Source organism: Varroa destructor, unplaced genomic scaffold, assembly GCF_002443255.2.
Source record: "Varroa destructor unplaced genomic scaffold, Vdes_3.0 BEIS01000002.1, whole genome shotgun sequence".
NCBI lineage: Eukaryota > Metazoa > Arthropoda > Arachnida > Mesostigmata > Varroidae > Varroa > Varroa destructor.
Genome location: NW_019211455.1, coordinates 57,411,967 through 57,556,145, shown reverse-complemented (window position 1 = coordinate 57,556,145; position 144,179 = coordinate 57,411,967). Strand labels below are relative to the sequence as shown.

At 40.6% G+C, this 144,179-nt stretch overlaps 5 protein-coding genes, 6 long non-coding RNA genes and 1 other non-coding gene across 39 annotated transcripts in view; 7 read left to right on the top strand and 5 right to left on the bottom strand.

Moving 5' to 3' along the window:
- The window catches only part of Tusp (WD40 superfamily protein Tusp), a 222,533-nt gene extending 213,733 nt beyond the window's left edge, over positions 1 to 8,800 (bottom strand). The window contains exon 1 of one of the 2 annotated variants that reach the window (XM_086981968.1): positions 5,958 to 8,800. In XM_086981968.1, coding sequence (XP_086838094.1) covers positions 5,958 to 6,123 — 166 coding nt within the window. In that variant the 5' untranslated portion in view covers positions 6,124 to 8,800. The remainder of the gene's footprint in view (positions 1 to 5,957) is intronic. The other variant, XM_022792449.2, reaches the window with a different exon arrangement.
- A 3,797-nt stretch (positions 8,801 to 12,597) lies between these two features.
- LOC111244515 (uncharacterized) lies at positions 12,598 to 16,537 on the top strand. 4 transcript variants are annotated; one of them, XM_022791731.2, is made up of 8 exons: positions 12,598 to 12,750; positions 13,020 to 13,238; positions 13,420 to 13,613; positions 14,187 to 14,346; positions 14,494 to 14,685; positions 15,017 to 15,150; positions 15,974 to 16,064; positions 16,319 to 16,537. In XM_022791731.2, the coding sequence occupies exons 2-8, from the start codon at positions 13,062 to 13,064 to the stop codon at positions 16,460 to 16,462; spliced, it is 1,092 nt and encodes a 363-aa protein (XP_022647466.1). In that variant the 5' UTR covers positions 12,598 to 12,750; positions 13,020 to 13,061; the 3' UTR covers positions 16,463 to 16,537. The 4 variants fall into 4 exon arrangements, with proteins under 4 accessions (XP_022647466.1, XP_022647467.1, XP_022647468.1 ...); XM_022791732.2 differs by having other exon boundaries at positions 12,601 to 12,685; XM_022791733.2 differs by having other exon boundaries at positions 12,605 to 12,727.
- Positions 16,538 to 26,757: 10,220 nt separating this feature from the next.
- Positions 26,758 to 37,384, bottom strand: LOC147758048 (uncharacterized). The gene is made up of 2 exons (XR_015321480.1): positions 36,790 to 37,384; positions 26,758 to 27,294 (listed from the first exon to the last, which is right to left on the bottom strand). It is a non-coding gene; the product is annotated as an uncharacterized LOC147758048 (long non-coding RNA).
- Positions 37,385 to 37,914: 530 nt separating this feature from the next.
- LOC147758047 (uncharacterized) lies at positions 37,915 to 41,566 on the top strand. 2 transcript variants are annotated; one of them, XM_086980503.1, is made up of 2 exons: positions 37,915 to 38,744; positions 39,226 to 41,566. In XM_086980503.1, the coding sequence occupies exons 1-2, from the start codon at positions 38,562 to 38,564 to the stop codon at positions 39,265 to 39,267; spliced, it is 225 nt and encodes a 74-aa protein (XP_086836629.1). In that variant the 5' UTR covers positions 37,915 to 38,561; the 3' UTR covers positions 39,268 to 41,566. The 2 variants fall into 2 exon arrangements, with proteins under 2 accessions (XP_086836629.1, XP_086836628.1); XM_086980502.1 differs by having other exon boundaries at positions 39,145 to 41,566.
- Positions 41,567 to 55,689: 14,123 nt separating this feature from the next.
- On the top strand, positions 55,690 to 84,889 carry LOC111244748 (uncharacterized). 5 transcript variants are annotated; one of them, XM_086979164.1, is made up of 7 exons: positions 69,662 to 70,552; positions 70,932 to 71,702; positions 77,113 to 77,307; positions 79,833 to 79,974; positions 80,110 to 82,458; positions 83,005 to 83,174; positions 83,411 to 84,889. In XM_086979164.1, exons 4-7 carry the CDS (start codon positions 79,842 to 79,844, stop codon positions 83,798 to 83,800), a joined length of 3,042 nt encoding a protein of 1,013 aa, XP_086835290.1. In that variant the 5' UTR covers positions 69,662 to 70,552; positions 70,932 to 71,702; positions 77,113 to 77,307; positions 79,833 to 79,841; the 3' UTR covers positions 83,801 to 84,889. The 5 variants fall into 5 exon arrangements, with proteins under 5 accessions (XP_022647866.1, XP_086835290.1, XP_086835289.1 ...); XM_022792131.2 differs by lacking the exons at positions 69,662 to 70,552; positions 70,932 to 71,702 and adding an exon at positions 55,690 to 56,542; XM_086979163.1 differs by lacking the exon at positions 69,662 to 70,552 and having other exon boundaries at positions 70,806 to 71,702.
- On the bottom strand, positions 56,435 to 66,677 carry LOC147758046 (uncharacterized). The gene is made up of 3 exons (XR_015320350.1): positions 64,565 to 66,677; positions 63,532 to 64,460; positions 56,435 to 56,572 (listed from the first exon to the last, which is right to left on the bottom strand). It is a non-coding gene; the product is annotated as an uncharacterized LOC147758046 (long non-coding RNA).
- A 1,706-nt stretch (positions 84,890 to 86,595) lies between the features above and the next one.
- On the top strand, positions 86,596 to 92,732 carry LOC147758045 (uncharacterized). The gene is made up of 3 exons (XR_015320351.1): positions 86,596 to 86,815; positions 91,030 to 91,158; positions 91,889 to 92,732. It is a non-coding gene; the product is annotated as an uncharacterized LOC147758045 (long non-coding RNA).
- LOC147758044 (uncharacterized) lies at positions 92,631 to 103,822 on the bottom strand. 8 transcript variants are annotated; one of them, XR_015320342.1, is made up of 4 exons: positions 103,412 to 103,822; positions 100,325 to 100,460; positions 96,164 to 96,227; positions 92,631 to 93,749 (listed from the first exon to the last, which is right to left on the bottom strand). It is a non-coding gene; the product is annotated as an uncharacterized LOC147758044 (long non-coding RNA). The 8 variants fall into 8 exon arrangements; XR_015320346.1 differs by lacking the exons at positions 100,325 to 100,460; positions 103,412 to 103,822 and adding exons at positions 93,914 to 94,046; positions 97,134 to 97,746; XR_015320348.1 differs by lacking the exon at positions 92,631 to 93,749 and adding an exon at positions 95,348 to 95,561 and having other exon boundaries at positions 103,412 to 103,820.
- LOC111244655 (uncharacterized) lies at positions 103,570 to 114,991 on the top strand. Its single transcript, XR_002671000.2, has 3 exons — positions 103,570 to 103,714; positions 113,150 to 113,489; positions 114,729 to 114,991. It is a non-coding gene; the product is annotated as an uncharacterized LOC111244655 (long non-coding RNA).
- Positions 114,992 to 119,788: 4,797 nt separating this feature from the next.
- Positions 119,789 to 120,104, top strand: LOC147758043 (Nuclear RNase P). The gene has a single exon (XR_015322601.1).
- A 579-nt stretch (positions 120,105 to 120,683) lies between these two features.
- LOC111244066 (uncharacterized) lies at positions 120,684 to 121,808 on the bottom strand. The gene is made up of 3 exons (XR_002670730.2): positions 121,672 to 121,808; positions 121,258 to 121,364; positions 120,684 to 121,148 (listed from the first exon to the last, which is right to left on the bottom strand). It is a non-coding gene; the product is annotated as an uncharacterized LOC111244066 (long non-coding RNA).
- LOC111244065 (uncharacterized) lies at positions 121,370 to 142,471 on the top strand. Of its 12 annotated transcripts, none has more exons than XM_086978741.1 (17): positions 121,370 to 121,659; positions 125,341 to 125,543; positions 125,859 to 125,961; positions 128,510 to 128,772; positions 129,325 to 129,375; positions 130,751 to 130,847; positions 131,282 to 131,394; positions 131,799 to 131,969; positions 132,729 to 133,754; positions 134,324 to 134,551; positions 135,188 to 135,783; positions 135,987 to 136,141; positions 136,525 to 136,879; positions 137,024 to 137,334; positions 137,483 to 137,611; positions 138,518 to 138,883; positions 140,758 to 142,471. In XM_086978741.1, the coding sequence occupies exons 1-17, from the start codon at positions 121,533 to 121,535 to the stop codon at positions 140,961 to 140,963; spliced, it is 4,500 nt and encodes a 1,499-aa protein (XP_086834867.1). In that variant the 5' UTR covers positions 121,370 to 121,532; the 3' UTR covers positions 140,964 to 142,471. The 12 variants fall into 12 exon arrangements, with proteins under 12 accessions (XP_086834867.1, XP_086834872.1, XP_086834864.1 ...); XM_086978738.1 differs by having other exon boundaries at positions 121,371 to 121,659; positions 128,510 to 128,724; positions 130,751 to 130,925; XM_022790653.2 differs by having other exon boundaries at positions 121,371 to 121,659; positions 130,751 to 130,925.
- The last annotated feature ends 1,708 nt before the right edge of the window (positions 142,472 to 144,179 follow it).

Genomic DNA, 144,179 nt, shown 5'->3' with positions numbered 1-144,179 from the left:
ACTTTGTGAGCCTTGTAAGTAAAGGTAACTTGAACGTCTACAGTGAGGCTTCTTGTTACGACTTCAGATATGCTGTAAATGTATCGGATCAATTTTAGGCTTGAGTGCGTTGTTTTTGCACCATCGTGAAATACAGATATATGGTGAATTTCTTGCAGTAACGTATTCGTCTATAAGATCACAGACCTAAGGTTTGTTTCCATTAAGAGGTGAGGACGGAAAACATTCGGAGACAGATAAGTGCAACAAAGACTCACAGGCGAGGTAGCTGAACGTTTTCCAGTAGACACCATTTGTATTTTACTATATAATTAGTTAGTATTGAGCATGTGTTTTTCCCACTTGAACAAGCTGCATAGGGTTATTCAAGTTCATTTTGACGTAAATTCAAGCTTGACGTTACGGCCGCTACACATCACCAAACGCGTGTTCATAGCAGGTTATACTGCATTTGTGCTTCTACCATGCTTCCCAATTTATATTTGGTTGAAATGTTATATGAGGGAAACCGCAATCGTTTACGCTAAAAAGCTTGTTTTTTTATTAGTCAGTACTAACGTTGGTTTAGGACAGATGATTTTTCAACAAGACGTGACCTCTATGCGAAATGAAATGCGCTTAAAAAGGTTAATGGTAATTTAGTGTATCGTAACTTCACAGTTTGTGTACTACTTCAACATGACGTAACCTTGATTCCCACTTAACGCTTATATGGTATCAATGTTGAATCAATTAACATGTAAAGACCCACACATTAATCATCATCGTAGTAACAAAAACAACTGAAGAATGTCGTACGTTCAACAGGCTGTTTGCTTGTCTATTAGAAGCGTTAGTGCCGATTAGTCTGGTGCAATGCAGATAGAATCAAACGATGTCTGATTTCTTAAACCTGGGAATAACCTGATTCTGTGATGATATTTGCTATTGGTCGACAGCATGATTTAGACACAAGGGTCATTTTTGATACCACACCTTTTCCACGAGCGAATGCAGCTGCTCGCGCTAAAATGTCTTATAGACCTTACAGTCATATAATTGCAAAGTTTTCTGTTCTGAATGATCTGGACGGATCTGCGTGATCATGGGCAAACCTTCTCAGGATGAAAAGCTCCTCGAGGTCATGTTCGAGCCGATTCCTAATCAGTTCCCTACAGCGCGTCGGGTCGTGACTCTGTTACGTCCATTAATACCACGCTGATGCTCAACCGTAATTACGATAATATCCTAACTTTAGGTCAGTAGGAGTGGCACTTAGCTTCGTCAATTATAGTTGTGTATACAGCTCCAAAACAGAGATATCTGCACTGGTCGCAATACGTTGACAAAGCTTTCGTACGTTTGCAATAAGTATAGTCAAAGATGACCTCAACGAATCTGTACATGCGCACTTATTAAACAAACGACTATGCATAGACCTACGGGTGCATATTTTTTATGTAATGGGAATCCAGTTTATCACAGAAGTTACTATTATTACTATAATAGAAAGTGACGCTACGCATCGGAAATAAAAAGTCATATTGCAGCCATCGCTTATACATCTCGTTCTCTGCTTAACTATTCATGTTCCGGCAACAGAAGCGCAAAAGTATTTTGTGCCCCCCGACCAGCTTCAAAGGTTTTGTACATAGCCATTGTTGATTACGCCCTTGGGTACAGCAGATATGGGTTTGAGACCCGGATCGCATCTGCGTCCAACTAAGCCGTGGAAAAGACGAGGGCCAGATTTGAACAGTGTAAAACACGTAAAACCCTCATTCCTTCTTACCTCCAAGGCCTCTTTCCATAAACTTTTTCACAGTATACGTTTAATTTGACATGCGCATTAAAAATAGACTTATCAGTAACTTACAAGCCGGATACTTTTTCCATATCTTATCGTAAGTCATACGTGCTTCGGCACTTCGACAAACGATGGTACATCGACCGGGTAAACGCAGTTTGACAAGCAATTATCACTGTTTTGCATGTTATGTCAAAGTGTTTCATTGTAAAGGATACAGCATCGTGTGTATCGAACGAGCCATATCTATATACTCGTAGTGCAGAATTAGCTGAGATCCGAAGCCGTGGAACTGTCAAATAGCACGAAAGTTAGCTTAAGACTCTTAGATATGCTGAAGCGACGATCTAGCGGCGGGAAATACGTGATCGGTAAAAGGAGACGCGTGGATTTATCGCCTATTGCTGCTTATTGGCAGAAAGTCTCAGAACTCATGACCGTCTCAATTGAGATACAATTGCTTTCACGTCTATTATCACGTAGCCACTTGTGTGCGTTCTGTTAGCATGGTCGACTATGGACAAGTTCTCTTGTAAGCAAACACTTAACACGATCATTGATCTAGTACAAGATCCAGACTCGAGTACGGTTTTGATTTACGTACATGAAACGGAAACATAACAGTTAGAATGCAATCGGTTGTTCTTGGAGGCACAGGCTTCAAGCACAATCAAATTCCCTTCTCAAGTTTGAAATAAAGGCTTCTTCTGTCAAGTAGAATTAAAAATCGCTTCCTTTCATCCAAGCGATATTTATGTTAGCTCAAATACAATGGCTATGAATGCGACTACGAAATCAACGCAGTTGCACTTTAAGGCCAGAATATCGCCCTTTACAAGACGATGAAGTTTGAAATGGCAACGTTGTAAGTGCGTACATCTTTCGCACCCCTCTGTCCGAGCTGACTGGCAAAGGCAAATCATACATTGTCGGCCCCTTTCTCCTTGACAGCGTTTCTCTCGGGCGGTAGCAGACGGCGGCGTCTTTCTAAGCGGAGTTTCTTAGGGATGTTAGTTTGGTAAATTTCCCTGAGAGCTCTTCACTTTAATGGGTAGCCGCTGCAGCTAAAACCCAAAACGTAAAGAAGATATTAGGGGGCTGTCGACGAGTGTCGGGTCGTAGAAGAAAATTCAAATGCGACCCAAATGCGAGGCTAGTTCGCCCTAAGAACGCACGCGCACAACAGCGCGTAGCGCCTTAGTCCCGTGCCGAGTGACCTGCGTTGCCATTTTACTGTGTCGCCTGTATCAGGCGCATAGAGGGACGGCAGATCGTTATCCTGCAGCTAACTGCGACCCAGTAAGCGAGTTTGCCAAAATAAATAAATAGTCAGTGAAAACGAAAGATCAGCCTTTCGTTTAAACAGACGTACACTCGCGTAAAGATACTCAGTCGCACACAGTTATATACCCGAACAAATTGATTGAGTAGTCGGCCGCTAATTACAGGCCGTGGTGCGTTAAGGTGCGCGGGGGAATAGCTTTTAGCTAATAGGCCCTGGTGCTCCCAAAGATGTTGCATCGGAGGGGAGACTGGCATTGTGCGACAAGCAACGACAGAACGAACTCGCCGTTCCTTTCTACTGGTATTTCACTCCATGGCTGGCTCCATTCAACTAGCGGTTATTTTGTTGTCTAGAATGGTATATCGAACCTCCCCCTCAGAGGAGCTCGAAGTTGCATTAGCAGTAGTGGCAGCGGCGGCCGTTGCCCCTCGTATATCAGCATTAGCTGTATGCAGTGAGCTGAAAGTAGTTTGGGCCATGAGCAACATTGTCAACTCTGATAACGACGTGTTTAATTTCAATTACAGACGATCGCATGCCGCTACCAGACATGCTATAAGGCTACGAGAAATAGGACGAATACGAGCGAAGTGGTGGGATATTGATACGAGACAATGTCCAAGTCCAGGCAACAATCACCCTATTTAGGGACGGTAGCATAGCCATTGGGATCCTCTTCTTGTTCCTCTCTCAAAGCACAACGACATTCTGTAAAACACGTAAAGCTGACACTGCGCCAGAGCGAATACAAAGGTCCAGTATATGTATTCTACCTAAAACAAATGCGACTACCTTTTATGGAAGGTCGCTCATTTTAGTAACAGAATAGCCCGAATGATCCTGAACTGCCAATCGTTGCTATGAAAACATCTTAACATTATTCGATTATGTGATCTGCATTGCGTAACAAATAGAATCTTGTTGCTAACGAAGGATACGCCAATAGTACGAACACCGCAATACCGATGTGGGGTAGGATCAAATACTTGGATATTTTTCTGAAAAACAACTTAAAGCATTTGAGATATTTTCTGCGATAGATCTGCGGGATTCTACAAGTACATTGTATCTTATGAACGTATAGACGTTCATTTTGTGGCAACGAATTGATAAAACAGCTTAAAATAATTGAGAAATCGAGTCAAAGTTAGCGGCTAGCTTTTTAGCGGGGTAGTTGAGTCTGCCAACCTCCTTTTTAAGGGGGTGATGCGAATCTTAGTCATAACAAAGCGAGAAGCGAAAGACAAAACAAATCTCGATCGCAGGAGATACGGGAACGTTATTGAACAAACTGTAGACCTTAAAATTACTAAAGGTATTGGCAATCTGCTAGTTCTCGACTTCGATTTTTAAAAATGCCCGCTTTTGCCCTAAAAATGTTTGCCTGTTATTATCCTGCTGAAGTTCTTAATGTAACCTCTTTCCTCAAGAACGGCCAATGTTCATTGTGATATGCTTTTCCGCGTGACCGTATCGATTCCAGTGGTTGGCTGCGGTATTAGTATTACGCGGTTACTAGTACCCTTTCGATATGCCTACTTATTATTGAAGAATATATACTGTAGACTGAAAATAGACTGTAGAAGAAACATACTGAATCATTCGAAAAACAGACGCAGCAAAAGGCATTATTATACCGATTTAGATTTACAATATAGACCTCTTTCTGGGGTGCAGTGAACGGTAAGATTCTATAAACGGCTAATCTAATAGGATAGCTAGCTTCCTATAAGCTTTCAGTGTGTAAGGGCTATTTTTAAAATTGATAATCCTTTTGGTAATCCTTCAAAAAGCTCGCCGAACTTATGAGAGAGAACATATCATTTCTGAAACGGGCATTCATTAGTTCCCGCTTGATTTCGGTGACGCTGCCCTTCAGATTGAACACATAAACGAATGTCTCCTGAGACGCAATTGCATATTAAAGTTGGGTGTGGCCAATAAGATTTAGCTGTCTTCCAGGTAATCCTCCCAATAGCGGTGTGTAAATCTTTCTCGCCCATTCTATTGCTTCGAAATCAATTAAAGTCACATGAATATTTCATACCACATGGGCTAAAGAAGGACAGGGATGCCTGTTCTATAAGGAAGTCACAGAGACTGAATATTATCACCCCAACTTGGTCCACTATATGAATGTGTTATTTTACGACCAAAGAAAAAGCCCAGAGTTTGCAAACGTTCCCATTCCCTTGATTTTTAGTACAGGGCAAATAGACAGAGCGAGAGAAAGAGAGAGATAATGGCCTTGCGGTAGGAGAAGCAGACTCGAAGTAGCTAAAATGGTGATTTGGTGTACGAGTAAGTAAGCAGGCGACTTACTGTTGTCCCAATCGTGAAGAGACCTATTGCGCCAGTTCTTTTCCTACTAAAAAATCTGCCCTAATGACAGGGTGACAGAAAGGCCAGCGAGACAAGGCTTTGGCTGCTTCATAGATTGATTCAGTATATATATGGTTTAATAATGTGGTTAATGTTCAATGCGACAGGTTCACACTAATAAGAATTAGGATTCAGAAGTTCTCATTCCTATTTCGAACCGTTGTTGAATCTTACGAGAATGCTGACGGCAACTGTGCACCAACTCTACCTGTAAATAAATAATCCAAATATAAACGATTCTTCTATCCCTACTAGTGCAACGTACCGCAAGTGGTAAATAACTCTTAGAGCTTGTCGTGATTTGCCGATATCTATTGCCACCGACTCCAAAATTGTATGTTGGTCAGTATTTTTTTCTTGTTCCACTGGACTATGGATCCATCTGGGTTGATACACGCAAAAAACGGTAGCGTGAAGCCATATTAATCCATAAACATTTCATTCCATTTTTTAGTGGAAATTGATTATCACTATTTATTTATTCATCTTTTTTACCGTACTCACCTCTGGCATTGCCCGAAGCTAGCCAGCCGTCCTGGTAGTAGTTGAGACGGTTAAGCCGCCAGCCGTCATCTTCAGGCAGTTCGTCGGGCACCTTGCCCATCCACGATAATGCCTGCACCGTCGAGTCAGCACGAGTACATGCGCTTCGCTCGAAGTGCAAATGCATCCTGAGCAGCTAGAGATGATAGATCAGATCTATGGGAAGATAGATGTATATGTACGTAGATATATGGATAACAGGTACAGGTGTCCTGGTTAGCTAGCCCGCGGGTATTCTTCACAGATTTACAAAGCCACTTGTTATCTATTATAAATGACCCACCGACGCAGACGCAGGCGCAACCACAGCTGGTGTCATTTCCGTCCGTCCACTTAATCACAAAACACTCTTAAATACAAGCAGGATTAAACAGAAAAATCTATTGCGGCACGAAAAAGACGTAGGATTGTTGTTGTTGTTGTCGTTTTCAAGTAGTACGAGGATCCTTTTTGGCCGAACAAGTTTAGTTCACGTTTGGCTACCACGCGTTTATATGTATTCTCTTTAGTTGTTTGCTCTATTTCGATGGTTCTGACCTGGACCTGCCCTCTGCGAGGCAGGCACTACTACACAAAGGTGTTTGTTATGGTTCATTGTATAGTAGCTGGTAACGTCGCGACCACTCAAACTATTAAAAACCTGTATATTAGGACGAAAGGGTGAAGTAGTCTCGTAGAAAAGCCCTGATGAGGGCTTTTTCAAGGCTTTCTGTAGATTACCATTAGTGAAGGACATTGGTTTCTCAGCTGAGAACTGACCCTGAGACGTCGAAGTCGGCAAAGCAGAGGGCCGTTTAAATTCCGTCGATGGTACTGCCGATGTTATTTTCGTTGAGCGTATAACCGCTGCTATGATTTTCTTAATTTTATTTTATTTCGGAAGCTTCCGTTAATTCACGCGTTTTTATTATTGTTGTTGTACATACTTTTCTTGTTGGATACTTGTAGTAGTGAAAGAACCCTTATGTCCTCAATGTTTACGATGACATGGTTAATATAGCACAGATAAATACGTATCGATGTTTTGTTTACGGCCGTTATCTCTAGCTGGAAACTAACTGGTGCCTGTGACGCTACTAAGTTCTAGAGCCAGAATTTCATTTTAATTCTAGGTGAGAATGTGGTCCTGGTCGTCAACGTTCACTCCGACATTATCGCTTCTGCAATGCCATGCACGAGCAGCTGATCCAGCGGTAGCAGTTACGATACCTATTAATCCGATCAGTCACTTCAGACAATCAATCAATACAATTTAATCGAATCGCTCGCACACAATCAACCACATAAATTCATCCACCCGTTAGTCGGAAGAAAACGAAAAGATCCGGTCAGAATAAGAGGATGGCACTACGTACACCTGATACTATTATTATTATTATTATCAGGCTAGAAGACACACTACGTTGGCACCGCTCTTTTCGGCTAGCTCACAGTAATGCTCGAACGGGGTAAACGACAGACGACAAAAACGTTTATGCTTACGGGAACACGAACGTTGTTGACTAGGATCGTACTATTTGAGCAATTGATATTCCATTGCTCGCACCGCTTCTCAAGTTCCCTCACAGACGTTATTTTATTCGTTCATGTTTTTTTACTGTGTCATACTGTATGCTAGACACGTTCTAACACAAACAGCATAACTATCACAGTATGACTATCAATATCGGACTGATGTGACGAGGCGGACGATGACGGCAGCCGTATAGTGATAGCTACTACAATAAAGTTCTGTTACTAAAAAATGCTTTCTATCCTTTGAGCGATTTTCAGCATTACTGTTACCTTACTTATACTACCAATGCTGTTTGCACTGTGACACATTAACTGCTGCTGTTTTATGGGAGGTAAATCGCGCGTGTTCAAGCGGCGCGTGCATCGAAACTGGAGCCGACAGACGACGACAGCGGACAAGGCGACTAGTGATCCCACAGTGATCCCCTTTCCATCCCCGCAGCATGCCGACGTATGTCGTCACAATCGCTCTTCCTGCACGTAAGAAAAACAGCGCACGACACGCATTCCGTGAAACAAACATCACCTAATTAGATTTCGACAGAACATTAGCACCTTATCACTCGAATGGCTGTTCAATCGAACACACGAAAAAGAAGGCGAATTCTGAACATTCGCGGCAATAACGGCAGCGGGGGCAGCCGTCAGGCCACGTCAGCCAGCCGCACACCCGTGTACCTTATCCGCTCCCGTGTTCGGCAATGGTCACGCGGTTCATGTCTGCGGACTGGTCAGCCACCATTGCTACGGTAGCTTCCTTTGGAACTATACGCGAATCCTCTGGGTTATACGATTTCTCCGTATGGCCCCCACACACTCTTACGTTACACAACGTTAACAGGCGCTCCACTGACGGCTTGCTTGTTTTGATTGCCGTCAGCCAGTTGCGCTGACGTCGCGAAGGTTCGGCTGTTCGGGCTCATGGCTGCAGCGACAGCAGCGAATTTGACTGCAGGAACAGTTTGCTGCCTCAGCTCGCGACGACAGCTGCCTGATAACAGCAAGTTCGAGGTGTCATGGTCGTTTTGCAGATCGTCGTCGCCGTCAACGATGGTAGTGGCACCCTTTGATGCAGACGACGATGCTATGTTAGTAGTCGCGCTTCCGTATTCCGGCTGGTGATTGTAGTCGCGCTGATACTAAGCAAGCATCCAACGAAACGACGAACGTTGTCCGTCCACTGTCGAGCAGAGACAACGAAGGCACTCGGCTTTCCGCCAGACCTCCCCTCACTGCCAGACCTCTCCCCCGGTCTTGGCAGAGCCAACAAAACGACCCGAGCGGGGCTCTGAGCTCCGACCAACGACAACGACGATCGCGACGAGGAGGAAACTTCTGAGAGGGCGGCAGAGGTCGGGGGGCGAAAGGTGGACGACATAGGAGCTCGAGGAGGAGAGCAGAAAGAAACAAGCCCTCAAAACATTCCCATTGATCCTCTACCATCTCCACCTCTAATTTTAGTTTTACCAACTTGCATCTGCTTCAGTAGTATCCTCCCCCCCGCCCCCCCGCCTAAGGGACAAACAAACAGGCAACCACATACAGAGACCGCCAGGCTCTGCCCCTCGTGTCAACACAAACGCCCGTACAGCATATCTACCCACAACTATTCCCCGCTTGGTGGCCTATTACATTCCAGAAAGTCTGGAAGCAGTTGTTGACTAGGCCGGTGACATTTACAGCGTTGCAACGTAAATTACATGCCAGAATATCCAGAGATCATCAAGAACAATATCTAACATTAATGTTAATGTAGATAAAGATTCACAGGTTTGTGTGTATCACATACGCATATACATATACGTTGTCCATTTTTTTACTGCAGTTATTTGTGAGAGATAAGCTTTCTAAATGCAATACTACTTTTCGAATTTCTCACCGACGATTTGGTGCCGTTACTGTAGATAAGGTTTTTTTTAAATGTGATTTCTCACGATTTCCTATCGAAACTAAGAGAGGCTGGCCTTGAAAAAAATTTTTGTCCGCCAACTTCTTGATGCTTACGTCTTGGTCTTCCCATAGTACCGTCAAGACCGTCAAGACAGAGTAGGCCACTAACTATAAGCACGGAACACATAATACAGTATTGCTAAGTTTAGTAATTACAATTTTAACCATCTAGTTTACATGTTCCTTGAAAGGCATGGAAACGCCGGTTGATATTAGGCTTGTCGCGTACCGTTCCACTTATCCTATTGAGCTAAAGTTGAATATTATATATTCTTTAGCTCCCGGCGATTTCAAACGCTGAGTCTACGAGCATTACCGCACTGTTACTTTGATAAAAACTCAATTCAGTAAGTACGATTTGCATTACGTACAACGCGAGTGTAGATCTTCATATATATTGCGATAAGTTGTAATAAAGTAAAAATAAAGTATAGCTTATTATATTCCATGTCCTGGTGGTCACAATTGTAAGTGTAGTCTATAACGACTCTTTACATTGTTCTTTGCCCCCCAAATGATCATGAACAGCTAGCGCTAGACAATGTTCAACCTGCAAAAGGGTTTACCTTTTATTATGGTCTTTGAGGTGTTGTCGCCTGAACTTCGGTCATGCAACATCTGCGAGACATCGAATAAGACTCAAAATGAAGAACCATTCGTGACGTGGTCGATAGCGTCTGCTGGGAAAAAACAGTAACGTATTTTCGCGCAGATGCTTTCGCGTATTATCAAAGCAACTTATATATACTTTGTCTCATTATACAGTTGAAGGATGCGCACAGCTATGGCACGTAGTTGTAACTACTATTATCTAGCATTTTAGGGAAGCTCGCAACGTTTGTTAAGAGGAATAGTTTTTTTTTTTTTCGAGTAAAAAGGCCCACTATTTTACTCGGATACATCTTGTTACCGCAGAAGCTATAAAAACGAGATCTGCTAGAACAAACTGACGCTATTTGTATCGAAATTCTTTCCATCCTATAATAGATATGAAAGAATGGCTGCAAAGAAGTCGAAGATGAGTAGGAAATAAAAGAAGAACGATCGTAGTCGATGTAAAACAGGGCAAAACACGATCGCTGTATTGCTGAGCGCCTCTGTCCCAGAATTTGCCCCTCTTCCCATTTTTTGTGCTAATCTTCTATTTCAATAAATGAGCGTTTCATTTTAGCATATGCGAATTACGAAGCGCTTCAAGAGAGCCCCTCGAATCTCTCTAGTAATGCACTATCTCAGTTCGGCGGTTTCTCTGGGATTTCCCGTTGGCCCTGACAACGCCGTACCTAAAAGGTCAACGTGCGATCTATATGCCTATGGAAGCGCCAATAGTGAAAAAGCGGGCGTATAGAACGCTGGGAAGATCAAGGATGAGGAAAACTACCGCCATACATTTAGTGACTCTGGTACACAGAGTTTCATAACATCCCTGAGAGGGTAATCGGGGACCGGGAGACGTTGTTGAAGACGGGAAAGGCTGCTATCATATGTATAATAGCAGTTTTGTTAAGCACTGCAATTGCACAAATAGCTGAGTGACTGATCGATCGTAATGAGTAAGTAGTTACAAGCAGAAAACGGGGAAACTGGAGAAATCACGTAAAATTTATCTCATTTTATAGATATACACACGTCTGTCTACATCTGATCCCCGTGTAATTGTTCTATTGAAAAAATACCGATCACATAATTTCTACATGTGTTAGATGTAGGTTATTGAACAGGAGTAAATCGGACTTTGTAGATGATATGCATTTCCATTAGAATTCATCAGCGACGGAAAGTATTTGCCGTATAACATCTTCTAGCCGTCTAGTTACTCTAGCTAGCCTAGTTTTTGGTAATTCGTACAGAAAATTAACAGGTCCTTATTTATTTAATTTTATTTAACATTTTGTTGTTAGTGTATCGATAGCTATCTACCACATACGAAAACAGTTTTTGGAGCGTTATGATCGAGCTCGAAGCTAGATTTCGCTGTTAACTTGTAAGTGAAAATTAGTTTAGTGTTAGTTTAGTGAACGTAGTTGAAGTTCGAGATATTTATTGTTTAGAACAAAAAAAAAAAAAAAAAAAAAAAAGCTAGTTTCAGTCCCAAGGAAAAGCCGGACGTTGCTACGATCAATGTCTAAGTAGACGCATGATCATCGCGTACCTTCCGATATGATCTACAGACCCTCGACGAACGTAATAAATTGAATACATTTTAACATTTAATATTCGTACCGTATATACGAAACCCAATATTCGATTACTACGCCAGATCGTGGAAATATTAAAAAAAAAAAAATTAAAAGAATATATATATAACTTTCGACAATCATAGTAGTATATAATTGTTTTTGTATGTAAATGAAGTGCCTAATAAGGAGTGGTGATTTCGTTTATAAATCTGTTCAATTTCAACAGGCAAATTATGTTTCATTAGATTAACAGAAGTTTATATAGAGTATGATTGGTGCAGGTCTCTGACATGCCTAACACTGTAAGGAAATTCATTATTTCATGTAGCCAAATCTACAATAAAGTGTGAGAATTTAGTACTTGTAACGTATTCATTGATGCTACTCTGTAGAACACGACATGTAGGTATTATAGGCTTACATGTTTGAATGACGTATATCAGGACGGTTTCATCAAATAAAGACTTGATTATATAGAGATAATAATGAATATATTATCTGAGAAAAAAATCTTAGTCTTTATTAATACTATGTACCGTTAATGATACTTAACCTGAATTTTGTGTCGATTCCTGTATAGATGAACATCAAGAGGCGTAAGAGTCCCATTTGTAATTTTCTGAGAATAGGACCTGGGCTTGCTAATGGCGCACGTTCAATGGGGGTCAGATTCCTACGTTTAACTCTAGTGAATAATTTCGACAAGTTCATGCAGTAGCGTTTTATTGTGCTATATTAAGTACTTTTTTTCGAAGTTGAATGAGCGTGTTATGACAACCACTGTTTTGCCTTTGCGATAACGTAGGAAACAATCTGCAACGACCTTTTCCGCTTAATCCCACGAAATCCCGCATAGAGCTGGGACAGCGACCTCTGTGGTTGTTAATTAAATAGAGAGCACGATCTTCAATTTGGTACATTTCAAATTTATTTGTAGATTAAATAGACGTCTAAATACGGCTTTATCGACGACCGCAGGCCGCGACGACCGCACCATTCTATTAGGACGACAAAGTTGGCCCGACCTGTGCAGCGAACGTAAAGGTCAACTTCGCTGTTTGCGTACGCGTTTTGAAGGGTGCTAGAGTAAATTTGATTTGCAATTATAGGTAATAGAAGCTTTTGGGCTATGATTAGAACTTTGTTGCCAACTTCCGTGGATTTTCGATAATTTAGCTAAAGGCGCACCTGTCATTGCAACTCATCGGTGAACTTTTCTACAGCCTTTGAGTCTGAGTAGTACTCTCAGTAGTGCCTTAGAAGAAGTCATGAATCTTTTCTTGAAAGCTTATAACTGCTACCTGAAATGTTCTATGCATGAATAAGTAATCCTTCCTGGAATTTTGGCTACAAGCATGACTGAACCGGCATCCTTTAGGCTTGTAGCTGCTGTTTCGCGCGGTATCAGTCCCTACGGAGGATGTCCTCTAGATTATCGTCGGAGAAATTTAGTTTCACCAATTCGATAATTACAAGGGATACTCCTATACCCAAATGCGATACCCTAACGCATAGAGAGCACGAGCAAGACGATTTAAAGCCAAAGAAAAGCTGGCGTCGACAGGCTAATGCAGATAGCGATCCGTCTGAGCGTAACGTAAGCTGTTGCCAAAATCAATTTGTCTACACATTTTTTCTATCTATAGTAAACTGAATCCCTTCCTTTGTTCTGACAACTCAGATCTGACTTAAATCTCAATTTCGATCTCAGCGACGACAAGAAATTTCGAATGAACTTTCACATTTAAGCTTATCTCTGCCGTTGCGGATTATGGCAGTCTTATACATCGTCCAAAAAAGGTAAACCTACCGGCGCGAAAGAAAGGTGCGTGGAAGCCGCAAATGAGCATACGGACGCAGACTCGACGCGAGATCGCTACCGCGTAGCGATTATTGAAACAGTCATCATTGGCGTTGTTGTATTGTTTTGTCTGACCGGCCTGCTTTCATCCGTCTATATGTTCGCGGTGAGGTTTGTGCTGTTCTGTCGCGTACACTTCCAATTTTTTAGACGGTAAAAGTAACTGTAATCGTCGATGATAAGCAGTAATCATGTAATGGTTTACGTTTCTTTCAAACAGTTACAGTAAACAACCTTACATCGTCTGAGATATCAGTGCTTCTGTTCTAATCTAATTTTTGGCTTGTTAAAAGTCTAATGCTAGTAGAGCGCTGCAGATTGAAGTCATGAGGGGCACACGACTAATAATCTTTATATCTGGGAATAAACACGGTTGGGTCTGCTTTTCCATAATTTCTGATGCAAAGTTCCTTTGTTTTGCGGTCAACAAGTCGTTCATAAGGCTTTTAAAATATCTTTTACTAAAATTGTTATGTTATTGGAGATCGAAAGTTTCCTCGAAACTAACCAGAAGAATATAGCAATAAACATAAACTAGCCCGTACGAACGCTTTTAAAAGAAGTATAGAACCTCGTACAACATTAAACGTATTGATCGAATTTTTCTCTTGGAAGGTAACATTGACGAGTTTCAACATCTGTTTTCAACTTTTACTACTATTGTTGTAATTTGTTAAATGACAGACCACCGATAGCCAAATTGGACTCTACATATTACGGAGAGACGCCTGAACATGCTTGGAGAAAATATGAAGAGCAGAAACGAGTCGAGGCTGGCGACCTCTGCCAGAATTTTCCCGGACCATATAAAAGATTCATACGTTTTATCAAGAGGCCCTATCAGGTAAGCACAGCAAACTATCTGTTCAGCGCAAGACTATCATTGATTAAAATAGAACCTACCTTGACATGGCAAAAGTTATAACATTATGTACACATATGGTGGCAATGTTGGTAGTAGATGGAAGGTAATCTGCAATGCCTAACACAGGTAATCGGTGAGCCGTGCGAAAATTATTACGAGCTTGTGTGCAGCGGTGTTTGCCATATTGTTCCACCAGGGTTATGCTTCAAGGAAGTCGCCCAAAGATTCATGTCAAATTGTTATGAAGACCAGCTTGATTCCGATACGCTCGAATTATGGGCGGATCTCGACGTGTTCTATAGGCAAGCGAATATACCGGTACGTTTCGCTCGATTTTTCAACTCCTGATAAATGACTAATTGAGTAGCGTACGCTGTTCTGCTCGGCTAGGGCGGCCACTGACCTAGCACCTATTTTGCGTTGCCTGATCGATTTGACAAATGGCCTAGTTAATAAAATTAGCACTTGATTCGAGTGCATAACAGGGCCACACATCGCAATATTATACGTGTTTGTTTTCTGCCATGTGCATGGGCTTGCGCCCAGCTTTGAACTAAAGCCAAAGTGATCTTTTTCAAAGAGTTGCAATGACGAAAAGTTTTGGGCGTTCTCATGACTGACCCACGTTAACGGTACCTTTTGCGGGCAGAAAGCCGTGCCGTCGCCTTGCAGCAGAGAGATTGCAAGGGCCTACTCGAAGGAGTTCTCCGTAGTCCACGGGGGAAACAAAACCATCAAAAGACTACTGCTTGATCGGGTTATTTTTTACATCACATATCTCAAGTACGTTTCACAATCTATTCAAGTTAGCTAGATAATCTCAAAGTAGCAGTTCGAACTGGTGCAGTTGTTGTGCAATACAATGCGCCTTTGTACTTCTGTTTTTCTTGCCGTAGGTTTTTATTTTTGAAGTAGATGAAAAATTATCCGTAGGCTGTCCATATATATGTAGTCTCTGTAGCCTATTGTCGCAAAGTAGGAGCGCTCTGGTAAAAAAAGCTTAGGTTGCTTTCGGCTGAGTGATACGTACTTTTTTGACACTACATGTATTACTACAGTAAATGGCTGATGACAAGCTTTCACTCACCTAGAGAGCTCATACGATAGCGAACAGGTGTCATCACTCCCCACAAAAATGCCAGGCTTATTCGTCCTATTTTTTCTTTCTTTAATTGCGGATGGTCAAGGCTGCATTTGATCCTAACGAAATCATAATGAAAAATTAACAGCTCTTCGTGTTGTAGTCATGATTTTTCTTTGAAAAAAAATATTGTTTTAGTTTCAGAAAGAAGGAAAACTATATTATGTTATTTTTTAATCTAAGTATGTTGTTTTTTTTTCATACCTTGAACAATATATTTTGTATAATGAAACACGCTGACTACATTGTTTCATTCTACTTGTGTTCACTATCAATTCATTTTTGTAGCTTGATTTAATTTGGGTAATCGCACCTTGGGGTAGTACATGTATCGGATGAAGGATTTGTGCCCTGCACGTTGACTGGTCTTGCACAACAGGCTTTTTGTCATTAATTTTGTTATTGTTGTTGTTGTTGTTGACGATGATTACCATTTTTATGATGGTCGCTGGATTACTGGTTTAGCTCAAAGGGCGTTTGTGCGGAAGAGCGGTTAATGCTACATGAAACCTTTTGTTTGGCGCACTGCTGCTACAAACCTGATGGGGACATATCGGTAAGCGCTCGCGTTTGATAAATCCCGTTAAAACCGAGCTTATAGCTAGAAAGGACATCGAATGTTACAAAATAGACAGTAGTCTAGCAATCGTAATGTGCTTTGATTCTTGTTTGGAACCTTTGACCATTATTATTTGATTACTAAATAATCTACACCAATATTAAACAAATATTTATTGTGTAGAACAAGTTTCGAATGAGAATTAATAATTGTTGGCCTTTTGTTGTGTTGCTCACTACTCTACTGTGTAGGTTGAGATCGGTCGACTCATGTGCCAGGCCACCGTAGGCTGGCGGGATGACTTCACGAACTATTTTCGTTGTAGGCAGAATCGTCGTTTAATCGAGGCTTGCTGGGGAAACTACATAGAGCCAGCCACATGCAGGCCTCGTTAAGTGTATTCTATCGTGACGATGTTTCATATCGAATTTATGCTCATAATAATATTGCGTGTCTAAATGTTTTTAAAAGCTCGTATGATTTCATATCGACAGTGATAGCAATAGGGTGTACTCAGTAAGCTGACCATATTCTCCCTTTAGGTACTGGGTTCATGGCGTCAATGCGCAGTACAAACATGTTTAACCAACATAATGAAAACTGTATTAGTCCTAACAATTAGTCCTAATTAGAACACGAATATTAGTCCTATTTAGCCTGCAACTAGGATGAAAAAGCCACAAGAATTTTCGTCCCGGCTCTAGTTCCAAGAAGCAACAAGTAGGGAACCTATTAAGGGATAATACCCATGGAGTACCATCGAACAGCTCGTTTCGTTCATAGTGCATACTTTATTACCTGGGGGGTTAAGAACCAGGATACTAGTGGTGGCAAATGCAGTCATGGAAAGAAAGACCATTTGTTTGGACAAAATATTTTTTGTGCTTGTTTTAGAGCAGTTCATGCTGCCTAACCTCATCGGTAGTTTGTGTATGGTGGAGAATTCTAGCCTTTGGCTTTGGCTTTGGGTTTGCTCTCTTAGACCCTGTTTAGAAGCAGATTGTTTCACAAACGGATTTAATGAAAAGCTTATGGCAGACAGTCTGTGATGTTTCGTATAGTACTTCTGACATTACGTCAGCAATGTCTGAACCGAGAGTGCAGCAGTTTCCACTGGCACGGCCTTGGACATTTTTAAGGTCGGTTTCAGCTAAACATACTTCGTAGTAATTGATATCGCTGAAATGGTAAATACATTCACCTGTGGGGCTTCGTGTTTCTACTGGAAAAATGTCTTAGGCGATTTTCACTGTCAGCCTAAGCCGCACTGAGTGGTTGATGGTAACTGAGCAAGGCTTCATAAGGGGGAAAATGAAATTAAGTTTACTACGGGATTATGTTAAAAAAATTCAAAATTTGAACAGCAGGAAAGTTCTTCAAAGCATCAACTGTTTTATCTAACTTTACCCGATCGTTTGCCAGCTTTCCGAGAGCTTTCGTAGCTTGACAATGCGTATTATATTCGAAGCCACATTCATCGAACAGATGTACTATACATATTGTGCGACGTTACTGGTTAACATGCGTTTGTATACATAATGGCAGACCTGTAGAGCATAAATCTCATTGAGCTGACGGGTTTCACGGCAAATCTATCTTAGCACGTCTCAAAGTTTATTTAAGGACTAAGCTGGTAGTCAGTTCGAAATACTGTACAAGTAACTGGAACTCGGCTTCTGTTGTTGTTGTTGTTGTTGTTGTTGTCGTTGCCATGATATTGCTGCTTATTCGGGTTTTCTTCTGCATTAAAGGGATGCTAGTTGTGGCAACTGTAGCTTATTGATTCTCACTAGCGAAACCGAAATTTATTAGTGGCTTCAGAGTAGTGCCTACTTCTGCTCGAAGCTTTTGATGTCATCACCGCTGTTATTGACTGTTATATTTACCTGATTTTGCTGTTGCGTCGAACTCATTCCTGCTGTTCTGTTGCCGCCCCCACTGCCATCTCAGCGCTCGTCTTCTCCTAAATTGAACCGCACCTGAGAGAGGCTTTGCGGGTCCGTTCTTGTCTATTATGTAACGCGATAAACAACTGACGAACATGTTTTCCTCCTCGAAACGGTTGATAGTTATCACTTTACGCTGCCCGTTAATGGGTTTTTCGTCGTCATACGTGTACGCCTTGCACCGATAGCTAACAACTGCAGTGGTATGAGAAGCTCGGACGTCGACTACTCTTTATGAAAGCCCTTGTACGAGATTCAGCATTGCCAGCAAGGGAGTGCTTTTGCGCTTACTTTCTTGATGATACGCTAAGCAAATAAAAGCTCCCACAGAAGAACGTTTCTATACGTCCAATGAGTTGCGATTATCAACAGTTAGTCCAATGACCAAGCGTTGCTTAGGGATAGAAGTGAAAGTACAAAGTAAACTGCGAGTATGATATTTGGATGCGAAAAGATGCCCGATGCCCCAAACGGCAACGACCGCTGCACGAATTGTAGCGAGGTATGTTTTTACATGCAATTAGCGGTGCTAACAAGAATACCACTGCGTAATTGTAAGACATAATGGCAGGGAGTATAGCGCAGCTGTCTCGAAGTCTGTGGACATACTACAAAAGATGAAATGGAGTTTTCACCTTTTATGTGTCTGACAACGCCCGCCATATCAAGCGTTTGCTGGGAATTCTGCCCTTTTTTTTTCTCTGTAGAAACACGCGCAGAAGGCTAAAAGTACTTCTAAAACGCCACATCGCTATTACAAACAAGTGAGTCTTCGTGTCGTGATCAGTCGGTTGGAACGTGTCTATCTACGAATCAGAGGGACACGTGTGAGGCGTATGTTACAAGCCGGGAGCAGACATAATTCATTTCGTGCTGGAAATAACTGATCAGCCGCCGTCTGATCTAGCACCTAGCAACGGTTTGAAGCGTAAAACCAGAAGCGTCCATTTGTAGAATGGAATAAGCGGGGCAAAACTATGTGGCTTGTTGTCGTGTGTTGCCGCGCCGTTGGTAAGCAAGACATTCCGTTTCTAAATGTATTGCCCCTGGTGGCCTCACGCCTTCTTGTTGCATATAATGCCGGCGTTGCTCTCAGCGCTACGCGGATGAGGCACGCACTACCCGAGGAAATAGCATTCTTTTTCCACTGAAGGAGAGTCGTGGAGCAACTCTCCGTAGTTAGTCGATCCTGGAACCACTAATCGAATGCAGGTATCACAGTGGTCATTTCATTGAACTCCTGAAAGCTGTTGCCCGTTGTTTGCTGAAACCGTCCTGGATGAAGACGTGTAGTATCGCCGCCGGCCAAAGATGACCTTCGCAAAGGGTCGGTGTTAGTCTTTATCGTCGTCGTCATTACGATATAGTATGCTCTGAACGAACGGACCGACAGCAGATTCAAATCACCACCGATAAATTACGAAACGCGTTTCTACAACAGCATCATTTATTTGAAACTTTTATTATTATCCGCGTGCGCGTCAGGCAATAACAGTACAAGCGCTATGACATCATCGTCCTTTATTGTTTGGCTTCATAACATGTGCGCATTGTCGAAATATACGAAAATATGAGGGCTAGAGTAATTAAAGACATGGTAACGACACAGGTTGTTCGAATCTAATGTGTTGTTGCAGTTATGTCGCATACTCGAAAGATTAATGTCCGCGGCCATTTCAATGCAGAGAAATAACACTTTTGCATTGAGTCCATCTCTATAGAAAATATAATCTAAAACAGAAGTAGGTCGTTTTGTTTGTATTTCACTAACGACAAAATAACATCTACGAAATAGTCAATTAACAAACGCTCCGAAATTGTTGCCCCTTAGATTTGCAGCCAGCCAGCCAGTCAGAAGGGCGAATAGAGGAATCAAACACGTAAAAACAGCCTGGCGCCTGAAGCCTGGCGCTGTTACAGTTAAAATTTATACGAATTAGCGGAATCATGCTTAGCAATATGTATGTGTTAAACAAACATAATAGGTATACCTAAAACAAATGATTATAGAAAAAAAAAAAAATAATGGAAGATGTCACGGCTGCGTTAACTAACACTTGCGGACAACGATGAAGCTCTTTGTTGTCTCTTCATTATTAAAGCAATATTACACTGGCAGCCTCCTCGCTGGTTCTTCGGAAACGTTTTTCCCGCTTAGCGCCCGATTGTAGGTTTTCGAGTGAGATCCCGTTCGTTAACACATATTGTGTCACAATAGTAATAGATATATTTAGAATAGAAGTAATACTTACTATTACTTCCGACGAGTTCACTTTCAATGGTCATAAGCGTCGCAGCTATCCGGGATACTGTGCAAATGTAACAGCTTCGAATGACATTACTCGTCGTGAAAGATTAATCTACTTTTACTAAGTGAGGTTCTAAAAAATCAAAACTTTATCGCAGTTACGTGGAGAATCACTTACTATTAGTACCATATTATAATGTCAACATCCTATTAAAACCGGTCTAGGTAACGTTAATGGTGGGCAATATGAGTTGAAACGGCTTTCATCAGTGCCCGGTTTGTGGTCTGAAGTCACACTAATTTTAATAAGTGGATGGAGATCTACTGCTGCTAATCGAAATTTAAGAAGATCGAACCGAACAAACAAAGCGGGCGATTCATATACGAACGACTACTCTCGAAAACCCGTTGAGCCTTCCATGTAAACCTGTTACGACGACGAGCTTTAAATGTTGTCGGTTTTTTTTTTCAGAAAACCCATTTTTCTTTGCTTTTTAATCCTTAGCCAACTCTTAGTGCTTCATAGCTTACGGCTCTGAAGTCTGAAGCTATGAGGCACTCCTTGCCAAAAGTCGACCAACGAATACTGTTGAAGTTTTCTGTACGGCCGTTCTTTCTTGGTATATTGATTATTCTACGGTTCCGCTTTTTGTAGAAATAGAATCTGTTCACTTTTCTATCAAAGAGGATACATTACTGTGTCGGAAAACGAAGTATCAGGTCCAAGATGAAAATAGTAACGTCTCTCAAAGGCAGTAATTCTTGTTTAGACTATGCGTAATAACAATTTTCAGATATCGCGAATCGTAGTAGAAGTAACCTTTAAAGTATACACTTAAGTGCACCTCGTTGACCTTATCAGACGGTTGAACGAGAAAGCATTATCCCGACACTTTCTCTTTAAAGCCAATATTTTATAAGTCCACAAAGCGGGTCTTCTTAAAAGCTTGTTGTACGCTAACGGAAGTTAGTCGCCGTCAATGAAACACCGCAATTTGAACCGGTAATCGACTACCATTCGTTGCGCTTCTTAGCTAACAAGAATCACTGCGTGTGGTGGCCCATCACATCGCCTGCAGCCATAAACGTCCGATGTCGTCCATAACAACAGTAACAACAAGAAGAAATACATACCCCAACCATTCAACCACCTAACATGGTCGCTGCTGCCGCCGCCGCCGCTGCTGCTGCTGCGTCAAATCAACGCCAGGATCACGGCGGGAGGTATCGTGTATCTTTTTCTCTCTCCGGCGCTTCGCCTGCGCGGCCTCCACCGCTCTATATCAGTTGGTATTCATCTACACTTTTGAACAAATCAAATCGCAAAAAATGATCCGATTTACAATAACGGATCGTCCGCCGTATAGCCTCCGAACCAACCCTGCATAATAGACGTGCGTCTGATCGACCAATAACATCCTATTCCACGCTGTTGCTCCACTCACCTCCCCTTTCGCCCCTTTGCATTACTGCCGGCTGGGGGCCGGCACTCGACGAACGAACCTGGGGGCTTGTGTACTTCTGCTTTTGCATGCCGATCGTAGCGCCGATTGCGGTTGTTTGGGGTGACGCTGCTGCTGCTGCTGCTGCAATGAACACTTCCGCCTAATTTTGCTGATGCTGTCGCTGCGAGTTACAACAAGCTGTATGTTTGGCCCGCTTCTGCTCCCCCTGCATCAACAACACCAATTCTTTCGTGTAGTTTTTTCGGTTCGACGAAAACGGACGAGGACAGGCATTAAGCAGGCTACAGCAGCAAATGGTTGAGGGATGCGGCGGTAATGGTGGTTACTGTTACTATGCCATGCTGCTGACAGCGATCGCGGTGTCAGCAAGTAGCACCGATCGATCTATCGATGGACCAAGCGTCTTCGGACCCGGGCACTGCTAGCGCAAGCGTCGTAACTGCGGGCTTCTTGTTAGCCTACTGTCGCTACTGAATTCGCGTTTTTCTTTTTCGTTGGATTTTGTTATCTTCCGACTCGTTCGTCTTCTCCATCATCATTTTGATATTCTTGGACGTCGTCATTGCGACGGCCGGCACCAGGACCGACAAGTCCACTTCGACATCGACGGCAGCAGCGATGGCTGCAATCTCTGCGTACAACAAATGCCTCTTCCTCTCATTTCCCTGTTCATTTTCGTCTTCTTATTTTCTCTGGGGACAGCGCTGGGAAGAGCGACTCACAGGGAGTGGCTCAGGTATAGGCGACCACTCGGCTAAACGACCAATGCGCAAAGAACCCACAGTTTAATGCTTCTATTACTAATAGTAGCACTCGTATGATTCTCACTGTCCATCATGGTCGATTTCCAGCAGTCCGTCCTTTTAGCTTGGCGTCGAACAGAAGCATTTGCGCGACTGGACCCATCTACAGAATGCAACATTGTCAATAATAACGATGACTACAACAACGACGGGGTAAAAGCACGAGCTTATCTGATCTCACTATTGCCTGCAGTGGGGGCAGGATCACTGTAGGCCGCGGGCAGGATTTATAACAGGCGCCGTCGTAAGGCATAGTGGCGAACATGTGGGAAACGTTCGATGAATGAGTCAAGTCGGCGGAATCGTCTTTCGTATAGATAGTAGTTATCTAAATTAGTTCTATTTTTGAGCAAATTTTGCATGCCATCGGTATTTCTTCACGTAATGGCTTCAGCTCATGTAATTAGATTTCGCTCGTTAGATTGGCAGATAAATCTATAAATAGCTAGCACAATACGTACGACTGCAATGTGCTATGCATAAGCTTTTTGTGGGCGCGTCTTTGCCCAAAAGCTTGAATCCCGGCGTCGAGCAAAGTCAGATGTCCATGAATGCCTTTTAGCCCCACCACGCCCCCGTTCTGCCAGTGGTAACACAGTTAAGATATACAGTCGAGTAGAGCATTGGCCCATCATAACCCAGGACACACTATAACTAAAGCCAAGCAATCGTAATAATTAATATTCACATTGACTAGATATCATAAACTGCGTTGTTTTAGCAGAGAAAAATTTATATCATCCAGTATATATATATATATATATATATATATATATATATATATATATATATATATACTGGATATAAATTTTATATATATATATATAACTGCGACTTTGAACGAAGGTATTTCGTGACATTTGCCTAATTCACTGTGGGCCATATTATTACGTGTGTAAAAAAGAGTATAGCTAAATACTAATAAAATACCAGGCAGCGGAACCCTTGCCATACTGATTTCTAACAAACAAACAGACCCAGGATCTAGCCACAGAGTTGCGCAGCTTTTCGATAGGACTGGCTCTGTGGCCGCCTACGAAGTCTCCATCGAGTGCTGAAAACTAAACACACCTCGGGCAATATTATGATAGCTTAGTTTATTGAAACACTTCACAGGACATTTCTAAGGCGGCTTAATGAAATAGGGTTAGATGGCTTGCTGAACACCCTGCAGATGTTTTACTGTTTTACCCCCAAACAGCACCGATACAATTTTCGATCAAGGACCCGGATAATGATCAGTTACATTAGAATCTGCTGATATTTAGAATATGTCTTGAGTGTTGTTGGAGTGACGGCATTTTAAACATTTTCGTGTAGGAAAAACAACATATATTAAGTGACCTGTGTCAAAGTACGTGTTCTCCTACTAAGATCTGTATACTTACGACGTGTCTTTAATTCAATTCAGGTGTTTTCGATTTTTGGGTACACCGATCAGACCATTTTTCACAACATAGACAATCTGGTTATACCTCGAGAGAAAAGAAGATCGCAACGAGCCCCCTTGATATGTTCTACATTTGATGTTTACCGATGTAGATATAGGTGGTCTAAATAGTATCAACGCTTTTATAGATGTCTCGAAAAATATACACCGCTTTTTATTCTAGAAACATGTTCGTATGTATAGGGTAATTATAGATGCTGTTGAGCTCGAAAACGGAATATTTTTTTATTGCTTTTGTAATAAAAAATCTAATCCAGCTTGCAGTCTCGTGAGTCGCTTTCTAAAGGAAGTCGTTCCTTTGTTTTCTTGTAGACACTAGGGTAGCTCAAACTAAGCAGTAAAATTTTCAGCACGGACGTCACAGGCGCCACAAACAACGTATACGACTGCGTTATCGAAGGGAAAATTCAAACATAACTCGCCGTCTGACCGCATTAAATGCCTTTCGTTATATACATATATAGAGCTATTATCGTGTAAGGGTGATGATAATTCATTGCAGTTCCGCGCAATAGACAAATACGATAAAGAGATCGGACTGTGCTCACAGCGTTTACAGCGTTTTTCCCTTGATGGGAGCAGCACCCACCGAATCATATTGACTAGCTAGAAGGCGCAAACAGCGCAAGGTTCATGTAGCCCGGTTGGTCGACTGCTCACGACACCTTTTTAACTTCTCATTTTCTCTTTATTTAAATCTTATTTTTTATTCGATATCGTTCTTTAACTCTTAGGCCTTTATCCCCGCCTCCGTATTTCATCCTCGTTCATTTACAGCAGCTGCAACCGTACCAGCACGCCTGGTTCCCCTAACCCCCTTACGACCCCTTCGCATTTGATTTTTCGTTCTGTTGAAAGAACGCAGGAAATAAAGTCCTCAGAGACTACCCCTCATGGTTGGTTAGTTCGTCTGTTTGTACAGTATCCAACTGTCTGCCGACAAACCGAAACGAAACACTGCCGGTGGTTAACCAGTGGAATCGGCTGCCGCTACGAGGAGCGACGGGTACGTCATAAGCGTCGTCGATATTCGGATGCACGGAAGATGCTCGTATATCTCGACAGCGTCAGAACCGACACGGACAGCTGCAGCAATAGTAGTAGCATCAGAAGCAAATCTAACTCTGACGAACATTCAGCGACTGGCGATCGACGATGCTCCGAGAAACGATGCCTCGGCTGACGAAGAAAAGATATTTGGTGATCTTCGAGAGAAAGAAGGAAGGAAGGACGACAGTGAAGAGAAGAGGATTGTTTACCGACATCGCGAGCAGCCGTGATACGAGGTGGTGTTCAGTTGAGACGCTGTTAAAGCTTACTGACGATTCTACGACTCTAGCTAATTCGACGTGTCGATGACGAAGTATCGTGAATTGCCCCTTCGTCTGCTGCTCCTTTTGCTTCTTCGTTTTTTTTCCTTATCGTTTTTTAAGCGCAATCGAGAAGCCGATGCACGCCGGGCCCTAGGGCTCGAGGATAACCTGATCTACTTGCTGTGGCAAGGCAGTTGCTGATGCAGCGGCGGCGGCGATGGCGGCTGTCGAAAAGTGCTGACGCTGCTGGCTGAGGGAGGGATTCAACGTTATTACAGGCAAAGGAACGGCTCCTCTGTTCGAATCGAGTGAGCTATGGGAAAAATGACAGGACGAGGGAAAAGAGGCAGCCAATTCACCATATATATATATATATATATATATTAGTGAATTGGCGGAACACGAACGCTAAGAACGGTGGTCGATTCTAGTTGCTGCTGCTTCACTAGTCAGGACACGCGAACCCAAGGAAGGTGACTGGGCGGCTAGCGAAGGGAATAACTACCTAATTGGTAACTTGATTTGAGGGACACTCGCCAAATACGATTAGACCACCGCTGCTTATCGCATAATCGTTGAGGTTAAAGAGATCCGTCGTTTGCTCAATTAGATGCCTTGCCTAAGCTCGTTGAGTGCTATGCTCTTGGTAAGAAGCGAAAAACATTTTCTACGCTGTTCATGACCCTTTTGGTGAAGCTGCGATCCGTTTCGTCAAACATAGTACTGGTTCGCGATTTCAAGATGAACGCTAGTTCCTATGAGAACGAAACTACTTTTTTAAAATTCAACACTCGATGACAAAAAAAAAAGTTGCGACAATAACGTACGAGTTTTAGTGTCCGTACAAAAAGTAGTTAGTTACGACCTCCAGAATTGAGCTCATGACAAACTTTGTTTTTACCTTTCTAACAGCTTAACAAGCGAACATGAATGCGAGACCATCATATCGTTAAACGCTACTGAAGTGGAATAGAGTAGCTGCTTACGTAGCAGAATAGAATAGGGGAAAGGCTTATTTAGCAATGAACCGGGGTGGGGTCACTTATTTTGTCTAAAATGCGGAAATGTTTATATTCGGAGTTCACCACGTATAACGCTAAATTTATACAATATTAAGTATAATCTTTCTATATATATATATATATATATATATATATATATATATATAGTTCTTCCAATATTACGCTTCGAATATAGCTACTAAGGCGCAATATAATTAACTCCATATGATTATCTATATGGGTCATTCACTCATCATATTTTATGTCGTATACAGGGTTGAACAAAAGTAATAGATCGTCTATGCTTGCTGCATATTTGTGTGTACATGTAACATATATGTATATTCAACATGTACATATATATATATAACGTATATATATATATCTGTCAAGTAACCTGCTCAAGCTTTCAAGAGAATTTTGCCATATCTTCCATATTAACGGCACCTTTTATATAGGTAAATTTATAGAAAATATTGATGCTCTTTATTCTATCACAATATTATTTTTTATCACGTTATAATACACTATGCAATGCAACACGTGTAGACGCTAGGATTTTCGATAATCAACATCTTCTCAATGGTTTCATTGCTCAATTACGAATACTCTCTGTCTACCATTGGTAACGAGTATACAGACTCTATAAAGAATCCCGTTTCATCTTTACGTTTGTATGCAACTTCGTATTATGCCACATAGAAGTATGCATCGTAAAGCCGCCGCGTATATTTCGGACTTGTGCGTGCCCGATGGACGAGCTGGCTGCGAAACGCTCTTCCGCGAACACCCAAACATGAAGGAAATCAGTGGACAGCAAATACAGTCATAATATTTCCTTAGATGCCATCGTTCTCTTTGTTTTAGTCAATACAATTGGTCTACAGTTTAGATCTTCGCCAGGCCGGCTTGCGTAATGAATGCTCTTCATCGCAAAGTTGTGTGAAGACAACGCCGTTACAACTTGTAATAGCGTCCGTCCTACCAGCAGCTCCGTGGCCTAAAAAAAAAAACAGCATAGATTCAGTTGTCGTATTTAGCTTGAGTTCCTCACTGCTTTGTTCACAGCATCGTTGCATCCATATTCACACATACATACGTATGTTAATGTTTTACAGTCACACCGTTGAAGGCGTTAAAATGATAATTTGCTTTACATTAACTATCGTTTTGCATTGTAGATTGGTGGGCTGGGTGGTGGTAAGTTGTTATTTGCTCTGTGGACAGAGCCCAACGTTTGCCCCGCGTTTTGCCGTTGTTTTGATGTTGATTTTAATTTTCAAGCCACTTTGAATTGCTTCAGTCCAGTACTTGTGTTATAGTCTACCAAGAGTAACGACACAAACCAAATAGATATACAATAGGCCAATGAAGTCAGCTTCCCTTTCGATCGGTGCCCGTATAGCCACTTGACCAGCGGAGCCGAGCAAGAAAAGTGTTACATTGTCTGCAAACGGACATTGGCGGACCGATTGCAAATGCATCACATATACGAGCCCACAATGACTGGCCAGCCAGACACGACCAGCGACAGAAGCCCCATCCCTGATGTCTTCTTGGGCATTTTATGCACAGGAATCACTTCTGCTGCTATGGGCGTTGGGTTAGTTGTTCTATGATGCGGTCGGCATGAGTATGGCGTCAGTGCTGTGAGGGCAACAATGTAACAGGCGGTGATTATAGAACCGCGGCGTTCGCTATGGATCAGTTGCTGCCGATGCCCCCAGGCTGCCGCGGACAACGGGTTGCCCTTATCGGGAAGTTTTTCGAATTCATTGAAATTTCCGTTTTCATCTGCATTTGTCGCATTCCAACAGTTCGTTTGTTTCATAATACCTGGACGTGGGTATAGCTATGCGCCGCGAACGATTAAACTCCCAAATACAGAACGCTCAGACGTTTCGACCGAGCTTGAAAACAAGAAAATGGATTATCGTTGTTCCTTTTTAATACTTTTAACGCACGCATTATACGAAGAAGGATTGGCCTCATCAGACGATTTATGAATGAAAGGCAAATGAGTACGATGACTGGCGAAATCAAACATGACAACAATGAGAGAACACGTTATCGTGAGAGAATCTGACGCTAATTCAACATATTTTCGAAACAGATTGAAAGGGTACTGCATATTCCATATAGTACCACTGTAGTATCTAATATAATAGTACTACACTACATATATGTTTAGCGTTGCAGAGTGTCACAGTGACTGAAGCATGATGAGGCGCTCTGCGGTGATGATGGCGACTGCTCACCCTGCGTCTCCACAATATAGTGTAAATAGTTCATTGGAGAACACCAATTTTACTAATGACTCGTGAGTTATTCCGATTAATACGCATTGATTTAACGAGTTATATAGATTACGTATTCTAGACCTATCTATAGGTCACGAGTTACCGATAAAAATTAAATAAGGAAAAGCAAATAGCTCAAATGAGTCTCTCTACATTTCGAGTCTCATGCCCAGTATTGCAATTGACATTCCGTCAGACAGATTGGCTCCCTGCAGCTCCAACGGGTCTAAAAATTTTGTCCCACTACAATAGCAGATCCGTACATATAGATTTCTTAGCTCTTTTTTTATCACGATAATCGGCGGTAATAGTAAAATCGCTTCTTTATCACCATCATTTAAATACTATAGCTGTTTGTATTATGTTGCCACAGGTCATCATTCACGATTTCAGTTTGCGGCGGAGGCTGTGTCATTGTCATGCCACCACCTTCAGTAGCGTCATGATATTATGACTATTGCGTATTAGCAAATGATGGGGACACCCTTATGCTAGCCGTTCTGAAAACTATCATTCAACATCACTTACTAGCCACATTCACCCTCGACTGTAGCATTAACTCCGGAATCTGACCCAAGAAGGTTAAAAAGCGCCTATTCTTCTCAAGTTTCCCTTGTATTAGGTATGAACGCATTCACTGCAGTGAAGACTTTACAGTGAGCACCCCCATCCCCACAAACCCACGCACATGTACACACAGATGCACTCACACATGGAGGAAGCCTTACACCGACGCACGAACCGAATACGCATCAGTGACCCGTTATTGTTGATATTTTTATAGGAATTCACGATTTCGAATAGGGCAGTCTGGGAAAGCGTCCTCTGGGCAGAAACGCTTATTGACACATAAGCTTATATACGCGTATGCAGCGTGTGAAAGTTAAGCTGCAGAAAATATAAACTGTTTAGCAAAAACATTTAATGACTGCAGTCGTTGTACACGTATCTAGAAGTCTGGTTCACCGGCGATAATTACGAAAACTACAGCGCCTATAGACCGTCTCCCGGAACCTCTCAGGGAAAGACGGAAGCTTACTTCATGTTTTTCTGAGTAAGTGTCTGTAAATGTGTATGTTTTTGTCAATACCGATCCCGACTGCATATTCAACTTCACTCACTCGCTCGTCGGTTGGTTGATCTCAGACGGAGGTTTAGCATCGTTGGATCGAAACGTTTACTGCTGTTGATGCTGTCGTTGTTGACTGAGTTTGAATAAAATTTCCTCCCCCGTAGCTCTTTACTGTTTGTTAACTGCTCATCCTCTGATAACATCATCTGCATGTAAACGACGACATATGCGAAAGTTACGCAAGAACCAGGGGGACTCAAACTCAGTCGTTCAATGATGCCACCATTCGCATCGAGTGGGACATATAGACACGAGGAACACCTAGTGCCAAGCCGATTGGTAGTGGCTCAAACCAGGAGAGCCGCCGGGAGGCGATAGGGGCTACAAATCTTTTTATGAGAATGAAGGTGTAGTAGTTTCGTGTGACAGCAGCATTAGCAGACGCTGCAATGGCAGTAGCGGCCATAAAGCGTCTATACCGTGTGAGTTAGGGCTGGAATCAGTCGATGCTTTTTTCACAAAACCGGACAGGGGTTAAAGCCGAGGGGACGAAGAGGTTTGGGGGGTAACAAAAAAAATGCCAAATCGTGATAATAGTCATAATAGTACTACTGATCGGTGACACTCTGCTGCATAGACAAGACAAGGTGAGAGTCTGGCTAGCAGTTCACTGGCTCCTACGCTGATAGAATAGAAGCACGCACACACACAAGATACTGCCGGGTATGTGCTGATGCTGCTGTTGACTGTAGTCAGTCAATCAATTGATCAGTCGGTCCTCTGCTTTTTGCTGTTTTCTTTTATTTTCGTGTTGCGTTCTCTGTTGTTGTTGTTGTTGTAAAGATCCATAATAAAGCAGACGGGCAAGAGGGCTGACAAACAGCTAAGAATATACGTGGATTGAAAGCAGTCTGATGAAAAAGGAAAACTGAAGCGAATAATCCTTGGAGAGGCAAGGTTGACAAGAAAACCAAAAGTGTCCGGTCGCAGTGAACGTTCGACAAAGTCGAAGAGATATGAAAATAAATACACGACCCGCTATCATACATCTGTTTTCCATTTACAGTAACCATATCTGGCCAAAATGGTTGCCGCCATTGCTATTGATGGCTTTAGCACAAGTGTATTAGTGGTTCTCATCAGTGAAACGCTGAGTTAGCAACGAGCTTAAGTGCGTGTATGTACGTACATGGTTTACAGCACGGCTACCTAATATATATATATACGAAAAGCCATCATTGTAATGTAGCTAATATTAGGGCGTAGCAAAAGCACAGAGCAGAAGATGTTCTATTGTACCCCCTATTCATTTTTGAATTGCGATTAACTGGAAAGATGTTTGATATAGAAATACACCAATACCAGCCGTATTTGTTCTGGAAGGTGGGCATAGGGCAGTATTCCACAGAAACACCGCGCGTCATTGTGAAAATTTCGGCTTTTGCTGCGACAAAAAAAATATTTATCCGATTTGGGTGTGGGCCCCTACACTGTCTCTTACAATAATAGATATTCATAAATATCTATAATACAGTATATGATCATAATACGTAGGTCTCACGTCACGTGTCCTTGTAAGGGTATATATATATATATATATATGATAAATTATGTTTAGGCTTGCTATCAGCGAAGGAGGGCCAAGCCGGCAATTACCTTGGATGTACGAGTCAAAATCCAGCCATTAGATAAGGCTTTGGCTTTAGCAGGATAATTACCACCGTCCTCTCCTATTTCCCCTTTTTCACAAAAACAACAGAGTTAGTATAAGTTCGAGGTCTATTTTAAAATCGTACGGATATAAAATGGCGGTTTGGAACCACAGAACGGTGATATAGTCAATATTGTGGTTCATTGTAGCAAGTTCGTCCTGTTTGCTACGCATGAAAGCTTTAAATTTACTTCCAATACTATCACATGCCAAAATATGCGGACGCAATAAATGCGAAAACCGTGTTCCTTTTTTTTTTTCTAATCGCAGTCGCAGAGTCATTAGTTCCGCAGTTCTTATTGTTTCGCGAAGAACAGCTGAGGTAAGTAACCAAGGATGGTCTGCGGCTGCTGATTATGGTCAACACTACAAGCGCCCCAATATCTATCCCAACTCTCTGAAGAGAAGTGCACGTGCCCGATGAAGGACTAACAATAGGAAAGGTGGTATTACAAAAAAAAATCAGTTTTAAAAGGACAGAAGGCGCGTTACGTGAACAGGACCTGTATGAGAGAGAATGGAGAGCATGGCAAAATGTGACAAATAGTTTTGAGCGCTATACTGGAAGCAATAGATGAAACAAATAGACCCAATCAACCAGCAGTACCCAGCGCGTATTTTCGTCATTGCCACCGTTGCTGAGCGTTACGGCTAAGTGGTATTAGATAGATAGATAGATTGGTGTGTGTTTGTGTATACCGGCCGCTGTATGATGTCGGCCTTTACCTGCACCAGATTCAGCTCATTCCGCTAAACCTGTATACATTATTGCGGCGATATATGCTTAGCTAGACATATTAGTATGAATATAATAAAAAAAAAACTGGGGGAAGTAGTCACCAGTCGTTTGCATCTGGGGTTACGTATCCGCATAATAATGGAGAGATAAAAAGACAGTAAGCCCGCGTGCAGCTTTTCATAGATGGGTTAAGCCTTCAGTGTGGACACATTGTATGCTTACGTACATGAAGAAACCCAATTTTGTTCATTCGACGTTACATGAAGGTTCAACTTCTTGGGAGAATTATAATAATGGCATTCGCAGGATAATGGATTCAATCTGTAATACCATTGACAAAAACAAGATCATATTTTTATTGAATCGTCCGTCTAATCAAATAGAGCCTCTATGCATTACTACCAATACAATGTCTTTACACGTTAGCGCTTCCCTGTGAAACGAAAGATTTGGACCATTGAAGGCACCTGAATGAACTGAGCAAACAGCCAACGTTACTTCGGTTGACGATGTTTTTGTATTTAGAATCATAACAGTTGGCTATCATAAGTTTGTATGCCTAAAGTGACAAAAGCAACAGTATCTCTTCGGTATCTTCTTCTTCTTCTTCTTCTTCTACTAATCAAATTCGGTCTCCAATGTGCCTACCATTTGACGGACGGCGCCAACAAAACGTAGCCGGCATATGTAGCCCTATGTTCAATAGGTTCATACATGTGAATCGAACCATAGTGGTCGATTTCGAGGAAGACAGAAGATCCTCTGCTTAGCTTGGTACATTTCGTTCAGTGACAATGGTACTTCAGTATTTTTTTTTTTTTTTTTTTCTATTTTATTATCGTCCTTCCCTTCAAGTAGAAGTGTTCTTTCTGCATGCTCGATTTTCTCATCACTACTTTATGGATTACCGGGTTTGCCCTTGTACTGTTCCCATCTGCCCCCACTCTATCTCTACCTTCACCAACTCGATGTCCGTTGTTTGCGTTAAGGAGAAGGTGTTGTACAATAAAAGTGAGTCATGTTACAGCATCCGGACGCCAGCCATGTCGGTACTATCAGATACCGCTGTTTCACTTACACGCAAGTCTAAACGAGGAGCGAATCCATTTCGCGCAGCTGGCGATCCACGAAATCGCCGCAGCCGCCACTAAGAACAGGCCGGACACTCGACTCAGAGTCAACAGCGAAGAAGATGATGATGCTAATAATGAGTGTTGCATTCAACTTCTTATTTTTGTTGCTTGCTGTCTCAGTTGACGACTATTTTTCCTCCAGGATGTATCCATTAATAAACCCCGTTTGGCCCCCAATCGCCGATTACTCCCTCCACACGTTCGCCTTCTTTGCGAATGACTAACCAAAGAATTATCTACTAATGACAGATGCAACAACAAGAATCCATTAAGTTCTACTCATCCGGTGTCTCTTCCTTATCAACTCTTTCGTCCGCCCCTCTCAACGGCCATCCGCCCACTGTCGCCCCTTCAGATTTGCCTTCAAAGTTTACACTTCTGCACCACCGTTTCTAAGTAATTATATATGCTGCCTTTTACTTTATACTCTATGTACTTTATAATATTGGCAACTTCAAGCTAGTTCTTCGCCAGTATCGTTTTTCGCCCTGCAACACTGTTGACGGGAACCTTTGCCGATAGGGCGCCCGTTCTGTGCGCCAGCACGATCAACTATTCAGTCATGTTGACACGGCCACAATGATAACAACATTGATCGAATACCAATGCGTCACGTAATGTCATAATGCAGGACTGCTGTTCCACCTGAGTCGCCTGCTCGGTCACGTGGAATTGCTTGAGCTTCATTACGTTTCGACGCCTACTTTGCTCGAAGCATTGAAGCCACATTGGTCCCCACGACAACTTCAAATGATCGCACTGTGACGACCAACGCCGCCACTTGGACACAGCAGCAAGCACGACAGTGATGACAATGGAGTTAATGATGGATTTAAGACGGCGACGATCAGTTCCTGCCACGGAAGCCCTTTGCCAACCACCCGAGGGTAGAAACAGGGGATGGCAACGCTTGTCGTAAGCAGGGGATGGGTAGAAATGGAAGGTCGATCGGTAAATATAAGCACTGCTGTTATGCCATGTTGCTGCTAGTAGTAGTTAGATTTCTGCAAACGCTTTTGCTCCTCCTCATAGTTACAGTCGTAGTGGTAGTGGTTGCCATCGCCGACTTTTCTCTCCAACCATATTTCCAAGCATCCCAGCGCAGCTTCCGTCTGAATGCACATCTGATTACCACCATCATGACGGCCGCCGCTAGCGCTAACACTGGCGCCGTCGAAGATACGCTGCCCTGCCTGACGGCTGTCTATCTGCCTATGAGGCCAATCTCCAAGTGGGAAAATCTGGGCTAGCAGTTCGGCCGTCTGGCATCCTAGTCATGGTGCTATGGTTGTTGTTGATGGTGACGAATCTTGGGCCACTGCTTCAGCAGCCTCTTTTCTTCATCATCTCTGCTTCGTCTCCCTCGTTCAGCAGCAGCGGTAGCTGTTGTTAATGTTGCTGACAACGCTATTGGAAATGATAGAAGCGCTGCCAGTTCTGCTACTACTCGTCGCGTTAGTAAAAATCGCGCGAAGCGATCGAGGAGACATGACTCGGTTTCGGCTCCTCAAATGCTTCTGGCCAATATCAGCGGACAGCAGCGGCAACGGCATAACATTATCGACTACCGCCGATGGTAACGCCCGGCGTTGGCCACAACAGCCGCGACGACAACGACAGTAGTAACTAGAGTTGCCAGCATTTCGGTGGTTCGCTCTTTTTAGTAGCCGATAGAAATGTAGTCGTATCCAACAATATCTAATTGCTTCGTTATTTGAGAATTTTCGGCAGCAGCAGCAGCGGAGGCTGGGGCAAACATGAAAGCGCTATACCGCCAAAGTCACGATGTATTTGACGACGACGGCGGTACAAGATACCAAATATCCATCAGACACTCACTCCACCAACAGATGAGCCTGCAGAGTGTTTCCGGTGCATGTGTATGCCTCGACTACCTAAGTAGACAACTGAAACATTGAAAAATACATACCACACTGGCGATGGCAGTAACAGTCGTGCGTCATAATAAAGAACAACAATAGCAACAATGGCTCGTGTATGTGTTCCCGTATACGTGCTACTATTGATGCAAATATGACATATAGGAGGAGTGCGAGTCCCGTGAGAGAAGAGGAAGCCCTTTCGCAGTTCCTTCGTCTTCTATAACAATATATAATACTACGATATAGAGGTATAGATATGAATGAATCGTTTAGTCTCCGAAAAACATGATTAAGAGGTACAGAGACACACTCGGGAACACGGGCCAAATGAGCATTAGAAGCGTGAGTATTATTGTTGCTCTTATCAAAAACGTTCCATCACTATGTTATTTCAATAGAAACACTGAATAACGTTTTCCAATTTATTTGTTTGACAACGAATGCACGCCGTACTGGCAGACAGACAAATAAATACGTGATCAGGTTCGAGTAAACACAAGCTTTACACATTCAGATAGATAAATACCACCAAGGTGTACATGAATCAGAATTAAATTATAGAAAAATAGGACAATTAAAATGTACCTTATATGTTTGTATACCGTAATAGTCCATTGTTATACCCACGTTAATTCTTTAGTCACATGTTTAGTGAGCTATATATCAAGAGAGGTGGTATGTAAAACAGCTTCAAACTTTTGTTATACTTATAGATCAATGGTAGAATGCAAATATCTTCTACATTGAACGACAGAGAGATAAACGGTGATCAAGCAAAAATCTCAAACCCGTTCTTACACGCGGTAAAGGAAATTTCCCTTTTGGTACCTAAATAAAGGTTTTGAATTCTACTTAGTTGGGAATTAACGCCTAATAGATTAGGCTGGTCCCCAATACAGGACCAACGACTTCTATTCCTGCTACGTTGTGTGTATTTTATGTAAGGTTCGTAGGTAGACATTCAGTGCTAGAGTCAAACTATTACGGGATCCTTTTTTTTTTTATGACAATATCACGACTTCAGGCGTCCCGTGCTTTTTTCAGATCGGCTCTGACAGGGGGAGGAGCTAAATTTCTTGGCAAACTGCCGTTCTGTACACAGAATTCTTCTCGTTTAATGTTTTACAGGATTTGGTCGAAAGGGCTTCTCTATAGATTTCAGAGCGACGAATCTTAATGCGACAATACGACCTAATCACCTCTTTGGCGTTTTTATCTCATGAGATTTAACGTTAATTTTACCACTGGCACAAGCACCAGGACCGATTATTCTAAATGCGCCTGAGGGACTAACATTGGCCCGTTGCATTATTGTAAATTAGTAAAAGCTAGGTTTTATATTGCTCATTAGACACGTTTCAGATGGAAAGGATGATGGGAGTAAACTAGGGGCTCTTACCTTTGGCAGATGCGAAGCTTTCAGTCACCATATCGAGTACGTCTAAGCCGTCATATATGAATGTAATGCAGATCCCAAATACTCTACAGATATCCTAATATCAATACTAGCACTGTAGAATGGCTGTGATCTACAGCGACCTGCAGATCCTTACGTATCTGGGTGGGGCATATTTAGTCACTGTTTGATTCCTGCAAAGCAGTCACGACCGACAGAAAATCTACGAAGGCAATCAGCGAATAAAAATGTAACACTTACCTGACACATAGGTCAAACTTTTTCTGAAAGTTCATTAGTTCCCAGTACGTCTAGACAGGCCGCTGATACTCGACGAAATCATCTGAATTTGATGTACACTCTTATTTAACTGTATTCCTGAATCACCTTATTGGAAACTGAATATAAAGACAAACGGAATTCTCTACTGAAATTGATATTTAGACAAATAGGCTACAATGGTATCAAGTGCTCTTTTTATTTACTCTGATGTGCCCGTTGGCGATGAATTTTTGTTAAACATGTCGTTAGTGTTGTCCATCTATATATGTAGATTTTGTTTCAGACGCGAGAACTCATTAGTATGTTGAGAAAAAAATTCCAAAACAGTTTGATAACGACAACGCTTTAACGTTTCGTTCCGGCACTCAGTAATCCACCAACCAGCAGTTACTTCCGGACAACTCGGATTGTTCGCCTAGCCCGACGTGGCCGGCCGTCCCCGCCTTTCCTATTTTATTATTCAGAAATCAATAGTAATAAAAATAATGACAGCATAATATATACATATATTTAAATTGAGCTTCTAGTATATGTACATATAATTGTACGTAGACACAGTTGTGTACAATCATAATCAACAGCTTCAAACGTACAGGACCAATAAAACTACTACCGATACAGTTAGTTATATAGTGTCTTCTCGGCTAGATTGAGCGTTTATCATTGTTTACTAAGTACTGTCGCAACTTTAAAAAAATAAGTTAATCTACATTTCCAAATTACGTCACGACGCGTCGTGACGTAATTTGGGCAGGACCGAATCTCAATTCAGCCGGCGACGAAAAACTTTGCCAATAAGTAACGCTTCTGCCATATTCTTTGCATGATTCTGCCATTTGAGTTTCCTAAAGTACAGAGTATCTTCGATCGACTTGATTACACGTATTTTAGTCCAGGGGTGAGGTAAGGGCCTCTTGACGATTTGAAGGGAAGCATCGCCAGTTCTTTTTTTTTTTTTTGTTGATTTCGCATAGTTTACTAACGACAACCTTCACCGCTCACATAAATGTGATGTCTGTATTACGTTATTAGATACGAATAGAACGAATCACTACAAAAGCGGCCCATTATGCGGCCACAATGAAAATGCGGCCAAACAATACGTGTGAATAATGATCGCCTGGTCCTGGTAAATGCGACCTTTTAACCACAAAACCATTAGTAGATTCTAGCTATAACATAACACGTCAGACTGAAACCCCTGATCCCTGCATTTGGGAATCGAAACTGAGATCACAGTAGTCATAATAGTACGTTGTGTTATCGGTGGCCATCACAAAATGCTACCCTCCTTGTGCGCTGCTTTTCAAATTACACAGCTATGTCAGTCGAATTCCCGCACACGATGATGCTTTTACTATCTCCAGCCAAACGGACAAAGTTAAGAATGGAAAATGTACCAGAAGGACTCAGCGACGGTAATCTAAGCAGCATTGGCCCGACCTCATGCTTAATCGTCATTTACTGCCTAAAGTCAAACCGGTGTGGACCTGTTATTGATTTGGCGTAGTTTCTGGTAAACACAAAAAAAAGAACACTCTAATTATTGGTACAAGCCGGTCGGACTTCCGGCCAATGTTTTTTGCATCGAATGTTAAACACAATCATCTGATGGCGGCAACAGCAAGAACCGGTCTCACGTTAGCCATCTGTCGACGAGTTCAAGGTGTTATGCTATCGAAGAGTGGCGAACGGAAACAATCGTTACCGTGTTTACCACATACAGCATCACCGTGTGCTACTCAGTCAACATGCAATTTTTGGACGGTCCTTTAACAGTACGTTCGGGCACAGACACTTGTAGCTCCTGGGATCGTTACTGCAGTATCTCCGCTACTCGAAGTCAGCATCACTGGTTTCGCAGAAGACAGCTCGTAAAGGTAAAGGGTTCGAAATCAATTGTGCGACGAATGGAGACGGAACAGGCCGGCCAGGTTAGTAGTACCCGGGGTCAACGTGAGCACTGCGAGTGAGGCAACATCAGTATGGGGCAGTGATAAACAAACACGAGGCAGAGGTTTAGCAATAACAAAAGCAGGGCATCAATACCTCAAATGCATTGTCAGTTACTTATTGGATAAAAAAAAATTACCACGCAGCAGCAATGTCACCAATGGTCAATTCCTACAATCAGAGGTACGCACTCTTAATTGCGGATGGGTCGACGAATATTCCGCCCTAACAGATAATACGAGTCTTCAGTTGTTTCATCAGCTCCCACCGCAACGGTGTAGCATTATCATAGTTATTAGCAGGTATCATTTCTCATCATCACTCAAGAATCCCGTATGCGATCTTTTTTAATAGATTAAAAAAATCCAACGTCCTTTTCAGTATGACCCTATTTGTATTTGGCGTACCGTACGTATGACGCAAGCTTGTCTACAGTATCTTCCTCATTTGTTGGATTCGCAGACCCAACAACAGCAGCAACAATCGGCAAGCCGAGAAACGTGATCGATCTGGGAAAGTGACAAATTAGGAAATATATATGAGAAGAGTGACGCGTGGATAATACTTCTCAGCTGGAATCACTTTGGACAAGACGAGTCACTATCCACCCGACGACTTGGAAAGTTCTCGGAACAAAAAAAGGAAACGAATTTATCGGACTTCGTATTAATGTTGTTAGTCATAGAAGCAGCAAAGGGTCCTGTCAGCAGTGTGAGCAATGATAAAATAGTTGTAGCTACCCTATGTTAGCAGCTCAGTCTCATAATTCCGACTCATACTGCTCACCGCTAGCCCAAAAGCCATAAAACTATCGTCTGCAATTGCTATGTCTGCAAATGTTTTCCCTTAAATCGTCTACGGGTCTGTTTCACCGACTGCGTGATTTTAACAGGGTGTGTATGCCCAAACGCCTGCGTCTGCGTGTTTCTATCGGTCTCTCTTGCTTTCTTGTGCTGTATAATATCGCTCCGTGTAATGCGGCAAGCTGGCCATAAAAATAACCACAAAAAAAAAAAATATATATATATATATAGAAAGTGACTGTAATTGTAATAAGATACGATGACTGGTGACTGGTATTATAGCGGTGGCGGTGGCACTTAAAAAAAGGTGGCCGACACTTCACAAACTACAGGGTGTATCTTTACGGCTCTTATTTCGGGCCCAGGTTGCAGCGGCGGAGAATTTCTAGCGAAGGTAAGGATTAGATTTAACCAAATCTGTGTACGGATGAAGGAAGGTGACAGACTTCGAATAAATAGGATCAGCCGTGTCTGATGTCTCGCTTAGCTAATCAAGGGGCGGAACTTCTTCTGAAAATAACGTAGACGCCTTTCCAGACATTTATCTGTGTTTAAGTTAATCGGCGTGGCATTTTCTCTACATTCACCTATCGATCTGTCCATTTGCTTGGAGAACGCGTATCGTAGAACACATTTTATATATCGACGATGTGTGTCGTTGACCTGTTCGTTGTAAATTTGTCTTTGTCTGTTAATTAAATATTTTTTTCGATAGGTCCTATGATATAGAGCCACCTCTCTTTGCTCGATATACTAAAAGTGAAGGCAGCTATGTTGAACGCGTTTCACCTGACCCCAATCTTTACGCTACATATTTGTTTTTCGTGAGCCTTCGTTGTCATAGGGGAACAATCCGTGTCAACAATATCGCATGCGGCACGGTACTCTGGCCCACATCGAGATGACTTATTGGACTCGTCCACTCTAGCCTAACGTAGACTAACAACGACACGAAAATTAACGGGCACGGTTTAAGTTTGCCGTGACGCCTGAGCGTCGTAATCCTTTGACTTACTACTGCATACAGACGGATTGCATAGACGAAAAAGGACGACGTTCTGCCGACAACGACGGTATCCTGCTCGCATAGGGCTACCAGAGCTAGTTGTGCTCACCTATCGTTCACTCTGATACCGTCATCGGCCCAAATATATTGAATGGCTGACGCGAAGCTCACGCGAAGCAATGAGATATTGCAATATCAACGCCGTTGATTGATACGGCCGAACGACCGGTAGTGATTGACACCATTATAACTACAATACGATGCAACTGCTCCTACTACTACTACTACTACTGGGGCACAATAAAGAAGTGATGACATGAAACGTCCATCAGCTGAATCGCTTGTGGTGCAGCTGTGTACTGCCAATGGCCAGCTGGGATTTCGACGACACCGATTCAACCTAATATAGTTCAAAAGGCTGCCGAAGCCGGCGGGCGGATAGTATTCTCTAAGATTTAGTTGACGTCTATCCTTCCGTCCTGATCGCCGAAGTCGCCATTAAGTGACTGATCTGATTGCAAGAGCCAAATGCACGTGGCTCACCGCTGTCAGGCCGCATTAACACAGCGAAAAATGGCAAACTGATTATTTGTTTAGCTACAAAATGGTTTTGTTTTTGATGGAATTAACAAAAATAGTGAATCGGTACAACAATGTTATTAAAACATCAATTGTTGAGACAATAGCAACAACAAAGACAACGAATAACACTTACGGTAACATTTGTTTTAACTCGTCGTGAGGACAATATTTGGTATGACGCCATAACTAAACGGAAGCGACTTGTTATAATTTACCACTCTGACTATTAGATGGCATCAGTCGTTGCTATTGCTATATAAAATTCAATTTAATAACGTACTCAAATACAAATCATTATAAGCATTATAGAAGAAGCACCATTAGTATTTTTTTTTTTTTTTATAGAAGATGACTATATTAAATTAAAGAAAATAAAGGAAATAAAATAAACATCCCTCAGTGATTACTAGACCTGTTCACGGTATGTAGTTATAAATTTGACAGTGTGATATATTGTTGAAATGTCCATATTGTCACTGCACTATCTCGTATTTACACACCGTGTAAGTACTAAAAATGCAGTTCTGAATATGTTCGCAAGGCACGATGCTTAGCACACGCAATATTACTATTTCGACTTGAAGACGTAGTTATCTATTTTAGATTCGTTAGCGCGCGTACTTGCATAGAGCTATAGAAACCTGAAGGAACCACGTTACAGTAAAATAGCACAAACGGTAAAACGTATACTTCAAGCCAATTTATCTTAAATATTGAACTGTAAACAGATAATATTCTTAGTAACTTAAGCAGTTGACCGGCTTACAAACACCTCGTAAGGATCAAAGTTGGTCGCTGGCGTCCAAAAAAAACTTAGTGGTCCTTTTGTTCCTACCAAAGCGTTAGATGCGAAAGAACGTACAATGTCAGGAATTGTTCAAGAAGACCTCAGGAACACGTTGCATGTCCTTAAACAAAAAAAAGAATCAGATACGTGCTTTCTCAAAGCAAAAGCAACAGGTATGACTGATGCGGTTTACTAATCATTTTTCTCCCGTAAGTGAAGCCACCTTTGTGCTCAATTGCCCTTTAAAAAATCTTTTTTCACTCCTCGATGTAACGACAAGATGATCGCTGACCTATTCACGATCCAGAAAACGTGCCTGGTGTGAGTAAAATCAAATTTTCGGCCAAAGCTCGTACTCTGTGCGGTTTCTATTGAAAAACGCGACAGGCCACTATTTATCAAAAAAGTACCTGTATATTCTGCCAAATATTGTGCGTTCGCGGATAACCAGTCTCTGGTGGGAGACTATACGTCTTCCAACAAGACGGCGCACCAGCTCGTAGAAGCCTATTACTGCAGGGTTTGCTGTTGGAGAATAGGAGCATGTCCTGAAACGAAGACAAATGGTCGCCAAACAGCCCAGATTTTAATCTCTTGCGTAACAATGTATAAAGCGGTCTTCAGCGAGCGTCCAACAAGCTTCAATCTGACAACGTGGACTCATTCACGTTCGCCAAATTGTAAACGGAGTATTTGAAACGAACCTCAGAGCGGTCGAGGATACGAAACTTTAATCATAATGATTCGTGGTCATACTGAATAAGCACATGTAAAACAATTTGTTGAAACATGTTTCATCTAGATACAAACTAACAGCATAACATTAACAAGGCGTAAGGAAAAGTCCCAATTTAGGTATATATATGTGGGTGTGCGTGTGTAGTGTGTCTGTCTGTACAGGCAGTGTCTATATGGAATACCAGTCGAGAAACGCAGCAGGTAAAAAAAATTAAAAAGACTTGGTTTATCACACTTTTTAATTCGTAGTTTTTCTGCTTCAACTTTTCGTTCGTTCGTGATGCTTACAGACTTCGGAATGACACAAAACGCATCGTCTTCACCGGCAATTTTCTGCCTTGCTGTTGCTATTGCTTGACGATGATAGGATCTTCAGTGCGCGCATACGTTCGGCTAGCTTTCATGCATAACAATGAGCGCGGCATTACCGTGGCAACTGCTGCCGCCATTGAAAAAATGGGGGGAAAAGGGGGGTACATCGGCAGTCCGACGTATCAACGGTCTTCACCGACAGGCGAACGGAAGAACGATCGACCGGATGCAAAAGGTGGACCAATTTCTCAAAATGACCACCGTAACAACACACGACCAACAAACTGGCGAAAGCGATCCCAACCTTTTTCATCATTACAAACAACACGACCAACGGCATTAGCAATACACTAGGTTATTGCATCAAAAATGTGTGACGTATGGCATTTACCAAGCAGTGCATTACTTGGATATATTTATATTGATCGCCACCTTATCCCGCTGCACCCTCTCGCGGACGATGAGATGCATCTTTATATCTGCGATCTTCTACCTCTAAGCTTTCAAAAGATTGGTACTTGTTGCCCCCGTCAGGTATTATTGACTGGTACTAAATACTTCTGACGTGCTGTTCCTATTTTGTCATCATCGACAGTTGTACATGGAATCGTTATAGTGACAGGACATGCTGAAGCAAGTCAGTTACTTGATGATGTGATGCTGACAATACGACAATGTCCATAGCTGAAGGCTAGCCAAAAACAACAAAGAACTACAAAAAACCTGAAGTACGAATAATCCATTTGAAAACTTTGTTTGCAAATCATCATGGAATCGATGCCGTTCCAGCTGAAATGAAGAAAAAAAAAAAAGTAAAAATGTCCGCACCTGTTATACCTTCCCGCCTGTATACGTATCAACGTCTTTCGTTTCTGACGCAACTGTTGGTTTAATCGAGATCATTTGAACAGTCCTCTAGTAATACGATTTGAGTGACTTTTCGGCGAAGCTTACCACGTGGACACGTCACAAGCCCAACAAAGCGTTTGGATGTACACCTTTTTGATAGGAAAGGCTTGCCAAATACATGCACACATAGCTCCCGACCGAAGCCAAAGATGTAACGGAAGCGTCGTGTAGCGGACTCCACAATTAAAACCGATGTCGAACTAAGTTGTTTGCCTCTAGTTAATCACTTCGCTTAGCGTTAATAGACCACCATTTATCTGACACAATCTACATTAATCACCATGTGCATAAGTTAATCGTTACTAGATCTAGTTACAATCAGCGCCGTCATCAACCCTACCAGTGGAAAAAAAATGCTAGTAGCGATTGCAGACGAAGCCAGTGTAACAAACAACGTTCGATGGCATCGACATCATAGAGAAAAAGAACCTATCTGAATGATGATCATCGTGCACCGTTTGATCGGTCCACGGTATCGGGTCGTACGTGCCGGCGCATCATCGACTACGCAGAAGCAGCACATTCCCGCCCTGCCATTTCCGGAGCCATTTCCAACAGAGATTTAAATACGTTCCCTTTTTTTTGGCGCCAAAATATGTGTCAGCTTCATGAGTAGAAGCAAGACAAAGACGGACTAGCCCGTTAATGCTGCGATAGACGTGTGAAGCCGCCCCCGAAAAAAGTAGGAAATACTGGGTAAGTTTCGCATTTGGCATTGTCTCGATATAGGTAGTGGTGGAGCTCTGGGACGTCTGGGCGCTCGATGTTCCAGCGGATGGGGCCATCTTTCCTTTGGGACGATCTTCAGTCGAATTAGCGGAACAGCCGGGCCGCCAGCACTGATTCTAGTGCTGCAGCTCTGTATGTCTACCGGTTTCATTGTTTTCCTTGTATTTGTCCTGCCCCCGGTGTAGCTTTTACCATACGAGATCATGATGGAATCTTTTTAAATGGTGCTAAAGATAATGTGGACAAGTCTGCATCGCATCGCCGCAGTTAGGCGCAAAGTAACTCTTTGCCGAATTTCCTTTCCGTTGTGGTTCTGTGAAGAGAACGGGGGTACCGCAACTGTGCTTAGTGGTCCAACTAGAAATGTACCTTGAACCTCCGTAACCATGGCAACAACGGCGTTGCAGAATTATAGCGAAATTGGGAGAATAAAGCGACGTCGTTCAGAGGTCGGTTGAGAGTGTAAGTGATGATCTCTAGCATAATCATAGGTTTCTATGAGCTGGCCGGTTCAAAATGGGAGACGGGACAACAAGACGACGGACAACAGTCTCGAAGACTTGATATGCTGTAAAATGGAATTGAAACTATAGGGAGCTTGCTTAAATATAATGGTATATGCAGGAAACGAACCAATTTTTAATTGCACGGATAGGGGTTTAAATAGGATGTGCTTACAACCACGCCGAAATAAGTAAGGTGGGAAATAGTAACTTTCAATACTGTTCTAAGGGGTTAGCATCAAATATCTATTTTCACAGCTGAGTCTTACAGCTACAGATAATACAGCTAATACAGGTCTGGGGTGCGCCGTTTAGCCTCGCTTTCAAAGTAACTCAATACGATCGATTTGGAACTGATGAACAGGGAAAGAAATTATGACCGTATGAAACGTCTCAGGAGGTGAAAATATGTCCGCGCCTAGCCTTGAAGCTAGGCCACCTCACTTAATGTCGTTAGCTTAAGTAGTCAAAGACATTACCAGCGTTGGGTCACGGAGCGCATTAGCAGCCAACTCAGTCGGTAAGTATATGTTCACAGTCCATAGCCACGATCCGCTCAGTCATCATTACTGTTCCGTTAATTCTTCATCCACGGCACTTAACACCTGTTAAGGTTGCCGCGTTACCAACGCCAACCACCCCATCCTTTTTCATCTCTTCCACTTAAGAGCCACCAGAGGATCAGGATCAGTTGTGGAAACAGGAATTCACAAGTGTATATATATATATATATATATATAATAATCACAAATCACGTTTTTTTATGACTAACAAACATGGCGTCAGATCTAGCGGTCATATTGTCCAACTAATCTAAAACATTCGCCCAATGATTTCAGTCATCGCAATGATTCTGTTCAACACAACGCCTCATTAAATCCATTCAGTTATGTAAATATGATGATGATGATAATAATAATTTGCTTTTCAACTGACAACACTGTTACTGTTGACTTGGTTTCGGCGACGATCTCGCACAGGTAGAGCTATATGTATTACCTGTCTTTGTCATAGTAAAGCTATCCTCCATAGTAACGACTATGGTGATGGCCTCGTGCAGTTGAACAGCCCGCACTCTATAAACAGCAACGACAAGGGCCATGGAATCAAGCCAATCAGCACGATCGATTTGATTGATTTCCTCGATCTGCTTGGTTGTTATTTGTTAGCGGCAGGCTGTTCTTCTATTGGCGACTGTATGGCAGAGCATCGTAATGTCGCCTTGCCCTATTATCTACTACTAGATCGATCGGTGAATATCAGCGATGCAAAGCGACGATTCATGTGAGCTTTTTGTTTTTTTGCATTGGTAACACACAATCTAACATACAGACAACGAAAATTCCGACGTCGAAATTGACAATGAGTGGGCACCGTAGCGATGATAGCTACATGAGACGATGGGGGACAGATTCATCGACACGTTCCACTAACTTTTACCCTTTTCCACCTTTATTTTCGATAGATTTCTGTATTCGTTAGCGGCAGTAACGATAGCAACGGCCCACTTTATACGGAATAATTTCACTGGTAGTGTAGACCTGGGCAAACCTAAAACGATGAGGTGAAGTCGATACCAAAGTGAATCCGAATTTGAATGTCCTTCCCTGAGATCAAGGCGAAAAGCGAAAGTGACCGTCATCGTCGTGGTCGTCATCGCCCCCAATAACGTTCTTAAGAGCGAATAACATAACAAACACCGAAGTAAGTAACTTCAACGACATCGATAATAACGATCGGTCCCCTGGCAACCTGAGAACGGTAGCGTTAATAACACGTGTTAGATTGTCGGTCGACAGCAGCGCTAGTAGTACTAAATGAACATGCACTTGTTATACACAAACACACAAATAACTAACAGACACACAACAAGCAAACGATCCAAGTGAGCACAAAATACGTTGTTTCTTTTTATCGTTCGCACCTAGTTTCGTTGTGGCCGTCCTTTCTGTTGTGCAACAATAACAACGGATTAGCAAATGGATGACAAGTAATGGCAACGGCTCGATCTAGATGTAGATCAATAATAGATTTGTATAGTAAATATAACTGTGAATCGGAAGAGGAATTGTAACCGAAGAACTAACATACGCCATGTGGTCCACATCATTATTCCTATTGCTAGCAAGCAATTAAGTTAAGGCTTAGTGATGGTTGAATGAATGGCAAGTTCACTTTTTTCTCGACCCGAACCCACACGTACGTCGCTGACTGTTATTAACCTTTAATTAAAAACAAACATTCGGAGAGCGTCTACTGGGTATTTGTACTGACAATAGATGCAGTAGTGATCTGAGGACGAATGTCTTCGGGGTTTCGTATTAGGGACCACTGTTCTCTTTCGTTGTTCGCGCCATTTGTACACCAGAGGTAAAAGTCCATCTGTCAATGACTGATCGATAGAAAGCACGAATGATAGATCGCATGTGTATCTACTGTGGTTCGGACGGTTAACGATATTCGGGGACGAGAGGGTGATGATAGTGAGTGGGGAGTAAAGACGGTGGAAAATTTTGATAAGAAGAAAGAAAGTGTAACCGCAACGGTTATAACAATTAAAGACGTTATCGCTAAATTACGGGTCTAAGGTAGTCGACAGGAAAAATAGAGGAAAAAAGTCTGTTACAGCTCAATTAATCAAATGTACTTCACGGTCAGACCATGACAAACCTCGACCATGAAGAGGATGGTGGTAATGATAATCGTCCCAACAAGGTGGGAGTCCTTGGCTGGACGTCATAGTGATAGCAGTCTATGGGGTACATTTATCTTGGACGTTGGACAGAAATCTTTTTGTAAAGAAATATTTTTCTTATAGCGAATGTATTTATATTAAAGTTATTAATTATTAAACTTCATCTCGGTGAAAATATCCTGTACAATCCCATTCCCAATAAAAAAAGTTATTCAAATTTTGCGTTTCGAGATTTCTCTTTTACGTGAATCTAGTTAAATAGTGGTTACAAAAATAGAGTTAAGTAAATAAGCAAAAAGAATTCATATACACATATGTATACCCTACTCGACCTGGCATCATTCTCCACTCGCTTTCTATTTAGCAGGTTATTTCAATGATCTTGCAGAAACGTTATGTTATTTAGGCTCGTCTAAACTCCAATGAAGACTACGGTTTCATCGACAGCACAGCTCCGTAACTATGTGTTTCTAGGCTGTACGTTAAACATCTGTTTCACTCGCAAATTTCGTGCTACTTTCAAGCTTCACATCGTACCAATGTCCGCCTTAGGCATTCCAGTAAACGGCTGACTCCCAGCACGGAACGATAAGTCTGTCTTCGCCCGGATCCAAACCCAGACCGCCACGGGACCTTCGGGTACAGCAGTCAAACACGTTACCTACTAAACCATCAACGGAGGACACTAAGCGTACCGCTAAAGTCGACAACGCGGCTGAAAGCAAAAGCAATAAAAATCCGCAATGAAGGTCTAAATCGAAAGATGATGCTAATTCAACGCGTCGGCTGGAATTTTATTTTCAATCAACAATTTACCCAAAAAGAAACATTTTAATTTTAATTAAATGTTTTCGTGCGCTTACGCTCATTGGAGCGTTCTCGTGCTCAGTACAAAGAGGTAATGAGATTTTCCGTGTTCAAGCCGTAAGCCATAAAGACCTGTTTATACGTATTCGGCTGCTTCGTACTCTTATTCCCATAGGTTTTTTTCTTTGTGTTGGTGTGGTAACGCAGAGAGTTATATATGGGGAGACGCGTCCAGCATCAATAGATTAACATAAATCAGTTCACTGGCTGGCTTGAGTTGAGAGTACTGTTGAGAGGTTGTTCGTAGTAATACTGAAACTTAACCAGAGTTCGTTTACCTTTGAGCTCAATAATGTTGGGCTTGTAGGGGCTTTTCTCTGACCATATCACTGATCTGATGCGGTAGACCGATAAATGTAAAGGCTCTGACAGCGACTCATCTAGAAGGGCATTGCAGTCAACGTCCCTTAGTCATACTGATTGCTGGCTACGCTAGACGGCCAGGCTTTGTTTCGAAAAGGCAGAAATATATATGAGCCTGTTTAGTAGGAGAGGTAAGGGATTTAGTTAGTATGGATAAGGCGGATGTCTCGGCGACTTTTTCGCTGCGGGGTTAGCTATATCCACTGTAATAGATATACGTCGTTGTGGTGAGCTGTGTGCCTGCCAGTGCCGCTGATTCTGAGGTTTCGCTATCTTTACCGCTTTACCATTTTGAATCAGAAAGCGGATGCTCCAGGGGCGGGTGCCCAACGAATAATGTCCTACTACCTGGGTTTCGTCCGGAATAGAAGAAGCCGATATCCAGTAGTAAGTAGTTGCTTATTTATGTAAGCGGGCAGTATACGTACAACAGATACGGACGTGAAGACGAATTTGCATATACCCCACTACGTTTTTTTTTGCTTGACGAGTTCCGCTCACAGACACCAACTCGGGCGACATGATGATTTTAAACAGTGTAGTTCTCGCCGTCTGAACACAACGACGGCGCGTGACGCAACGTGCGAGCAGTCTATGCTATTATTACCATTGCAATTGCTGTTATCATCACTTAGTCGGTCCTAAATTTCATAGCATTTATCGGCTATTTCATAACCACAATAGATATGTGCTTTCTAGCTGAGGCTTTTTATTGTCGTCATCACTTCTAGCAACAAAAAATTCAACAATTATGGGGGCCCTCGACCATGCGAACTCACCCCTTTTCTCAACGATCGGCCGTCGTGTCTCAAGACACTTCGGATAACATAGCTGAATAACTTTTATGTACATCTACTATTCCTACATATGAGGCAAACTAAATTTGTATTAACTGTGAATTCGGATAAGATCAAGAATCGCAGGATGAATTTTAATCGTTCCAAGACAAAGTTGTCCACTGAAAAATTCCTGTCTGTGGAAATGCGTTTCCATTTCCCAAGGGAACCCGCAACAAACTTACCTAGGCCAGTAGTCCGGTCATTTCCCTATCGTGTCCTGTACAACGAATTGCTATCATAGACAGTTCAATAGAAAAACGCAAGTCACGCATCTTCGGTGCTATATCTCATTAAAATGCGATAGGCCTGCGAAAGCAGGCGCTACGTTGCACAGAACAGTAGCTAGGTCCGGTATCATTCGAACAACGACGCCGCCTAGCGGCAGCCGCTGATTTTTTTCTGATGGGTGGAAAAGGGAATGATGTTGAGAGAATTTTTCCGCTAAAATAGAATGTTCAGTGAAACGAGCTCTGTTGAGATTACCGAAATATATCTATTAGATCTTCCCCTAGCTCGTCCATATTAAATATAATATCTGTTATTGGTTCACAAGCCATCGATAAGCTAAGGGCCAGAAAGCAACCGAATTACACATATAAATTTGGAACCTCCTCACAGCTTTTGGCTTTAACTAGCTTGGAAAAAGGAAAGAGTTGATTTTTTATACGGAAACTGTATAATCAACTTAATAGTTATCATTTGAAATAATGAGACGTTTTGTTGTTCTATTACGTACGGCTTCTCCCGTTAAAAAGTTTGACAGGCTGGTTCACCCGTTCTCACAGCCCCCCTTCCTCCCTCCTCCATAGCTTCTTTTTTTAAAATCGCTGTGTTGGCTCCGGTAGAGTAAGGGTTTTTACATCAGCTTCTCACTTAAGCTATTACCATCATCATCCTTAACAGCGGCATCAAAATCAGTAGCAGGACAGCACCTTAATAAATGATCGTAACTCGACTATGCGCGTGCTTAGTAGAGTCATGCGTGAGTCCCGTTACCATTAAGTAGAATAAATGACAGGGCAATGCCCGTTCGAATCAAACAGTAGCGCATCCCTCTAAACAGTGACGCTGGTGGCCCTCATCGATGACTTCTTACGCCCACCCATTTCATCGACCAGCCTTCCACGTTCGTCGTCACCTTAAATCGACAAAGACGAATAGACATCCCCTTGTTAAAGTGTTTTTGCGCAAAAATCATCGAATATCAACGAAGAGCACAACGAGTCGCGAGTCGAAAGAGAACCAGGAGGAAACAAGAGCGCATGATAAGACCGGAGCCAGGTAGCCAGCCAGCCCGTTCAGCCAAATCGGCAGAAATACTTGCGTTCGGGGGTGGATCGAAATTTAGAAAATATATTCATGCGCTGTTACTTCTACTGAAAGAAGCAGCTAAAAAATCTATGTGAAAAGAAAGTCTATAAAAACAAACGGTTTTTGATTAAAAGTTGTGAAATTACTCATCAATTTAACCCTCATGGGGTTCGGTCAGCTGGCGGCCTGACAGTGGCGAAATTAGAGATGCATGATGGCAGGGGCATCGAACTAATGTCTGTGGACCATGATGACTGATCAGTGGTCGAACTTGTTGGAGTCGTAATGGCCGAAAGTTTTAGTGCCAGTAGTGTCAATAGAAGCGGATCTCGTCATGGCAAGCGTGAATGGCCTTAAAACTTTGAATTATGAAAGACGCAGTGACAGGACTTAGTGCAGCGTCGTAGCGTTCATCGTTTCAAGTTGACTCTCAGGCTTCCGCCTCATGGTCGTCGCCGCTCTTTAGCTATGGAGTTACTGAGAGACACAATGCCACAGGGATTGGCGTCTAACGATTTTTCCAGTTGGGTCCAGATACTTGTATATGGAGACGGCAGCTGCTGCTACGTAGAACAACACGGGGACGCCGTACATGAAGAGTCGACTGCCGATCGTTTTAACAGCGCAAAGCAGCTTCAGTACATCAAAAATGATGATGGGAAAAAAACAGTCTTTCATCATCATCATTTATCTCTGTTCTTTCGCAGTTTCCCTATTAATATTTCTCACTTACGTAAGTATCTATCAAAGTGTATGTGGGGTTTATCCGTATCGTCTAAACCTATAACAACTTTTAGCCTATGTTCGTTAAGTTAAATAGTAAAGTGTGGAAGAGGTGGCGTTGATTGTGGTCAAAATCAGTGATTTCTTTATTTTCGTTGTTGATATTTCCCATTTTGGGCTATTTTGTTCAGGTAACAAGTAGTAGCCGTCGCGGTTAGCCAATCGCTCGACCGGCCGGCGTTGTCTCTCTCACAATAGAAGTTTGTGTGGCGGTAGCAGCGAAAGTACTATGTCTCAGCAATTTAGTTCGTCTTGGCCGCCTATAGCTATTTTCCTCTAGCTCGCGTCCATTTGCTACCGCCGCTGTTTTACATTTACAAACCGTTTGCACCAATTTTTCTATCGTTTTTTTTTTTTTTTTTTTTTGTTTGTGAAATTGTCTCATTTTATTGGTCTGTCATCGTCGAAACACACGATATATTATCCATAGTTGTTATCTGCTGCCTTAGAAGAAGACATCACTGCTGGAATGATTTTGGCATAATATATATTTCGCTCAATGTTTTATGTTACTACTACATCGTTCTAAGCGAGTTCTCAAGCTTCTATCTGAATGTAAAGAAGACTATTTCCTCAGACACCTTTAGCATACACGTACTACCCAGGGATTTGAGCTAGACATTATTAAGGCTAGTAAAATTAACTAGTAGATAAAATTTATCGATGAAAACAGTCAGTTTCTCTTGTCCTATTTCCCTTTCTCTGGATCGGTCGTACAATTAACACCGAGATAATTTAGATTATTTGTAGAATTTGAAATTGATAGAATAATAATAATTCATGGCACACTTGAATCGACAGCGTAGAGCTAGTAGATGTTGAACATCGTCCCTTGCAGTGCTGTACGCTAAACCATTTATTGATTGCCACTTAAGTTGGCAGCATTTCGGGTTGCATTTGCCTTTCGTCTGATATAAAAGAATCAAACTCGAGCGAAAGATAAAATTGTGTAGATCTTGGTAACTAAGCGAAGTTTTGCTGACCTTGCACAAGTGTGCGTGTATCGGTTAACCAGGACACTTGCGGGACAGCATAAAGCTGCCACGACGACAGAACTTTTCAAAACACAATAAACGCCGAAACACGTGACAGTTCCTGTTAACTGTACCTTGCGTATGAGTGAACGATAAGAAAAAAATTGAGGCTCAAGCAGCGATTTCGAAGTTAGTTGGTACGATGGCCGAACATTGAATCCACTTGCTTGAACAACTTCTTAAATAATCCTAACTTGAACTTGTTATGGCGGGAAACCAGCCGCCTGAAACGTATTGCCAAAAGCACCACTATCGAGATCACTGAAAACTCGTCGTACTTTAACCATTAGACAAAGGAACATAATCTAGTTTCGGCAACAGGACTAGTTCAATGTATTACTCACACGTATGAAAATATTTTTTAAATTAATTTTTCTCTACCAACAGAAAAGCATAAAAAGGCTTCTTTTGTCCTAGCTTTTTTTCTTATGCATTCTATGAAGGATAGCAGCTCAAATCATGTCAAATGGAGTTGGCTACGTTTCGTTTATAACGATTTGTTCACTCATTAGCCATCTGCATTCTGATTGAAAAGGTCCTTTCCTCAATGAACAAATTCCATTTTCTTTTTATGGACGGAAAATCGTAGAGCCGAAGATCGGCAATAAACGCTGTACGGCGAAGCGGCGATATAAATTAACGGTTAGAAGATTAGTGGGTAGGCACCTATTTATTTGTATACGACGAAATACAACTTTTGAAAGCGTCAAAAGGAATGCTTCATTATTTTACGTTAAAGTAACGTCATCTGCGACTTTCACCGAAATATTGCGTGTCTTAATGATTTCCGGGGTCAGTAGCGCCTAAGGATCAAATCTTTGCCGCTAGGATAAGGTAGTTTTCGTGTAGAGTCGCTAGTAGACTATTAGTTAGAATCGAGCAGGCTATCTTATTATTATTATTATGTCCACGACATGCCCACGTTACGTATTCAATGTCGTGGGGCATGCATTTCAAAGAGAACTAGTCCCGTCAATACGACATTTTTTTTTTAAATAAGTTTCTTTTATGTATCTGTGCTAGTTTATAAGCGTAAAGAAAAACATTAAGAACGATGGATAGCTTCATTAGCAATATGTTGTAACGTAATGTTCTTTGGAGCTGACTTTATTTACTATAGAAATGCTGTTCGATCTTGATTCCACACAACGAAGACGTGTGCGTTGGAAACAAACGCCTTAGCAACAGGAGACTGAAGTCACCAGGTGCGATACATAGAAATTCTATTACATCACATAGCTCTGGTGGTTTCTATTCTATCGAGTAATTAAACGTCATCGCAACCGCTAAGGGTCATAAACTAATGTGTGTATATATTGTTCGTTAGTCGATGTTGCCAAAACGTTAGATTTCATCCCTCGATAAATTCACTTCTGTGTGCTCTTTGTATTTTTCTATACATGAATCGGGTACGATCATAACTGCGCCAAATGGAAAAGACTCATTGTCGAAAGGCATGATGATGACGATGATGGCGGGCGTCTTGACGATCATCATATGAAAACCCTTCTTCTTTGAAGGTTTACTATATGAGTGTGTGTATCGGTACCGTGATGTCACGTTGCCTTTGATGAAGTCCTCGCGCGATTAAACCCATATGACACAAGTTTCGCCAACACGGCAAGCGTAATCAATAGGCCTTTTACTGATAAAACCTATGACAACAACTGCGACTATTTAACCGTGCTAAACAATTTACCACGTGCAGTATGACCGAGACACTGCTGGCGCATGCGTCCTGAAGCGCGCGACTTATTTGCCTGGTGGTGCGGCCGCGTTTCAATATAACATGTATATATATATGTATATATGTGTGCATTTTCACAAAGAGTCCCGCATTTTCCCCATAGTTTTGGACTCGGCGCACACGTCTTCAGCACATCTATTCCATTGCCAAGCCCGCCCGTGGATCATCCAGTTTCTGTGTCTGTAATTTGACGATTATGACTGTTACTAGCACTGCAAGATGGCGTATGTCACAATTCATACGCAATAGCGCTCAAAGTACAGACTTGAGCTCTGCTTAAAGTTTCTTATTCTAGCTTTTGCTATATTTTTAAGTAGATCCTAGCTGCCAAACTCTGCGAAACGGGCCAAAAAGATTTTTTGCCGGTTAAACCAAACCTGTGAATCCAACAATGTAACAAATCATAATCCTACCCGTCTATACATTGAGTCCATTTGATAAAATTAATTGTAAAACACTTGATAGACGTTTGAGTTAGTCGTAAGTTCTAAGAGCCAGTGCCGTGCAGCGGTGTAGTGTGTGGAATAACTACATTTACGGCGAACAGCGTACTTTTCGCATAGACCTATCAAACATTAACCGGTAGTAATCATTTCTGGTACGAGCAATAACTATACGTTATTCTGCTATTTAACGTTGGAGAGACTGTTCGACAAATATGTTTGTAACATGCTCTCAAACTAACGTTTGAGCCCGTTGGGCTTCCACGCCCGCCCAGTTTACCAACTTTCACCCAGCTCGTTTCTCTCTTTAGAATGCTCCAACTCATACACTCTGAGTGTTAATCGTCTGACATATCTATCAGCCGCCGCTTTAGCTCAAGAAAGCCTCTTTATCTAATATAGCTGGGGTAAACATGGTCTCCGTAAGCTACGGATCGCGCTAGCTAGCTAGCGCTGATGCGGCGATTCACTGTCTTCACTGACCAATGGGCACCCGCTGACTTCGTTGCGTTACTACGAATTCGCATGTAGAAGAGAAGGGGGTCGACACACGAAGTGGAAACTGTACAAACAGCTATCGTGTGCTGTGGCCTAATGCACTGAGGGACTGAATGCTGCCGACGCTGCGGTCTTCGTCGGATCCTTTGCCCGTCAGGGACAACGATGCCTCTGGTACGGTTGATCGCCGACTTCGACGGCACTAACAGAGCGGCCGATAGGCGGACGCGCAGACAGACGGAGCATCTTCCGCGCTAAGGGCTTGCTGCCTGCCGCTACCGTCAAACACCCGAAGCAAAACCCTCGTTCGAATTGGTGGCAGTGGCGTGCGATGGAAAGGAGGTAGCTGTAAGACATGCGAAGCCGGGCCCGGACTGTCAGTGTAGTGAAGTCCGGGGCCCGAGACGGTCGCCGGAATTTTGTGAAACGAACAGAAAAAAATAAGAAAAACACGAACAATTTCTATTTCTGCCGCAAATGCTAATACAATTATAAGTCGTTGCAGTTCTCCCTTTCTCTACGAGAAGTCGTATTGATGCACAAAACAGAAAAGCGAACATACTTCGTTGAAGCCTAAACATCTCGTTCACTTACGGCTTGGAGAACGAAAGGCTGCCCACAGACAGAAGGTAACGGTGAAGATCCAGAAGAAGCCGACGGAGACGTCAGACTAGCGAACTTGGAAGTGCTTCAAAAGGATAGTGAGTGTGTAGCACGACAGAAGTGTGGTGTAGTACGAGTCACGAGGAGGCGTGCAGAAGTCGAGAAGCAGTTCTGGACATTTTTCGGCCGCTCACATCGACAGGATGAGGGTGGCGTGCAGGCCAAAGGTACGTCTTACTAGTTTGCCTTTTTGGTCGCTTAAAAACAAAAAAGCAAATTTAATTATCGATTAAATCTCCGTCATTAGACTTCCATACATTTTATTAAGACGAAAGAATAAAGAAATCGAAAGATACCGTAACTGTAAGAAAGCGCACCGTTACTCAACCTTACGACACTTAAATTGGCGTGTCCGGTATTATGCTTTCCTTTGACTCATTGAGTACGATGTACGTAGCTAATATGCTCTATACAAAAATATAAATTGAGAATAACATTTTATTACAGTACCGATAGACGTAACAACCTCATGCGATAAATACATACCGCTTAGCTTAAAAAACCTGTCAAAGTGGAGCGCACTAACCAGAAACCAAGTAATCACCCAATGAACACGATGTCAGTTAAACTAAGACGTTTGGTAGCAGTATCAAGAAAGTGGTAGTAGTAATAATGCAAAGAATCAAGAATTGTTTATGGGAAAACAGCTCGAAGGCTCCGCTTATTTCTGCACGTATATTTTTAAAATGGCAGAACAGAGAGCCTGGGAATTTTGCTGGTTATGTGTACACTCTACTGCAAGCCTTGTCAGATACACTAGTAGCGACATATAACCGTGTTTTTCTGGCAACTCTATTGCATAACATTTTGTCCTCGTCCGCCCACGAGTTCTACGTCACAGTTACTACGTTAGCCGCGCGACCTCAGTCGGCGTACGTTTGCATTCATTTAAGGCATTTGTATATATATTCAGTATATCCTTCGGTAGATTCTTAAACTTTGACGACGCAGAAAATTTGAGACAGTTCTCCTGTATATGCTGTCGGTTGCTGTAGAACTGCGCTCGGTAATAGTCTATGTTCTCTTAATTAGTGTTTTAGATAAATCGGTAGACCAAGTTCGTTGCCAAGGGCATGGCTTCGACTACGGTCGAAACTCAAATTGATCTATGCTGCAATTTATTGTCACCTTGTTGCACACTTTATGCCATCGTACCGAAGCTACGTTTTCCTACACTATCTGTACCCTGTTGGCATTCATAGCTAGCTTAATTAACTTCAAGCTTAATTAAGCTTAAGCGACCTGGCTGTAAACAGAAAAATTACAGGGATCGTCGTTAGCTTTCGATAGGGTGGCTAACTTTCGATGGGTCCATTGTTTCAGAGGGGCAAATTCTCTTTGCTCCTGTCCTTTCTATTTAGCTTTTATGGGCGACATCGGAGCAAAGTACACTGAGAACCCTGAACTTCGTTGCGAGTGCTAACGGTTTACGCGATGATCGGCGTAAATGTCTTAGCAGTTAAAAAAGAAAGTGGAACTTGTTGTGAACTTATAAATAGAAACGTTTAAAAAATATGATGGACGAACGCATTTTTTCAGACCAACCTTAAAATGAAGATTACTGTTGGAAGTAGTATAGAAATTACTCTCTTTTGAAAATATGTAGAGTATAATTCTAGATAAATAAGTTCCAGCATATGCTGTGTTTTATAATAAGTTGCTGCACGAGTGCGCATGGACCGTAGTGCAAACGCCGAGTTGTAATACTAATAATGATCTTAGTAATCATCGTCAAGTATAAAGCATTAGTGACAATCTAGTCTTAGACAAAATGACCTTCTGATTTCCGGCGCCGATAGGCGCGTTATTGATGTTCCCGTAAGTCTGTGCTTATGGTTGTGCCACGGGATACTATTCCAGCACAAGCAAAAAGTATTGTCTCTGGTGGTGTCCGTATGCGAGAAAATGTCAAGTAGATACATGACCGCGGAGAGAGCATAGGACAGGTAAAAAAGCAGTGAAAAGGTTCTAGCATAGAAACGACAATCAGCCATATTGACTGCTGTTATTGTTAGAGTTGCTAAGAACACGATGTTCGTCTTCGTTCTAACTGAAGTATGTAACGCTGATTTTGACAATTTTTTCGATTTGCTGCTACTGTTAGATGGGGCAAATATCTGTATGTACATGCAAGACCGGCATTTGCGTTGTTGTACACCGCAGCTGTTGCCGTCCAGCAAGGGGTCTAACGATCCTAGGCCAGCGACAAGGGTAGATAACTCAACCGTGCTCAAGTTATCTTACTTTATGCCTATGAGTATATTCTTATAAAGGTTGCTGATTGTAGTTTTGGTTATGGCAACGTTGACAAAATAGATCAGTAAATATTTTCCATTGGAATAAAGTAGCACAAATGAAACTATGCAATGGGGACACATAAGTAGAATCTACGACGAAATCGAGAAAATTACATCCACACTTCGCCAGGTAATGGTTCAGGGTGAACACCTTCATCTTTTGTATGAGAAAGTTCGTGTGCGAACTTCACGTCCACGGTATGTCCAGAACGTGATCGTGGTCAAATTTTTCATATTCAACTTCATTCATGATCTACTGCACTTTCTACATCGGGAAACACATCCATATCACTCGTGTATTTACTATAATACAACGCATGTCATGGACTTTAATAGCACTCTTAAGGAAGTTCATTGATAATGTAAAAAACAGTAATTTCTTAATATTAAACACCTAAATTTGTATCGTTGCGTCGGACCCAGTTCTGTCTGAGTTGTGCTAAATTGGTCGTCCGTAATCAATTCTGTTTCGAGCACTCAAAGGTCCCTGGTTGCAACGTTCCATAAAAATATTGCATAGAAAACTGGAGCCTCTCATATCAGACTAACTAGTAAGGATATTAGAGAAAACTGTAACCTAGGACACGTTCTATTGAATATTTACGTTGTATTTTTTACGACTATTTATTAACAACTATATATCGAAATATTAATCACAGGTCCTAAAAACATATTTTTTTTCTATTTACACAGGCGGCAATATTGGCGCCATGTGCGAAATTAGTTCTAGATATATAAGTATGATATCGAGCTTTAAGGCTGTAGGACTTTTTTTCCACATGTCACCTACGGAACCGTTGTCAGATATACTGACTTTAGTCAGAGGCAACAAAACGTTCGCGCAGTACTAATTCAGGAAGCAGACAAGCGGCCAAAGTGTTTCAGCTCAGCGTCAAATGTCGTCGCTCGCCTTAATGTTGATAGTAACAGGCATTAGTGCGTGTTCTATCGTGGTTACTACTGCTCGTGTCAAACAGGTCATTCTCGTATGTCTATGGGTGTGCGTGTTTCGGCGTACGAGTTCATAAGAGTTGGCGCTCCCCTCAATCTTCGTAGGGGTCTTCTCACCCCCTTGTCGGCTACTGTCGCAGCCGACGGAAGCAAATGTCGCGATGCCACTAGCGAGAAGTGATTGGCCGATCCACACATAACTGAGAAACGAACGCAGAAATATCAAACAAACTAAGCCACGACGAAATGAACGGAAAAAAATCCAGCCTACAATGGTGATGCTGCCTATAAAGTCAAATGTCGAGGACGAAAAAGGAAGGAATATTTGCAGATTCAGATGGCTGCCGTCTTCGTCGTCGCCGGATCAGTGTCGTTGCACGACACGCAAGACCGGCCGAAGAGGCTGTACATGCGGGTCGCAAATGTCATTCACGAACGAAACAAGTATAGTGAACAAGTATTATCTTCTGTAAACGTTTACACGGCTAGAGCAAGCCGCTGCCGATATTCTTCCTTTTGACATCACAGCTACTGTGGTGTCAGCAGCAGCAGCTATTCTGATCGGCTAAAAGCGGCATCGACGCATTTATATACCGATTTGATTTTTAAGATATTCATGTTTGTAAGGTCTGAACCTCACTAGGCCACCGTCATGCTAATGGACAACTGTAAACGAAAAACGAATGTAGAAGGGCGCTGTTGTTACCTTTAGCCTAGACGTCTCCAGGACGTTGAAACGGATTGTCTGCAGCCGTGACAACAACGCTGTGAGAGCCTAGTAAATCGCTAGACCAAGCTTAAAGGAGCTGGCGATCAAAGCATGCCATCAACGATCTCTCGCAGATGGACCTGCCATACTTTCGATGTATTATACAAAACAACGAAATTAGTTTAAAGCTAATTATTTTACAGAATTGTCTAACTATTAATATAATCAAGTTAAAATCACACTACTGAATCAACTTTAACTATGTCAACCTCGTTGTGCTTATAAGTGCTCGACCAATATTGGTGGAAACATATCGCTGTAACTTACCCGAGACCCACATGTTTAGATACTCACAGGTTCAGGTCCCGTTTACTGAACAGTCCTTGCCCTAGTGGCATTACTACTGCGCCTAATAGGATGATCAAATTTAACAATAAGCTGCTAGAAATCAATATGCGAACAAATTAAAAGGTAAAGCTTGTAAAGTTGCCCCAGCTGTCTGCCACGTAACTTACGACTCACACGATCGACTTGAAATGATTCAAACTAAAAATATTGTATTGAACGCGCTTGCCTCGCTCCAATTTTTAAATCTTCGCCACATACTTCTCTGTCTTCAAAACGTAACGTTGTTTCTTATACGGGCACGTTGCGCCTGTTAATTCATATATCCTTACTATCTCCAATCGTCCATTATTCAACTAAACCTATGAGATTGTTTGATTATCGTCTTTTGTAGTAGACAAACAATCTTCTTGGTCCTTGTGAACGAAAATCTAGGAGGAAACCCTGCCTGATAAGAAATAACTCTATAAATATAACATTTTTGCCAAAAGTTATTACTAAAAATTTCGCCTCCGTACAGATCGTATTGCTTGCCCATTCTTTAGGCAATGTTAATCGCGTTTTATGCTGTATCCTGCCGAATTTAACGTGCGTGTTCGAGGAATAGAAAAATATTTATTCCAATTAGAATGCAATGAGTAATAGCCATGTAAAGAGAAAGTTATGCTGCTTGCGTCGTCTTATCAACGGTGTACTTCAGCTATTTCAGTCGACAAGAAAGCACAAAAATGAAAAAAGGGAAGGTTCACTTCGGCGATTTGGGCGGCACACTCCCTATCTCCGCTGGGGGTGTCAGACGTTCACAGACAGATTATCTTACGGCCTCGCCACTGTGGACACGTTATCCAAAATCCGAGTGAGTGTCTAGATAGCAAGACCAGATGGGCGTCATTGCCTCTTCAACATTGTTGGCTTATCGGACTGATTTCGGCAATGTAAACAGCTGGGTAGATTGATAAGTCACGAACTGGATTACCTTCCGAGGCGTTAGCAATTCAAACTATCTTTCCGCGATTGCTTACTGTAAAAATTATTTCTGTTTTATATCTGATGGCGCGCGTATGTGCGTCTGAATCTGATAGCCAAGTAGACTTATTCAGAACTACTTTTTTTCTGTCAAAATGTGAATTAGACACAGGAGCAAAAGTGTTGCTAAGAATGAAACAATCGTCAGATGTCATGCTTCATGATATTAGTAATATCATGCATGGCCGGAAAAAAACGTCTGCATTGGCGGGCTAACCAGCTAGTTGTTGCAACAGATCCACTTTTCCTTGCGGATATATTTAGTACTATACTAATTAAACAATTAACGTTTACATGTCTATAACCCAAGTCATCTTCCAGCTGTTTTGCGTATCACCGCCGCCCAGTATAACGCATTCGGTCGGAAAAAGCTTTCTCGAATCATCTTGAAACTTTTCGCAAAATGTTTTTCGAAGTGTTGCCTGCGTCCTCGTATACACACGTAAGTTGTCGTATACGGAACCCTCCTTTAACATCAAAACATTTGATTTCAAGAAAGTACTATACGTATATTCATTGTCGACGGCCTGCTCGATGTGGAACAATTGCATAATTTGATAATACTAAATGCCGGTGTTTGACTTCATGTGAAACGTGCATTGTACGTGGGAAACAGGACGGGTTATGTTCTACTTTACGAAATGGAACTCGGTTGAATTATTGTGGAGAAAATCAAAGCTTTCAGAGCGTTCAGCCATATAACAACATAACCTTTTATCGTTTAATTGACCCTTACGTTACCAAATTATAGATCGTTACCGTTAAAAGTTTAATATGGTCATCAACGCGGAATTAGAAATATCCCCTAGCATGTCTCTTCTCGGTACTAACGCCTATCCCCCGCGTTGTTGACTTTAGCTCTGAGCCATACAACCAGTCAACGATTATCATTGAGTAACAGCATTTAATGTCGTCGTTTTTGTCGTCATCGAAATGCCGGGTTTATTTTCGCTATCGACGTTCGCCGGCAGTTTCCACTAACTTATAATTAAATATACCACTTCCCCATCACCATATTTCAACTTTCGTCCTCTTTTACTTTTATCCCCCCAGCCATGCAGTCGCCGTCGCTCTGCGTATCTCTTGTCTGAGTCTAGCTAGCCTTTAGTTTCTTCGAGCGTTAATTCCCCCCTCCCCTTCCCCTTCCCCTTCCCCTCCCTCCGCCTGATTGAGGGGCTGGCAAAACTCCGATAATTCGTCGTGCAGCCGATACGCTGTCGCAAGTGGCAACGCGATATAATCAGTTGAGTCTGAGCGGTGATGCTGCTGCCATTGCTACTTGTCGGGTACCTGATCCGTCCGCCGGCTGTCTGAACAAACGATTGGTCCAACCGAGTCAGTCAGTCGTGATTTGCCACGTTGCTGCTGCTGACGCTGACGCTGACGCTGACGTGCTACTTCGCGCGTTCTCGTCGATTTCACTTTTTAGTGCGCTTCCTGCTGATCGTGGGCTAGACGAAGAAGCGGTTGATCAGTGAACATCGCTTCACGCAGTGGGGGAGACTGATTGCCTTTTCCCTGGCTTTCCTTCGTATCGTCGTCTTTCTATGCACGCATATACACAGACTAAAAATGACGATCCCCACTCTTTCCCTAGAAGAGCTCGAAAAAGCTATCACCAGATAATGGGCCTCTTACTTTTTTTAATACATATGGATATATATATATATATATATATCTCTCGTGGTTAAACTTGTCATGATGGCTATGATGATTTGTGGGGCGGCGGATAAACAACAGGAAGAGCAGGGCGGTTGGAAATTACGCACATACTAGAGGAAATCCGGGCAGCGAAGCAACAACAAACAAATATGGTGCTGCTACTGACCTTTCCTCCGTTTCATTGCGCCCTGAAGTAGTCGTGGTTTAGCGGATGGTCCCGTAGTTCATGCAGACTTCACCGCGCTGCAAAGGCATGTTTACTGGTGCTGGTTCATCCTGACGCCCGAGTGCCCGGCATCAACGCTGTCTGTATATGCTGATCAGCCAGTCAATACTTCCTAGGTTCGCGCGCCATGTCGCAACAGCCTGCTAACAACTGTAGTTTGTACCGTGTCCATGGTAGAGGCAAGCAGTTCGACCATACTTCTGATAGCACAATCACTACTATTATATTTTCCATGAAGAGAAAGTAGACGAAGTGGAGCTGGGCAGCGTGGATAAACCTGTAGAGTCAAGTTAGCACGCTTCTGTTGTTGTTACTGATGTTGCCGTTTCGGCATTAGCTGCAGTGGTTGGTTATGGTGATGTTTCAGATGCCCAACGTCATAGCGGCTAGTTGAGCTGTCAAAGAAAACCGTTTTAAAGAATTGCTTTGGCAGGCGTCAGATGATAGGGAAGCGACGAAATCCCGAGAAATCAACAAGCAGCCAAGCATCGTAGCCGGCATCGCTGCCCGCTCCGACGCGCGCGTCGGTGCCGCTTTGTTTTCCTCGTCTTGTGTGATGGCTGTATAAGATAGCTGGTAGTTGAAAACGGTGCACTTACTACTGTCGCCGTTTTCCCCACCGTTCAACGTCAATGCGACAGAATGCGATGCAATATCCCAATGCGCAATTCAATGCCAGTGAAGGAAACGAGAAAGGCTCAAGTGGTCATCTGTCGATCGTTGCAGTGGCCCCAGGAACTCGCGCTAGCTCAGGCGACGACAGTGCTGGCGTCAGCAACAATAGCCGCAGCGCCCAAAATGACGTGGATCATTCTTCGTACGCGTCAGTTCGAACCGGGCTCGACCGAGGGCCTGCAAGGGGAGCAAGGCTGCATGGGAAAGAGCAACTTTAGGCGGAAGAACTATGCTTGTTATAGCTGTTATTTGTCTACGATACACTTGTAATGGCCATCGATATCACTAATACCCTCACCATTATGATCATCATCAGAAGCAGCGTCGTAATCACCACCGTCATTATCGGCATCGACGTGGTCATGATTAGCATCTTGTTGGTTACTTCGACCGCTACTAACGGCAGTGACTTGGAGATGGGGCTAGCAGATGTGTACACAACGGCACAAAACGGTCACACCTAGTAGAAGACGACATGATTACTATTAGGAATAGCATTGAGTTAAAAGGTACATCGGTACACCTGCTTCTTTCTGCGGGCGTTGTACGCCACTGGCAGGGCAGTTACCGTTGGTTTAAGCTGGCGCCACTTCCCTCAATCGTATTAAATTATTATTATTATTAATATACTTTGCATAATATTAACGTGAATGTACAGCAAAAGCCTTCGAGCTGTTCGTCGTACGATAGTCAAAAGCAGGCTATTGTATCGAGGATTTGTCGCTTGTTGTTGACCGTTATATGTTCTTGATTATTGTAGACGCTGTCTGTCGACCAATTGATTTATTGCCGTTGTTATTAAAGGCCTGGTGATTGTGATCAGAGAGATCATACAGACCGATTGCCGTTCGTATGAGGTTTGCCATCGAAGAAGGACCAACGCCACAGAATGATGATTAGCGAGAAGTCCACGGTTTGATACTTTTTGACATACTTTGATACTGAAACACAAAGCTATCGCTAAAAATCGTCTGGACGTTATTCAAAATTCAATTATAGCAACACATGTGGACAATATGGTTCAATTTCCAATGGGATACTTGGTTCGAGTTTTCGAGCATAGTTCACATCTAATGCCTATAAATAAAGGATAAAAATGCAATTTTAATAGAACTTTTCTGTTCTATAAACTTCTTTGTGCTTTGTTTACATTTTTAAATACGCATTATAACGCGCATAACGACATCATATATACGCATGTGCCTACGATATAATGCAGGTCGAATTAGCTTAGGAAAATTGTTGCAAATCAAACGAATTTAAAAGAGCATCTCAATTTAAGTCATCGCAAACCCAAAACCATTTCATCTGGCCTTTATAATAAATCAGAATAGTCGTGCTCGTATAATGAGTTATAGGAACGTTCTTTTTTATAGGAAAATATCTGCGTTCCTCTGTATGTATGATGACTACGAACTATAGAGATCTAACTTTGTCGTATATGACGAAAGGGCTTTTATTATAAGGGAGACGGCCGAGCACCACCGAACTACTACCATCGAGCTCTAACTAGGCCCGCGTTTAGAAGTTAGCATAGTATTTAAGGCATCTGCCGCCCGGGCAATGACAGGTGTAATCTTAACAACATGATAATAGTGAGTGAAGCCTGGTCGGAATCCAACTCAGCAACCAGATCCTGTCCCCACGAAGACGATACGGAGGGCCCAGTTCCGCCAGCCTTCACTAGCAAATGCAGTATCAGCAGCACTAGCCGTTATGCCAGTCTCTGGCATAACGGCTAGTGCCAGCAACATGGCCAGTATTGCGGCCCCTCTGAGGCGCAAGAATTTAACCATTAGGTCGTTAAAAAAACACAACACATACGTTCAAGAACACACACATATTAACCTAACCAGAGACGTAGAAAAAGGTAAATACAACAGCGTTGGTTAGCAGTGAAACACCTACTGCCTTGCCTACTGGAAGGTTTCGTTTAAGGAAGGCTAACTACAAATTTCACTACAACTCGTACGGATGCAGACGTTGCTGCCGGTAACTTGTGCGGCTGGAAGTCAACACACGGTTATCGTTTCTATTGCTTTGCTCCTCTATTGCACGCAGCTGCAGGCGACGTAAGAATCATCATTAACACCGAACTGGCAGTAACAGCTGTTTTGCAATGGAGGCATCAGAAGTCGTCAGCAAAATCAGCATCATCATTAGAATCGGATCGGTCACAGAGCATTATTCCTCTTCCTCGCCCACGCGTTTTTCCCCTCTCTCGTTTCATCTTTTCCTTCCCCTATCCTGCTGTCTCTGTCTACTTGTGGTAAGTGGCCTTGCTTGCCTCTATTCCTCTAGATCTGTCCAGTGCTCTACTTTTGTTACTGTGGGCATCCACTCATGATTTTGTTTGTTCGTGTCATCTGCGCTTAGATTTCGCGCCAGCTTTCGTTGCTGCTTCTGTCGCCAATGCACAGCGGCGGTGGACCATGGTCTGGCCGCCGTTCGCTGTACATTGCCCAGATAACTGCCCATGGATCGGCAAAGCGGTCTAGCCCAAGAGGCGTTGGCGGGTGCAACAAGAAAACGCGACAAGCAGTAGCGGTGAGCGCGAACGTCAGGCACAACAAGCGTAGCAAGGTAACATCATGCATCTCTGGGGGGGAAAGAAAGTATGGAAACGGCTCCTCTTCCCCCAGTTTTTTCCTCTCTCCCTCTTCTGTCAGTATGTTGTCGCAATCGTCCCGGTAGCGGTACTCGCACTCGTTATATCGCTGTAGCGGTAACGGCCATCAACATGGTGCGTGGCGTGATGCTCGCGAAAACCCCTTCGAAGGGGAAAAGCAACGGCATCGTTCGTACACTCCCCGATCGGCGTTCGTGCATTGGGATTTATCGGTCATTTCATCTGGCTTATTGCTATTATTTCATTCTATCGTTGGCTTAAGCAAATATTACTGGTAAGCGTTGATCGTACACTGAGCGAGCAATGGTCGAGATGAGTGCCGCGGCGATAGGGGCAATGCAAGCGAGCGTCAAGTCGTTTGTCGTCCTAGATTCTACAAATGCAACGCCCTACCAAGCAGTTTTGTCCGAATGGTATTATTAGGAACAGGATAATCACCGTAAGTAGGTATACCCTATTGCGTCCACATTTGGTGGACTGAAAAAAAGGCATGTATATAAACGGCATGAGGCATCAGAAACATCAAAGCTCTCGTGTGAGATAAATAAGCACAAAGAAATACTGTTTACGCTTGTAGATTGGATAGCGAGGTTTGCTAATTCGTTGAGTAGTGTTGATTAAAAAGTGCATGCACAGAAAACAAATGGTTGGCTAAGCAAAAGTATTCATAGAAAGATTTGCAATTTTAATCGTATCAATTACCTCAACTCTCTGCTGCCGTTAACTAGCTGACTTTTACTTCTGAAAAAGTATACTTTTTATCACTAGTTTGTTACGATTGTTATCCCACAGGTTCATATGCTAAGTACAGCCCAGTTTAAGGGATGATTCATCTTTAACAGGCCTTAAATTACCTGTCCAAAATGGAAAAAAAAATCGAAGTTCCCGCTAGCGTTATTTCGGTATTTTCAATCAGCCACTTAGCACGTGAATTGACCTACCTAGTCCTCGTTTCTTTGATCATATACCATATTGTCATATGATGAATAAGCTAAGCCTAAAGTTCCTATAGAATATACTAAGTCTGCGTTCAGCTGGTTGACTTATTTAAGAGAGGCTAAATAATGTCACCGTATCACTCATACCCAGTAGTCAGCAGGTGAAACTGTCAAAGCTGGTGGTACCTACTACGCGTACGACATCCGCGTTTGTTACGCTAGGCTGTTACTCCTCGTATATGTTCAAGTGCATGGTCCATAAGCCGATGTCTGTCTATACTGGGCAGGCCACTGGGAGGGCCCCGATGGGCCAAGATACATTTTCGTCCCGAAGTCTGATCCAGCGCGGAAGAAAGCTATGAATGGTGGGTGAAAGCTGTATGCATTATCGCGAAACTCATGTACCCAGACAAAACAAATAGAACGGTAATCGCCTCGGGCGTTTCCACATAGCTGCTACATACTACTACATTTTAGCAAGCAAACTGACTCAGACGGAGTACGAAATGAACAGGAGTTGTTATTATTGTTGTTTTTCCGTCAGCTTCTTCGATGTCTACCTTCACTGTAGACTTCATTTTAACATTCACCTTTTGGGAGGATAGACTTTTGGCAGCCGGAACGCGTTTTGCTATTCTTGGCTCTATTACCCAACAGCAACATTGGCGCAGATAAAATAACACTGCTAACAGGGAAATCAATGTCAACTTGTGAGCCACTCAGTGAAATATATATATATATATATATATATATATAGTAATGCGTTCTGGGCTGTTGCTTCTGTTGGGTTCGCTTGCGAAAATCGGTACTAGCCCTCTTTTATCAAAGCAGCTTTACGGACAATTACGAGATAGTTACGTTGATGGTAATTCTGCGCGATTATTTTGTTTATTATGAATCTATAATGCAAAAACGACAGAAAGAGCGCTGCATCAACAATGCTGTGTGCAAGGCGGAAAAATGAACGCCCATATATTGTTTAGTAATAGATATTGTTGCACCCGTTCCCTGATAATGTTCGTCATGATCGGCACTGATCTATAACGATACATTGTGTAGGGATGATAAATACGGTGCCTTCTTTCATGTCGTGAAGGTGTGCGTTAGCAATTGAGCTAATTTTCTATAAGCGGAAAGTCATCAGGCATTAAATGAAGTCGCAGAAGAAACAGCAGTGTGCGCTCCGCAGTATCTAGTACTAAAAAAACAAGATAAGAAAGACGTGATAAACAACATAGTAATAGCAGTGGCATAATCGGAGTGCGTTCCAGCCCATTTTCCACAGAAAAACAAAAAAAAAATAGAAGAAAAAACTTGTTTCTAACAATAATTTATAACATGTGCTTTGCAGCGCCGCTGGGCCACATATCACAATATGTAAATGTTACAAATGGTTTATGGTGCAGATCCGCGTATACGTCTACCTAAGAGAGCGGATAATTAAATTACGGTCTTAATTTTGTTCTTCGAAGAGCGGTTGTGACAAAAGTTTGCATAGAACATCGCTTGTCTATGCAAAATTTGTTCGGCTTCTTTTTTTCCTAAAATAAGCTTTTCCGCCTTTTTTTTATGCGGACTAGAAACACAGTGCATAGATGATTTTCTTGGGCCCATTGTGTTGCTAATGTGCCAGCGATTTTAATTATTATATTAGATAATATCCACAAGAGGATTTATTTTTCACTAGCGTTTTGACATTGACATGTCACAAAATCCTAAAACCTACACATGGTAGATAAAAACTGCGTTTTTAATAACGCAATTTATATAGATCAGGTAACATTGTAAGTAATGCGGCCCTGTAGTGGGTTGAGACCCAGCAAAAGTTATATGGTATCAAGAGCAGGAATATATACGCACCAACAAGACGCATTCCACATCGTAAATAGTCGAATTCGCTCTGTGCACTGATCTGTGATCTGATGTCAGACGTCTAGTGACGAGTTTATTGCCCATTGTGAGCTCCCTATGGCACGAGCTTTGGCCTTTACGAGCCATTTTCCATCCTATAGCACATTTACTTCTCAATTGGAAATGATTTGCTATTAGGAACTGATGACACTTTTATGCCCCTTTGTTATCTAAAACAGGTTCTAGCGCGCTCGAGAACATTCGAAAGCCGACATTGGGGAGAAACTTACAGTTACCAGGCAAAAGCTGAAGCGCTCAAACACAACAGTGCAGAACAAAGTGACAGTTCCGATCAATTTGTCCCAGGCTTTTTGACTGAAATGCCCCTTTTAGTAGTGGCGACTATATTCGAAACACAATATACTATTTTAATAGAACCTCAAAGCTGGCAACTTTCTCGTTCTGAAAGCATTTAGCATAGAGCCCCTCTTATACGTGTCACTTACGGTTGTTCAAAAATAGCACAGATACGCTTCGTCTCAGCGGTTTTTTTAGGAGGCTTATTTTGCTGGCCCAATACTTCTAACCCATTCTAAATGTCAGGATTAGGGCCACTCAAAAACGCATCGGCTTACTCTACATATCTGTTTGGCGTGCTTCACTCGCTCGTTCGTTATTGCAGAGAGCCAACACGTTATTATCGTACGAAATCAATGTGTGCTGACAATTATGATATACTAGCTTACTAACATCGAGTACGCCTTTTCTGTGGTTGACTGAGACACTCTCTCTAATCGTATTGTCTTGGGCTTACGAACGCTTCAGTAGATGTAACAGAACGCTTCCGATCATCACTTCAGCTCACGAGGTAACGGTATTTCAATTTTATTTACAATTTATTTGATGCATGTTTTCATACTATTTCTGATCATGAGAAGTGTTAAGGCTAGTGTAGATGATATATATATATATATATATATATATACATATATATGTATATTGCAGATTATACTAAGACGAACAGACAACTTAACATTTAACATTAAACTTCGACACTTATTTTTACTTATTTAATCGACGGTGATAAAGTGGGAGCCGTTCCGCTCCTCTCTGCGCTACTGAACAAGAGCAGTGTTTTTGAGTAATATAATATAATAATAATAACTGCGAACGATCAAATGAGAAATACTCATATAAATAGACGACTTTTGTTTTTTCTATTTTTCTGGCGAACATTGACACGATAGGTGATTAAACATCTGACGATTTTGTGCCACGTGAACGGTAACTAGACAAGGCACAACGACGACTGAAATTGAATTGTGGGTGCAGCTGGCAGATACATGGTTATTTAGGTGTCCTTATGGAAAGTATAGCGTCAAATCTATTCATGATATTATATATATATATTTTTTACTGATATTAGACACGCTAAAGAAAGCTATGCAGCAAAAACGCTCTTATTACCGATCTGTGTAGCCCATTTTAGCAAATTGATTATCGTCGCTTAAAGACAGGTTCTAGATTGCGTTTCCGGCCCGGCATTTTCGTCAAATTTGCATCGGCACGCTAGCTGCCAGTACCAATTTGGGTCCCTGGCTAAGATCAAGTCTCCGCAAAGCTTTTTGCCAATCGATCGATCAGTTTAATAAGAGCTCAATGATATATAGCCCTATATCATTTTCTTGGTAGCAGGTAGCTTGTTGCAGAACTTTGTTGCAGCTCAACGAAACGCCATCTGAATAAAAGCAATCCAAAGACTGGAATACCCAGCCGTTGTCTTCGATCTAGCTTGGAGAAATGCGTAATTAGACACATTTGCAATAGTCATAGTTTACTCTGCTTTTTTGCATATTCCTTTTCATAGTCATAAAATTGTACGCGTCTTCTATCTTCTAAATACTGTGACGGCATTTTTGCCATTACCCGAACCTCTGGACATGTTCACTGTTTTGAGTGGCCCCTGCCATTGATTGCCAACGTCCGTGCGACGGATACGCAGACAACATACAAGACAGGTACGATTAAGCACAAAACAAATGTAAGTACTCTAAATATTACAGCCCAAAGACCTACTCCTTTTCTATAATAGTACTCTTATAATGCGAGTGTTTTTGTCTGCTTTTTTTCTGAGCTTTGGTGTACTTTGGTCTGGATATTTCCTGGATAACAAAAGCCAATTCAGCACAGTCGTTGACAGAACGTTGCTAAAGTGTAGGAGGAGGCGCGACAACAATAAATGCAACAAAAGTGTTGTTACGCAGAAATCAACTGACTCACTTTCTGGCTCGATAGGGTGAACGGGTTCGCTGTGGCAATATAACAAAGAAGAGATGCAGGGCACAAAATACCTATATCCAGATAAATTCAAATTAGATTGAAGCGAAAGTAACATTGCGGGAAATTTGCAATGACACACTATAGAGGAAAATGGAAGTGTCCCTTGTAGACATCCCTATTATTGTTACAAGGTGAGGGCACTTGAACAAAATATACAACAATTACGAGAAAAAAGGAAAACGAACAAAATATAAAAGAAGAAAAAAAAACAAGCGGAACTTTGACCCGAAAACTTCGGCAGCCCAGCTAGCTTGTTCTCCCTACGCACCGCCTTTTGTCGTTCCGTTGTTCACTCTAGCTACATCTCATCACTAAATCTATTGGAAGCATCTACGGGCCATTTGTGCTTGTTGGTCATCGGTGCGAAACTTTTTATGTCTAGCAGATTCTGATGAATTCACTCATTGTTATAGTAAATGACAAAGGATTCAATAAACCGATGATGGTTCAGCATACGATGACTAAATAAGTAAGCCGATTTGAAAACAAGTAAATCTAACATTGCCGCGAAGCGTCGCTTCAGCGGAGGACTCTTGCTAACACGTAACGAAGTGTGTTTACGCCCCTCTTCAAACCTTGGCCGTCACGCGTTTTCAACTTAAATAAGCAAATACGTTACCATTGCACAATCACGGAGACATTTCAAATTGAAGATCGACTATCCGTACGGAAATCGAAATTTGGATCTAAACAAGCCGTCTGCATTTTCAGTTAGTGCACTCTATTCAAACTGAAAGTTTTCTTACATTTATATGCTGGTAAGCTTCTGTGTTACTTTCGTCGCTTGCAAGTTCTCAAAGCAGAAGAAAGGTGCGAGAAATAAAATCAAACGCTTTTCCACTGCTAAAACTTGCACACTCGCTCTTCGCAATATTCCCTTGTCTCAAATAGCGCCTTAGGCAAAAACAGGCCCAAGCAAATGTCACCCGTCGTCGTTACCGTTAATTTTTTTGCCCATTTGTACTTCCTCTCTTTGTTTTCCAACGTGCCGTTTTTCGGCCACTCGTCCGATTAAAATTTTCGTCTTTTTTCGTCGCCGGATCACTGAGTCAGTGGTCCGCAGTCAGTTGACGACATGAGCAGCTTTAGTCGACGGCCGCAATGAATCGACATAGGGATATTTCTTTTTCCTCCCGGTGAAGATTATTTTAGTACTTTGTCGTTAATCGCGACCTGCTTCATCGTTTACCTTATTCCGCTCACTAGCATCACGCAGCTTAAAAGCGATGGGAAAATCCACTAACGATAAGACCCTCTCGCTTCCTTTCTCCCGCTTTTTGAGTTGGTCCGTGCACGGACCACTACCACAGTCGCTATCAAGACAGTCTCCGCCAAATCAGCGTATCTTACCTGACGAGATAATAGGGGAAGCAAGGGGAAAGGTCAAGGTTGTGCGGGAGGGGGTCGAAAATACTGCGCTTTTCGGTTACAGCAGTGCTAATAGCTTTACTTAAACAAGCAACATTAATTTAACCTAACAGTAACTTAATCAGCGGGTCAGCCAACCAGTCAGCGAAGCGCAGTATGTAGGGGTGAGCTGGCCGCGTATGACTCGTGTTCCCATGCTCGTCGGTCAGACCGAATCGGATTTGTTTGTCTGGTCTGTCTGTATAAACAATGGCGACCCTTAGCCAGAAAATCGCTATAGTGTGTTTCAGTGATTGTCACATGCTTTACACAGGGTGATTGGAAGATAACACAATCAAAGCTTTGCAGTTATGGTGTGAACTTTTTGTATCATATTAGTTCTCCCTATTTTCGTGTAACAATGTTTACATAATGGTGTGCATTATAAACAACAAAAAATCATCTAGATTTTTTTTATTTGAATAAAGGGTTGATAACTTTGCTCAAAAATCAAACCAGCACCTTATCATTTTAAACGAACTTCAAAGTCCCTGAAGTCAGTTGAATGGTTTCTCCGTTCTGTAGCGTATAGTTTTTTTTGTAGTGTATAGGTTTTTATTACATGTAAATTTATTTCACAAAAAGAGGGGCAATAAAGTAATACGATTAGTGAAATAATGTGTCGATGGCCAGAAACAAAAACAAATAGGGAGAATAAGAACAAACATTTTGAACTGACGCTGCATTTCGAAAGCTGAGGATAGGCTTGCTTGGAGACTACTTCCATTTTTTTTTCTCTTAATTAGAATTCCAATAACTGGAAAAAGACAAGAGTATTTTCCAGTACAAAAGAGCTTATAGAATGACTAATTAAAACTGGATATTACATACGTGTATGGGAAGATTAGTAAAAATGTAACCTCGACATATTTGAATCATAAATTATTAATTAATATTAATGAATGAATGAATTTGTTGAAGAGTATAAATTATGGTAACTACAGACTGGCAGGCACTTCTTTACGATTATGCTTATTACTAGCAGTTAAACGCGACAAGACCAAATAGAAATACCGATGTCGTACTAGACAGAACGCATTTGGTTGATAACCGCTTAATGGCTACATATCTACATATATGACTATAAGTTTCTGACGAAAGGCCTTTCAGTTTTCGCCCGCGGTACATTGAGTGTTTCGTTTGTTCGTTCGTTCAATAGAATCTGCTTTTAGTCGTACTTTTTAGTTACCTGTAAGGCACGCAGATCCCTTACGTAACTGTTCTTCTGGTGAGACTTCGCTGCCCAGTGCCCCCGCAGTAGCTTCATATAACCCATCCTATGGATGTTCACCAAGACCATTTCTGGTCACTGTGAATGCGATCGTTGTTAGTGGTATTGTTACTCGATCTGCGGCTACGGCTGCAGACGCGTCTCCAAACAACCCGGGTAGGAGCCCCCGGTGAGGAAAACGACGAATCAGCGAACAAATAGGCACTGACTACGCCGCCAGCAGCCGCATCGGTAAAGAAAAGACGTATTTTTGTTGTGAGTAGCAAAAAACGCACGAAAGAAGAGACAAGATGGAAATGGGTCAGTGAACCCAACTTCTAAACATATCTGTACCCAGCAGTGGCTATTGCTCATCGATAAGTTGGTTTGCTATGGTAATGCAGAATACCGCGGCTAAAAAGGAGAGTCTCAAAACTCATTGCCTTCGTCACTGGCATCGGACTCGGTTCTTTATTTTGTTGCTGTTGGCAGATGTGATCAGCCGCAGTTAGTGCGTCGCCTTACGCTGTACGAAATCCGTTATCGTAGCTTAATCGACTCCGTGCACTGTACCCCATACTTAACATACGTTCCCCTTTAAAAAAAAACTGCTCTACCTCTATTTAGCGGTCTCGATCTTCCTGCTTCAACAATCTTCCTTTCTTTCTGTTTCAGGTAACTTAACCAAATATATACCATAGTAAATGCACGCGCATAAGTGACTGACAGCCGTCGAACCTGGTAGAGCAGCTGCTGCTGATAAACGTGACGATGATATGAAAATATGACCGATAATTGAATCATTGAAATAAATCATTTTTGCTCGGAACAGCTATAGGAGTCACTCTGTCTCATTGAAAAGGAGGCTCTTCGCCATACGAAAGCTAAAAAATGAACAAATAGTGACCGTAATCAAGGTTATTTCCGCTCCTGATTACTATACCATACAGCTTAAGAGCTTGCTGACCTTTGGAAATTGTGTGACTTACAAAAAAAAAAAACAAAAAAAATAGAATATATTATTGTCGTCGCACAATGAACATTTTCGCTAGGGTTTACGAGAAGATACACAATCAACATGTTTATACCAAGATCCAAAAAGGAAATCAGTACAGTTTGGGAAAATTGCATTTTATTTGTATCTGTTTCACAGAAGACGTAGAGACGCGGTAGTGTGTTTTTGCGGGAAGCCTGCGTCCGTTCCAACAAAGAAAGAATTAACTTTAAGTGAGAATTCTGGTTGACACAATTACGTGCCTGTGAAATTTGAAATTAAGGGCGCCAGTGCAACATTGATCCATTAACATACTTACGACATTTAGGTTTAAGTTTATGTTTAACTGTGTAAGTTGTTTTACACAGGAGTTAGGCCTGAGATAGATTGGAGGAACAAATGTTACTTATTTGCTGAGCAAAACGTTTGTTCCCACACCCTAAGGTCAATCATGTTATAGCTGGGGAAACACCTAAAATTAGTTTCAGTCCAACGGGAATTTCCTCAAACTTCACAGGAGCTGAATGTCACTACCGATACAGAATGGAAAGTTCACATGTACTCTAATTAGGTAAACGGTAAATTCGCGTTATTGCCAAAATATGAACCTTTTACATAACAGGGCTGTGTTTGATTATCAACTCTTTATTGTACCTTATTTTACATCCTTTAAGGCAGCTTGACAAACACTTACCACTGCAGGCATCAGGGCACTTAAAAAGGACATTCGATCTGTGTCGATGAAAGAGGTTATCATATCATAGACTGCGTCGTCAATTTTTTCAAACAGTAACACGTTTCTCAGAAGCAGGTTATTCAGTAAACAGGCAGCAGGTGCATATATAGACAGACCAACGCGGCGAACGAACACGGGGTAACGTATGGGGGCGGTAATGGCAGAAGCGAAATAACGACGGAAAGCAAAATGCTCTTAGGTTCAAAAAACATCTGTGACTAAACGAAATTCAATTAACGAATGTCCGTCATGTCTTCTTTGGAAGTATCTCGGCTGCGCCTAGTACTGCTGCACAATACAAAAGAGCTACTGGGTGAGATATTGCTACATTGTGGGAATACTATTGAATGTAGCTAGTATCCTTGCGATCGGTGCGTATTTCTTGATAACTATGGCCAAATATACGATAAATAATACAAAATTATTAAATTGCTATTTGATAGACAGTGATTCGGCCGTATTAGTGGGTCAGGTAATTTGCATGTGGCATTTAAGGAAACTACGCCAAAGGAAAAAATCTAATTCGGATTATGGACAATGGGGCTAAAAGTGGTAGGTCCGTACCTAACTCTCCTAGCATGCGCCTGAGGGTGGCGGGTCACCCTCTATTAGACACCCCACGGGAGGATCGGCGTCGTTTCTGCAGGCTACATGCTAGTTACGACGCTAACAGATGAAACCTATTTGTACGTCTAAGACAATAATAAATATAATAATGCATATGTTAATTTTAAATTTCAGGAAACTGCTTTGCTCTTGCTGGCGTTAGCGGTGAGCGCTGCAGAAAGTGACGGGGGACTACTTGAAGGCGTTGAAGTCGTGACGTCGACATCGGTGTCTGTCAGAGTGTCCACGTCGGAAGATCACGTACCGAGAGAATCGGTTATTAATCATGTCGTTGAAAAGGAAAAAACTCAGTCAAATGCCAGAGGAACAGTAAGAAAGAGCAAATTTCTATTAAAGAAAGATTTAGAATTGTACAGGTTAATTATGAGTACATCAAAAGTATAATCCTCTTTTTAATTTTTGCTCTAGAAATCAAATGATAGAGAACAAATGATCGTTTTCCAATGGCAGCATGTATTTATAGCAAAGAAAAAAAGCAAACCCCTAGCTAGATACATTAATACTGTCCAAATGATGATATTGCACCCTGTGAAAAGAGTAACTAAAACATCTGGGAGAAGTCAGAGTCAATTATTCATGTTTGCCCTTTACCGGGTTTTCCCGATTTCTCTCTACCTGTTGTATCATGGTCGATTACATTATCTACTGCCACCTTCTGGATGACACAGGAAAGTACTGCGTTGGATGTTCACGAAAAAAAAAAGACAACAGAAAGCGACCAAATCGTTCTCGATATTTCTTCTGTTCTGGCATCCACCATCGAATTTGCAAATCATTACATATTGTTGAAGTTGCAATAACAATAAAACGCGTCGGATCGGGAATCAATAAACGTACAGTTGAGAGAAGCGTATATAGTCTGGGTTTAAATACGGACCAGATTTGACGATAGGCAATACTTCAGTTTGTGATAAAACTATCAATTGCGAATCTCTGATCAAAAAAAATGCCCAGTTCCTTTTCAAATCAGTTAGTAGAGTTGTAGGCGACTTCTAGTTTCCTATTGTTCATCATCTAACTATTAGGAATCCTAATAGTCTCTAATAGATTCTGATATATTAGTCGATTAGTAACAAAAACTTTTGGAACAGAGCCGTTTGTGAGTCACTGCCTAATGCCGACCTTCACGTAATCAAAATCACAAAAAACGTCCTGTTTCGCGAGAAGCGTCCATAGCAACTTTGTCAGCCAGTCGGCTAGATCTCTTAAGAGTCTTCTTTTGTTGCTGAAATCTTTACTGCCTAAATAACAACAATTTCTTGTAGCTAGCCATCATAAAGTATACGAATCGAGCTGCAGTCAACCTCTACCTATAATATGCAGTCTTCATCGTACATCTCGTTATCTAGAAGAATTTCGTTAATCACAATCTTTTTTTTTTTTTTTTTTTTCACTGAAAGACACGATGTAGCTAAATGTAATGCATCGTCAAGAATGAACATGATCCAATATGGTTACGTTCATTTACCTAAATATGCAGATTTCGCAGCGCTAGTATAAATTAAAATTTTATGATATGGCGATTCCCGTACAAAATTAGCGGTAGATGGCGACATGGTAAGTTCCCTAAAAAGTCTTTTGAAAAAAGAGCTGAAAAAAATTTTTTCAGGGGATGTATCCCTTGTTAAAAATTATGGATGATTTTTAATTGTTTGCAGACGTTGGCATTGCGGTTCTTAATATCCCATATAGCCAATACTTACGGTCCAACAGGTGATCAACTAGTAGATGAAGCGGATCATGTGTTTCAATATTCTCTACAAAAATAACGGTTGATGTTCTCGTATCCTCTGTCCTTCAAAGGTATACATCAAAAAAGTAAACAGGAAAAATTAAATACATTCTTATGAACGTCAGACGAATGTGCCTTATGTATGACTTGCCTCCATGTAGCAAGCCACTTTGCGTAGTCGGTTGAAAGGGGCAAATATAAAATTATATTTTATAGTTTACGGCAAGGTCTCTGAAAAGTTGCATTGCAGACGTATAGCAACAGTGAGAAAACTACTAGGATAGAATATCGAATGGAAAAAACCAACTTATCGTGACCATTATAAATTGTTATTTCTCTCAATGTTTAGCTATAGCTTGCGTTTTTCGATACTGGCATCCTAGTCTAGCGTGATACGGTGACCCCCTGGCTGTATAAAACACATGTAGCGGTGTGGCAATTTATTCCATTAGACAGACTACCAAAAGATAAATTAGCAAGATATGGAAGTTTGCTTCTGAAAATGTTAACGTTTCTACAAAACGTTTGTATATGTGTATCGTTGTCAATAGGATCACTCTATGATTTTGAGTAAATATTACAACTAACATTTTGACCAGTAGGTAAATAGTTTTGGCATTTTTTAAAAATAACATTTTTAAATTGTGTTCTAAGAGTCGTAGTTACATCTATTTCTTTGTTTAGTATTTCAGGCGAATATATATTATAACAAAAAGCTGGTTCAATAGTTTCGGATGTTACCCAAGAGTACTCAGTTTAGAAATATACGCTTATTTTTTTTAATTTGTATTGCAAAAAAAATGGAAACTTGAGTTTAAGAAATTAATTTTTACTAACAAATAAATATGACAAGCCATAAGAAATAATAATAATAATGAAACAGTTCGTTTGTTCCAGAGACAGCTTTGATTTACGCAACTGTATTTTATTTTCTCGTAGTTAAATCTGAGAAGTGTACAGCGACCAACTCTAAGTTATTAAATCTGCTCAAACTCTGCTCAAGTATATTCTAACCAACACACAAATGTACCACATGTTTTTTTTTAACAAAACTATTCTGAGGGTTTGCCTAATAATAGTTCATGTTTTATTTTCATTTCAGGTGACAAAAATGTCCGCCCCAAAAGGTGTGATGAAGGAAGATCAGCAAGGTACTTCTCGGGTGGCTACACAAGGTCAGAGCGTCACAATCAGTGCTCTTGGCCCTAGCACAGAATCGCCAAAGTTCCGTGTTCGTCATAAATGTGGGTTATTTTTGTATTATTTTTGTAAATGTACTATTTTAGTTATACCTATCAATCAGTTACTGATTTCCTGACCAAACGAGTGTAAACAGAAAAGCTTTGGCTTTTGCACTCAAATGTTTTTGCTCATTCCAGCTGGAAGTACATTACCGACCGCCGCGCCAACCCTAGCCGAGGCTACAACTATCGCCTATACAACCACAGCCTCCCCGAGTGCCGAAGCACCAAAGGAAGCCCCCCGGCGGAAACGGAAGAGGCCAGCGGGATATCGTCGCCCTATGCCGGAGGGCCAAGCTCCACAGCAACAAACGGTGCCTCATTCAGGCCCAATTCTGCCCAGACGCAGCCATAGACCTGAACAAGAGCGCAAGCACTCACAGGTGAGACCTCATCAGCAGTTCGCGCAGAACTATCAACCGCAGCAAGAGAAGCATCAACCACCCCAACAGGAACAACAACAACAACAACACGTTGAATTAAACCATCAACCACAGCTTGACTTACCCCAGCAAGCATCCCCTAGTCCAGCCCAGTTACCCTCGCAATATCAAACTCCGCCGCCACGTCATGAAGCCATCAAACCTTTCTCTGTCCCAGCGCCCGTACCGGCACTTGCTTCTCAACAGGATACGCAACAGCAATCGGAAGCCCATCCTATAATGCCCGCACTTCAGTACCCTCTCCCATCCCCACCTTCACTAAAACCTGTGGCGCCAGTTCTGCCTCCTAACATACAACATCCCACTGATCAGCCCCAATCTGAAGCTGTCCCGACCCACCAGCCGCAAGTACGACCTCGGCCCGTGCAATTCCAGCCGCAGCTGCATAACGCTCTACCGATTCCCCGCCCCGTGGTAACTCCCGCTCAAAATCCTCCAAAAGTAGTACCAGTAGCTACAGCTGAGCCCCCCTCTCCTCCCACTCATTCGTTAGTTCACTCTAACCAGCCCCAAGTACATCTTCCTATTCTCTCACTGCCGGCAGTTCCATCATCTCATCAGGAGCCTGTACCTTTACCGCCGGTACCAATCAAGAAAATTAAGCCCCACAAAGCTAAGAAACAGCATCGTGCACCTGACAACTCCGTGAAGCACGCGCCAATTACTCGACCTATCGTTCAACATCCGGTTGATCCGCTTCTATTACCGCCTACGCTGCCCCCACCTACAATTCCTAAGCACACGGCAACGACTGCGAAGTCATCCTTCCTCTCGTACTTTTCCTTCGGTAAGAAGGACGAAATAAAACCGCCTGAACCGGTTCCTGTGCCTCTACCGCTAACTGCACCGACTCCCGGCGTTCAGCAACAGCATCAACAAAACCAATACCAGCATTATCATCGACAACATGCTGCCATCGACCCTTATCAGTCGGGGGCTGCAGAACTACCTTTTAAGGAGATGCCAGTAAAACCACAGAAGTTCCCCAAGACAACAAAGAGCCAGAAGCAATCGAAGCTTTCAAAAAAGCATCATTCTCAGCAATTCGAAACCCCTCGATCCACACCTGCTCAAGGTAATGATGAGTATCCCATTCCACCAGCCGTGCCTATTCCGCCACCGAAGTACGATGAGCCCCACCGGCATGTAGAAGCTGCGCAGCCCACTTTGCAGACAACCGTGACCTCTCCACAGACCTCCTACACGCCCCCTCCTGCCCTGCAAACAACCCGAGACATCCCCCAAACGACATTCCAACAGACAACGCATTACCAACCGGTGGAAACCCAACGGCCGTATCATCATGCACCGAGCTACACCCCGTCACCAATGAACCACCTTCCGTCGTTCCTTTTCGGTTACCAACACGGCCAGCAACCGCCCCAGCAGCTCCAACAGGTTCAATATCACCACTTGTCACCCCCACAGCACTATCAACAACAACAGCAGCACCATCATAGCGTAAATGTGCAGCATTCCCATCAGCAGGCTAAAGTTCCTGAGCAGTTCCCGCAGCAGCCAACACATCCTCACGCTAACCACCATGCACAGCCGCAGCAACAAATTGGCCAGCAGCTTATTCAAACGTTTTCCCAGCAGGTCAGCCAGCAGCGGCAACAGCAACAGCAGCAGCAGAGCCACCAACAACCCCAGGCACTTCTTGTGCAGATGCCACAGAATGTCAATCCCAGTGAGCAAATTGAGTTGCCTGCGGAGATGCTGAAGGCCCTGGGCGTGAAGAGCGTCGCGCCAGGTGTACAGAAACCTACTGATAGCCTTGGACAGAGTCCCGCGCCTGTAGTCGGACACCTCTCGAATGGTAAGGGTGTGGTAGTATTAGACGAAGCGTCGAATCGGCCTTACGTTCGACCAAACACCGCTGCTTACCACGCTTCACCAGAAGTCTACGGGAGTCCAGTGGCGGTTGATGTGTCCAAAACTCCATTCACCAAGGGCATCCCACACGGGTTTCCGGCTCCCTCGAAAATTCAAGTTGATGAGAAAACTCAGGTTTCTCTCTCCGGTGTAGTTTTGTCACATGACGGTAAGTTATTTACATGAACTAGGCTTGTAGATTAAAGTATAACCAATGCATTATAGTCGCGTCATACGTGTTCAGGTCCATATTTTGACTTTGCTCAGCCACATGAAGACATTCGCTCAATTGTTGCCCAGGTGTAGCCCGAAACCCGGGTTGTAGTAAAGTCATTATACATAGTGAGCTGTACGACGATGAGATTATTTATTCAGACACGTGAGGTTTAAGGCTTTCAAGACACGGAATTTTTTTAATATCCAAGATCATCTTTCGATGGCCGAAAGTATCGTGAGGAAAATTACCTAGCCTGAACGTCACATAGACTAATATCGTGTTCAGATAAAAACTGGTTCTCCTTTGTTTAAGCTAGTTCGAAGGAGATCTTAAATTAAAGACAGTCACTATTTGAGATCTTAATTGCAGCCGATTATTAGTCGACCCTGTACTGGAATTAAACACGGTGTCTAAGCGAATCGACATTAGCCAATCTAATTCATACTAACTGGCCCCGGTAGATGGCGTTCATTCTGACCGATACAGTGGCGATTTCAGGTGGGCTTAAGACAACGTACAGCGAGCTGCCGCCTACGCAGGTAAATCTTAACGAACCGTTAAATGTCCACATCCCGATTAGTCAGCTTCCTCCACGACCTGCAGTAAACGTCCGTATCAAAGGGCCTGACGGCAAAGTATCTGAAGTACTCGTGCCACTCCATGAAAGCGTAAGTACACGTACATAAAGTTAAACTTCGATATTTCCACTTGTTCTGATTCAAACGGATATTTGAGGCATCTAAAACTTATAGCTTAACTCCTACTGTAAAACGGTGCGCGATAGTTAAACATTTTAACTTATCGAGTTCACCTACGTACTTCCTAGATGATAAACCATTTAATGCCTAAAAAATTTGTCAACCAATGCTTCATAAGGACCTCAATACGCATTTCTTGTCAGCAGAACGTCAAAAATGGAGGATTTCAATTGCCTCCAATCGGCGGTCTGATTGATCAGGCGGCACACGAGTCCAATGGTTCACCGAAAAAGTACATTCCTACTGACTATTACACTTCTGGGAAACCGGGCCGTTCACACCACCGACTACCCGTTCCCTATACGCAAGCATTTGTGCCGTCCAATCATCAAAGCTCTCTGTTCGCGTCGCCATCGAACCCGTTCCTGCATTATGCTAACCCTACGGGGCAAACCATTATAACAAGTCCACAGGACCCCCTACAGGCAGCCTCTTCCTCTGCTCAGAGTTCATGGATCGGTGGTTGGGGACACAGCATTCGCAGTGTCGGCAGCCGAGTTGGATCGATCTTCTCAAGGAAGGCGTTGTCCAGCTAAAGCAGCGCATCCCATCCTATATTTACCCAGACGCTTAAACACTGGTTTACCTACAGCAGGCGAATACAAGTACAGCCACTGATGAAAACCGATTTTAATTGAAATATGGACATAAATCATCGGAAACCGAAGAACAACATGTGTTTTTGAATATGTGTGTACACGACGGGGAAGCAGCTAGGCATAGCCCGTATTATTATTACATATGAAAATTATTACGTACGTTTTTACGTATGAAAAATACGGAATGAAAAGAGGAAACTTATACGAAATTAATCAGGTAATAATAAAACACGGTGCCAGTATGAGCTTGATGGTGCCAACAATAGTGACACGCAATATTAACACATATGGGTTATGAAAATGAGTGTAATACTGTGAACAGAAGGAAACTGAATCAGCAATTACGTACGCAACACGTAAGCGAATTCGTTGTGAATACGGGAAAGCTTTTAAGCGCTTAAAGATCAACCGAACAGCAAAATCTACAGGGGGCGGGAGAGAAGATAGAAGTGAAGTTTGTCGTACGAATGAATGAGTCAACGTGATGGTAGTTGATATTGTTCTTTTTCTAAACTATCTTTTATAATTTATGTCAGCTCTTCATTTTTGGGGTCGTGCGTTCTAAAATAGGACCATGGCCCTAGCAACGGTGTCCGACATTTTTCATCTCCTCATCGAGACAGGCGTTGCGGAAGACTTCTCTGTATATATAACACCTCAGCGTTTGTTGGTTCGTCAACTGCCAAGAAAGACAATTTTTCGAAAATAAAAATTAAATAGTTCTCAAGTTCCATTAAATAAATACAAGCCACATTCGCGTCATCATGTGTAACTGCGAGTGACTGTAGAGTAGCGGATGGTTGGGATTCTTAGGAAAACAAGAATTAGGCCGAGAGCGAGAGAGAGCGAGAGAGAGAGAGAGAGTGAAAGAGAGACAGAAAGAAAACAAAGCGGGAGATAACAATATATTATTTGTAATAATTATAATGATATTAATTATTATTATTATTATTATTATTATTATTATTATTATAGTAAATATGAATAAAGTACAACAACGAAATCTAACCTATTGAAAAATGTGTGTATTCTTGTTCTAGAAAGAATGGCTAAAAAAATGGGACTTTGGAAAACCATCATAATAGAAGTACTTCTCTTAATAACCCTTCCGCTGAATTTCTTTAGGGCCTTGATAGGTGTCGATTGTTATCAACAATTAGATCGATAGAGCTGACTTACGATTGTCACTGAAAGGCTGAGTGTTTACAGGCACAATTGTGAATTTGGCTCAGCAAGCATTGAGGAGTTACTGTAGGCTGTAATTGCTATACAAGCCTACATCAGAGGAGGAACAAGACACTTTAGGACTAGAATCCAAAGGGTATTTCCAATGGGAAAAACGGTAAGGTCTTACACCGGATGAAGGTCTCTTTGTATCATTCTCATACAGTAATTATCCCTTCTCTAAAAGTAAAGTAAAATCCGACCATAAGTAAATATTTGGTAGTTCAAATATTGTCCCCGTAGAAATATAACGGGTTCTTCTTCAAGACCAGTTACACACGGTACGTATGAGAAACTTTCCAGGGTTTGTCGAAGTTGAAGTTTTTCGCTACAGCATATAATTATCTATAGCTTTATTCTATACTGGCAAATTAAATCAATTACAGTATAAACAATGCATTGCTAGCAAATTACAAATATAAATCTATGCATATGTACATATATGTTTTTTTTCCAAATAATTTGATTAGAGATCGGTAGTAGTAATGGGTCAAAGATCACATTTGTAATCTTTGAGTTAGCTTCTAAATAGATCTACTCAGAAACTTACATTGTAACGTGTAGTTTCAACCTGAAAACAACATATTCTTTTTATACCATCAGGGCGCCTATGGGGCCAATCATCATGCCGAATAATTCTATACTCGTAGAGAGAAAAACTGATAATACCACATCACATATGGTCAATGCAATGATTTTTGCTCATCACTCATTTTTCATACCGCCAAAAAGGTGGCTAACTTTCTTGCAAAAAAATATGGATTTTCCAAAAATAAACGCACCTACATATCTCTACGTTTCGAGGTCCATGGCCGGTATCGCCATTACGTATTCGATAACACGGCTGGCTCCCACCAGGAAAAAGTCTGTCCATGTTCGGGCTCGAACCTAGACCACAAGACGCAAATACGTTATCCAGTAGGCTATCGCTGGAACAATTAACTATAGCTAGCAGAATAGAGTCGCCGTTTGATACAAAATGCCTTATGGTCCAGTTTAGTGTAATCAAGCTCAGGGTATTGAGGGCGTAATGTTTGCTTGCGGGGAAACGCGTACTTACATGAGCTTTGAGAAGCCCGTAGTGCACCCCACTTGCAAGGAGACTGGTCTGTACGAAAAAACAGATATCAACCAGCAGATATTATTTCCCATTGTCAAACTGCATGCATAAGTGGGATTTCGTGTTCAAAGTATGCTTTTTAGCCTTATAGTATTTTATTATCGTTCACAAGAGCATGATTAGGGTTAAAGTATAAACAAAGAATATATGATTATATTATATTTCTGAAATCTTAATACGTTCAACGCGTTAGGACTTGATTCAAGGGTTTTAAAACTAAATTGTCGTATATATATATATGTATATATATCATCAACGCGTTTCCATAAAACATCACACAGTTCACCTCCTCGCTAATTACATGGGCGAGAGAAAGCGCGTATTGTTGAAAATGCATATTCTTTTATATATCTATTGCCAAAAAAAGCCCATCGGGCAGCATGGCGTCAGCATATCTTAACTGATAATCCAGTCAGCTGACAAATATTTGGTTATTTTTCCACACCTGGTGTGCACGATGTGTTATTGGCTGTGTTTGAAATAGGCTTTTTGAACAGTTCAAATAAGCGCGCCAACAGAGCAACGACAAAGATGTTGCAGCTGAACATCTTGTGATTAGTGTGGCTGGCGATGTAACCTTGTAGATGCTAAGCATTGTCATTCTCTAGGTCAGTATGAATGCAATACTTGCGTTCGTAACGCCATTAGCGATTCCTTCATGAGTGAATCAGAGAAATCAAACTACTAGATAACTGTTCCAATCTACTTTTTCTTAGAAATATGCAAAGAGTGCTTCCGATTGCCGTTACTTTCGATACTCCAATATGCCTAACGCGTCTGAATAAGCGTTCACGTGATCCTGATCTTCCTGCAATGTGGGACAGTGTTTGCCCGTTCAGATTTTGAATTCAATATTAAATGCTCTCATAAACAGTGGGATAGGTAAAAGTTCACTGCAGAGTACGGATTGGGCATGTAAATAGACTTAGTAGTTATTTAATCGAGAGTTTAAGACCTTGCGGTGGTACCGACCTAGCCTATGCGGTCTTTGGCTTTTCATCAGATTACGCCTAAATATATGCCAGACTTCAGTTTCATTGGAGTCAGGCGAACGTATTTTAGGGGCTTGTTGTGGCCTAGGTTTGAATCCGGGCATAGAAGCGTTTCGTTTTGTGCCAGCCGTCTGACAAAACGTCTAACAGCGGTCGCGGACCTAAAGGGTCAAAACATAGAATGGTATGTTGAATAAAGTAAAGATTATTTTCTAAAAATCACATTATATCTGCTTTCGTGTACGAAAAGTGTTAATTAGTCTGTCTAGGAATAATCATTGTTCAAAGCCAACATGAGACGCGCAAGAAAAAAACCTATTGTATTTAGAAAATGCTAGCTGGTCCTAAGAAAATTGCTCGCTTCAAGTTTTTTAGTTTCGATCATCCTACGAGCCGTTGTAGAATAATTAGACGTAACTTTATTGTTAAGTGACAGCTGCGAGAAACACCTAGCGTGAGCTTGTACCAGGACTCGGTCTGGATAATAAGTTAACTTGTCAATGGGTTTCATATAGAAATAAGTTGTTTCGCTGTGAGATTACTATCTTTCTGTAATGTGTGTAACGATTGCTTATGACGTCTTCTAACAAACTATTACGAGTCACGTTCACGATCCCGAAAGTTGCCTGGAGGTTTATAATGATTTTTTTTTAAACAACCATTTGACAGCCTGTCGACAGTTGACAACTGAACTTCAGGACTCTCGATCCAGAGTCGAGTCCGCTCTACTCGTCCTTCCACCGCGCCAGTCTCAATATTTACTTTAATTGCTTCTCTACTTTAGCCACGGTTGATTAGTTACAAAGGATCGATATCTATAAGTGGTATTGAAGCTGGGCTCGTTACTTTGGCGAAGATGAACGCGAAGCGGCCAACCTAAAACGATTAGGTTGTCAGCCAAATCTGCTTGTTTTTTTAGATTTGGCGATAATCGCTTCGGGTAGTTCAGTCGTTTTCACTAGATCCATTGCTTTGGGATGAAACTACGTGCTGCACACACTCTCATGGTCTGACCCGATGACTATAAAGTTCGATCTATTTTGCCCGTTAATGTTCCAGTTCAGTTCAGAGTTCAGCGGGCTGACGATGGCACGATCTAGAAGAAATTACATGCGAAAGACTTCGGTGGATAAATAAATCATTTTTTTGATACTTAAATATTTATCGCACGGGCACGCAGATCGTAGTGTTTATCAAGGCGGAGTGTAGGAACATTACCTTAATCTCTCAAGAACGCTTTTCCAGTCTATTAGAAAAAACTTTCTGCACAGAAACATTTCAATATGTCGTTTCTAGGCATAGACACTCGTCGATACGTGAAGATATCTCCATCTGCGATGATGTTTCCGATCGACTCCAGTTCCAAACAGCAGAAGTCACTGCTAGGTGAAAGTGCCAGCTTTTAGCCAGCGCATAGGGGTTCCGTCCGAAAGCAATAAACAATATTTGTTGTTTCTCGGAATTGCAGTTGATCAAATGAGCAGCAGGTGTTTATGGGTCACGCCGCTTCCGGGCCCACAGGTATCGTTAGCCACGGTGCGAAACGTATCTTAGAAGCGTCTGGGTTTCGCCGTGCACCCTAACAAGCCCGTATATATTGTTTTAGCAAATTTCTCGATAGCTACAAAGATTCTTTTTGGCTGAAACTCTCCAGATCGAATGGAAAGGACCAGATGCAGGCGCGATCTTAACTAGACTCGCGGGATCCGGAAGGTGGGAAGGCAGTAAACAAACTGTGTCACAATTCGAAAACATAGTATATATTTTTAGTCGCCTAAAAAGCAGCAGATTATGTTTTTCGTTGGTTTGATTTTTCCCTTCGTGTAGCAAAAATGTTCCGCTAGAAACTACTATAACGAAGCGCCTATAAGAATGTTTTTACATCCTTGGGATGTATATATCGGAACAAAATCGGGCTAAATGGCATTTGAATTCTTTAACATTATAGAGACTAACTATTATCTGAGTCTTTTCTTATCGTTAATTTAAACGTATTTAATACGAAAGTTTCTATTAAGATGTTCGGCATGGATCCACGGCTTATTTTTTTCTTTCTAAACTCTTCTTTCGATTGACCCACAAAGCGCATTCCGATAAACTGAAGTTTCGGCCATCAAAAATCGCCTTTTTAATAACTTCATTTATATTATAACATTAATAATTCCAATTTCCAAATTACCAAATGAAACTACTGTCAAATATCTTGTAAACGACAAAGTGTAGATACGACCGAAACTACATTCGCAGGACATAGAGGACGTAGTTTCGGAGAATGTTAAATATTACAAACACAGAATAACCAAATGTAAGTTGTTATTTGTTTTCGATGTGGTTGTCTTTAGAAAACTTCAGAACCCATAACAGGTGCTTCACCACGTCGTGTTATTTGAACTCAACATGAGTTAAGATTAGCTAGTTTACATCCCGCTGTCGTTGAGTGATTAATCTAAAGAACAGATTATGCTGTAACTACAGTAAGTAAGAATTTACATCTAAAAAAACAGTAGAAGTGATACTTCTCTTCCACAGCTGCATCAACCAAGAACCTCTCTCTTTCCTTAATTAATTTCCTTAATTGAGCTCTATTTTCAGTTTGCGCAACGATATATAATACATGTAGCATAATATATATATAGTATATATAGAATTGGAAGCCCTCACAGCTCCAACTTCCTTATGTTCCATAGAACATTACCAGATTCCATATAGAACAGACCTGTTCTACTCTGGGAATGTCTTGCAGTTATCTCTTACAGTTATATCTTGCAGTAATATCTCTTACGATAGAGTAAAATCGATTATTTTGTCAATAAAACTCCAATATGAAAAGAGGCAAAGGTATTTTGGTCGCACTCAATCATCAAATCAATGGTCGTATACAGCAGACACGTTCAATGAGCGGTAGCAAAAATTCTGCTACCGAAAGCTGGAAAACAAATGCACTCGGTTACCATATTGGACAATGACATATGGCAAAACTTAGCCATATGTGTATATTGGTGTCATTATTCAACTCTCACTGAATACGGCCCTGGAACGGAGGTTAAGCCGACTGTTAAACGAATCTAACGTGTCTTACGTTCGGATTAGGACCGATCCCAAGTTGGTAATTCAAATATCGCGCCACCTTCTGCTCCGTAGTGATACTTCATTGTCGCCAAATCGGACAGCCTAACCAGAGAAGCTACCGAGTCGTACAATTTGTTTAGAACTTTCCCCGAACTGCGCCTTTTCTAGTACGAACAGATGATATCAAGTTATTTTCTAACTTTCCTAGAACGAGTAACCATACGCTCAAGTGCACAGTTCTGTTTTATGTTGGACATTTACAAAGAGAGATAACTGTTCATCGTACCACGTACCAACAACAAATCAAGTTAATTACATCTAAGCTTAAAAGATGTTGTCAATTATGCCGCTTGGATAATACATCGATTGGTACAGATAAAACCAGAAATGAAATGTTTTCTACATTTGTGTCAATGTACCTTCTATGATCACAAAATCTGAACGGCGTAATCGTTACAAAATCATTCTACCATACTTTTGACATAATTGATATTTCGGAATTAAACGATATTGCCGATGGATGGCAGAGATGTTGACGATGATTAACTTAAATTCCTTAAAAAAAATTACGTATCAGTCCTGCTTTCGACACACTCACAGACATTGGCACCCAGTATAATTTACTCCACATTATAAAGCACATATATTTTAAAAGAACTGTTGAGAAGCAAAGGATACTTTAGATCAACAAAATAAAATTAATTTTTTTCTGCAGTGATCCATAACATCCTTAAAACCTATTAATATTTCTTTTTTTATAGTGTGCCGCGCAAAAGGCTGAAGTCAGCTACTCAATTCCATTTCTTCTGGGCTTCGTTACTGTGCTTTATAATCCGGCAAATAACTTTGGACAAATTTAAATTCAAAGCCTCAACAGATTCAACTTAAAGGTATAGTTAATGTGCATGATTAATACGTGCATAAAAGTTGATAGGACGTGCCGACCTTAGCCTTTTTCCATGAAAGTTACGCTCAGGGTTGGGTTCAGAGACAACTGACGTATTCTTTGAAAATAGATATAACTCATAAATTGATTTAGAGATTTTTAACCAAAAACGAACCCTACACGCACGGCCGTTGTTTAAATAGATGAACATATAGATAAGGTCAAGTAACCTGATTGCGTTAACGTAGAGTGAATATTGAATTCAAATTTGATGACTTTGCAATAGAACGACTCGAGGTATATGCCTCGAAAGTGGATCTCGACGAACTGACTAAGTTAGTTTCGATGTAAGTTTTTGCAACTATTACTATCGAAGCTGCAGGATTGAACTTTACGAAACATAGCAATATCACAAGTTACAGCTCGCTGGCAGTCTATTTTAGAACAATTAATACTAATATTGCTTACTCTTATTTTTTTATACTCGATATTCTAATTAATCAATATCCTTAATTTCAATCGGAGTTGAACTCTTTGCACCGACACGTTTTGCGTATATTCCGTAAGTCGTGGTCGATATCAGATACAGGGAGCGTGAAGATATATAATAAGAGCTGAACCTGAATTAAGGTGATTTTCATGTGAGAACCTTGAAAGCTCTTCCGCTTAAAGTGCAGGAAAAATTCTGTCTTTTGCTCTTTTTTTTTGCTTGGATTGCTTCTTCTGTCCCTCAGAAGAGCAGGAATGCACAAGATTTCTGCACAACAACTTCGCGTAATTTTGATACTCTGTCAGGTCTTCATCGACTGTATCATAATCGTGATTTTCATCCAACAAAGATCTCAGCTCCAGTCACTCTTCGCACAAAATGCCGATCGCAGATGGTTGACTAGATGCGTATCAGCCTCATCAGAACCAATTCTCGTACCGTTGAGTACGACTGGCCCAACTGACAACGAGCACCAAGAAACCCAGCCCAATAGTTGAAAACCGAAGTCTCATCACCACTGTGATCACATGTTTTCGTGAACCTTTTATCTCTAATTTATACTCTGTCCATCTGTATGAAATGCTAAGCATTTCATACGGAAACCGTTAGCTAGCATTACTTAATACGCCAAAGCACAATGGGGTGCATTAAATAGTGGCAATCGTTACAAACGCTGCAGTTTTGCTGATCTTTCGGGAGAATTTCGGGAGATCTTTCTTGAGGGAGTATTCGGAAATTTACTCAAGGCTATAGAAGGTTAAGCAGATTTCCATGGTTTCCGAAGTAACTTCTTTTACCACTTTTATTCTTCCTTCATTTGACAACTCTATCAATATTTTGATAATTAGATAAACTTCATTTCACGTAAAGCTCTGGCTATACTGTTGAGGAGTTTCTAGGGTTCTAAAGAAAGTTAAAAGTTTCTGGAGATACACTTTTACGGATTTGCTTACTTTTATTTCGGTAAAGAAAAAAAAGAACGTACGAAAAGTTCTTTGCAAAACTATTACATTTTACTTATTAACTTTGTAAACACCCCTTTTCCTTCACATGAGAAGTTACGAATAAAAGACTCAACTAACTATGTATAGGCAGCTGATTTTGTCAATCCTGATGGCACGTATAAGACAATTATTTTCATGTTACGACTAAGCTATGTTCTCCAATGAAATATCTATCAATCAATGCATTGACTGCATCAATTAGCACTAACGCTGAATCTTCCATTACAAGGACTCAGCCTGTTGGTATTCCTTCAGTAGGAACGGTAGTTACTTAGGAAGCATAGTTTAATCCTTCTTACCTTATGAAAACATAAGCCTATTTCAATTACTTAGTAACTACCGTAACAAGTAAACAGAGTGCAATCGGATTTGTACGACGGTGAGTTCTTCCTAGTCAGATTCGCTGCATTGATTGTATTTCACACAAGGTTGTCACCTCATAACGATTTGTTCGACACTGAACTGTGAACCTTTTTATTATTAACTGGCGAATATCGCACGTATGCTTGTTTCTTTTCTAGAATACCGTAATTAATTTTTGTGCCATGATTTAATTTTTCCATAATTTAATAGGCAGCTTGGAGGATAACTTTGAAGTCGCGAGGGGGTAGATCGCAAGGAGCCCCGCAAGACTCCTGTCCAACAGAGAAAGAGCAACTCGACATAGTTGACTTTCACCTTTAAAACTTCATAGGCACGTTATCGAATCCGATCATTTTATGGACTATTACGTTTTTCATTAGCATCTATGAAAGGGTTTTCATATATCAAATAGAACACATAAACACATAATAACACTTGAATAATATGTAAACACATCTGTATGGACCATAGAATAATTAAATATTTTGATAGAAACTAGTCTACTCTCTTTAGTCTTGACCCAGTATCACCTTGTTACTTATACATATATTCTCGTAGAAGCACAATAAATGATTACCTATGGTTAATGAGAGGATCCTTATCGAATTTGCGTTCGTTCTCTCGAGCACTGTAAAGTAAGAAATCAAAAACGCATTTGTCTCATAATACTAAGACAGCTTCAGTTGAGTCCCTTTAAAAATATCGACGATGATTGTTCCCGTTCGCCATCTTATGGATCTAAGGTGAGAAAAACACAATGAGAAATTAACACTTTAGGCCTTGGATAAACTAACAGTGAAAAGGGGAAAAACAACATCTATCAAGCGAGTTAGCTGGAAACAGTCGTTAACTTGATGAGAATTTTAAGAAATTGAAGAACATCTTCTGGGCAGCTGACGAACCTGAGGGCCTGTCAACGTATGCATGTCGTCGGACCAACAATCTAGTCTAAACTCATCCTGGCTTCGAACTTCCGTCACGTGCTTTTGTTGTAAGTCTCGTCATTTTTGCACCTTACCTGTTTTGCGAAAAGGACTTTGAAAAATCACAAGACCCGAAGTTCTATATTTTAGCTTTTCATAAAACTTGCACTAGGCAACCGTGTTTTCCAAAAGTACGAGTTTCGATCATTTGAAGGTCAGGCTCCGCAATCAACAGATTACCAGCCTTAATTAATTTAACTCCTTGTAGTAAAGGCTGCAGTAAACTGTATATATAGGTATTAGCATTAACCAAACTCTATGTGCCTATTGATTTGCTGTTGGTCCGATAACGGATGACCCTCTGTATCCCTCAAAATTATCGCTACTTAATGCATAATAAGTTTATTCCGAAGCTCGTCGTCATTTGCCATTTGCTTTCCGTGGCCTTCCTCTGAGGTCATGTTAATCTGGCAAAAAGATACGTCGCCGTTTGCGCAGCTTAGACGAAAACATCACTAAATATTAAATCCACTATTCTAATTAAAACATAAAAAAGAAAGGATATCATAATAATGAACGCTGATGTTGCAGAAAACGTCGATCGGTATGACGCTTTTTGCAGTAAAGTGTTAAGAAATTAGTTTTTCTAACTCCGATGATAGCTTGATTATGGTTAAAGATATGATTAAAGGCTATGATTGACCAAATTATTAAGCTACTCCACAAAGACCAGCACCAAGACGAAGCTTGATAGCCTTTGCTATTTATTAATGAGTAACCGTAGTTGAAGTTATGCAAAATTAAACGAGGTTCTACGTACTTTCTTCATGACTGAACTTACATGGTCCTTTCCGTTTATTAGTTATACTTCGAGGACAATTGTTGTACAGTAAAAAAGAGCAGAAAATTCATTTGAGAACTTCATTTCTTTGAGGCAAGTTACATGCTACAAACGGAAAAACAAATTGTATAATTGGGAAATGCCTGATTAGAATATATACATATATTTTTTCTTTGATAGTCCCAATTTGATGCATATTTATTAAGGGAAAAAACTGTGAATCACGAAAACATGCGTCACAGCTTTACAAATGCAGTGCCCTTTCCATTAGTATTATCAATTTACTTTGTACAGTTTCCACTCGATTTAAATAATTGATCGATAAACAACAAAACTATGATGCAAAACCGTCATATTTATATATTTCATACGTCAATGATAAATAACTGTGTAGTTCATTCCTATTTAGTGTAATTTCAATAGCGTAAAAAGTTCAATAAAATTATTCTTGTTGTCATTTACCACGGGCGATAATAAACTTTCGCTTGTAAAAAAAAAACAAGTTAAACTAACTATTGACTGTGATACGATATAGATAGGCTAGTGTTTTGCTAACATTCATTCTGCCAACATGAGTTTCAGTTAGAAATTTTATTACACAATCTCAGATTTATTAGACAATCGACGTGGGTTACGTATGACGCTATCAAGCCCGGCCGAAGCAATTAAACGCTGTCGTACGTCTCTTTCCTGACCGTATTTATATGCTAACGTATTATCACTGCAGCAACGATTTATTCACAACTTCGAAATTATAGCTCCAGCGGGTTCCGAACCAAGTGTAGCCTTATTTCCATAACGAAACGAAAATGAATTGAATGTTACTGTAGATAAAATTTTTTAAATGGACGATAATTGCAGCTGTTGCAAAGTGGCAAACTAGAACAATAAGGCCCCTTGGCATTATCGGTCGTAGTACCGACTTCGAGACAATCTTCGAGTCTCGCTCTAATTCGACGTTATATTTATCCACAAGCATTTGATTTTGCCTAAATTTGTTAGCATGTATCAACTAATCTACGTAATACAAACGAGGCACGTTTATCTTTACGGTATAATTACATAGATTTGTCTCCAATTGGACATACATCATTCGTTTGTAGCCTAATTTGACAAATACACACACACACACACACACACACACACTCACACACATACAAATACAACGCAATATTGTACCTGCCCTTGATATCTCTTCGAATATGAGCGGTATTCCGGTCGTCGTTAAGACACCTTGTATGCGTTCGCCAGTTCTTTGTATTTCTTAATATCCAAGTAGAATTTTCACAACGAACGAACGAACGAACGAACGGAGCGTAACTTATGCAGAGACCCAACTTTCCATTAACTTGTGTGACTACTTGGTCGCCACAGAAGAATATACACACCTTTCTACAAGATAACTAGCAAAACAGCGTATTCGCCAGACGATCGCATATACCATCCTTGGTACTGAAATGAAGCAATAAATGTTGCGAAGAAGCATAAAATATAACGATGACAATAAAATGCACGTAAGAAGTGTATAAACTCACAGCGAAAAAATGGACTCGAAGATAATTTTGCTTAGCCCTAAGTCACAACGTTGGAACTCCAATAGTTTTGTGAACATCTAAACCTAGCCGATCTGCACCTTCTCTGATGGAACAAAACCTCTTTAGCGATAAATGAAAAATAGACTGCCCGAAGGTGTGCTCATCCATGTACGACAAACACCCAAAGACATCGATAGACCTCTACAAGTAAACAATTTCCAGTGTATTTTAATTTGACCAACAAGATTTAGTCAACTTTCAGGTCTGGTATCCTAAATCCTGAAGTGCTTTTGCATGTTTTGTATGTGTATATACAACATCGTATGTTTAATTATATCATGTGAGTAGATCAACATCGAAAAACGTCTTGCATTACCTATCTCATTTTCATAATAATAAAATTTCATAATTACTGATAATTCGTTTCAGAAAGGTTTATTGTTAGTAGAATTCACGTGTTCAATAGCTGTTATTTAAAACTCAAGCTTTTTTTAATCGTGTTGCATTTCAAATGGGCTGATCCGTTAGCTATGTATACTGAAAGCATTTGCTTAGTGTATCAATATCGATTGACAGCTCCACTTCACGGTGGAATAACGGCAAATTTGGTTATAACTTGAAGTGAGGAAATGCATCAAGTTAAACGGCTGCCATATTCTATGCCGCAAGGAACATTCGAAAGACGAGGTACATATTTCGAAAAAAAGACCGCCTAGACTAAAGGTTCACTTGATGCTCTGCAAACGAGCCTTGCCTATTATATGTTGAATGCAAGAAAAACCTACTTGCATTGTGACACAGTTGATTGCGTTCGTAGGCTTACCTTCATAATTTTCATCTCCTTATACTTTTAAATATTCGTAGGACAATCAGAACTAGTCAAACGTATCATGAATTTTGATGACGCAGTTGTTGCAGAACGCCTGATACAAAGCGCAGGACGCTTAACTCTTTTACTAAACGAAGACAAACACAATCTTTCATTGAAATCAAAAAAATCGCTCAAACGCCTTTTGCTGTTTAACGAAAACTATCATTTTTTGGGGAGCATAATGGCGAGAGTTCGAAATCTCAATCGAAGGCGCCATAAGAATACGATAAGCGACATCTTTCTAAATTATTCTCGGTTTGTTCATGGAATGGCCGACACCAGAAAATATGAAATGCCATGGAACGTCGATGATTAGATGAACTGAGAATGGAGCTGTCGCTTACCGACAGACAATCCCATTCGTCGGAGGTTCAGCAGAACTTCTGTGGACGACAAAGTGCTTAGGAATCTTTGAAGTACGGATAACAACATGCTAATTATCTTCAGGCGATTGCATCGGCATTTTTGTCGTAAATGTTAATGAGTACGAGGAAGCAATTCAATTGCGGTGCAATGAGGGATCAAAGCGGATAGGACTATTTGAGGATGCACTTTTGAAAAAGCGAATTTCCATATCGATTTCTATAAAGAAAAGTGTAGAACAACATAAAACAGATCCAGATAGAACAAACCACCTTCACGATCAGTACTATTTTCATACAATTTGTATAAAAATTTGAAACACTAGTCGACATGACCCTGAGTCCCAACACTGATTGCAGTTTGTCCAAAACTCTTCGACCAAATAGGAAGTCGTCCACTAAAGGCTGATGGCAATTGGATTGTCAAAATCTAATAATGTAGACGGAAATTGTTTGTTCAAAATACAAGAAAGCCTTTTCGAAACGAAAATATAGAATAATAGGGTTCGTGAAGTACCTTTTTTTTTTTTTTTTTTTTTTTTTTCTTTATGGGAATGTCCAGTGTCTCACGTGAACGTTTGAAATCATTGCTGTGCCTGCCCGTCACATGGCAAGCGGGCGGTTAGCTGCGCTAAGTTTCGAAAAGCACACTAACTACAGCACTTGTAAGTTATAATGCGGATACCTCCGGCAAAGTTACGACGGATAAGGATGATGTTTTTTAACAATGAACACTCATTTTATGTTACAGTAATGTATTAAAGAGGCAACGTTTTGATTAACTGCTCCTGCAGTATTATTCCTAAGGTCGCATAAAAACACTATCGAGCAGATTCTTATAGCAAAGATAAGGTGTTGTTGATAACCGACTAGCATGGTTTTCTAGCACCTTGTATTCGTCACACCAACTCCGCACATTAGTACGTATTCCTTTGTTTGTTACCTTTCTTGCCGGCTGCTATGCTTGCAGGTGGACCCCTCAATGGCAGCTTTCGTTCGGGCAAGCTCTGAGCATATTTATTACGGCAGAGAGTTCGGATCACCCAACAGAATCTACGATAATAACGAGTCATAGCCCGCAAACAACAATTTCAAAAGAGTTGATTCTGAGATGCTCGTTTTTACAGAATCTTTCAAGTACTGATCCATATTTGAGTCCGTATACAATTGACGCGCAGCTATGGGTTTTCACTGACCTTTATCACTCTCTCAAAGAACGGTTAACGTCTATCCATCAACTCGTTTAGGTATCCGGATTGTGCAAGAGGATTTCGTTTAATCGTCTGTCCTCCGATCGACAGGTATTGAAGTACCTAAGGAAGAAAAAATTCTTGACATGGTGGTTTCTACAACTTGCATTCACTCCGAGGAGGGCAGGATTATGTTTCGTTAATAAAGGCTGTAAAAGAATGACCGGGTAGAGATACAGCCGAGAAGTAGCGTGTTCCAAAATCCATAGTTAAAGGAATTGGTGGTAAAGAAAGCGCAGGATTACTTCTTCCGGGCTATCAATGATTCAAGCCAAAGCTAAAAACATCAATAACGGAGGTTTTTAGGGAAACTTGTTAAAGCTCGTCGCTTACATGGATAGTTAGTGGAACGAGATCGACGCACTTTGATTTGATCAGCGACATCAAAAACTTCTCTTTTGTACCTAACGGTTGTAAAGCTTATTAAAATGATATCGACATCGAAAAAAAATGACATCGTGGAGAAGCTGTTCTACATTTACTGCACTCTATTTAGAGCACTGTTCGGCATTTTACGCATGGTACATATAAAAAACAAATAATTTTTCACTGACATAATGAAGAAAAATCATAATCGAGAAGGTATTTTCTAACAAATATATTGCAAGTTGTGCTGATTCGGCGTATCGGGAACGTTGGCTTACTGTCACAAGCATTCTAACAGAAGATAACTAAGTCTTTTGTCTGGATAAAAAACACATTCTAACAGACATTATAACAGAGACCTTTTCGACGACTACATATTCCCGAAAGCCCAGAAAGTTGGAAAAAACCCGCGGTTGCGGAAGTTAGCTCAGAGACGCGCGTGCATGGAGTGTGACATCAGTTTCCGATTCATACTGGCGCTTCACTCATGAATTCTGTTGTGGATGGCCTTTCGAAGGCTCTAGCTATGCAGCCCCTTAGCAAACGGCTTGCTTATTACATGACCGTCGGAATCGGAAGTGAAAGTTCAAAGTGACATGGCCGGAATGCTATTGCTTGTATCAGTGGGGTCTCTCTCTGTGACCCAACGTTAACGAGGTAATTCGGCATTGTGCTTTATGTGTGCATCCTGACTCCCTGAGGGTTCACGACTCATATGGAACACCTATCGGGTGCAATTTGTTTTATATTGTGTACAAATATAAATATTGAATGTTCAATGTCTTTTTAATCTGATAAGCGAAAAGAAAAGAATGAATCACACCACATAGCATTATAAAATATTATGATTTACCGGCATTTCCAGGTTTTGATCTTATTCCACAATCGTTTTCTAGTTTGGTAATAGTAGTACCATCTAATTATTCCTTGTATAAAAAGGAATGAGCTGTTTGTTGCAATCGAACACAGCCAACTGTTACAATCTGTTCTTCGTATTGTACAGGTTTTCCTTGATGATATATCATGATACAGAACGCTAGAACTTGTATGTTAATAACTACAAGTATCCTAGCACTTTCTGTTCATTATTATTATGAGAAACAAAATGAGAGTAATGGGCACAGGTAAAAGCGAATCACCCCTATTGATTCTGCAGGAAACAGACCTTTTATGCCTTTCAATGATTTCACATCCATTTCAGCCCAGTTTTCAAAAACGGTTCTGCCTATTTTATATACATCGGTGATTGCCTCAGAACCTTGTTGATTCCTCCATAAGGTTCACTTTCCTCATAGGAAATTCTGCAATAAAGAGGAAAAAAAGGTCGTATATTTCTTAAAATCCATGTAAAAACAAGATAATTCATGTAGATGTGTTTCGCGATTAATTATGATAGAAATAAGTGGTTTGAGATGGGGACCGGCATTATGGCTAGCAAGTAAAAGCTGCGCAGAAAAACAGGCTCTGATGCTGAATTTGTTCATGGAATAAGTTTCTGTTTTTCTTTTTTTACAATTTACTCCGATTTGACCAATGGTATAAAGTTTATCGTGTAATAATGTTCATAATGATAATATTGGATAGATATATAATTATTTAGTATATAATTATTAAAGACGAGAGGAATCGTTCATTTCACACACCAATCCGCAACAAGCTAACTGATTTTAAGCACGCAATTGGTGGGCTACGCCGTTTTAGTAAATGGCTTCCACCCGCACAGGAAGGCTTTTTCTATTGAGTGTCGGTTTGAGAAGGCTGCAAGACGTTTATTGGCGACGACAACCGTTGCAACCCTGTAGGTATTCCTGCAGCGCCTCTTGAAAATATAAGGTAATAATAGGTATTTAATTAATTTTCAGGAAGTATACCACAAGCACTCAAGGTTGACATCTTGACCTTACCCTCAAATTACAAGTAAATTCGTTTCGTATGAAAATCTCATAACGAACATATGGCTAAACGTTTTCCGTTTCTTATTAGGAAATGAGACAGCAAAGAAAATGTTACTGATAGATTTAATCAAGTAGACGCTGTTTAGTATTATCGAGGGCTGGCATGGAATAACCAGTGTTAACATTAGAATGAGTCCACCCTGTGTACTAAAATTGCGAATTTTGGTTGCAATTTACCAATATCGTGAAGAATCGGTAATATTTGACTTTAGCAGGTCTTAATGTGGTGTCTAAGGGAATTTCATGGATGAGCGCAGTATTTTAGGCCAGAATGGACTAACAAATAGAAAAAAAGTCACATTCGAGACCTTGCGACTCGGATTTACTTATAAGTAGAGCCTGCATCAGCGCATTGTTTTTAAAGCTAGTCAAAAGTTATTCGAAATTATCTGCTATCTTTTGGCCTACTTTGTAGCTCTGCTATCATTGGAGGTATGGTGCAGCTCAATAAATATGATTGTGTGCACTCGACACCTCTAATATTCTGTATTGTTATTATTTACGAACAGACCCACTATCGGTAGCGGCTTCAGTACATGCTAGCTTTGAACGTCTATGCTGTCGGCACAGATTTCAGGCTTAAAGGTTATGGCACTACAATTTTTAACCCCAAAGGAGTTGCTTGTTCAGTGTTTATTTCTCTAGAATCCTCTCAATAATGGCTCTGACCTTACGTATCACTGAATGCATGCCACTCAGATGGTGCTCACTGATTTTCGCGGTTCCTTTAAGGAAGAAGCTCTGAGGGAAGCTTGTATTATTATTTCTGGCTAGCTATACTTGTGCCTCAAAATGGGTGAAAGAAATTTCTCAAAATGGGGTTTTCTGCAAAAGACGTGCGTTGATGTTCCTGGATGAGTTTTTTACGTGACTAGTAGTGTTGCTCACCGTCGTGCGTTCCGTTGAGCTCTCTTGAAGAAATGGGTTGGTTTTGATATGAAAGAGAAGCAGTCGACTGAATTAAAGGAATATGATATAATGGTCTCCTTAAATGTTTCTTTTATATCCGAAATTAACCGATGTGTTAAAGAAAACGAACCTAAGGGATTCATTAGAACGAGAAATAGATCGAGATAGATGCACTTGGCCTTTACTTCCATCCAATTACCAAAATGAAAAACTTCTATTTTGTTCCTATCACGTTGGAGTATGACCTCTGCGTCTACATCAAGAACATAAGATATGATAGCCCAAAAAACCTTCTTGTCCAGACCAAAACTCGGGATATTGCGTGCGGTGATTCGAACCGAAATCGGGCTAATTGTTATTCCGTGATGGAACAACATCAAAGTGGTATCTGAGGGGCTTTTTTGACACAAAGGCAGTATGACTCACAATGTTTCGGTGCACGACAAATCGCGTGTGTTTGTTACAAATAATAAAGACGAAAACAAAATAATTGGCCGCGTTAATGCCGCTGGGCAAATTGGCAAAGCGCATCTAGGTGGTTACAGCCCGCACTTATCTCAAATCTGGCAGTTCCGGTAGCTACTTTAACTATGTGCTAACCTTGGGTGACACACAAGACAAAAAAAAAATGACATATGATGAATTTTTGTACGAAGCGTCGTTTATACACATGAGCTTCAAGAATCCTGCGGTGAAGCCTTTTAGTACACGGCTGGATCTTTTCCAAACTCGAAAGATCATGGCCGTATGATTTGTATTGGTGATGCGTAGCTCAACAACAGGCGTTCTTTTGCTATGACTAATTGTGGACAGCGACTGTGTAGCAGGTATGCTAGATAGTTACTGAAACGTTTCATTCTGCATACCGGCAGTGCGAAAACACCCGCGTCGTAACTTCAAAAATAAAACCAAACGAACGTCAAAAACGGCCAAAAACTGAATTAAACGAATAACTACGAAAAAAACCAAGAAAACCCACTTATCGATGTTGTATTTAAGTAAAATTTTAAATGTTTAACGTTTATAATAACGACAATTTTATTACATCACATCAACCTAATAGCTGGTCAGATCCCACAATACATGCTACCTTTTTTCAGTCAAACAGTTAGTTGCGTATTCAAATGTGGTTGTTGATTTCAGTGTAGAATATCACACAAGGTTCTTTAAAAAATGTTTTTTTTACAGATATTATCACTGCAACATTAGCCAGAGCGAGCTTATGGGTGTGCGGTGTGCAGTAAAAATTACCGGTGTTATTATATATAAATTATTACATATAAAAATTCCACACAGTCTTGACGAAAACAAATTTCATAATGCATTTAGATTCAGGGCCAACGATACTTTTCCTTTAGACCTTACACATATGCACGATAAAAAATTACCTTTATTGCAAATGGCGCTTTCTTTCTACATTTCTACAATCTAGAATACTAGCATATATTTTATGGAACCAGCACTACTAAATTAATGTTGTCCGATGGTTTTCACAGTGAAATGAGAAAATCACAATCTAGGATATGGTATGACTTCCCGCCAAGATGGCGGAATAAAGAGATTGGTTCTTTTTCTAAAACAAGGAGAAAACGCTCAACGTAGCCTGCAGCTGCGTTGAACGGGTCCTTAATGACGTCCACAGTTGCGACTGTCACACTACAATAGTGACCTCTTCTGACCTGTAAACAACGGTAAGCAACCAGCGCTCTTTCGGTTTCCTTTTATCTTTAAGTAATCGAATATCGGGAAAAGGTGCAATATATTAATGTTTTGAAACTCATATTGATTTTAGAATAGGTTGTACGTTTGCCGCTAATCGGCAACAACGTTGGCAGCTTATTCGTTCAGGTAGTAAATAAGGCGAATTATAGTAAAACGAATATCTCTTTGGAAGTTTAGTTTCAATGTTTTCATTTTCAATATTTCCATTTCAAAATGTTTAGATTTATATACGATGTCACATTATGTTTTTGAACTTTAAAAAAAGATTTAACAAACGACTATTAAAATTACTGATCATGGTTTTATAGAAGACGATGCAGCGTTTTGAATGGACTGAAAAAATGGGCGCGTGGGTATATGTAATTCGACCAGGGTCCTGAGTGGTGTGAACCATATGATACGGTCACACGGGCTCTATAGATGTTTTTTTGTACTTCCACGCTTGAAAAGTAGCTTTTTCCAATTATCAGGCTTTTAGGGTAGAGCCTTGTCGTAGGGCAAATTTTATTATTCAACACAGTTGTAACAGGGGCGCCCTCATATCATCTCTGCAATTCCTATAGTGCCATAACGTCACGATACATAATACATAGAAATATTATGTTGACATATAGCAGAATAACCTGTAGGCGTAGAAACCTATCGGTGCTTAGCTGTGGTACCGTGGGTGTACTGCATAAGACTATGTTATGTCAATGCGAACAGTTGAATTATCACAGGGTGTTTCAATTTACCAATGAGTGATAACCTTCATTTCTGAACTCGTACCTTATTAGAAATGATTAATAACAGCAAGAAGGGTGGAGGAAGACGGTTTAGGTTTGGATTCGAGTGCTATGATATCCTCTCTAAATATAAAGTTGTCGTTAATATCATTTTAAGCAGAAATCACAGGAAATACACGCGTCGTCACTTTCGAGCGTTTGCATGGAACACAATTTGCTAACCTGGACTTGGACTTGTAATATGATTGTGTATGCTATCAATGTAAACTTGTGTAACGTAAGAAATTTATTTGTAACAAAATGTACAAAAAAATTGGCTACGGACCGCAGAGAAACTAATGGCGAAATGCACAAAGTTGTTTTCCATGCAAATAAACACAAATAGGACAAACAATGCCATACGCAGACTGCAAATAATCTAAGGGTAGTTTTCACCCATTTCAGAAGAACAAGATGAGGTCAAACGTATGAGTACGTAGAGACAAATACGATTAAATGCCGCAGGCTTATTTAGATTCAATGTTCGAAACGAGCAGAGCACTTTTCTCGAAGCAAAACTGAGGCGAGTGCGTTTGTTGTAAACAACGATCCTGCTAGAATCTCGTTGAAAAACTACAAAAAAGTATACTATAGACATGGTAAAAGACGGTAGTAGGGTAGGGGCAACATCTGTTAATATAACTTGTTTTATAGTTTGTGTCTAAAAAAACTATTTTTAAACATTTTCGAACAATATATACAGAGTCCTAACATAATTGTCCAATCGGAGCTGAGCTAATTATGTACGCTTTACATAAAATAACGAACGTTTCTTATATGAATTTATTTTTCTAACTATAATTACGTGCGCAGACAATAATATTAACTGAAATCATAATTCAACTTATCCGAGAGCTTCGCAATCGCACTGGAGGGGTTTCTTGTTATTTGGCAACGCCAGATACGAACCGAGTAGATGATCTGTTTTTGTTGCCTGTTTTTTACATATATGTACACGTAACATTAACATAACAGATTCGTCTATGTATAGGAAAATCTTACTAGACCAACTATCTATTTGGAGTGACTTGAGTCGAGCGACTGCAAGTATTGTCCCATCGAGGGTCACAACCGACTCAATGTTATCGTATCTATACTTAAGTCAGGCCAGAGTTAATTTCCTCCCGTAGAGATCGACAACTGTGCATAGAAGTTACAAACACAAACGGAGAGAAGACCAAGAGGAGTTGCTGTGCACAGAGATCAACAAGGGATTAAAAAAATCCATCATCAAATTTCCCGTCGAACTTTCTATCACCGAGGGCTACCGGAGCATGAGAAACAGGCTTTGTAGAGGTATGGCCCACCGGATAACGAATTGGAATGGGAATAATTGGCCCACCCCGAACAAGTGCAGCGGCTGCTGCTAGGTCAAGAAGGCCTCGGCGTCGGAGGTCACATTGAGAACACCGACATTCGACAGTACCGTCAACATTAACATCACAGAAAGGACAAGAGCACAGCGCCCCTGGGGCGAAAAGGGCAACGTCGTTATGTACGATTTTCGATGAACACCATGCTTACTTTGCTAGCTACGTTGAGCTTTTACTGTTACTCTGGGGAACTAACTCGCTGACAGCCCAAGCCACTTGATCACTGTAGTTGCAAAACAGTAGTCGCGTTTACTGCAGCGGCATGCGCTTATAAAGGGTAACTGAATGCTCCGCTGGGAAGGGGGGCGAGATGATGCAAAACTTTTAGCGGCAGTTGGATTTCGGGAGATGTCACAGGGTAGATACCCTATACATTGCTGCCGACTGCCTATTGGTGTTCGCGGTTGTCGTTCACCATTGAATGGCGGTGACGGAGTGGAAACGCTTGACAGCCATTGGGTAACGCGTAGGTCACTCCGCGGGGGCAACTAAACCCGCTATTCCCCCGCAGAGAGTTCGAATGTTGACTGGATAAAGCTATTGCCGGGATTGATGCGAATATGAACTGGACTACAAAGGCTAGCTAAATCCAGCTGCCATCCACTATGAAGTTTCGTCTGGTGTCGCTGACGGTCCACCGAGAATATCAGAAATCATTTAACGAAAAAAAACCATGTGGATAGCTAACCGAGACTAGCCTGAAATGAAAGGCCCGTTTTGGGGGGCACGTGCATCGCCAGGCTATGCAACGTGTACTACTATTTTGTTTGATTCAGTTAATAGTTCATAAAAATTTTATAAGAATAATGCGAATCGCATGAACATCAACCAACATCCAAAGGATTTCCTTTAGAGACGCCCAATCATTAATGTTAACCGAGTCTTCTCTAGTTCGTGATTGTTATAACCTTTCGTCAATCGACAAGGATTTGCTTACCGAAAAGGACGTTCTATTATTTTAACTTAAAGCGCACAAGGATCATTTTTCCTGTGACGTACCGCGCTCGTATTAGTGATATGTACAATCGCCTATCTTTGATGTTGCAGGAACTATTGGTTTTCAGCGTAAATGTTCAGGCATTCTCTTCAATACATATGGACATCATCTAGCCGTGCTAGGATATGTCAATAATACTTGAGAAAGTATATAAGGTCATTTTCTGAGGACTTCTGAGATAAAACGCCAGATACGCATTATCACTGTAAGCACTTAAACTCTTTAAAAGTAAGCCGTGCGAGTCTCTGAAACATCTGTGCCAGGTAACTTTCTTTTCGTGTGCCGAATGTACGCCAGATTTCGTACGACCGTATGTCGGGTGTGGCCAGTGACGTGGTCGAAAAAACCAATTAGGTCAATGTACTACATCGAAGCGCCAGCTTCAAATCCTAAACAATTTTTTTAATCTAAGTTCATTAGTTGAAAACTTTTATAAGCATTTTCGACAAAAAGCGACAAAACTCTTACGAAATTCCAAGTATAATCGGATTCCAACAATTATTAAGCAAGATATATTACTTGCAGCGTTCAAGACATACATGACGTTAAATTTAAGGTTTTCGGATGTGGGGTTTGAAGTCGAACCGAGCTTGATAAGCGCATTTTTCGGAAATTTAAATAAAACTTTCGTTCATTGTTGCCTATTATTATTATTTATGGTAGAAACAAGTAAAAAAAAAATGATAAGGACTTAACATCTTAGACTGTAGCGTATAGTTAAACTGTTCGTATTCGTAGTGAACAAACACCCTTGCAAGATTCCGAATATTCGTGTTGAGCACCCCTTTCCCCCATACGATTCGTAGGAATAGGTTTTTATAGGCACATATTGAAAAGGAAGAACCTGTGATGAAAAAAGATTTGCTGTTCGCGTTCAACGAAATAAAGGACAGCTTCTTTCCTGATACTGATTTTTTTCTCGTCTAAAGTACGTTTTGCTAATGTTACTTTGAAATTAGATTAAAAAATCATACCATCTCAAAAAATACTCAAAAAATGTGGCTGGTTTTATAAGACTGAACAACTTTATTAATGAAATTTATTTAGAAGTTCGGTTATGTAAAATTCAATTTGCCTAAGAATTTTGACAGATTCAACGCTTAAGTAGATGGTGGTATGGCGTTGTGCAATCGAATGATTAGTGAGATATAGCAAAATGGTGAATTAAGCTAAAACGGTACAATTTAAAAGATCCATACATTTCTAGAAGATTTGTGATCAACTTTTTGGGGCCGATCATATGCAGCTCGTATAGGTTCAAATCGTTTAGTACAGTTTCCTCTTCAAAATATAGGTAGTAGAAAATCGATATAAGGATATTGCGTTCACAATACCACTGAGCAAATTAGAACTTGTAAAACAATCAGAAAAAAGATGATGCTTAATTTAGAATAAACTTCCATGGGCTACGTGAAGCTATGATTCCCCTGTGGTGTGAAGTGAGGCAGCAGGTCTACTTCATTTCTTGTGGTGTGCCCGTATAGCATCGCGCACAGTGTTTTAGAGCGCTGACATAAAACAGCCATAATTAAACAAACGTCGAGGAAATAATATTAAGACTGTTTTTTTTGTTTCTGTGTAGAAGATTTAACTAGTAGTTTACTTACATATATACATGTGTGTATGTGCATGTTAGTACAACACATCTAACATTAATTCAATATAATAAAATGCTAAGCAGTTCAATTTCTGTTTGTTTTCCTAACAGCGTTCATCTTGTGTGAAAATACTCCATTCGAGATTTAACCTATACTTCGTTCCTAGGCTTTGCTGCGTGCAGAAATTTATGCAGACTCAACATTTCGTCCAGTATTTATGTGCCCCTAGGCTAGGAGCTAGAGCTCAGCAGCTTAATGCATTTGAATCAACACTCTTATCTTCAGAGAACTGACGAATTTTTACAGCTGCAGTCAAAGTTTTAAGTTTTAGTTGTAAAAACTGCAGTAATTATACCTTAGCGGTACATACTCGTTTTAAAATTTTATCATGGCTTAACGTTTATCACGCCCACTTCTTTCTATAAAGTATTTTTCACTCAGATCGACCTCTAACTAATGCCTCGACAATGTAGAGCACATATGCAATGTAAAACGAATAGTAAGAAATGTATAAATTTAGAGTTTTCTTTAGTAACGTTTTTAACGTAACGTAGATCATTATACGATATATATATCAAGGTTACTAACTAATTATAAAAACCACTTTAGATAATGTGGATCTAATTATGAAAGCGGTATAGCAATTGCAATCATAAGAGTAGTTTCAAGGGCGAATTTTTTCCAATAAATGACATGTTCATATCTTCGCGGCAGTCAGACGGATCGACACACTCCTTGACTACCAATATTATATTATTTATTATTTTATATTATTATATTATTATAACAAGATTATGGATGTAAATTATCTTGTTTTATGGGTGAATAGTGCGCTGCCAGCCGTAGGAGCAATTCCGTTTGCGCAAAAGGTCCATGGCTAGCATTCAGTCTTCATAAACTAATAGCTCAATTACACAGTATTTTTTTTATGCTGCAAGTTATTAATCAATATATGAACATACTGGAATTTCAAGGCTGCAACGAAATCCGTTCGCATCCAGTAGCCCAGCTGAAACTTAAGAAAACACCAACGTGTAATAATAACAACACCGAAATTTATCGCTATTCAATAACTTAACACGCGATATGCTTCCGTTTGACCATTAAACGTTTTGTTACTGAACGGACATTTAAAAAAAGTTCATTTTGTAATAGATTTCTCGTTACCGTGTATTGAGTCTCTATTTATAATTAGATAATTTTATGTAGCATATAATCGATTTGTAGTTAGTCAGACTTTAGGACAGACAGGAAATCGACTTGAAAATTTCTTTACGATCGTAGCAATATTCTAAATTTCAGTATCAAGCATCCGGTCCATGTGACGATCAGGTACTCCGCCGTAGAAAGAGCTACAGCGCGCATGATCCCCTTTAAAATTCTTGATTCCAACACGGTACAGAGCAGACAGAGAGAGGTGTTGGCCCAGATACATGGATCTAAGAACGGATCACGTTCTGAGACGAGTTTTCCTTCCGTGCATCGACGGAATGATTCGGTGGGCCGTCGAAGGGTCTCTAGTTTTCATGACTTAATTGGAGTACGATGTTCTTTCTTACCGGGTGTCCTACTAGATCTCTGAAGATTGTTTTTTTAGTCTATTGAGTTGTCTTCCTATTGCTTGTTCCCTATTGCGATTGGCTCTGCGTTCTAATTGAGTTAAGTTGCGTCCTCGTTGTTAAACTTCACTTCGCTGAAGACTGTGTAATATACGGTTATCATGGGATTGAGTTCTCTTGCGATAGTTTATCGGTCTTCTTTTTTAGCTGCTTGTTGCTTATAATAAGACGTTCGTGGTTCGCGGTCAGTTCTTCGCCAATGAATACGATTTGACTATCCTATAAGCCAATGATTTCGCAATAGTAGCCACATTAGCTTCTTCGACAGAATCGTCGTGCGGTCGTGTTGGCAATTAAAATCTGTTCCGACTTCATCCTTTGTGTATATTGTGTATTTGGTGAAATGTATTTACAGGCTACACTGAATGAATTTACTTTAGGAAAGATTTCTAGTTGCCTGATTATGCTTTGCGCATTTTGGAGTTTATCGTGACATTTTCATGCTTTTAAGTTATTTAAAAAGTTTTATATATAAAAGTTATATAAAAAAAATCTACCTTCAGTTTTGTTTCTCTGCTACTATAATTGCTGCTAAAGTCTCAGTTACGCAACACATATCTAAAGTTCTGTACCTTGTTCACCCGCAATCACACAAAAAAGGTGCGAGATTGTATTAAGTCGCTGGGTTTCCTGATCAGGCACTACAAATATCACACATAGGTAGCACTTTTTAGAAGTTGTCTTGTAAAGCAGGGACCAAATACGTCTTATCCTTATGGCGATTATCCGATCGAGACAATAGTCTGAATCATTATGGTTAAATGATTTGAAAAAAACAATTGAAGAATACTGACAGCTCCGGAACGGAACGTTTACCGTAAAGTAAAGCTTTGCTTTCGCTACTAAATGTGTTGATATACAAAAGGTCGTCGTTTAAATCAAACCGAAACTTACCGTTACGAAAAAGCGTACGTAGAGAAAACTAGAATAGTCTAAGTGCACTCATCATCTTAGATGTTCCTTTTTCTAAATAATACAGCTTCGTGAGATAATAAGATAAACAGATTGCTTTCTAAACCACGCACAAGAACCTACTGGATCTAGCATAGGTGCGTGTCAATTTTTTTCACATTTCCTTTAACCAAGCAAAATTTCCTAACCAAAAATCTCTATCGAATGATGCGCTTTGCCCCATGTTTGACGAAATTTATGACATCGCTCCGATCGGAAATGGCAGATATGCCATATAGAATGACCTAAAATATCAAAAAATAAATTCTTCATTAAGTAGATAGATTCAGCAGCGAACAGCATAAATAGAAAACTGAAGCAGCAAGGTTGGGGTTAGGTAATGGCCGGGATGACCCGTATCGGCTAAATTGTAGTATTTTTTTTTTTAAAACACTGTTACAATAAATATCTGCTCTAAATTTAATCATTAATTCAGCCGCCTTTCAGGTAAAAATTATTTCTTAATTAATTTTGTTTTCCGTAGTCTCAGTTGCAACGATCATCTCAAAATAAAGATATAATCTACATCCAGTCACACTATTCCAGCCGCACGAAAATCTCAACAATATACTGTGGAGTTGTTTGGAGGCCGATGCTCAGGACGTTTTCACAGAAAAGTAGTAATTTTGCACGTCCAACGATGAAAGTGCACAAAAAAACTTATCCGTTGTCTATTTTTTTAAGCTGATTATGAGTCAAGCTACACATGCAGTTTCGGTGTGACGACAGGTGGACTGAAAAGATGTAGGTTTCCATTCAAATAAAATTAAAAAGTGTTGTTCTAGCCTTCCATTTCTTTTCGAACACACAACTTCGACTACACTTTTATTCATCGTAAATACGCATAAATGAAACACTTCCCCGTCATTTAGACCCTTTTCTTCAGGGTCTTTTCCCACAACAAGCAAAAGCAAGCCGACACCCTATGCATAAATCCAATATAAAAATTTGAACATCTTAAAGATGAACCCAGTATACGGTACAGCTAGAAACTTGATTATGGGTTTCTTTCCAATCTAACGTTGACAGAACGTGCATTTTTTCTGGGTATGACAACACTTGATTTTATCAATGAGGGAGAATATAAATGAAAACTTCAGGGTACGTAATCCTGTTGCCAAACACGATGTAAGGCACCGCTCTTAAGATGGACTTACCAAATGTATAATGGTTTTGGATCTTTTAATAGATCAAAAATCGAATATCTGGCAAATTGGACCTTTCCGAAAAATCAAGAACGGACATGAAAAGGAAAAAAGTACGAGAAGTTAGGAAAATCTAAATTAAAACTTAAAATATATCAAAAAAACATGTTTCGAGAAATAAGGAAACACGGCATATATGCATCGTTTCCAAGGTGCAAAATAAGTTGAACGATTTGGTTCTATAGAAAAAATACTAACATCTCTTAATCAATATCTGTTGAATATCCATTGAAAATTACACTCTTGCAATAATGCCCCGAAGTAGATCGAAAAGCCAAACGATGGATTCGCAGAACACGTGCCCCTAGAAACTACCTGTCTACAACAGAATGACAATTAGCGACATTTTACTCAGTATAATACTGTGTAAGCTCTCAAGCCCTCCGTGAGTCTCTAGGTGTGAAGTTGAGCGTTGTCGCGCCAAGAAAGTGGTTGAACTTCACTCAGTAATTTTGGCTGTTTCATGTTCAGTTTGTTATTATCTCCTCCGAAAATTGCTGATTCCCATGCCCACGCCAAGTTTTGAGCGCCTAGGGCCGACATAAATATTCAAAAAGAAGCCTATGCAAATAAATAAAAGTACCAGGACTCGTGAAGCTGTAGTAGATAACCCCGTATCAGACTACATATTAGAACAATGCAAAAACAGGGAGAAGCAAACATCTATACGGTTCGTTTTTGATTATTCTCAGATCATGCAGCACCCTTCTGTCAATCTTTTTTATGTCTCTGATTACATAAAAATGTATCGTATTTTGACAGGCACCAAAGACGAGCACTAGTATTCTTAAGCTTTAGGATTAGCCGGTTTCCAGCACAGCTATACACAGTTAATTATTCGTTTCCGCATCAAATCATTCATAAAACTCATTTTCGAATCCAAAATTTTCTTTCTAGAATTTTCCCAACTGTTTTCATCGAATACAATGCTTATACGAGCAGTCATCTCTACCGTGCCTCTGACATGAGTCTCGTATTCGAAACCAGTCAAATCTACTGATTTTTCATACCGCACTGCAATTCGCCTGCTGAAAGCAAGGATAAGCCTAAACAAATCTTCGATACGAAAGCGCTTTAGGACACGTTGTCGTCCCATAAAAACCCCAGAAAACGCCATCTATCTGCCATATTTTTCAACGTTCGTCGAACGCAAAAGGTTACGTACTACGCGGTTTGACTGTGTTTTCTTCATCTGGCAGCTATCGAACAGCTCCGTGGGGATGCGCAGCTTGGTAAAGTATGTATCCGAAACCAGAATAGATATTATTCAACTGCGACGATTATGATCCAGTAATACATATAACTGTACGCAGAGCCAGCTTTGTTCCTTCACACCTATCATTTCTGTCTACAATACCCAAGAGCTTACTGGGTCGAGGAAATACAAGATAAGATCTATTCTATATTCTAGTAACAAGGAAAGCGACAAGGAAGAAGACACATTGGTTTCAACAATTTAAGAATTGGCTAAAACGAATGTTGCCAATTCAATCGCAGTACATTATTTTAGATAACTTCTAAGGATTATCTGATACTTCAAACATTACGTTACAGTTGTTCCTTGTTACAAGAAGCGCCTGCGTAAAGGTCTCAGTTGGAAGTGTGGGGCTAGGGGCACCTGGTAACTTATTACATATATGGTTATCGTAATACGTAGTCTGTTATTATACGTTCCTACACCAGACTCAGCTCCCGTCTGCTTCTAGCTGGGAATTCTCTGTTTCTGTTCTCCTCACGCAAATAACAATGTAACAATCATTTAATTGAGTTTCACAGTCTATAGCCACTGTTGTTGCGACGGTGCTGGTTTAAGTAAGATTACGATTATCCTGCCACCGACATAAAGGAGAGTATAAATACCGTGTGCGTATTCGGCCACGCGAATCTCACGCTTTCAACAAGATATATGTATCGTTCCCCTGATTACATATTTCAGTCGATATAGTTTCCTTCGTAACTTTAATAGGCCCGTCATTGTCTCATATCCAGTTTTAAATTTCGTCACAGCTCCGATTTATCCGTACGTATCTCTAGATTTAGTGTTAAATATAGCATTTCAGTACCGGTCGTAGTGTAACTAATACCCCCCCCCCCCCCCACTACTTTTAGATGCAGTAATAACTGTGGTCGTCCGTTTCAAAGTTAACTGCAACTCACAAATCGGTGCCGGTTTAAAGGAGAGTAATGCGCAACGAATGAAAGAGGGAGAGACGAAAAAAAATAAACAGTGTGAAATTCTGATGCTTACGTATTATTACACGTCCTATATTAGGACACTGTCAGTTATCGATGCAACAAAGTACCCGGTGGCCTCGCCTAAAGCTATCCAGTGAAAATGGGTAAAAACAACATGTACTTCAAGTTCGTCATATTGATTTTCCATAGCATTGAATGTGGACATCATACCACAAAGTAAACGAGATTTTGTATATTTTTGAAATCCGCCAGGTTTGCTCTTGAACATATGTTTTTTCAGTGCTTGCAGGTATCCGCTAAGGCAACATCCTGCAAGTTTGGTGTCCTTTCTCCTCGAAGCTGCTAAAGCTGCTACGAAATCTTAAGACAAACGCCAACTGAAAATGATTGTCTATATAAAGTAATTTTACGATACAAAAGAATATTGTTCATAGGGTCAGCGCATCAACTGCATAGCATTTTAATCATGTGATACTGTTTGTGTGGTGCCATATGAGAAACTCTCGTTATTTAATAAAAGATGTAGTTCGGCGTAGCCCCAGATCCGGCCAGAATAAATTCTACTAGGTAAATATCGCATGCCGCTACTTCCGAACTTCGCCAGAACTTCTGTAAAAATAGACCTCGTCATGACAAAAGTTTATCTAGTCACATAAGTATTGTCCCTACTGATTTAACAGCAGCTTAATATCACTAATTTCAGATAACAGAATTGTATACTTGTAAAGCACTTTTCCGGTCCCAAATCAAAAGTTGTCGTCAAGTGATTACTGAATGGAAAATTAGAAGATAAACTTGATAAGACGGTCTTCAACGAACCTGGAGCCGTGCGGTCATTAACCAGGCCCGGTGTTCTGACTGCGGTTGACATGAAATAGTATCGATCTCGATATGCTTTATATTTATAGATTTAAGCGTTTTTAGAGCCGATCTTTCGATTATGACAGCAGTCGTTTCTGTGAAATATAAAAAGATGGGAGCTGAAGATGCCAGCTAGAAATAGTTCCTGCCTAAAACAATATATGTAGACAATAAAACTTGCAAAAATGAAGTGGCTGGAGAGTGAAAGTATGTGCTAGTGAGTTGTGTAACCGTTTACCTTTCTATAATTAACAATAATAATGCATTTGTTACAAAAACAATTTTTACTCTGATGGCTCCCTGAATATATAATTTGCAAATGATGACGCCTAGTTTGTAATAACTAGTTCACACGTACTGCTTACGAAGTACTAAAAAAGAACCCTTTATACCAAATTTTTATTTCAAAGACCCTTCTCCCTGAACTAGATATTTCAGCTTTTATCAGTACGTATCATATATACATCAGTACATACCCTTTTATAAAGCTGTAGGCTTGGGACATGTTATTATATATTAAATTGATGCCCAAATAACAAGGTATCTACAGTTGTCGTTAAACGTTTTTTAAATCAAGTTAATGGTGCTGGAATATTTGGGAAATAATAAAAGTTTTAATTTTGAATAACGTTATGAAAATTTCTATGTTATTCGCCTTAAACTACCATTGACACCGAAGTTTTTCTTTCGTAGATTGTTCAGCATACGAATGAACCTAAAATCCCGACATCTAATATTTTATCAATATGGTTGCTCTCAATAGCAACACCATTACAATTTAGAAAAAAAAAAAGGTCACAGAATTGAGAAAGAAACCACTATTTGTTAGGTCAGACTGAGGAAATGTCCATACTGTTTACAAAATTCAACACAATATTTTAAACTTTTTACACACGTGGGTATGAGCCGTTGATTACGGATGTGAACCTATCATTGACGCTGGTTCAGAAACTCGAAAAATAGTAATAAGAATAATAATGAACACACGCAATATACACTTCTCTCATATAGCATTACATAGATGCTAATCAAGAGACTCGTTGATGCTATTAATTTAAAAATAGAAAAACTTATCGACTAATAAAAAGATATTAAATTTAAAAGCAGTTTAAAAAAGTTCGATTATTCAAATCAATTTTCGTTTATCATTTAGCTACATATCTCACCCTTAAAAAAGCAAAAGCTTTTTTTATTTGATCTGATAAGGTTGAGCGAATGACGTCCAAAAGACTTTTATTAACTACGTTCATAATTTTTACAAATAAAATATAACAAGCAGAAGCAAAAAAAGTTAGAAAAAATATAAGTTAGAAAAGAAGAACGGGGGTTTTTTTAACCCTCATTTTACATTCATCTACAGAAAGTATTCTCAATGGCGAAGCATAACAATAATTGTTGACTGCTTAGAGTTACTAGATATTTTTTATGCAATGTACATGTGATCACAGTCTAAGAAGATAGGACTATGAAAATAGCGCTAAGGACTCCTATCTAGTATCAACAAGCGTGCCTAACAGCAATAACTCCGTACGGCTCCAGCTGACAACAGAACCCTATCTTAAATAAAAGTAAAAAGACAATGAATTAGTATTAGGTTAATGAGCTACTCAACTGTGCCAATACATGTGTTAATTTGGTAAGTGGTTTCTTTTGCCTTTACAAGTTACCGACTTTCCGATCTTATTGTGCAGATTTCATAACTAAACAGCTTCAGGGTCCCGGCTTCAGCTTACCTTCCTCATAACTACTGCCACAAGTCCAAAACGCTTGACCGATCCTTACACGAGCGAACTCCCTTCCCCCATTACGATTTCAGCCAAAACGTCTGAAAGACGCTTTATTATTTTAACGTTTATTCCAGTGTGTGCTTGAGTTAAATCTATGTCTCGAAGCCTGCAGTAAAGGAAAAAGTTTTTTTCAAAAGAGTTAGTGGTCTGCAACGAAACGATTATTCATATCGCTGCAGAGGATACGATCCCGATTTAATACAGTGACGCAATCGCCAATTAATTAACATCGGTGACTCAATACGTTACTTGTTCGACAGCGTACCGTTGTGACGTTCAAGTCTATCGTCATTTCAGATACTGCTCGATCAATGTATAGTCGACTGACAGCCTGTAGAGACTCACTTTCCGTGTTTTGAACTCTGAGCAAGGCGCCAGATTGGACATCTTCAAACAATGTATTGCACTCGGGACCTTATCATGTGCCGGGCGAGCTTGTTTTTCACCGGTTGTTTACTATTATCGTCATGGCTGGTATGGCCTGCTTTTCTAGGAGGCTCACTATCCCGCTTATTCAACCCATTGACTTTGCTGTCGCCAGCGCCGTGGATCGCGTCGTCTGCCATGATGGCCTCAATGTCGCTTCAGTCGATTGATCTACTCGCGTGCCTGTGTTTATTTCCGTGCATCTCTAGTTTAACTTCATTGACATGCTTTCTAATTCATCTTTTCACCTCGTATCCAACCAACCTTCAATTGGTTCCTTTAAATACATTCCTGGTAACGGTATTAATGATCCAGCATTAATTGTTCTTCTTCTATGTATCATACTGTTAACTATATTATCATAAAGAACTAGATCCAAGCTTGAAGCTTACCAGTACATTACTATATGAGCATACTATTACATTTTCATTTTACAAAATATACACACTGCAGAACCTTTGTTTTGCAATTCATATTTAATTAGCGTGAGCTGAACCTAGGTCATTGCTGTATCCTATGAAAATTTAATTGGTAATTTGGCAACAAATCCTTTGGCAAGAACTATACGAAATTCCGTACATTGGCAACTACGTTGAAGGTTTGTACATGACTCAGTGGAACTACAGAAATGCTTGTCATCGAACTACACCGTTGAGTTAATTTGCCTAAAACATGGTTACAAAGATACGAAGTAACTTTAGTGTCTATTGAGTATAATTTGAAACGAAAATAAAATGTAGAACGAATATTTATTACCAGCCTATTGATTCTCGCATATTGAAATTTAATTTAGATTTTGCATAGTATCATCTTTTATGAGCAATATATATATATGTATGTAGTCAGCCAACGTCCTATCTATCGTGAAAATATAAGTACTTGATTTTTATAATTTAAGTAAGTAATTTTATAATAATAATAATTTGTGTCTAATACGAATACTTATTAAAACCACGTCTCGACCCAGCAAGATTATCTAAAGCGGTTACGATGTCCCCTAGAGTCTTATGATGATAACGAGAGATAACAAACTGAACGTACTAGAGGTGTTTGACTCGCCTAGGAACAAGACAGTGTACCGGCGTTTTTTCCTATTACTATCAAATGAAAGCATACATAATTTCGCCCACTTCGTTTCATGCAGATCCAGCGTTAATTCGAAGAAACGGCCGGCAGATTTTCCTGATTGCTACTTATTTTGTTTCTGTGGTTGCAAAACTGGGTTCGGCATGGCCAACTACGCGACCGAAAAAGTGACTGAAACAAGCGAACTGTCTGGTATTTCGTATCGAGGGCTTGTTTTGGCCTTCGATCTATAAGAGGCATTGAGCAAATACAAACAAACTGTAATAGAACGCGCACGAAAAACCCATTCCGAATGAAAGGCTGGTGAAGACATTTGATCATCAGTTAGTTACATCTGTTAGCAATCTGAGGCCACGAAATTAATTGTTTTTGCCTACAATAGAGAAAGAAAGGAATCTGTAAAGTGGTTATATTATATCTACATAGATTAACACATGTTTACTATAATTTTCGCTAAAACTTGAATCTGCTTTAAATTTTGTATCACATGTAATTAATGATTATTAGAAACTCATGGAATATTTAATAGCAGCCAAAGAAAAAGCTTCCACCTATTAAATTTTGTTTTTTCGTATGGACATGACTTCGTCCGTAACGCGCGAATTACTTTTTTCACGCAAATATCGGACGTATTATATATAAGCGCGCTGGCTGACCGGGGTCTTATAATACATTAAACTAAATACAATTTTCAAATTAGCGTTGCCTGAATACTGTCATCCTCTGTCGTCGAATTATTATTCATTTTATATATGTACCGTGCACGCTTATACGCGATTGATAGATAAATTTTACTACTTTAAAGATTAAAGTAATCTAAGCCTCTCTCTAGAGGGTTAGATAATACTGCAAGTTTAGAAAAAGCCCTGTCTGTGCGTAAGGGTGTTGGTCTTCTTATGACGGGCCAACGTGCATACCCTAGTAGCGCACTTGCTACAGCTACGGCAAACTTCGCCGCTACAATAAGTCGGTTTTCTGTATAGGTGTACGCAGACTGAAATAGAGCTATTATACATTTCAAGTACCCTTTAGAACTAGTATATCAGATAACCCATAAATGCAAACGGCCTCTTTGGAAGACTTTAAGTTGACCTCAACCGAGCACCCTATCGGGGCGAGCGCATGCACACCAAAAGCCAGGTATAAAACGGGCTGACACCTTGTCGCACACCGGCGGTCCTCCGGGTGATGCCCGCACAAGGAGCCACGACGGGGTGCAAAGTCACCTAATTCGCTCCTGGGAAGGTCTGAGGCCGGGATCATGAGTCGCTCTAAAAGGGTGGTCACAGAAATGTGACGGGCTCCACGAGAAACTCCGCCTGGTTCCCTTGCTGTGAGCCCCAACGGGTTGTGAGCTCGGGGGACGCCGCGCGCCAGGGTGGTGCGCGGGGGCGCTGGGACAGGTGCCCGATCGGCTGTCTGAGTCTAATATGCGGGACGGGGCATTCGTTATCGGCGTGGGCCTCCGTAACTGAATTCAGACTACTCCACCTGGAGGACACACACATTTTCGAGCAACCCACAGAAAACAGGTTTTCATTTGTTTATCCCCTAACTCATATCGCATTACCTACATGAACACTATAGAGAGAAGTACTGGTCACACTTAGGGCACGAACACAATTTTTCTTTATATATTTGTCGTTCTAATAGCTCATTTCGTGATTATTAATCGCCATTATGCTTAATGTACGTTGTTACATAGGCACAGTTGAAAATTCGAAAGAAAACTAAGCCCTTTATGTTGTTTATTAGTGTCACGAATAATTATATCCCTTTGAAAAAATATTTCATAATACGGCAGGTTTGTATCGTTCAGTTGTTACTGTTATTAGTATCTCGTATAGTAACTCGTGTGTTAATTTTGACCTGTGAATTAATATTTTAGGTGTAAGAACGTCTAGGTATGTAAGTTCTCAATGCAATAAAAAAGATACTGTATATTCAAAGTAGTAATAAATACGTGTAATACATATTACGCAAATATACATGTACTACTACTAATCAAATTTAGTTAATGCGGCTAATAGGCTCTGCTCATTCGCGTAAAATTGTGTTATTAGCTAAATAATCTATGCAAACAAATGAATTTATTATTGTTTCAGCTTTTTATATTATTTGTTTCTTTATTCAAGCAAACATTTTTTCTTCCTTCTTTAACACTTGTAGCCTTGATTTGTGAACAGGTTCTTGGCATCACTTTTGAGGCGTAGTGGCATCGAGGACCTGCTTGCACTATGAGGTCTAGTCGAAATGGGTCCTACTGAAGTTATCAGGGTCAAACGTATGAAACGGCATGGTAACTACACAACCGCACTTCTTATGTGGTAGATGTACCCGAGGCTTAAGTCAGCAAATCCTATTTTTTTTTTAATATTTTATGCAGTTATTTATGCAATTAATATTGCAGTCACGATCGAAATATCTTTCAGGCTGGTGCAACAAGATATCGGGCCAATGACTCCAATGGTCGACAGTCGTAACTCTACCATTTTGCTGTCCCTACGTAAGTAGAAGCTTCGCAAGCCTTTTGTCTTGTTCTGAAATATTTATTAATTCACATCTGGTATATCACATATATATTACATAGAAAACATAAGCTACAGTAATAATCGTAGAAAAACGATATCGTCATGCTTCGTTACACACCTTGTTCCGTTATGACGGCCCCATTAAACGTTGAGTTTTGAAATTTCGCGCCCTCGGACTTGTCCTTTCCACTGTTCATTCGTACTGAGATGTTCAAACGGAATTCCCTGTTCATCGAAAAGTGTATTTAACACGAGAAGCCCTTATTTGAAGTTTTTTATGAGCTGATTAGAAATTGACAGTTTTCAGGCTACATTAAAAACAACCAAACACTTTCGTGTCTTGTTGACGTGTCCCTGGCTGTGCGCCGACGAGGTGCAGAGCGAAATGTTACGATGGCCCATCCGGTAGTGAAATTTGCTGAAATTCTAGCACTTATTTTCCTTTTTGCTAGCGTCCTATCTATCATTTGGGCGAAGGATTTGCCGAAGACAGTGAAATGCCTGGATAAACTTTGTGAAGGTAAGAACTAACCTAAAAATTCCTTAGAATCGAGATGTTCATTTGTAGGGACGTTTTACGAAGTGTCCAGCTGATCGTTCGACATGTTTCGCTGGCAGTATACCTGCTGATGCCGGGCTGCTGTTATTCAGTATTACACGGTAATTTATCTCTGTTGACTAGATGATTGCAAAAATCGGCCAGTATTTCCTCGTAATAGTGAATGTGTGTTCCATGTTTCTATGAATTCATAAATTCATAAAATCGGAAAACTTACTGTTTTCCGATAACATTTAGGTCATGTACCTATAGTTGGTGATGTTACGAGTGTATTCACATTCAGCTTATAATGGGCTCTATACGACGAGGTGCCACATCGAAAACTGCAAGTGACATCTGACAGTGAAACATATGGAGTTGAGTCGCACTTGTGTGGTGCGCACATATACATTTTAACAGTGGGACGACTGTTTGTAGCAGATTATACATACGAAAATATGGACACAACAATGATTAGTACGTTTACATACACTATGTAGGTCTTTAGTGAATTAGTGTGAGACGGCCGAGGATGGTGGTCTTAAATTAGTCTAAAGGCTTCTTGAGAAGAGCAAATGTCGTACCGCGTTAAGAAGTGCTAAAAAGGTGACCAGAATATTCAGTCATCTACGCCGAGAGAAGTACACGCAGATATTACAGCTTGTAGAAGTCAGGCAGGCTCGCACGACGCAGTGCCTTAGCTTTATAGATTTATTGATAAGAGGACTGTGGCCAGGACTGGATAATACGGCCTAATTAAAATGATGAAAGGCCAAAAGTAGATTTTCCCTATTTATATATCTCAAAATTCTACAAAAGTTTAACACTAGTCCGGTTGTGTGGTGTTCCGTTAATCTATACTCGAGAGTAATTCTAACCAACGTGATTTGTACTTCGCTTTTGCTCTACTGAAATCTCGCTCACACATAGAAAATACAATGCTGTAGTATTCTGAAAGTATTTAAAGCAGATTGGCATTGTCCCTCGTACTGTATTACGTTAGATGCCTATTATTATGCAGATAGGTATAGGCGTGATGCTAAATGTGGAACATAAAGAAGCTCGCCGTGGTTCTTACTGATTGGTTTTTCTTTAGCATTTTTCGTGGAAGGCATAAAATGAACGCGGATGTTGCCCTCCCGTACCTGTTCCAGACAAGTCATGCAAGACCTCTATTAATTAAATAGATCGATCGATTGATTATGAGGTCCGATAGTAGAGAGGCTAGCCAATACTGCAGAAATCGTTTACACCGTTGTTTATGCGTTATGTAAATTTAGATATAAAAGGCTTGATTGATTCAATATGGTATATCACTACTGAGACGATATAGTTGCGAAATGGTCATTAAGGCATTATAATTTTTTAGGGATATCATATTCAACTAGCCTCTTGATTTCTACAATAGCCTAGGCGTCAACACCAATAATATGGATTACTGCCCACCCAGGGACAAAAACTTGCAAAAGATGCTCATACTTAAAATTAAATGGCCATGGCCTGCTTTCTCATATTAGATGGCAAGTAGTTAAGTACTAAAGGAAGTATTACTTCAGTACAGACATCTTAAATTGGTTACTTCGTTCCTTCTGCCATTGAGCTCTCCCATGAACTTCAGCTGTTCGATCACCTATGTTTAGAGGAGATCAACACGTATTATAATTACAAACCTATTTGGCCCAATTATTTTAAAAGGCTACACTTGCTTATATAAGGTAGATCTTATATAAAAAGGTTTTTATTATAATTATTAAATGCAGTAGTATATTTATGAACTACTTCGTTATTTTTCGATATTTAAACTCATCATCTCTAATCAGTTAGCCTCAGTGTTCGTATTTAGATATTGATTCTTTAATAATTACGGCTCCCACTCCCGCAGACTTACACTGAGATGATGCCAGTTTTAGATCTTGGTAGTCAATTCAACATTTTTAAATTTTGAATGTCCCATTTGATCGCATAGATGTTTGTATGTTCATTGGTCGGTTAACTAATGCACTAACACGCTGAGCATTCTGCCTAAATCGAGATGCCTTTTCGGCCAAATCGACACTAGAGCCGCCTATTGTGCTAGGAACGAAGCTACTAATCAAATGTTGCAATGGCTTCTTTTGACGGTTTTTTTGGTATTTCATATTGTTAATGACATTCTTTAATCTGTTTAGCTACATCTGAGCGAGATAGGATTAGGGATGGTAAGCTAACATAGAGGTAAATGTAAATAGAATGATCACTCGATGAGGAGGAATAATGCGTATTGGTGTGTGAGTGTCTTTTGCAAAGTATAATTGCCTTTAGTGTAATTTCAAAAGAAAGGGGATTTTTAAAGATGCTTACCACAAAGTCAATCTAGAAGGCATACGTAACTGTTTTGCAGAATGGACAGTCTACCTAATGACCTATGCTGAGGTATATCGACAGAGAATTGCCGTACTTTAGAACATAGATCATAGTTTACTTTTGATCTGCGTAAGGGTTGATTTGGCTTAGCCTGAGACCCTCTTAATTGTAAATAGCGCTCTGAATAGAAATTTGAGTAGTATGTAACCTTTGACAATGGATCGCCTTTTGTACTATAAATTGTAAGGTCAAATTGGTGCTTATTAGTCTTGTTGGATAACACTGATAACTACTTGTCAGTTATCATTGTTATCCAACTTATTTACAAACAAGTTAGTTGGAATAACACCGTATTATGCTATCGGATCATATATGTTCTCTAGCAGTTTTGTTTTTCACACAATCGTGTTAGCAAACGTATTATTGGATAATACCACTGCTAGCGGCAGCGACATATGTCAACCAAAAGCTTTGTCTTCGTATTATAAGCCAAGTGACAATTTTTTAAAAGCAGCTAAAATATGTCGAACAGTTTGGATCTTCCCTTTTTTTTTTTTTTTATGTTTATGATATCCTGGTTATTTTCTTACGGTCTTCAATTAAATTTCGCGTTGTGATTCATTTCTCAAAAGTTATTCTTGGCCGGTTTCTGTCTTTCTTATTAATGGCTATATTTTATGTACCAATTTTTGTATTTTTTTGTTTTTATTTTTCGTATGTTTATTCTTTTTTTTTAATAGATTTAAACGACAACCCTTTATCTAGTGAAGCAACGTAACTGTTGACTTGAAAACCGACCGACTGACAATTCAGCAAGTGAACTAATTTGTATCCTCAAATTCAAACGATAACAAGAATATTAAAGTGCAGAAAAATCTATTAGTGAAACAATGTAGAAAAGGCGATTTACCCGATGATACCCACCTATGTACTAAATAGATGTAAAGTTTGATGTACGCTACTGGCTTAGTTAAGCATTGCATAAGTTGCTATGCATTACTAGCATCAGTTTTGTTACTTTGTGTCCTGTTTGTGGAGATTATTATGTCAGTTTAGAGAGAAAAGACAAAAATGTTGTGAAAACAGGACTCTGTATTATAACAGAGTAATAAAAAAAGGCGACTCGTAAAAGTGATGGAATGAACATATCAGTGTAATACAGTATTAAACGTTGCTTAAGCGGCGTAGCCTTGCGACTTAGGACGATTCTATCCGTGATAGGCGAACTTCGTAAAAAATTGTGATTTATTTATTTTGATGTGCGATACATGTATTTCGAGTGATTTATATATCTCGCTCATATTACCATGTCATTACCAGGTTCTCAGGGCGAGACCATTGCTCCACATGCAGTGCCAAGCGACCACGATCTGAAGTTAAGTTTTGAAGAAAGCGATCACCTACAAATTCTTGGCAACGCTGATAAGTATTATCTTGCAAAAGATTTGAAAACAGGAAAGGTCGGCCTCGTGTCAAAGACGTTCGTCAAAAAATTTGACGAAAGCCCACATGCCACTATCGAGGTGAGCTCCTCATGCAATGAAATCCTTGATGAATAATATATGCTATCTTCCTCCTTTCTTAAACTGCTTCCTGAACTTAACGTTTTTTGTTCGAGCTTCATCATTTACCATCATTATATGGTCCGGTCTTCTAAAACTAACCCGGATGTACTGCGGCATTCATTCGACAGTACGGCACCTACTCGCTAGCCACGTAAATATCACATCATTCTGTGTTGAAAACCATTAGTTTAAAAATAAGAGTATCAAGACCAGCATTTCAGGCGGTCAGAATTACAGGCGCATAACATAGGTGTCATTGCCTGTTTTTGTCAGGTCGATCTATCTTCGCTATTGGCAGAGCGGCAAAACGTGGCATCAGCTCTCCAACCCTCCCCGACCAGCGATAGACTATGCGTTGTAGATGGAACCACTTTAGGTACGTGTTGAAATAGTTTGCATATCGCAGGCTCAGCTAGATGAAGTTTAAACATGCAACATTTAAGAGGGTGACAATTCTGGACAAATAAGGCGCGTCCTTATGTCAGCGCTTAATATAGTTTTGTGTGATTTGAACCCTTGCAGTACAGCAGTTTATTTTAAATGTGTGCCAGAATCAACCAGATTCACTTTCTCAACCTTATCTGTATAGTTTATTTGTTTAAATATATACCTTACTTATTTGCTGCCTATTATCTACTTCAGATAATATACTAGATGAAAACCAGATTGATCGCCACTGGCTAATGACATAAGTAGTTTTTATTTACTGTTGTAAATAGATGAAATTAAGTGGGCTTGTCTTCCAAAACAATCCAGTGTAAAACGTTAGAAGTGAAAAAAGTAATCGCCGTCGGCGCGCTGGACTTCTCATAGTCTGTTTCGCAATTTGATGCGTTTTCAAGGTATCATAATTCCCAGTAAGTATATCACCATGGTTTGCGAAATCCAATGGTATAGCATTTTCACTTCTCACGCGTGTAAAAGTTGAAGAAATTGTGACATGCACGTGTCCGACTTTGCACTTTTAGTGGGATTTGACTAAACTCAAAAAAGTCAATATAATATCCATAACTTAGAACAATGAATCTAGCATTGCGGCTTGTTTACACCATTCCTTTTCGTTTTTTCTTTGATTACCATCAATCTGTACTACTCCAAATACAGAGAAAAAACGTGATCATGTTATACAACTCCTCTTAAAAGCGATCGCCAACAGTTGATTTCGACGTATCTACGTTTTTTTTCTGCCCATATGTGATATTCCCACTCACTTACATCCAATTTTCCAGACGAAAAAAAACTAGTATTAAGAATACTCGTTTTTTGCATTATCGGCACTTATTGCACCTATTTATTGTTTGCCTAGTACTGGCTGAGCAGAATTTAATCTGTGCAATGGTTTCTAACCGACGTCAACTCATACTGTGTAACTCGATAGCGCATTATGTGACAAATAGTATCATGGTTTAAAAAGGCCGATGGTTTGTTTATCCTAAAAAGCACCTCCTGTCACTTTCCCCGAGTGAAGCTTCTATACGACTTGTCTACACCTTCTATGGGTTTCATCATGTCAATGCCATTTTCGATCCGCTATATCAAACGCAGGCCACCATAGTGTTTAGCTGTGTTAATTTCGTTCGCTACGTTCTATCATAATCTCGTGCCTACTCTACTTACAGTCTAGTTCTACCCCTTGTACTCTCCCAGACGGCTACGCATTGTCGTCTGCTAACACGAACCATACACGTATCGAACAGGGAAAAAGCAGCGTCAATCATCATCATAACCATCGTCGTCCGTCGCCAACAACAACAACAACAATCGACCGTTGTTTTTGTTGTTTTTAATAACTGGTCTGCAGTGTTGCGTCTCTTTTCCTTGTTCAATTTTTTTTTTATACAAAAAAAAGAAAGTGAAAAAGGGGAGGGGAGAAACAATCTATGCTATCGTGTTATTTTCGTTTATGGCTATGTTGAAGTTTTTCATGAGCGAAAACTAAGCAGTCATTTATCGAGTGTGTTCTACAAGGTGTTTACAGTTGGTTGAGCAGCTGTGTGCTATTGAATGAAGTTTCCGTATAATTTGTCGGAGCATTGTGGAAATTCTGTCGCGGTCATGTTGTTGCTGTTGTAGAGTTACGGCTGGACAGGCTGTGATCAAAATTGCCGTCGTTGAAAAGCTATGAAAACGTGTTTGTCGGAAGTGAATATTTTATCGAACGTAGTTGTGCGAATTGAAAGACACCCGCAAAAGCAAAATAGATTTATGCTTAATAACAGGTTGATAAACAGAAATGTCAAAAATCTCCATTTTTACTTGTCTCGTAACATTGGTAGTCCTGAGATGTAAGTATTATAGTAATTTTTTGTTTTCAACTAATATGATATGTCGAACTAGAAGTCTATTTGATTTGCAGTATCACTGAGTACCACTACTGATACGGCTTCTTCATGTAACTTAGCCCATATTGCACCGTTGTCGCTATCCTCTGCGTGGGCTAACTTCGGATTTTTTTATGTAGTCGAGGGTAGAAGTATTTATGCTGTCTTTATTGGAAAGTTTGGAAATTCTGCACCATCATATATTTATTGAAAAGTAAAACCTGTACAATATACTGTAGCAATGGCTAATATATTACTAGTACTCGTAAATTTATTTTTTGTATCGATATAAGTAATTTATGATACATTGAGATCTTCAATACCATATCTTCGTAACTTATCAACTAAAAAACCAAAAAGAATTATTCTAATAGATCGCTATGTATTTCAGGTTTTCCATAGGCCTTGTAAATATTTCATTCAGGTTAAATTAAATGGACATTAAAGCTAATAAAAGCATTCATAACAAATGAAAAGGTAACTATGTAAAGTATATTATATCTGCATTTATTTATAGTTCAAGGTGGGTCTACTTTCCATTCCAACCGATGGTCCCAATATGGCAAGGGCTTTACAGGTTTTTTTGCTTGGGTTTGTTACCAGACGGCGACGTATGCAAGGACCCGGTGAGCACCCAGTATACGGTTACGGTAAGACCAAATGCGCGTGTCGCGGAAAACGACGATGGTTTAAAGGAAGATGAAAGGCCTCATGAGGCGTCGTCGTCGTTTAAACCAACTCCCGGCATAGAGGACCTACCGGCTAGTAGTGCGCCATCAGCGGAAAGCAACAGCTTCAGTCGAAATATTTTTCAAAAGGTGTATCAGGAATTTATCGCCCCGTTCGGGCAGGAGATAGAGCTTTCAGTACGTAAATATGAACGTTATACCACATAGACACCTTGGTTTTTTGTTGCCGCGAATGAGGGCGTCAAAAATGATTACTCTCACTTCTGGTCAAGCTAAAGTAATCAGGTATACACATCTACATCTGCACCTAGTTAGTATGGCTTGTTACGGTGTTTTTCCATGCACCTTTGCGGATCGTTTTTTATTCCTACCATGAATCTCAAATTATTCGATTTAATATGAATGGCTTAAACGTTCCCAGGCTAGCACATTACTTAATTTGTTGCCTTTTCGGTTTGACATATATTCCTTTTCGTGGGTGTCCCATTTATCAGATACAACAGTCGTGGAAACAGTGAATCCATGCCTCGTGAGCAATGAGGGTGTTAAAGTACCTCGTAATTCCTCGGAAAAAGTAACACGCAGGAAAACGAGATGACTTGGTTTTGTTCAGGTCAATACATTACGTTATGAACATTGGAGACCAAAGTACATGAGCTTTAATTGAAAAATGGCTATATATAATATTGATGATGTCGTTATTATGATCTCGCCGTACATGCGGGCCAGGAAGTGGACTGTGGCGCGGAGTGTTTACTCAACACGGGTGCAATCGCGCAGGTGGGTTCCTCGTTCACCCGGTATTTCATTCTCTTCTGTCTCGTTGTTATCCGAACTGATTCTACGCGTATTTCATCTACGTTTTAAAAATGTCATGTAATTCTGGGCACGTTCACTTCTCTCTCTCTCCCGCTGAAACAAGGGAAGCTTTGTTTATTTCGACATCATAGTGCATTTATTCAGTACTTTGTGACCTTAGTTACATCTTATTTGCGCTGTTAGTGAACGAAATAATTATTGTCGTTTAAATGTTCCAGTACTTGAGCATATTCCACATAACTTTAGGCTTTTTTAAGCATGCAGTTGTTTAGTAGGCCTAAGCAAATTCTCAGTGCGCTCCTTTTTTCAATGAGCTACAAAATGCGATTGCGCTAGCATGAGTAAATGAGGTAAACGTTTTACCTACAACGATAGGCTGGAAACAGTATTACTTTGAGCCAGATAAGGCTCTCGACACTGCTAGTTCTACTGCAGATAAGTGTCGCACAGAGGGAAGAAAGGATTGACTCTCATGCTTAATACTGTAAGTACATTGTGTGCAGTTTGTTTTTCCTACATATTTGCATTTCTTCATTATAACGCAAAATTTCGCTTCACGGTAAAACTTGATCACGAGTCACGAAGCATCGCACTTGTTTCTGATAAGAAACAATTGCTAATTGTTTTATGTTTCATTCATAATCAGAAACGGTCGCCTATAATTCAGAATCATACCTAGTTCTTTATGCGAATAATAAGCTTGGTTGCTTCACTTGACGTTAGTCTGAGAGTGATAAGTGCGCAGCATTTCAGTATACGGCGCCAATGTCCGAAACATCATTCTTGCGGTTTTCTGCCTATCGAACGCTAGGAATAGTGCAATTGAAAAGCCCGGTGTAGTTTCAAATAACAAAGAAACAAAACGGCGAAAATCGTTGTGTGCAAAGATTTTTATTCAAATAATAACTGCGAGAGCATAATTTAAGGTCAGATTAGAATTTATTAGAATAATTTTAGTTCCGGTTTTTTAAAATTATAATCTAATTTCGTTTCGTCAAGTAAACTAGATCAAACAGTGCAGTGAGTTTTCCGATTTTAACGGGTCTGTGGATAGTATCTTCTTTTTACTTCTACCACTTGTTAGTTATTTTCTGTTTCGGTGCTTTTAAGGGATAATCTTTATTTTCCTTATTTCAAAAATCTCATCTCCACAATATGTCGACCATTGTATGTAGCTGCATTTCTTTCAACTATCTCAGTTGATGTTTATCACTGTTTATGTTTTTATCTGTCAGTGTTTATGTTACGGGAACAAGTGGGATCGTCATCGCATGACCCTCCCTAATATTGATATTTAATGGTTATTTACTCTTTATATATCGGATCAACTTTACAGGACCTCGATGGCAAGAGTGCTGGGTCCGCACCGAAGACTTCATATAATTTGCCTAGTAATGCTGTACAAACTAAGGCCACTGGTACAACCAGCAAAGGTATTTCCGTCGATGAGACTCGGATTGCCAATCGGCTAGAAACCAACATTTCCAGTTACAACATAGTAAATGACGAAGGTTCGTTGAATAAAAAATAAGAATAAAGCGTCCTGTAATGGTCGAAAAATTGTTCGTTTGAAATAATTGTACCTGTTTTTTTAGCTCGAAATTGAAAGGAGTTGGCTTTTTTAGCGTCACTTGTGCATTCAAATAAAGCTTTTACCCTCATCATAAGGTACGGCGCCATTAGTGCAATAAATTCAAGGTTAGGTGACATACAATTCTATAGATATACAATATGTGAATATATGCATATATTGGAGCCGTTAGATCTATACGAGTTTACAGATTTGGTGACAAACATGTATGTGTTGTTTAAAAGATCAAGTATATCTAAAAGTAATCTATTCAGAATTATTATATTTTTATTCTAGTGAACGTCAACGCATCGATTGCTGCAGCTGCTGCTTCAGTTAGCCCAGAGACAGAGAATTCCGACGAAGGAAAATCCCCGAAGCTTTCCACCGGCGGTGAAGGCTCGGAAAACGTAAGTATGTTAAACGTAAAGTGAAGCGGACACGAGTCTTCGTTCGTAAAAATTAGATCAGTTAAAAAAAACTTAGTGATGATTTATGATAAAGCTAGAATATCAATCCTTTCCACGATAGTTTTTCCCATGTCGTTAAAATACGCTTGCTCACGTGCACGTCGCGTATAATGTACGGGGCCGTCACTAAAAACCTAGTAAATTTCGATTAATTTCTCAGTGTCTTATACATATCGAGCTTCTCCGTTCTAACATCCTGATTTCGTCTTTGTTGTATGTAGCGTCTTTCCCTGCTCACCTTACTTCTTCTCGCCGTTTATCCAATATTAAATATACGTGGCTATTGTGATGTTATTTTCAGTGATTATAATGATTAGCCATTTTAATAGAGTGTGTATTTTTAGTTTGCCAGCGATCAGGCGATCAGACCCGAAGCGAAAAAAGTCGAGAAAACGGCTGATACCGATAACAGTTCTGTGACAGCGGACCAGCCTCTTAAACCTGACTTCAATGGAGAAAAAGCTGAGAATCCAGCGCAGAATGTAGTGACTGGCCCTTTGCTGGCGACAGCACCGGTCGGTATATGGTTCTTTGTTTCACCTACTGTAAAATGCTTAGTCTTGTACTTATTTTTACAGGTACAAAAGGAGATATGCCTTTCGTTATTATTTTTTTTAACGCCACAGCATTATACCATATCTATTTTGAGTTGACAAAATTGGTACAAATTAATTTTCCCATTTAAGTTTGCTATGTCGTTTAAAAAGACCCCTTTATTTTTAAATACTACTTTTAGCATGACTTGAGCGTTATTGATCCAAGCCAAAAGCATGTGCATACGCCTATGAATAAAACAAATTGTCATGGAGTTCAAAGTATATTTTCATGCTGGTCACTGATGTCTTATTTTTCGAGCGATCAAAATACGTAGTAAAATTCTGGCAACAATTTTTGTTCTAAAGCCCGACTGGTGGTTGACGCCTATTGGTAGTCACAAATTCAAGATCTATATTCTCCGGTCTACATTTCTTAACAAAAATCAATCTTAGCAAGATATCTGAACCTAAGCTGCGTTCAACAACTAACCTTGTGCATTTAGTTAGTTTGTTTACTTTTTAACAACATTGTGGTGTACACCAAAAAACGTCACATTGTTACTTGCTAAAGCCTATTCGTATCCTTTTAAACTCCGCTTCTAGTTAAATTCCTTTACGTGTCGTGTGTTTGTGACTGTTAGGTACAGTACTCGCGCAAGATGTGGTGATGGTAGCATTTACATTCCTTTTCGCATGTGATGCTAACCTGAATAGATTCATATTGTTTTGTACATATAGGAGAAACTCATCCCTCAAACCCAAGATATATCTGCAGTGATGCCGGATCCTGATGCTTCTGTTGAAAATGCAAAGCCGGGTAGTAAACGTAATGCTGCCACTGAAGGGGTAGTGTGGTCAGACAGTAACGTCTTATCACAGCCTGGCAATAGTCAAACAGGTTTTTCTGAAGAAGTCTTGACTCCGCAACTTGAAAAAAACTCAGACGGTTCAAATATAAGCATTGCTGACCCGGCTGAGCATACTGTTCAAAGCGCTGGAGATGGCGATCGACAGGGTGCCAAAACAGTGAGCGCTAAGGTAGATATAGCTGAGGCCATCATTGAAGCCTTCCCGAGTGCAGATGAAGCTCAAAGGAAGCCTAGTGAACCACTACTGACTAGCAAGGATCCTGATCTAGCTTTTAGCAACCAGGCGGCAGTAGAAACCCAACATCAAATAAAGGTGGCCTCTAGTTCTCCGCGTGAAATTACTCAGTCTCAAAAGACACCGAAACTTGAACCCGTCGTGAATGTTAAAGGATCGGCACCAAACAAACTTCAACCAAAGGTCGTGGTTGGACAGACGCATATAAATCCGACGAAAGTGAATAATTTTAAACCCCCTCGTACGCGGACTACACATGGTCATTTTCACCGAAGTCACTTGCATTCTCACGGAGGTCATGAGCATTTTCACAGTGGACTTGGTCATTCTCATAATGGCCATGAACACTCTTATGATACACATGGACACGGAAATTCGCACGAAGTGGGAAACGAGCATTCACCTCCAAGGCAAAGCGAGACTTTACTATTACAGGATCCATTCAAAGGACATTCGTATATTGAGGAGAAGCCAGACACGTTCCCAGCACTTACAGAAACCAAAACATATAGTAAGGTAGTTCAACCAGGGATAGTTGGTGAGACCCCTTCTGAAAGTAACATCCACCCTGACTCTGGCAGTGGCTTAGCCGTCAACGCCGTAGCAAACGACAAGCCCGCTCCGGTTAGTGACAACGGACAACGTCAACAGAACCCTGTGGTAATGAAGAGCCTATTAAGTTTAAAATTTTTTTCTTGATTCAATTTGTTTCTTAATTTCGACTAAGTTGCCCGGTCTACGTCTTTTTTTTTGTATGAAATATTCTGAAAATGTTTGACGAGCAATTTCCAATAGTTCTTTAACCAGTGCATGTGTGAATAGCGTGCTGATACTGTGAACTGGAGTTGGAGTGTCGTGTTTTGTAAGGTCATGCATTGCTTTGGTTAAAAGGGAAGTCGGAAGAGTAGAAGCACTAGGTGACTCGCTAATGTCCTGCGAATCAGAAGTTTCCAAATTACCGAGTAATGTGATAGTTATTTTTGCAAGTAATTCAGAAGCTTGTTTGCTTTTCTGCTTAATGCGCCATCCATTTTACACTGTGAGAGCACCTCATGTTAAGCTTAATTTGATTAAAAACTTGATTTCTAGTTAATGAGTTTAGATTATGTGTACTCAAGTATCATAATTTTGACTTTCGTACAATGTGCTAGAACGTACAGTATGCTTATTAAATTCATATATTTATCTGCACGTGTAATTTGAGACAATTGTGGTGGGAATTATTACAGGGGGAACCCTCGGAGTATACCGTGAACACTTTGGAGCAGACTTGTGAACGTAAGGATGGCGTTAGTTGCGACGGAGGGCCTGCGGTACCGTTGGGACAGGAGAAACATGTCAAGCTTCAGTCAGCAGAAGATGAAGCCACGAAGTCGGCTAGGGCTAAGAAAAGAAGGCGACAAGATGACACATTAGACTCGGCGATTCGAGAGTATGTGGGACTTGTGTTGTCGGTGGTATGTATTCCATTTCTACAGTATATTTATGGTAAGAGTGTTCTGTTCCGGTATGTGGCCATGATTGACTATTACAGTAACCGCTTTTACGAGCCTAATTGACACATAAATATTTAAGAAACTATTGAAAAACAAAATCGCCGAAAATCAATGAATGTACTCCACGAACCAATTTTTCTGTATTGTGCTGCACTAAGGTGGGGTCGTTAATTTCCTTTTTCTCTTTCCTTTGAGTTCCTTGTGCCTCTTTGAAGGGGATGCGACGGTGTAGAACTGATGCGATACCATGTATTCAAATTCGCTCTGAAATTGTGGTATACCGCACTTCAAACTGTTCTAAAACATGGGGGCTCATCGTATGAAGCTGTAATAACGTGACCATGTTTTTTCAAATTGCTTATGTTTATCTAGAGTAAAACGTACTGATTGCTAGAAATTAGATTGCTGACTGAAACTGAAGTTTGCTTTCGTTATTTGTATATTCATTTCCTTATCGTATAATTTTCTTTGTGACAAAGCTTAAGTAAACTAAAAGTTAGTATTCTAGTGTGTGTATCTGGATCTGCAACTTGCATTATTATTATAGATAGCTCATACCATAGATATATAATTTACGTGTTTCTTCGTATATCTCAGATTCCAGATCCATTGCACAGATTACTTTGGGACCTTGAGGAGCAAGGTGTGTCAACCCACGTCGTCGTATTGACGTTCCTGTGTGGTCTGGTTGGTTCTTTTCTATTAATTTTCTTTAACTGCATCTCGATGAACTCTAAAGAAGGTACCCTTTCCGACTACATAGCCCGATTGGAGCAACAGTTGTTTGCACTCAAAAAGGAACGTGAGATCCTGCTCGAGACCAAGGACACTGGCCATGGCCTCGTTGTCGGGACCACTGGCGGAGATCAGGCGTTACCTAACGAGCTGATCGAGCACCATGAGAGGGAGCTTGAAATGATACTAGCTCGAGCCAATAACGTTGAGCAGGAAGTTCAACAGCTGCAAGAGCAAATCGAACAAGTTAAGGCCGAGCGAGACGCATACAGTGATGACGTTAATGAAAAGTTACAGGAGTATGAGAAGGAACTCTCCGAACTGCGTTTTGACGTCGAAACGAGCCGAAGAGAAGTTGAGCGTAAGGATAGGGAGCTTCAGGTTAAAAATGGTACCCTCAGCGAGTTGCAAGCCAGCAACGCTGAGCTCCTCGAGGAAGCAAAGATATGGGATGAGAGGTAAATAGATTTTTTGCTTATAAATATTGGATCGTATTGAGCAAAACATGCAAGATGTAAGAAACTACAAATTAATGTGGGAATCCTTCTAATTAGTTTATTCGTATTAAAGGCATACTATCATATCGCTATTAAATACTCTTGTAATGCGTTGGTTTGATCTATCTATGTATATAGCGTCTCATGCCATATTTTATTTGCAGGGTGAATGAATTGACATCTCGCGAAGAAATTAATTTGGCAGAAATGTCCAAATTACAACAGTTGCTGGAGGAGAAATGCGCCGAGGTAGAAGCTCTTGAGGAAAGCCTTAAGAGTATGAATATCTTTGAGAAAGCACAGGAAGCTTTCAGTGATGGTAGGATGACTATACGTGCCTATATTTTGCTCTGTAGTTGTTGAAATTGACTTAAGTTTGTTTCTTGTAGTTATAATTATTATTATTATTATTAGTTATTATTAGTTATTGATGTCGACACACATTTTAGAGCAACTAAGGTATCTTGTAATTATGTTGGATAATGATGAAATGAAGACCACCCTACATATGGTATCCTTGTGCAGTAACAACACATAGACTTCGCTTCATGCTGGAAGCCAGCGCTTGGAGCAACGTCTAGCGCCAGTGCCGGAAAACTCGGAGTACAAAAAAGCTCGAGACATTTATCCCGAACATAGAAGTCCGTCTGTAAGAATTCACTTGATTAGTCTAATTTAATTTTGTTTGCCATATTGTTGCAGGTGACGAAAAGGAAATTATGAAACGCTTAGTCGATGTGCAGAGGGCACAAAAACAAAGTGAGGAGCTAATGTCGATGAACACTACTCTTCAGAGCGAACTCACCGAAGCAAAAAAGCAGTGTGATCGATGGCGAACTGAGGTGGACCAACTGAAGGAATGTTTGCAACAGGCTGAAAAAGATAAACGGGATTCTGAGCAGAAACTAACAGTACTTACTGAGTATTTCAAGGATAAGGAACTCAAACTGCAGCGAGATGTGGTCATGCACGAAACTTTGCGCCAACAGAAAGAAAGTGACGCTCTTACTGTCTCCGAACAGCTGGATCTTTACCGCGAGCAGACCGCCAATCTGCAGTAAGTAAAACACCCTGCCAAGTAAATACTCATTATTAATTATTATTAATACTATATCATGTGGTTATTGTTTAGGTTAATCATCACGTATAGCTTTACGATGAGTGCATTTCATTATCTATACATCTGCTATCATTTGAGTAGAGCGGAGGTGGCATCGATGAAAGAAGAAATTGAAGTGTCTGAGAGAAGATACAAGCGCCATTTGATGGAACAAGAGAAAAAAACGCATGAAAACTGGATGGCATTCAAAAACGCGAACAAGACCATTGAAGACTTAAATGCTGAGACGCAGGTTTTGCGTCAGCAAATTATCGCAGCAGAGGCAGCTCAACGAACTTTAACTCAGGCCGCAGCTTTGCCCCAGGACCGCCCTCGGCCACCGCCCCCGCTTCCTTTGCCAAAAGGAGCTCAGATTCCACTTCTGCCATTACCGCTGCTTAACGGCCTCAAAGGTATTGTCTACGTTAAACGAAATCGATTTCGTGTCTATTTAGCTCTCATGACGTGAGGTGACATTGTCATTGACTCTGTATGAGTACAGCCCTCGAAATTATGAAATTGGTAATTTTGTAAATCCTTTTTTTATTGTCAATTGTGCAGCAAGCGAAATGCCGTCACCCCCTTCGGCTCGCTATACGAACGGGGCAAGATGTACACCTCCTGTAGGGGTGGTCCCTCTTCCGACAGTACTGTACCAGACGAAATCCAGCTCGTCGCGGCATAGTTCAGGTACATGTTTATGAGTGTAACCCGCATTCGCTTCACAAATTTGTACCATTCCGTTAGAAAAAAATTAACTAAGTAGTTGTTTTAAATATGTATATTTAGATTTAAGCGTCAGTTACCTAATCCCTCGAATATTTTCACGATATTAACGTATGTGGTTAATTGTTAGGAGCTGCACGAGGTGCATTGACCACCGACACAATTGTAAAATGTGCTACTGTCAACGATATAACATGATGTTTAAGCACAATATGTTGAAGTATTGTTGACTAGATTCTTGTTATTTGAAGTTTATTTATTATGAACCATTAAGTTTTACATCGCGAAGGTTTGTAGTCAAGTCTAACTTGAATCGTTGTACGTTATAGCGAATAGATTTCTTGTAGTTAAATGGTGGGCGTGTAAACGACAACGATCACGCGACACTTATAAGAGATAATTTAGCAACATCTAATTATGTCTCTAACATGATGTTTCAATGTTTCTTGCGGCTGCTACGGGATCGCTTGTAACAAAAACAAAACTTCAAAAAACAACAAACATTCTTTTTTTTCTTTGCATCCATTATTTCTTCCGCTGAGAAACAATTGTCTCTCCTTATCATATTTATCTCTTTGCTGTTGACAAACGACTGAAAACATTTTATTTGTTATGTTGCAATGGCTAAAATCTTTCAAATCTACTGCTTGCGCTTCTACAAATGATCGATGCCTTTATCACAAAATTTCGGCGACTTTAATCAAAACATTTAAAACTCTATTTTTTTTCGTAATCTCTGCCCAATTGTGACTTTCGAAAAAATCGCGCCAAAATGAACTCACAAAAAATTAACCGATCCACGAATCGAAACAACTAAATTTCACAACAAAAAAATACATGCGCACAAATACACGATCAACAAAATCTAAGAGAGAAAAGACCATCAGAGTCATCGACGTCGCGAAGACGACCACGAAGAAGGTCGAAGTGAGCGGAAGTCGAGGGGCGACAAGGCCATTGACCGGAGCGAGCCGCACCGCGATCGCAACCGCAATCGCGAAACAGCTGAAAGGAGACGAGAACGAAAAGAGCAGCAAATGCTTCTTGAAAGGGAGAAAGCTTCGCCAGCTAATTCAGCGAGCATCACGAGTGGCGAACAGCAGCAACAGTCGCGACGAGGGGCAAACAAGGCGTCCGAACTCGACCGTGATCCATCGACTCCTTCTGTTGTCGGTATTGCCGACAGCAGTGGAATATGCGGTGGCAGTACTGTTAAGGAGAACGGTAGCGCCAGCAGTAAGTGTCTTGTGGGTGACTGCTGCGCGTGGAGTACTGTGACAGCTGAGTTTATAATTGCGTTTTGTTCCTTGTGAAGGAGACACATTAGTCACCTAAGATTAGTAATAACGTCAAAAACAATAGTTACTGCTACTATTGTTACCGTTGCTAGTGCTGTGAAGTAGTGTACGTGAGAAAGGTGAACGAGTGCCCATTCTCAATCCATCCTCACAAAATAGAAGGGCGTTTACCCATCCGCTGATAATCATTTCACGAATGAATGGATTTTCTCCTGCGTTTTCCTGCTTAACGCTGTATGGTTACGGAAGTAATTCTACAGAATCCCTCCTCGCTTCTATTATATTGACCCTTTTCGTATGCTAGTAATATATGCAGAGATGTTCTTAGAAACTTCAGAATGATATATTTGTTACATAATCATGCTCGTAAATCTGGCTTATCATGACTCCTAGTATCGTTTTTTTTCAAACACTGCTTAAGTGTTATAACCGTATATTCTATATTGACGATACATTGCTTCCGCCATATTCAAAACACTTAACGTGCTGGCAGCGCAGAAATTCAAGGTACATCAATTCATGTGTTGTACATAGGTGTCACAGATCACAACAGGCACTTGATGTGATGTCGATTCATGTTTATGGCAGTCTCTCAGTTTGGTGACAGTCGGCTTCAGTGCCACTGATTTGACCTACGTAATCCTTAAGAATTCTTCAGATTCTGGCGTCTTTAAGTAGTATTACTGCACCTATTGTAGTTACCTCAATTTTTCTGTTCCGTAGCTCTCACCCGACTGCCATATAGAGACTGAACACTAACTAGTAATGGTGGTGGATTTGAAAGCTACTCAACTTCTCCGTTTCGTGTTTGTAATTTAACTTATGGCAAGGATCACCTGCGCATTTGTTCCGGTCTGGTGCACACATCTTTCACATGCCCACATGCACCGATAAGAAGGCTCACGTGTGTTTCTTTTTAGTATTCATATCCATTTTCTACACAACGACTTATGCGTGTTGTAGATCGAGCGTCACAAAATCGTAAACTGTGTTTGTACTTTACACTTCTTTCCGTTGTTTTTGTGTACGAATGACTGAAGTTAGTGTATCTTATTATGGGAAATGCGCGGAGGCAACTGTTTGCGTTTCTAATACATCATAAACATTAGGTCATAGGTCATAACAGATGGATGATGTATGTTTGATTGCCTAAATGTTTAGTTTTCATTGTTTTACATTTAATAAAAGGTGTATTGTAACTTACGCAATAAGTGAGCTTAGCATACTTATTACATAAGTATGCTAAGCTCACTTATTGCGTAGCTTCTATGATTCAAAATCGGTGTCTGCATGGGTGATAAATGTTGTGATAATAGCTAGGTGGTTTAGACAAAGGATTCGAGAGCCATAGTATCAGCAATACAATAATAATTTTTAAACCTACTAGGATTTGTGGTCTCGTTTCATGGGGTGTGGCCGCGCTAGCTAGCGGTTGTCGCAATCTATTGTCTGTGTGAAGTCCTTTGTACCACCGAAAATATACAGCTTCTACAAACTATAGTACTTTGCTTTTCTTGTGAGTTTTCGTCTCAGTGTATGGCTTATGTTTTATCCTTGGTGTATGCCATTGCACATCTGGCATAGTTCTTTAAACCATGCGATCCTATAAAAAACGTTCTCTGGCCATATACTGTTCAACAATCACTTGCGCAATCATCTTGAAATTAATATATCGTTCTATTCGAAGCGTATTCATTTCGAATGAACGCCCTTAGTTCGTGTTGGCTTTGAGTTGACACTCAGAATATGTTAGATGTTTGACAACAATTTACATATGCTCACCTCTCCATTTATGTCCGCGGGCTATTACAGATGGACGATCAGTACACTCTGGGGGCTCGAAGGGAGGAGTCATCAGTCCGGAACTTCGGAGAACATTCGCACACAGGCGGAGTGACAGAACTGACCGCGGCCGCGCTGATTGTTATGATCGGAATGAGCGTAATCAAGGTGACCTGGGAGATCGGCCCAATCGAGACTACGGGGAAAGATCCCCACGAGACAACCCCCGACGGTAGAGATTACTCCATGCTGGAGACTACGGCCGGCATTAACTGCTCAAAGAAACGACTATAAACGTGGTAAAAACAAAAGGACGCAAAGAAATCGTTAGAAATCTTGGAAGAAGTCCAAGGATGATGCTTTGCATGGCAACTTCATAGAACACGAAGACTGACAAACAGAATATGACAAATGACCGCAAGAAGGAAACTTAGGACTATTGTCCACCTCGGACTGTTTTGTCGATCGAGTGTCTATTGAAAATTACAGTGAACTGAAGCTAGGCGGAACGTAAAAAACTGAACCCGTTCCTATCGAATGCAAATCTGTCGTTAAATATAAAAAAAAAAAGATGCCATCCTGTAAATGTAAACGGGAAGTGCGCAAGATGACAAAATAGACAAAAAAAAAAGCTCTATGTGGACATGCTTAGAATGGCCGTGATAATCGACCGCAGAATCGAAGGAAGGACCCTTCGGCATCGACGGTTGTCCGATGAGTCGTCATCGGAATTCGCTTCCCCATACAGTTTCAAATATTAAGAAGACGTGCTGTACAACGATGCTAACTAGACATAAATGCGCACATAGGTTCTCATGAGTCCCCTAATGTGAACGCTAATGGAAGCACCATAGAGGCGTTGTTTACAAGTAAGAGTGTAGAGCGCCTTGCTGAGTGCATTTAATACCATCGTAAAACAGTACTTTCATCGAAAGTGACCATTTGATTCTTTGCTGTATTATATGCTTAGATAATGACATAGCGAAAAACTAGGAAAACGAAAGATTCTTAACAGCGTTAGCCCGTGGGTATACCTTGAAGCGCGAGCAAAGATTAGGTGATTTACCTTATTTTAGTTACAGAAGAATATTACGTTCACACTATCAAGTGTCTCTTAAATAGTCATAATCCGTTGTAGTGGGTCTTTTACAACGTTCCGTATATTTTGCATAAAATGTGTAATTTTTTTCACCTTGAGTTCCGTTCCTTTCGATTCTTCTGCGATTTTTTTTTCAGAAAGGATTCGAGACCTTTTGTTATTTGCAAAAGTACATGATACGAAGCTAATGGCGTTGAAGAACAAAATATATTTACTAGGTTACCTTGTTATAAAGACTAAATAAATAGCTATTAAGTGAGCTAGCTCTGTTATTAGTAAAGCTCGTCTTCCTCTATTCTATACCTCGTCTCGGATACTAACATGTTAGTGAAGAAACTGCGTTTTGGGGCAATAGTTTTTTTTACTTTTTTTAATCATTCCAGCGCTGCTGGAAACTCGCTGTTAACAGAATGATAAAGTATGTAAATTAAAGTGGCAATGAGTTTTGCAATATATAAAGCGAGGTGACGGTGGCAATGAGATGCAAATTACAAATATTTATATACACAAGGAGCACGACAGACGTACTCCGCGGCGACGATTTTATAGTATAGGGGATACGTAGCGAAAAATTTTCAGAGGAGTGAGACTGGAAATTAAGAACAGTAAATGTAAAATAAATCAGTGTATTTTTTGTTGAAGAAACGTGATGTCTTCTTTAAAAACAAAGATACATACTGATCTTTTTTAATTACCACATACTGACTAATTTTAATTTTTTAATAATGCGGAACTCAAATTTACTGTTACATGTATACACAAAATATAAGTTCGCTTATTTTTTTTACCAGGAATGGCTTCCTTTTAGAAATTTTTCTCTAATCTTATCTGCATCTTAAAAAATTAAAGCTATTGCCATTAAGAATTGATAAAGCAAAGTATTTTATTATACAATATAATGTGTTAGGAAAAAAAATATATATACATATAATTATGTGTAGCATGAACGTATGAATCGAAATATTGTTTATTTCATTATTGGTGTGCCCGATTGAGAAGACTGCCCAACGATGGCATTGCACCGTATGATACTGCCTATATGAGGATGCCTAATCTGGTGCAGATACACGCAGCCCTTGGCAAATACAAACCCTCTCTGTCACGTCTGGTGTGATGAAGCCTATGTACTGTAAAAACGAAAAACTATGTATCGGGTTATGCTGAGTGATCTTTTCCTGGTTTTATTAGCTGTAGCTCCCATATTATGAAAATCGGGACCGGTCTTCACTGTCTTTCGCTGCTGTGCGTTAATGAAATTCCAAGACGCTTGGATCTGCCACGCAGATCCTCCAAGAATAGCGGCGGGTCGCCTAAAAGGTATACGTATTAATTCAACGTTAAGCGACGCAGGTCCATGGTTCAAGGAAAAAGACTTGACTCGGTTAAGTCTAAGACTAGTTCTTTCAGTGAAAGACAATTTCAATTCCACAGCAAACAATAAAAATCACAAAGCCAGCCGTACACAAGAAAAGTTTTGAAGGCGCACGTATCTTCACCCTCGCAACCATCGCCCGTCGCACTCTGTTTGTCATGTGCTCTGCTGAAGTATGATTATTCGTGGATAAGTTCAGGATCAGTTACTTGAAACAATTTCCGTACTTGATGATCGTTCTGTCTATGTAGAACGTGTTAAGACGGATATTCTTGCAAGAAAGCTGTATTTCTGCTGTGAACAATAATATTTATAATTATGATGGATGCATACAGTTCCTTGAGAAACTACAGCACAATAGAGCCTCACTAGGAAGCCTATGTGTTCCAGTGTAAGTGTATAATCTATAGAGAACAAATCATTTAACGCATTCTTATCAGGTTATGAGGGAGCACACATACGTCTATGTTATGCGTTCCTTGGCACGATAATTATACCAGAACACTTATAAAGTGTTACTATTATTGAAATTATCGCACTTCTATATTAATGCAAACGATCTTTAAAACCATTACCGGGTGAAGTGCATCAAAATGCTCAGAGTCGTCAACGGAGATTTCAAACTAAAAAATCTGCCCTCTATACAATCCTCACAGTTGCGTATACATGTTTGTTTTATTCAGGTAGCATTAATATGCTCCAGTCGAACTAAAAGGTTACAGTAAGTAAATTATTCTGTCAGACGCCTCGAACGCTACCAGAGTTATTTAATCGACCTTTTTTCGCGTATTCGATTTTGCTGGAATATTCATCGAATTAACTGTTTGTTTTCATATGGAAAAAATGTCTCAGCCTAGTCTGCTTAAGTTAGCTGTTGGTATATGCCAATATGCTGTTGTAACTTACACCGCTAACCTATGATGAGCATTGTAGTGTGATTTTCTTCAAACATTTTTCAATGCATCCAGTCGTCCTTTTCTT

Excerpts from the sequence above, each read along its gene's own strand:
- LOC111244515 (XM_022791731.2), top strand. The coding sequence starts at position 13,062 with ATGTCCTCTAGATTATCGTCGGAGAAATTTAGTTTCACCAATTCGATA. Across the intron at positions 13,614-14,186 it reads GTCTATATGTTCGCGGTGAG|ACCACCGATAGCCAAATTGG; the intron begins GTTTGTGCTGTT and ends GTTAAATGACAG. Across the intron at positions 14,686-15,016 it reads ATAGGCAAGCGAATATACCG|AAAGCCGTGCCGTCGCCTTG; the intron begins GTACGTTTCGCT and ends TTTTGCGGGCAG.
- LOC147758047 (XM_086980502.1), top strand. The coding sequence starts at position 38,562 with ATGCAATTTTTGGACGGTCCTTTAACAGTACGTTCGGGCACAGACACT. Across the intron at positions 38,745-39,144 it reads AGACGGAACAGGCCGGCCAG|TATGACCCTATTTGTATTTG; the intron begins GTTAGTAGTACC and ends CGTCCTTTTCAG.
- LOC111244748 (XM_022792131.2), top strand. The coding sequence starts at position 56,519 with ATGAGGGTGGCGTGCAGGCCAAAG. Across the intron at positions 77,308-79,832 it reads AGTCAAATGCCAGAGGAACA|GTGACAAAAATGTCCGCCCC; the intron begins GTAAGAAAGAGC and ends TTTTCATTTCAG. Across the intron at positions 79,975-80,109 it reads GTTCCGTGTTCGTCATAAAT|CTGGAAGTACATTACCGACC; the intron begins GTGGGTTATTTT and ends TGCTCATTCCAG.
- LOC111244065 (XM_022790653.2), top strand. The coding sequence starts at position 121,533 with ATGGCCCATCCGGTAGTGAAATTTGCTGAAATTCTAGCACTTATTTTC. Across the intron at positions 131,395-131,798 it reads GCGGTGAAGGCTCGGAAAAC|TTTGCCAGCGATCAGGCGAT; the intron begins GTAAGTATGTTA and ends GTGTATTTTTAG. Across the intron at positions 131,970-132,728 it reads CTTTGCTGGCGACAGCACCG|GAGAAACTCATCCCTCAAAC; the intron begins GTCGGTATATGG and ends TTGTACATATAG.